Here is a 119,392-nt window from a genome sequence, read left to right as displayed (position 1 = left end):
TCACAATTGTTGTTTGAATCCATCAAGATCCCTTGACCATGATTCTTTTTTATGCACCTCACTATCCTCAAGGCTAATTGCAAATGGGATTCTTTAGGCTGTTGCATAAACTGACTCAAGTAATGCACAACAAAAGATATATCTGGTCTGGTATGTGTGAGGTAAATAAGTCTCCCAATGAGTCTTTGGTAAATACTCTTGTCAGCTAACAACTCATCAACTTTATTACTTTCTTTTGTACACATCTCATCATATTCTATCGTAGTAAGTTTTGTATTTTGCTCAAGGGAAGTCTTTGCTGGTTTCGATCCACTTACTCCTGTTTCCTCAATCAATTTAAGAGCATATTTGCGCTGATTAATTAAGATCCCCCTTTTGATCTCATAATCTCAAGACCTAAAAAATATTTCAACTCTCCAAGGTCTTTCATTCTAAACTTCTTGTTCAAAAGACTCTTTAATCCGTCAATCAAAACACGGTCATTTCCAGTAATCAGTAAGTCATCAATATAAATCAACAAGACTACAATCTTTTTTTATCTTTCTTCATTGTGAACAAAGAATAATCAAATTTGCTTTGTTCATAATCAAACACCTAAAAGAGCTTCAGTTAACTTTAAATTCCCTTGCCTAGATGCTTGTTTCAAATTTACAGTCTACAAGTAAAATAGAAAAATAATAAACTCTAACTTCTAACAAACACCCTTGATATATTAGTATTTCGCATGGCAAGTATATATATATATATATATATATATATTGCAAGTGATATAGTTTGTTTGTATCATTTATAGTGGAAATAAATAGTCTAAATGTGCAAGGGAAGTTTGGCGATTATTGATTGTCGACAGTTTTATATAGTAAAGTCACTCCTACCCTTTTAATTAGGAATTTACATCATTTAAATACCCTTAAATGTAAATTTTAATATATGAGGGACTTGCCTAATAAAGTACAGACAGCTATCGTGGCACAATTTAAAACTTTGTGAATTAACATTCAATTCGGTTGCTTTTGGTCCTTTAAGTTAACAAGTCAAATAGCCAATAAGTTACCAGTCTGTCCGATTGATAATAGTTTTCTGGGCATAAAAAATGAGGTGAAAGTCATCACAGTGATGCAGATGGGGCCACATCACTTTTTAATCATGATATTATCTTGAATTTTTCATTAAAATAATTGTTTATGTTAAGATTATTGATGATTATTTAACAATCGAAAATATAACAAGACGGGTGAATTGGTATTTTTAAAAATTTGGGTATGAAAGGAGTAAATATAAAAAAATTTACAAAATGATTTAGAGTGGTTCGACTTCTTCAATGAATTATACATCTACTATCTTAGCTCCACACTAAAGATTCTAATAAATTCACTAATTTGTTCTTTCTTTTCATGAGTTCGAGAGTAACCTTAAAAACTCTATCTTTTTAAAAATTAAGATAGAATCATTCCTTTTTATAAAGTACGAATGTGTAAATAAGAAAACTTCACAAAATAAGTGTTTGTAAGAATTAAGCCCACAATAAAAAAAAACCCTAAAGATTTGTAATTAAGCTCTGCAAATTTATATAAAACGCATACTCATATTAAAATGAAATTCAGATAATAAATTTTAATATATTATTAAAAATATATTTATGTTAAGGCTATGTGAAGAAATGAAATTTCAGTATTAAAATGTAAGGCTGTATTAGTTCAACCTACCTAGTTGAAGTAAAGACTCCGTAGGCATTTAAATATTCCAAGTCTAAAAGTTTAAATTTATAGGGTTAAAATCAATACAAATGTATGGCTTTTTATGATGGACAAGAAAGTCGGTTTGTGCTTCAATTAAAATTAATTGTTATTACATAAATCAACTTATTTCAGTAGTTAAAGTAATTATTGGTGTTTTTATAAATCACGAATTTGAACACCAACGATTGCATCGAACGTTCATTGTCAAATGGATGAGAGTATTTAAAACAGACACTACTTTATAATCACCTTAGCTTAATCAAAAAAATAATTGTTGTTCATACACTGTTGAAGAAAGAACATAGCTTGTCATAAACCACAAAAGAAAATCCGTTGTGGGGAGATATAATGTTAACGGATTTTGTAAGGAAGTAAAGGAGGATATGAGTTATATATTTTAATTTTATTATAGTTAGATGATAGAGATTGTAGACCGGAGTTGTTTATTTTTAAAAATTAAACTGATAGAGTAATAGGAGGCTATGAGATGAATATACCGATATCTTAAGTGGTCGAATTTTTTAAATGAAATATATGTACTAATGTGATATAAGGATAAAACTTTTAAAACTTTCATTTTACCGAAGGAAGAGAAAAAAAAGAAGGGAAAATGAGATTGATAATATGTGCCTGCCATATTAGGCAAAAAAAAAAAAAACAGTCCACATTAGCATAAAATCTACCATATTATCCTATTAATTATAATTTAATGTTTGGTAATAAAAAATAAAATAATTTAATAATTTAGTGATTAAATAAAAAAATAAAGTTTAATGATCAAAATAACACCCAAAAAAAATTGAGTGATGGATTTATATTTTACTCTTATTTTTTTAATAAAAATTTGAATATTAAACTATTATTTATTGTGAATTTAGAGTAAATGTAGATATTAATTTTTTTTATTTCTATTATAATTACATTTGATGTAACAAATTAACTCGATAAAAGTAGCGTAAACGTTATCAATTATGATTTTTCTTGGATCAACTTGGACCAACCTAGACCCCACAGCATTACCTTTATTTGAATATAACGATGACCGCAAAGTACAGAGCAACATCTATCGTGGGGTGTCGTAAATGTTGAGAATAGGGATGCCAACAGATTAGATTAGGGTTGAATGTTTGATTCATCTAATTCGATTTGAAAATATGTATTGATCACTTGAATTTGATTCGATTCAAAAATTATATATCATTCATCTGATTTAATTTGATTCGAAAAGTATATATTTTTTACCCGACTTTGATCAGACCCAAACCTAGTATAAAATAAAGAATTAATTAAAAATAATAATAAAATTTTCTATTGAAATTGCAAGCAATAGTATCTCGAGCCGGGTCAGAGTTTTCACTCTCCACTCGAATTCAATCTGAACCAAATCTAAATTTTTTAAAAAGAATCAGATCAGATCAAATTAAAATCCGTCGATTTCGAGTTAAATTATCATCTCCGGTCGAGAACGAGGGCTTTCTTAACCTCCAAAAAAGCATCGAAATGGGTGAAGGACTTAGTCAGCTACTCACTTTCCGGCAATGTTTTGCACGCCAAGACTCGACCAAAAACTTCTGGTCCCCTAACTTCTCCAACGACTTGGAGTTTCATATACAAGTAGAACAGTAATTTAACAATAATTATTATATCTATTGATAGTGAAATAACAATGTATCCCTTAAATTCAAATATGTTTCAATTTTCGATTTTTCTCTAATTTATGGAAATTGAATTTGAATATTTTTATTATCAGAATCTTCTCATTATAATAGATTTCTACAAAATATTCACAAAGTTAATCCCTTTTATTTTATGATTTAGATTTCATATAACATTTTAAATTGAATTATTTTTACTTGGATTCTGACATTAAAATCAGAGTTAATTGTATCACATATCTTCAAAGTATGACTCTAATTCTAAATTGGTCATTAAACTTTTAAAATATTCTAATTTTATTCCTAAATTACGACTATCATTTTAAATTAATCCTTAAACTTTTGAGCATTTCATTTTTCATCCCCAAACTATAACTATCATTCTAATTTAAAACGAGAGTCATAGTTTGAGGACATATGACACAATTAACTCTTAAAATTAGTCGACTATGGAAATATCTTTTTTTGTCATATTATATATATATATAATAAGTTATCCGCCCCTTGAATTGGGAAAGTTGGGGATAGGTTAGTTGGTCAGTTTTGGGAACTTGCATATACATACCCATTACCAGCTTAGCTAGTTTTGTAAATGAATAAATGCTGAATTTACACATCAATTTTGATGTAGAATATAATCTAATAGATAATTTTAATTTATTGTAATTGCGTGCTTAAAGTTTTAATCTTGATTCCAAAGTATACACGAAGTTTTAATTTTTAATTCCGTTAATATTTAAATAAATATGGAATAGGATTGAAACGGAATAATACATTTTATACCGTATGTATGTATATAGCACGTAATATAAACGAAAAGGACTTATCTTTTTTTTTTATCTTTTTATTAATTTTATAATATTTAAAAATAATTATATTCAAATATATTTACATTTTATTGTTCTAATAAAAAGAAGTTTCGAGTACCAACGTCTATATTATATATACGGGTTGTTGATTTTTTTTAATAATAGTATCTTATAATTAGAAATGGCAACGGGTCGGGTTGAATTGAGTTTTTTGTTAAGCCAATCTGACATAAAACTATATACCCTTCATCCGAAATCACCTCGACCCGTAAAATATATATTATCCTCTTGATTTGACTTGACCCGAATCAAAAAATATATATCATCCACCCGACTCCAATCCAACCCGAGTTTTTAAAATATAAATCCGATCCGGTATAAAATAAGAACTTAATTAAAAAAATAGATATAGAGGTTATTATAACAATTATCTATAAACTTATTCAAAGAAATTACACTATTAATTATCCCTGGGCTATACCAAGTAGTTTTTCACACTCCATCCAAACCCGACCAGACATCACTCCTTAAAAAATCTAACCAAACCCAACCCGATCCATTTTTTTTTATATAAAAATATAATCATATCAAATTGAATCGAGTCTGAATATGTCGTTTCGGCTTAAATTGACACCCATCAATCTAGACTTTAAAAAAATATTCTTCTAAATATTACAATATTTAAAAAATATATTGATTAGGTATCAATAACTATATATAATTATATATGTAAGAATAAATACAATAATAATGCAAACACAATATAATAAATAGCCAGTAATTTAAGAAAATATTCAAATACCCTTCTTTTAGAAATGACTATCCAGCTCAGTTGGTAGAGCACAAGGTTCTTAACTTTGAGGTTGTGGGATCGAGTCTCACGGAAGGCATTTCATAATTCGGAGGTCTCTTACGGAAGCTGCTCTCAACCTGATGTTGGGGTAGCCTACTATCTTACCTCCCCTTATCCCTGGAAAAAAAGGACAGCCAATTTTATTCAAATACCCTTCTTCTCCTCCCCTCTCCAACTTCCCACCAACGCCAAAGTGTATAAAAGGCACTTTATTTCCTTTCGACCGTATCTTTCCATTATTTCCTCTGTTTGAACAAAGTTCTTCAACAAAAAAAAAACCCTATCCTATCCTCTGTCTCTCAATCTCCTCCATGGTTTCCTCTTCTTCGACCCCTTCAAGAAAAATCATGAAGATCAAATCAACGGGGCAAGTGGATGCCGCCTCGTGGTACTGTTCCGTGGCTTTACTGGCCTTAATACTCATAGGGTCCATCAGGGCAAGTTCTATCTCCGATGAACCAGTGAGAGGCGCCCAGCTCCTGAACCGTCCCTGCGACGAAATCTACGTCGTGACCGAAGGGGAGACCCTTCACTCGATCAGCGACAAGTGCGGCGACCCGTTCATCGTCGAGCGCAACCCTCACATCCACGACCCCGATGATGTTTTCCCCGGCCTCGTCATCAAGATCATTCCTTCGGCTGGTACGAAGCTATAGAATTAGCTACACGCATACACACGAAAGAAAGCTTCTTCATATTAATCATAGAGGAGAACAGAAGAATATGTATTCTTCGGCATACTGGGTTTTAAGTCCTTTCTTATTTTTCTCTTGATCTTAGTTATGTCAAAGTAGATGAACAGTTGAAGCTTATATGTATATGGAGATTGGATTCTCCATGGAAGTTTCAGCTCTGTAATTTTTTTTTTCTAAAGACAATATTAAACGAATCTCTGGCAGTAATTGTCTGTTTAAAACGTCGAGAGCCATCATCTTTATGTCATCAGGAGAGTAAAGTCTTGGGCAAATTTGTCTGCAGGTGAATTAAAGCAGAGTTGGGCTGCTAATTCAAACGTCCATATTTTCATTTAAGTACACGTTTTTCATTCTTTTGTATATTTTTAAGTGATTTAAAAACCTTTATTTTATGAAAATATAGTGCACGTAATATACTTGTTTAATTTCTGGGTTACTTTTTTTAAAAAAAAATTGAAGATTGATTGATTAGACATATGCACGTACATGATCTTTCTCGAAGAAATGAGGAATTGGGGAATTAATTTGGAAAGTAAAGATGGATCGAACTTCCCAAAACAACCTCAAAATTTACATAGAAGACGAGTACAATAATAGGATATAAGAGAAGGCATTGAGATATATTCGAGCCAGTTTCAATTTTTTTATAAAAGATTAATTGAATTGTATTACGTGTTTTTCAAAAATAATAATTTTTTTTGATTCAATTCGATTTTATGATTTGTAATTGTTTATCATTATTTCTAAACAGGAGCGGACCCAGGACAAAAATTCAGGGGTTGCACAAAAAAAAATTTATAAATTTTTTTGGGGTTGCACAATATTAAAGGTGACACTTGTATTAATTAAAAAAAATTAGAAAAAATTAACACTAAGTAGACAATTTTGTTATATAAATTTTTTTTTCTATAAGAATTTTATCTGAAATATAGGGATTCTACCTAAAAATCACAAAATATATATATAAAAATACTAAAATAATATCATTTGATCAATGTTTCTCACAATTTGGGTCCGCCCCTGTTTCTAAATCCAACATTCAAAGAAAATAAACCTTAAGCTTAAGCTAAATGTAAACATACAAGTTCGTGTTTATAGAAAATAATACTATTAGTTTTATGATTTTATTTATTTGCGTTTATCTTATAATAAATTCAAAAAAATGTTTTAGATCATTATTTTCTTTTATGTTTTTTTTTGGGTGAAATAAAGGTAAAAACTATCGTAGTAAAGTAAAGTAATAACCTCCGACGGTGGACTGTAGAATATCGTATGAGGATCTCCTCTTCCGGCAGCAATCCTCGCCAACTTGTCGGCTACTTTATTCGTCTCCCGATTTATATGACTCAAAGTAACATTTTATTCCCGGTTTAATGATTCAAAAACTCGGTCTAAAAGAGATAAGAACAAACCTATCTTATTTTCCCCTGTATCATCCGAATAACCTCTCTTATTTTCTTTTATGTTAGTTCAAGTTACTTTGGAACAAACGATTCTATATGAAAAAAAATTAAAATTGAACGAAAATTTAAAGTTAAATATTTAAACTGAAAAGAGATAAAATTATAATTAAAAAAAGTGAACCAAATTGAGCAATATAATTCAATTTGGAACGTTTTTAAATTTTCTTTCTCTTCAATTTTGTAGCTCAACCCCATGGTTTTTAAAAGATCAAAAATAAGTTTAAAAGATTAAAAGTTTAGGTATTAAAACGGATCAAAAAATAAGAGTTTATGTACTAAACACGATAAGTTTTTAATGGTGGGGTACTAAAATGAAATGTATGATTTTGAAAATTTGAAAGTTTAAATACTAAAATAGATCAAAACTAATAGTTTAGATACTAAATTAGTAGTTTACCCAAAATGTTTCCTAACGTAATAACTCTCGAGTTGTTGAGTCGATGATTGGTTTGACAGAGTCAGCAATCCAAATACAATCAGACGGGTCAAACGTTTTCTTCCCCTCAGTAAATACGTGACGGATCGAGTGGGGTTGGTGGACTTCCCCCTCTATTATCCAAATTTAATAAACTTAATAGATAATTCCTAAGGACTTTGAATTCTTTTCATAATTAATTTTTAACAAATTTAAAGTTTAATTTAATTAAAAATGTGTTTGAGGAATAAGAATAAATTCAAGTTACGGAGACTTGTTTAGTAAATAAATTTAAATTTCTATTTTTATAATTTTTAATAGGCAAAAATGCATAAGAGATCCCTATACTTTTGAAACAAATTCAATATGAATCGTATTATTTTTTTCTTTCAATGCGGTACTCCAACTCGTAAAATAAACCCAATATGGCAGTTCACTGTTCTGATATGGCGGTCTAGGTGCTGACGTGGCTAGGGGTTATAGATGACAAACGGGTATAATTTTGTGGATTTCGCATCGTACCCGCACCAATTGGGGCGGGGATGGGTATAACTTTAGTGGGTAATGGGCAGATGTGGATTTAGAAAGTGGTACCCATCGCGGGTAGTGGGCGGATGATGGGTTTGAGACCTTACCCGCCCCACATCCGCCCTCCCACTAAATACCATTAAATTTTGGATCATTATGAATTTAGGTATACTTTTAGAGACTAATTTATAAATCTTAATATTGTATAAGATATAACTTATAATTTAACCAAATATTAGGGATAAGTTTATGAATCATTTTTTTTCTTTTATTATAGTGTTTTATGTACTTTAAGAACTATGTTAACATTTAACTCAAATAATCATTGGTTTATTTTATTATGCTTCTTAAATGGAGGTGTTTGTTTTATGTTTGTTGCTTATGTATAACATAAGGTTGCTGTCAATCGGGTCTAGCCGGATACGTTTCCAGTTGGGTAGTGGATGTGGGGATGGACTTGAGAATGTACCCGCGTGGGCGGGTGTGGATTTGAAAAATTTTACCCATCATGGGTGGTGGGCGGGTGGTGGATTTGAAAATATTAGGTGGGTATGGAGATGGGGGAAGTGGTATCCATACCCGACCCGCCCGTTTGCCATCCCTACTAGGGGTGAGCATTTGATCGAGTCGAGTCAAAAAATTTCGAGTTATTCGAGTTGACGAGTCGTATTTTACAACTGGAACTTAACTTGAAATTTTTTCGAGCCAAGTTGAGTTTAAGAAATTTGAGTTGAGTTATTCAAGTTTCTGTACTAATTTTATTATAATTATTTATAATATTATGACAATGATTTGTTCTAATTTTTTGACTTTATCTAACCATAATATATATATATATTCTTTCACATTATAATGTTATTTAATATATCAAAAACAATCTAAAATTATAATGTTATTTAATATATCGAATTTATAATTCGAGTTGACTTGAATAACTCGGCTCGAATAACTCAAAATTAAAAAAATATTCAATTTTTCGAGCCGAGTTTTTTCACCCCCTAGTCCACGATGGTTGATAACATGATAAATAACATGACAGATGGACTCTCATGTCATCATCATGAATTGTAACGCCAACATTGCAACGGTCAACAAAGAAAAGACGTTGGTCAAAGGGTCACATTGGGTTTATTTTTTGAGTTGGAGAGTCGCATTGAGAAAAATAATACGAGGGTAACATTGATTTTTCTCTCTCTGAGTATTAGGGATGAAATTTAGGAACAAATTTAAAATGAGGGTCATAATTTGAGGACTTAACTCCATTTGATATCAAGACTTTCCCTTCCCATCCTTGAGCTATTTAGATACATCTGTTATTTTGCAGCGCCAAATTACAGCTTTGTTCGAGAAGCGACCACAGCTCCTGGCTCTCGTACCATAACTACTTCGTGATTGCTGGAGGAACCGCCGGTTGTCCCTTAGCCGCAACCCTGTAGGAAAGCGCCAACGTTTTGGTTCTAGAAAGAGGAGGGCGATCCCTATCTCAAACCTGGAAGAACAGACAAAGTGAACTACTTGCTTGAACTCTATAATACCTCGTCCGATTCATAGGCTCAACAATTCAGGTCGGAGGATGGAGTGTGGTTCAGTCATCAATGCAGGATTTTACTCGCATGCCGATCCCGAGTTCATAAAGGAAGCTCGCTTGGACGAAGCCTTGGTGAAACAATCGTATCAGTGGGTTGAAAAGAAGGTGGCATTCGAGTCACCTGTGTTGTAATGGCAATCGGCAGTGAAGGATGGGTTGCTTGAAGTTGGGGTTAAACCATACAATAAGTTTACGTATGACCACATCAGAGGGACTAAGATTGGTGCCACCATTTTCGACAGAAACCATCGTAGACATACTGCTGCTGACTTGCTCGAGTATGCTAATCCAACGAATATTAAAGTTTACTTGCATGCCACGGTACACAAGATCATTACAACAGAAAATAAGCTCGGTCAATAGAAACAAATCATTAGTTTTTGTGTGAATTCTTATTTATTCTTATATGTGCATTTAGCCCCTGGATCACGACCGAAAGCAGCCGGAGTAATATACAAGGATGCAACGGGATTAAGGCACAAGGCATATTTGACAAAAGAACGGAACAGCGAAATAATCGTATCATCGGGTGCCATTGGCAGCCCACAGCTGTTGATGCTGAGTGGTATTGGACCTGCCAGTCAGCTTAAGGCAAATCAGCTTAAGGCAAAATCAGAATAGCCTGCGCCCATGCAATTATGTGACCGAAATCAATTCTCATAAAAGATGAAAGATTTCAGGGAAATGAACGTTTTCCCCAGTAAAATTTGCACTCCAACTGTTGACTGTTATCATCATCAGCACACACCTTCAAACATACAGCCAACAACATGATTGCATGAACCAGAACATTCAAAATTTTGAAACTTCAAAACAAATGCAATTGGAATCATCTAAATCCCATTTTCAGTGACGGTTTATATATAAAAGAAAAACACTGATAATTTTTATTGGTACATTCGAACTTGTACAACACTTTTTGAGTAACAAAACTGGCTGAAATCACAGCGAATTGTTTCATGAGAAGCAGCTCATGCTCGGAACTTCAGCACTGAAAATAAAAGAACTTCCCAAGAGTTTAATGGCTAGAACAAAGTATACCGATTAGTATCATCTCCTTTAGTTTCTATGATGCATGATGTTTGGTTAAGGCATCGCAAACTGCCTGTTTTGTGGGCAGCACCGGAATCGCACCTCGCTCTGTTACTGTCAGGGCTCCACAGGCATTTGCAAAAGCTAAGGCTTCTCTTAACCGCTTCTCGTCCTGTCAGAAAGATGCAGTTATTTATATGTTTCACATGAAACAATGGTGTTATAGCTTACAACGGTGAACCTCGAATCCACGCTTTGAAGATCATTTACTCTAATTTGTGTAAGAAATGTGGGTACCTGAAACAGATTTAAATCAGAAGCTAGGCTGCTCAGCAAGCCACCGACAAAAGCATCGCCAGCACCAGTAGTGTCAACAGGTTTAACTTTGATGCCAGGAACCCTCCCCTTGAAAGTCTGCGATGGATATAGGTCGATTGTTTATGCAAATCACACGTTAAGAATTATCGATGAAATTTTTAATAACCTTTGTTATCTTTTTTCTCAGACAAGATCAAGCTTACCTTGGTGTAATATCTACAACCTGCTGGCCCCTCGGTTACGATAAAAAGCTTAAGATTAGGATGAAAGAGGTTCTTCATCACCACATTATCATCATAAGGGTCACCACCTTCGGTTAAGAAGGTAATCTCATCCTCGCTTACCTGCATTGTCATACATTAGCCTGCAATTTAATGAAGTAACGAGATCCATTTACAAGCCTCGTAATCAAATTCGTACCTTAATAAGGTCTGCTTGATCCCATATGCTCATTATTCCTTTACGAGCAGCCTCTGCTGATGGCCACAGTGGCAATCTTAAATTTGGATCATAAGAGAGGATGCTGCCGGAACTCTTGGCGATTTTCATTGCTGCAAGTTGAGCCGACTTGCATGGTTCCTCGATCAAACTAATCGAGCCAAATGAAAGATCTTTGCCTGCAATCAAATATTGCTTGAATATCAGAAAATTCTAAATCCTGCCAAACCAACCAGTCTTTCACATCCACTAATTCAAACAAAAACGAGAAATGCAGAAAGGAAAAAAAGGAAGGTAAAAAAGAAACCTGCTTGATGAGGTTTATATCAAGTTCTGATTCATGAAGACGCATATCCGCACTTGGATGACGGAAAAACAAGAATTCGCGTTCGCCATCAGCTCTGAGCGTAACGAATGCCAATGCAGTTCTTGCATTATGGTCAAACCGAATGCCAGAATTGTCCACATTGTTTTCTTTTAAAATGTTAGCCAACATGTGGCCAAATTCATCATCCCCTACCTGGTATGGAATCACAAGGCGTCATGTGCATTTCTAATCTCATGATCCAAATAAATAATAATCCGATTTCACTACGAAGAAGTATAATTCGTTCCTACACATTTAGCCGATTTTGGACCATTGTTAAGGGTCCAAAAGTAAAAGGCGGTCCTTCTTATTTACAACAAATAGAATTATTCTAGGTGATAGGTACATAGTAAACATAGATGTTAGAGTTTACCTTGCCTATGAAAGCTGATTTTCCTCCTAATCTAGAAACGCAGACGGCCACATTAGCTGGAGCTCCACCAGGGGCCTTCTTGAAAGCAGGTGCTTCAGCCAGAGAAACCCTCCGACTGTCGGTACAAAGTCGATCAGAAATTCACCAAGGAAACAACTAGCGAATTGTTGTTTGCAGACTTCCCATTCGTTTCGCCGAGAAGATCTTCACCTCCACCTACAATCCGTAGTTGTTCAAGCCGAAAAAGAATCTAGACAACTATCTATATGCACTGCCAATATGCCACTTCTAGTCCTATCCTATGCTAATCTGTTCATTTTAAAACATTACCTGCCTACTCATTCCGAAGCACAAATCGAAAATTCAGTATCCACTACACAGATCCAATGTGTAAGTATCAAGAAACAGGATTTCATTGACCAAACCAGATTCAGAACACTTAGAAAGCAATCAAATACCACGGTGTCATTCATTTCTTCATAATTGAAAGAAGGACGGACCTCAAAGCAAGAACTCTAGCATTACTCGTGAAACACACTTTCTAGCAAATACCGTGTAGTAAAGATCAAATTTTTAATGCTTAGAAAGATCAAATTTTGAATGCTTTGTTCCAAACTACGAATTCGCATTTCTATTCCACAAACAAAATCTTCGTTTCGTCTACTCTAGAAGAAACCCGTTATCTCAGAAAGCAAGAAGCAAATCATGTTCAAAGATGAAGATTTAGAATCCAGAAAATCAAATATCAAAAGGACTAATAAAACAAAAGTAAAAGAATCAAGAACAATGAGACGAACCTGTAGTTAAATTCCCAGCCATTTTTGTTTTCGGAAAATAACGGAGCTTGAATTTGAAAGAGCAAAGATATGACCACTAAAGATGGTGCTGGTTGTGTTTTCCCTGTACTTGAAACAGGAAAGAGAAGGAAGAAAACATAAGCTTTTGTAGGAAGGTGACGGTCGCCAATCTTGATTTGGATTTGTCTTTGGAAAATAAAAATCAAGACTTTGACAAATTTATTAAGCTAACCATCACATGAATTACAATTAATTGCAATTCTTTGGTGAATTACTTATTAAAAAATTGATTTTTTTTAATATTGCTGCATTCGGACCACAGAAAGACATAAAGCCAACATTGTTGGGTTGCGGTGCGTCCCACGTGGCATGGCCAATAATATTCAAGTGTCTCCTTCTTCAAACTTTCTATCAACATTAATTTATTACGACAAGTAATTTTATGAAAATAACATATAATAATTAATTATTAAAATTATACATAAACATAATAATAATATATCAGTAATTCAGTATAATTTTAAAAAGTTGAGGGTTAATATATGGTCACTATAGAATCACTAATTTACCTTCATAGACCATATTTTGACCTAAGATTTGGAATGACAATTTAATTCAAATATGATGATTTTCGATTCTTAAATTAAGATCGGGTCGGATCGGATTTTTAAGAAGTGAGATGGAGTCAAATCGAGTTCGAGTGGAGAGTAAAAAACTCTTATCTGACCAGATCCAAAGATAATAAAGTAATTTCTTTAAAAAATTATAACTCTTTTTAATTCAATTCTTATTTTTTATCGGGTAGGGTTGAATCAGATTTATAATCTAAAAATTCGGATTAAATCAAAGTCGAGTGGAGGATATATATTTTTCGAGTAAAGTCGGGTGAATGATATAAATTTTTAGATCATATGTATACTTTATTCTTTTTGTAATTCCTTTCCAATTTCAAAATAAGGTCGGTTCAAATGATTTTTTATTTAAATATTAATATTTGTAAAGTTTGAAAAGTTGAAGCTTGACTTATAATATTAAAATTTTAAATTAATATTTTTGAAAATAAATTCTGTTGATCACATTTTATTATTATTTATAATTAATTTCTCTTAAAATTTCATCTCATTTTCTCTTAAAATCGGCTGATTTTGGGGGAAAAAGAAGCGAAAAGTTGAAGGAATATTAGAATTCATCAAAGAAACGTATTTCTGAAAAGATAATGATTGAGGAGAGGGCAAAGGAAGTTTAGGAGTTTGGCTGTAATTGGTTTCCTGGATCAATCTCTTTTCAGAAAATCAATTACATTATTTGGATGTTGTTGTTAAGAAACGTGTATAATAGAAAATATACACAATAAAGAAAATGCTTGCATTCATATCAGCTGGCATACTACATTTATAAGAGTGGTTTAGCTCACCATTAACCACCACTAATCATCTAACAAACTAACTGACTTAGCTAACAGACTAACCACCTCTACACGTATGTGCTGCATTGACAGCAGCCTAACATTCCTCCTGCTCTTCCTTTTCTCCTCTTTGACAATAATCTAACATTCTCTCTACTTTTCCTTTTTGATGAAAAGATGAACACTAGAACCGGAAGTGTCGATGCTTCCTCCCGTTCACTTGAATCGGAAGTGCCGATGCTTCCTTTCGTTCGATTTGAATCGGAAGTGCCGATGCTTCCCTCCGTTCGATTTGAATTGGAAGTGCCAATGCTTCCCTCCGTTCGACTTGAATCGGAAGAGCCGATGCTTCCCTCCGTTCGATTTGAATCGGAAGTGCCGATGCTTTCCTCCGTTCAACTTGAATCGGAAGTGCCGATGCTTACCTCCGTTCGACTTGAATCAATGCAAACTTTTGATGTGAATGAACATTCAACAAAAAAATTCTAAAAAAAAACTATTCTATAACAATAATGTTTCGCAGCTTAACTACCAACAATTCTTCTTCCTCCCTGCACGTAAACCTTCTGCTTCATATTGCTTGGAGCAAGGGCAGTGATCTCCTTGCTCATACGGTCTGCAATACCAGGGAACATAGTTGAACCACCATTAAGAACAATGTTACCATAGAGATCCTTCCTGATATCTACATCACACTTCATGATAGAGTTGTAGGTAGGTTCATGGATTCCAGCTGCTTCCATCCCTATGGAAGATGGTTGGAAGAGGACTTCAGGAAAACGGAATCTCTTAGCTCCGATAGTAATGACTTGTCCATCAGCTTTGAGGGTATACTCAAAAGCACTGTTCATTAGCCCACCTTTGCATCCAGAATCACATGAACCTTTCTCTTCTGGATCACACTCATGATCGCAGTCGATTAGCTTTTGTTCGCTGAGGCTCACAAGTTTTCCGGTTGCCAAAAAGTTAGCACCTTCCAAGGCTCCTGTTGTACTAAAAGACCAGCATGATCTGTATGAACCCTGGTTTTTTACGGATGAAACAGCTCCTTTTTCTCTCCTGTCGAAATCTTCAGGCAAATTATCAATAGGCAAAATCGGTGCCTCGGTCGCATCTTTAGGCAATCTCAATCTCCTTAATCCCAAATACGCCTTCCTGAACTCTCCTAGAGTCAAATCGGAGAACTGAGTCACCCCGTGAATCGCAGATGGGTCAAGCTTCTGATGACGCGCCGCTCGTCTCAGGTTATACTGGAAAACCTTGAACCTGTAACCGTGCTCCTCCTGAGACACGTACGATTTCTTGAACCGCTTCTTGAACAGAGAGAAGCGATGCTCCGCTGTCAGCAGCGGTGGCTCGGCTCCATCGTGACCATACGTTACTTGCTCGATCAAAGGATCAACTTGGAATCCCCCCGCTGTAGTACGACCACTGGCATACAAGGAAAGAATAGCCTGGATGGCAAAATACATGGAAGGTACATTGAAGATCTCAAACATAAACTGCTGCTCGAGATGGAAATGCAGTCACAATAGAGCCAACAGACTCCATGCAGCGGAAGAACAACAAGGTCAGGACCGTTTGGCGATTGATACCATGTTAAGAAACGTGTATAATAGAAAATATACACAATAAAGAAAATGCTTGCATTCATATCAACTGGCATACTACATTTATAAGAGTGGTTTAGCTCACCACTAACCACCACTAACCATCTAACAAACTAACTGACTTAGCTAACAGACTAACCACCTCTACACGCATGTGCTGCATTGACAGCAACCTAACATTCCTCCTGCTCTTCCTTTTCTCCTCTTTGACAATAATCTAATAGTTGCATTGTAAAATGTTTTACACTGTTTGGTTAGTTTTCCTGAAAACAATTTACGAAATCTATTTTTTTTAAATATATATATATTTTTATATTTTTCTTGTTTTTTATATTTTAATTTTTAAAGTTATTTTATAAAATTGTATTTTATAAAATTTTGAAATGAATTGTTTTATTTGTATAAGTACATGAAATTAAATTTGTATAAAATATGTAGGTTTAATAATATAATGTTGATAATGTATTAAAATATATTATCAAAGTATATAATTAAAATTACATCATTATTAAAACAACAATAATAATAATATTTTCAAAGTCTTGCCACTGAAGCAGTGGCTTGTTGGCAACATGCCATAACACTTAACAATACCATATGATATAAAAGAGGCAAGCGAACCTCCATACTCCTTTGTGGTTGTGCACGTTGCGCTTAAACCAGCAGGTCGATGGTTCTATTCTGGTTGGCAGCAATGGTGATGCGCTTCAAAAGGCAGTCAACCAAGGGAGAAGATGCACTTGGGAGAAGCTTTCAGCAATGAAAGCAAACTGTGGCATTGAGCTTGCCCTTAACGAGTGTGTTTCGATTCTTAATCACATGCGTAGGCTTAAACGGAGCGCTGATAGAGCTGCTGCAGCCTCTGCTTCTTCTTATACTTCATCCCATGGACCCACCAACACAGCTCGGTATCTGAATATGGTAACGATGATGCTAATGCACAGCTAGCATCCAATATCAAACAGCTGCTACTGAAGATCCCAGTAGTGTCTATGATGGTGATAATCAAGGTGGTGTTGTAGGTGGTTATCTTCAAGATCAAATCAGATATATGCCAAGTTGACGGCTATTTTTGGGTCACTTCCCTTGCATATTTAATGTCAAGCTGAAGTTTTTTCCCCTAATGTATGGGATATCCAACTAAAACAAAAGGTTCAAGGTAATTTATTACTTTTAATTAATCAAAAAAAAATATGAGGCAAGACCGGAACCCTCAACTAATACCGATTATTTTTCTTCCCTCATTATCTTACTCTTAGCAACATGAATGACATTCAATAACATGAACTGGGATCAAACATAAACCTCTTTTACTGTCTCATATGGTATAAATAATGCTTTAGCATATGAAAGAAGCTCAACTTGGGGTAAATACTTAGGTTGCGTAAAACATATCAGGGAAACTAACACTTCCACTTTCAATTCAAATGAAGCAAAACCCATTGTTTCTCATTATTGTATAAACAAAAATCTAACCACACCTACTTCAAATTCACATCACAAGCTATAGCACCCAGCAAATGAAAGGAAACCCCCAAGGAAGCCCTGACTAAGAAGCAAAATAGCACAGTGAAGAAACAACAAATCTCAAAATTTAAAGACCCATGTCCCCAAAAATAGCAGAAAAAATAATCTAAAGATGCAAATCATGTTGTGATTACAAACATTAAGATAACGATATTATCCAACCATAATAATACAAAGATATTGTCTAATTCATAATAAAACTAGTTATCGCTGCATCTAGATTTGGTTAGTCAGTTGGTGAGTTTTAATGCCAAATACAAGACAACACAAGATCTTATATTCCTTATTTCTTTTTTTTAACAGTTTCACATCTCCATTGTCTCATCCTAAATGTTCCAAATGATAGCTTTATTAGAATTTAGTTAACCTAAAGCTAAAGTTCATATTACGTTTTAGCTTTTACCTAAAGCTAAAGTTCATATTACATTTAAGCTTTTACCTAAGCTAAAGTGGATGTAATTTATGTCGATATACTATTAAGAATTTATGTCATATATCATATATTGAAAAACGTACCTCGTTTCCCTTTTGTTATCAATGATATGCCAGGTTCAAAGGTCGATCCTCGTATTGGAGAAAATTTTAATCAAATGTGCAGGTGGACTCCAGTAAGAAGAACCTGTCAGAAATATTACAACTAATAAGATTCAGACATCATATAACAGAAATATTAATCGATGAGAACAAATTGACAATACGAAATAGCCAGTGTTAGAGTCAACATAGAGCATAAGTACAAAAAAATCCAGTTTCTTTTGATTTATTTTTAATTATGGTATCTGTAGTGCCATATTTTGTCGTATATTCTCAAATTTGGTTATCATATGTTTTATTAGTGCCATTCGATCTTGTAGCTGGAGTGAATTGTTTATCATGCTAGTGAAATTCACAGAAAATGCTCAAAGAACTGGAGGTCGCACCATTCTCAAAATGGGAAAAAGAACTCCCAAAGATAGTTTTTGATCTACGTTTTAAGGTTTGTTGAGGTTAAAGATTGTCTATTATTTTTTCTTTGTGAATTTTTACTGATGATATAAGCTGATTATTTGAATGAAAGGCGCTAGCTTGTAGTAGTTTAATGAAAAGAAAAGAAGAAAAAATTATGTTTCATAAGCATAACAATGTTTTATTCTGTTTCTGTTTCCTATAAGATGAATACTATTTCTCCTTGAAGATGTGTTATATTTAGGCTTTGCTTTCTAAGAGAAGAATGGAAAAACCTTTTAGAGTCTGATGGGGAGAATCGTAAGTACCCTCTGATTGTTTACTTATTCTCTGCCCATTATCAGCCTGTTGCCATAAGTAACTAGCAAAGCGACTACGGTTCAACCTGCACATGAGTGCAGTGTGGGACTTGAACCTACTGCTTTTCCTTTTACTGCTGGATCAAGTTCTTATTTCGTATAGATAACAACATTAACATCAGATACTTATTTGGTTCATTTTTATGATGCTCATCTCTTTTTTCCCTTCTCCTATTTTGTTTTTCCATCATCCTAGAATGTATATCACTTTCAGTGTCATTTTTTGTTGCATATGTTGAAAATATTGCTTTGAAACTGCAAACTGTAGCTAGAAAAGCAGATAAAAATGGAATACTAGTAGCTCAAATCAACCTGTCAACAATCAAACATAGATCCACATAACTGAACGTACCCATAATAGAATAGAATTAACAGAAACACGGAACTTACAAGTTGGCGATAACACCGGACTCGCTTTGCGAGCGAGTAGAATCCGCGAATGGTAATCTGGAAATGATTTAGACTCAAAAAGCTGAGTTCCCCTAAAAGCTGAGTTCGACCTCTTAAATGGTAATCTGAAAAGCATATGAATACCAGTAACAACGAAAAAGACAGAAAATTCATAAGCAGGAAACTATAAATGGTAATAAGAACCAAAAAAATCCCAGATGAAATGTCGACCTCGATGGTTACCAAATCAATCACCACATACAGAGGGAAAATGGCAGTGCGATTGGTACCTTTTAAAGAGATTTACCCTTGGAAATCAAAGAGGAAAGCAAAAGGGGGGGAAGAGCATTAGGGATTCGAAATATTACCTTGGAATCATAGAGTTGCTCCTTGATTTTGCTGGAAAAATCTGCTGATTTTGTTGTTGGTGAAAAGACGACGGGTGATAGTTGATCGGAGAATGAAGGAGATCAAAGGCAAAGAAACATGGGATGCAGTTGGTTCGTAAAATGAATTCCCGATTTTTTCCATGATAAGTTGTTTTACGGGCCAAAGGAGTTTATTTTACGTTGACCGTAATTGGTTTTACATCGATCAAAGGCTTTTACAGAACCAAACACAGTAATTGAGAAAAAAATCAATTCCGTAATTAGTTTTTCTCAAAACAAACAGACCCTTAAACCAAGCTCCAAGGCCAGATCAAGGAATTCGACAATTTAGATAAACCATAGTCTAAAGGTTGGGAGTAGGAGGATTTATTTATTACTAATGAAACTAATTACATAATTAATTTTAAGCGATTATTCTTAATTTAGAAATATTTTTATTTTCCTTTAAGTTAAGATATTTTGACACAAATATATTGGACGGTCATAATATATGTAGAACTATCATTAACCATTGCATTAATCAATATAAGTGAATATCAATGTCGATGGCAATGGTGAAAGGAGACAGATTCATTCATAGGATGTGAAGATAAGCGTCTCCAACGTATACGTGGCACTGCCACTGGCTCCGGCAGTGGCACTTTGTGTTCTTTGATTAATTTATAGCCAAGGAAAGTAGGGGGAGCTGTTTACTATCTCACTCTCAGCTCTGCTCAGCTCAGATTTTGTCCCTATTCTCTCTCCCTTTGCTCCATTAGTCTCTAAAAGATCAAATCAAACAAGCTCTCATTTTCTCATTGATTCATTCATCTTTGAAGAAAAAGGGTAAAAGTTCAACAAATCAATGGCTTCTTGTTGCAATTCTTTGAGACTGGAAGGGCTGTTTCTTTCTGCTTTTAGATCATCAAAACGACCGTCAAATGCCATTTCAATCCCTTCTTCTTCTTTCTCTCGTCTCTCAACCCATGGCTTCCCTCTCAAAACATTTTTTTCAGTATCACACTCGCGTTCTTTTACCATCAGAGCTTCTTCTTCCTCCACCACCATTGCTGAGCCTGAAGGCATCAAGGTTGCATTTTTATCATTGATTTTCTTCCCTTTATTCATCCTTGTTATTTTTAAAAGAATTGTTGTTCAAATAGTGGTTTTTGGTTTTCTTCTACAGATAACTTCGGTCCCCACCAAACCGATTGAAGCGCAGAAGACAGGAACAAGTGACTTAGGAAAAAGGTAAAATTTCTAATGCTGTTGCAGAAATTTCCATTTTTGTTCGATAAAATATTGAAATTGGATTGGGAATCAATTGTTTAACAGAAAATTCCATTTGTTGCAGGTTAAAGTTTATATGCAAGAGAATTACCTGTCTAATTGGATCCAGGTTTGATCATATATATACGGCATTCATTTTGTTTGATTTAGTGTTTAAATGCATTGATGGGTTGATCTCGAATGTCTGCAGTCGTTGTTTAATTCATTACCGCCCGAGGATTACAAGAATGGAGTGTTGGTGTTAGGTGGCGATGGACGGTACTTTAATCGAGAGGCTTCGCAGGTCATTCACTAAGCTTATTCTCAATTAACAGTGCATTGTTCTGCTTGGATCTTGTTCACATAGTTAAGACAACATGGAACAGAGAAGACCATATATTATATATGCATTATGTATTTAAAAAAATAGTCTCTTTGACCGACATCTTGGGATGTTTGAATTCGAAATGCAGATCATTATTAAAATTGCAGCTGGAAATGGAGTTGGAAAAATCTTGGTTGGCAGGTGAGTGTTATTTCACTAGTGCCACCATCGTTCTGGGGAAGAGTGATAAAACTTGAAATATGTTTCAAGTTGTCTTCCCAGTTTTTGTTGTTTAGGCATTAATGAATTTTCTGGCAAAATGTTACTCTGGATGTTAAATTTTATTAAAGGACATATATCCAAATGAAGAGCGGATCATATGCCATTTACAATAACTTGCCACTCCTGCCAATATGATGTGTTATCTAATCTCGATAACTGTTACACTAGACTCACAGTTGACGGTGGTGCAAGAAGAGTTTTTATTATTTGGAACTTTATTTTTTATGCAATCTGCCTAGCTTTTATTATTTTACATTGCAGGGATGGTATCATGTCCACACCAGCTGTTTCTGCTGTCATTCGAAAGAGGAAGGCAAGCATGTCTATTTTCGTTTCAAATGCTATCAATGTTTGCACATCTATGTGTTTTTATCACTTAGTTAAACAAATTTCCCCCCTTTAGGCCAATGGTGGATTTATCATGAGTGCAAGCCATAACCCCGGAGGACCTGAATATGACTGGGGTATCAAGGTTTATTGATAATGCCCCTTTGACAACATATCTGGTTATATTATGATACTTATTTTCTGTTTCTGTTTCCAATTACAGTTTATAGCGCTCAGACTTTAACTTTGTTTGCGATCATCGACTTGTTTTCTAGTTTAACTACAACATTGGCAGCCTGCACCTGAATCCATCACCGACAAGATATATGGGAATACTCTTTCTGTAAGTATTGAATGTCATTGTCATGTGTTCTATACTTCTGTTTGAAGAGTAAATTCCTAGTTGGTTTGGGATGCTTGAGACGAACACCTACATAACAAGTGCATATAAAAGCTGGCTGGAATTTCACATAAATAACGTGTAAATCCACCATTATTCTTGGTTGCAGCTACCTTTTCCTGGATATGTTCTCTGGTTTGTATGTGTGTGCAAATCTTGATTACAAACTGTTTCCCGAGATTCAACCTTTTCCTGGATATGTTCTGTTTTTTTCCTCTCTTTTTTTTATGTCAGCGAATAGCAGCTTGATATCTGAAAATGGAAATACTATGCAGATTTCTGAGATTAAAATGGCTGAGATTCCCGACGTTGACCTTTCTCGCACTGGTGTTACAAAGTTTGGAAAGTTCACTGTTGAGGTTGTAGATCCAGTGTCTGACCATTTGGAATTAATGGAGGTGAGGAAAAAATATCATCCACCTCATCCTATAATTTTGGATGAAACTTCAAGTGTTTGTATCGTTGATGCTCTGGGATTATATGCAGAGTGTGTTTGATTTCCAGCTAATCAAAAGTCTTCTCACGAGATCAGACTTCAGGTATAACTTTTGCACTTGACTAAGCGGCAATGGCCCGATGGGTGTCTGTTGTATTAGGCTATTCCTAGCTTGTTTGGTATTTGTTTGATTCTGATGTTGCTTGCTATGAAGTAGAACATTCTAGAAATGACCTTTCAAAAATTCCAACATATGCCATAATATCTCTATGACAACAAATTTTATCTTAATCAAGTAATTTTTTTAGTGGATCTTCTCTCCGAATATGCTTTGAGAAACATTAGATCTTATAACTAATTCTTACTGTATTTTTGTGTTACATTTTAGGTTTGCATTTGATGCCATGCATGCTGTTACTGATGCTTATGCAAAACCCATATTTGTCGACAAGCTGGGGGCCAGCCTGGTATGTTATGCATGTGAAAATCTGAAAAATATTTTTTGACCTAATAAAGTTGCTAGCCATGTATAGGATTCTATATCGAATGGAGTGCCTCTTGAGGATTTTGGACACGGTCATCCAGATCCTAATCTTACGTAAGATAGTCACTAGTCAATATGTGCTAGAAACGTCGTTCCACTTGAACAATTAAATTATACCACTTACTAACCTGTATGGCTAAACAGGTACGCAAAGGATTTGGTCAATACCATGTATAGTGAGAATGGTCCTGATTTTGGAGCAGCAAGTGATGGTAAAGAAATCGTAGAATTTTATTGTTTGGAGTGTGGTTTGGCATTTCGAAGTACCTTAGCTTCTTTTGTTTGGTTCTGCTGTAGATGTGTATTGATCATATATTCTCGATTTCATGCCTATTCCGAGCTTGTAGAACCAAAGTTACTTGATTGTGTTTCATTAGAAAAGGTAGCGTTAATACTCTTATGATTTAATCACAATCAAGTTGTTTCCTCATTACTCAGGAGACGGCGACAGGAACATGATTCTAGGTAAAAAGTTTTTTGTTACCCCTTCAGATTCCGTTTCAATTATTTCTGCAAATGCACAAGAAGCGATTCCATACTTCCATGGTGGTCCTAAGGTTCAAAATTCTAGCAGCTTTTCTTTTCATGTTTTTTAATCCAAAGATTACTTTTTTATCAAAAAAAAAGAAAAAACAAAGATTACTTATGTCTCGTGTTATCAGGGTTTAGCTCGATCCATGCCAACCAGTGGTGCTCTTGATAGAGTTGCTGAAAATTGGGTCTTACCTTTTTCGAGGTAAGCACTATTCACAACTTATGTGTTCTAATAATCTAAGAAAACAGGGAGAGAGGAGGCAAGGGATTATATTCTTAGGGTACTTTCTTCGAACTACTCGGTATTTTTGTTTTAGGTTCCTACTTGCTGGAAATTTTTTGGAAATCTTATGGATGCTGGAAAGTTGTCAATTTGTGGGGAAGAAAGTTTTGGTACTGGTTCTGATCACATTCGTGAGAAGGATGGAATATGGTAATTGCTTTCTTTTTATAAGAAAACCGAGACATGTCTGGATTGTTGACTTAATAGTGTAATCAATTCCACATAAGCTTGACTGCATGAACAGATGCTCATTTATTGTACTTGTGAGTGTTTTTATTTGCTGTAAATTTATACGTGTGGTCAAAGTATAATGATCTCTATTTATGTCAATGGCAGGGCTGTTTTGGCATGGCTCTCAATCATCGCATATCGAAACAAAGATAAGAAACCAGGGGAGAAATTGGTGTCTGTCTCTGATGTCGTCAAACAACATTGGGCAACATACGGAAGAAATTTCTTCTCTAGATATGATTATGAAGTAAGCACGATAGCCTCTTTCGGAACATGATGTCATGATTTTATAGTTTCTAACTCTGGCTCAGCTAGGGAATTCTTCGCTTTTGGAGGTGTATTCTCTAATTCAGTCTCTGTGCAGGAATGTGCATCTGAATGTGCCAATAAAATGATTGAATACCTTAGAGATCAGGCCTTAAAAGTAAGGCCGGTGAATAGTACGGTATGTCTGCAATCAACCCCTTTACTCCCTGCACCAGCTACTTTCATCTCCATATTTTGCTTCTGTTTGACTGCTTAAATTTCCTCACTGTAGGAAATCATATCCTGTAAGTATTACAGTCTTTGCTTAAAATTCCTATGCTTGTGATTCTAATGTTTATTTGCGTCTGATTTTCAGGTGGATGGAGTGTGGCCTCAAAGCAAGGCGTTCGATTTGTTTTCACAGACGGTTCCAGGATTATATTCCGTTTATCGGTACGTACACTTTTTTTTTTTTCCGCTTGTTTAGATTTACAGGCTCATACCCCCTTACTCTTTCGATATATTATTCCATATACACAGGGAACAGGTTCAGCTGGTGCAACCGTTCGAGTCTATCAAACAGTATGAACCAGATGCTTCTCAACACGACGTGGATGCTCAAGTGGCATTGAAACCATTACTAGGTATGCTCACAATCATGTCGGCAATTTATTTGTTTCTGCAAAACATGAACGGATCATATGGTGTATTTCAGATTTGGCGTTGTCCGTATCGAAGCTGAGGGACTTCACCAGAAGGAGAAACCTACAGTCATCACATAAGCACCACTGATACCGAGCCTTGCCGATTAAGTGCCATCTCAATTGACTCGGGGATGGTTGAGTTTTCCTTCTTTTACTGGCTATTCAGTTTTATTTTATGTAAATTTATGTGAAATATCTGAAGAAATAAATAAAGCATGTAGCTTCTAGTGCTTTATTCTGGGAAAATGAAGAGATTTTATCTTACTTTGCTTATGTTCATCGATTCAAGTTACTATCAGGATATCGAAACCGGAATCGGAATATATCCGATAATACCATCTATGGAATAGCTTAGCTAGCTGATAAAATAAAATACTTTAAGAGCAGGAACAGTGCCTCGGCCTTAGCCGGCTGCATAACATCCCTCCGTGATAGTCGCCCACACGAAAATGGCTCACTACCTTGACACTCTCTTTCTTCCATCGACTTGACCAGCCCGACCTGACGATCAATTAAAGGATCCCCATCACAGCCGGTCACAATACCCTCCATCCTACGGAGGCCAGCTGCCAAAAGCTTTGGCCCCTTGCCCGCAGTTGGATTACAATACTCGTGATCACGGTCAGCCCCGATCGGCAACGCCAATTCCCACATCAGTCGCCCATGCCTGGTGGCAATGGGATCGTTGATCAACCTTAGCTCAGACTCACCTTCAAGGATCCACCTAAGAATGGTTGGTGTAATATCAGCCCTCGGATCTTCAAGGGCTCGAGCTCATCGACTTCTTCTGTTGCTCGTATTCCTGCATGGTACGCTATGTTACCCTCCCGAACTTGTACCCATAAGAAAACAATCGCTGAAATCCGCATGTTTTTCAACCATTCTTCTTGTGTGGTTTTGATCCAACGCAACGCTTCCATGGCATCCCGTAAGCCGCTGGAAGCCGTGCTCGGGAGCAAGACGATAGTCAACGGATAAAACAACGCTTGGAGCTGCAACGCCATGTTTGAGCAGAAAACATGGAAAATTGTTGACGATGCGCTACAGTTGATAAACCCACCCGAGTGGTAATAAACTATGACAGGCAACTTGTTTGTACCTAAAGAAGAATCGAGCACTTGCTGCCGAGGAATATGCGCACCCATATGTGTTTTGACTGATCGATAGTGATGTCTTTGGAGAGAACCGGGACAGGCTGGTCCGGATCGGGTGTGCCGACGTGTTGGGAAACCTGTTGGGGTTACGCGTGAGCGAGCCATCAGGTTAAGGGTGATTTCGAGTCGTTTGTAGGGATCATCGATGAAGATGGGATCGGAAGAAGGGCTGTTTTTGTGTTTGATCCGACATTGGCAGAGTACTCGGATGAGTGTCTTTTGTTCTGGTTTGCACCGTTCGGCCTTTTTTCTCACTTCTCTAGAGTGACCAAATTATGAAGATAATAAGAGATATTGCTCGGCTAAGCAATAAGCAATATGAAAGATATTGCTTGGTGACCAAGTAGTTATATTCATGATATCATGATGGCTATGCTTGTAAAACAAGTTTCCCATTTTATAATTAGAAATATTGGGTCAACTCATGGAAGTTAGAACGAGGCTTCTTTCATTGTTGTTTTTTTTTCCTTTCTAATAAAGTATATGTTGGAAAATAATTAAGGTGGGTGGGCACCTTTATGTGGTTTTAAATGTACCGAAAGTTGATTGTTGAAAATGATTTTTGGTTTAATTATATTTTAGCCACTACACACTTTAGGGTATTTATAAGATTAGTCCATAAGTTTTAACTATAAATACCCTAGCTCATTTAGCTTTAAAATCATCCCAAAATCTTCTAGTTCTCTCTCAAGAGTGTTTTGTAAACACCTGTAATTTTCTCTCTTAGTAAAAGATCTGCAGCAGTCCGGAGACGTAAGCACAATTGGCTGAACTCCGTTATCAATTTTCGGGTATTTCCGCTTTTATTTCGCATTCTCACTAATCTGGTTATAGGGAAATTACTCGTACTCGGTTTATTTCCTAACAATTGGTAATCAGAGCTTTTGGTTGTGAATTTTGTCAATTTTTTGTGAGGTTACTATTCATTACTATTTACGTGAATAGTAAATTTCGTGAATAGTGAAATTTTGTCGGCGATACGCATTTGTCAACGGAGGTGTTCTAATACAAGGTGGTTCGCAAGAATTGTCAGAAACGATCCAAACGAATCCATATTCGAGTGGGAGCGATGGCTGCAGACGAAGGGAAGGTGAAAATTGAAAAGTTTGATGGTGGACTTTGGATTTTGGAAGATGCAAATTGAAGATTTTCTGTACCAGAAAAATCTATATCAACCCTCTCAGGAAAACAACCAGAAGGCATGAAGAATGAAGACTGAGCTCTTCTCGATAGACAATCCCTCGGAGTTATCCGACTGACGTTATCCCGCAATGTTGCTTTCAACATAGCAAAGGAAAAGACCACGGCGGGTCTTATGGCGGCTCTCTCCAGTATGTATGAGAAGCCATCAGCCTCAAACAAAGTTCATTTGATGAGGCGATTGTTAAATTTGCGGATGGCGGAAGGGGCATCGGTGGCTCAACACCTAAATGAACTCAACACAATCACAACCCAGTTGAGTTCCGTGGAAATTGAGTTCGATGATGAAGTTCGAGCTTTAATTCTCTTATCATCTCTACCAGACAGTTGAAATGCTACTGTTACAGCAATTAGCAACTTGTCGGGAAATAGTAAATTGAAATTCGACGATGTTCGGGATCTGGTACTGAGCGAAGAAATTCGACGAAGAGAATCGGGTGAAGCATCAACCTCCTCAGCCTTGCACACGGAGTCCAGAGGGAGAACTTCAGAAAGATATTCAAATCGTGGCAGATTAAAATCCAGACGGGGAAAATCCAGAACGGGAAAGAAAGATTTTACCTGTTATAATTGTGGCAAGAAGGGTCACTTTAAAAGAGATTGTCGAGCACTGAAGAAAGATACCGGTGCACAGGAATCTGCTAACATGACAGATGAGACAGGTGATGCCATGATTCTAAGCGTCAACAGTCCAATTAAATCATGGATCTAGGATTCAGGGGAATCTTTTCACTCCACCCCATGCCAAGAAATCATGGAGAACTATGTCAGTGGTGATTTTGGGAAGGTTCATCTTGCTGATGATGAAACCTTGAAGATCGTCGGAAAAGGAGACATCCGACTAAAGCTGCCAAACCAGACCACCTGGAAGCTGACAGGAGTGAGACATATTCATGGCCTCAAAAGAAATCTGATTTCTGTTGGACAGCTTGATGGAGAAGGATATAGTACAACCTTTTCAGGCTGTGAATGGAAGATTACCAAAGGAGCACTCGTCATTGCTCGTGGTAAGAAGACTGGTACTCTTTATGTAACCTCGAATTTAGAGAATATCATTGCAGTAGCAGATGCTGATGGAAAATCAAACCTATGACACCAAAGGCTTGGCCATATGAGCGAGAAAGGAATGAAGATACTTATGTCAAAAGGGAAGCTGCCGGATCTAAAGAATGTAGATGTCGGACTATGCGAGGATTGCATCTTTGGCAAACAAAAGAAATTCAGCTTTACAAAGATTGGCAAGACTCCCAAGGCAGAAAGGTTAGAATTGGTTTATACTGATGTATGGGGATCATCCCCAGTTCCATCTCTTGCAGGCTCACTATATTATGTCACCTTCATCGATGATTCAACAAGGAAGGTATGGGTTTATTTTCTGAAGAAGAAATCAGAAGTCTTTGATACCTTCAGAAAATGGAAGGACATGGTGGAAAATGAGTTTGGTTTGAAAGTCAAACGATTGAGGTCTGATAATGGAGGAGAATACAGAGACAGTAGATTCAGAGATTTCTGCGTAAACAATGGGATCAAGATGGATACAACAGTTCCCATAACATCGTAGCAGAATGGCGTAGCAGAGCGCATGAACAAAACTCTGAATGAACGTGCCAGAAGCATGAGGATACATGCCAGATTGCCCAAATTGCTATGGGCTGAAGCTATCAACACTGTAGCTTACCTGATCAACCGTGGGCCCTCAGTTCCCTTGGATGGCGGAATACCAGAGGAAGCTTAGAGCAAGAAAGAAATAAACCTTTCACACTTAAGAGTGTTTGGTTGTATTTCTTATGTACACATAAACTCTGCTGAAAGAAGTAAACTTGACGTCAAGTCCAACAAATGCGTCTTTGTTAGTTACGGTGGTGATGAGTTCGGTTACCGGTTCTGGGACTACGAAAATCGAAAGATCATCAGAAGCAGAGACGTCATTTTCAATGAAAATGTGATGTACAAAGACAGGTCAACCGCAGAATCAAGTAATATCGAGGCTGAAACAAAGGAATTTGCTGAGTTCGAGGAGATTTCTGGAAATGATATTCAGATTAATCCTGAAGCAGTTCAAGAAGAACCACGTACACCAGAACTGAGACGCTCCTCCAGAATTCCTAAACCAACCCAACGCTATTCGCCTTCTTTGCACTACTTGTTACTGACTGACAATGGTGAACCAGAGTGCTATGATGAAGCAATGCAGGTGGAGGATTCAGTCAAGTGGGAGTCTTCCATGAAAGATGAGATGGACTCGCTTATGTCAAATCAGACGTGTGAATTAGCTGAATTACCACTAGGCAAGAAAGCGCTCCATAACAAGTGGATTTACAGGATCAAAGAAGAGCACGATGGGAGAAAACGCTACAAAGCAAGATTGGTTGTCAAAGGCTTTCAGCAAAAAGAAGGTATTGACTACAATGAAATTTTCTCTCCAGTCGTAAAACTGTCTACAATCAGACTAGTGTTGAAAATTGTAGCTACAGAGAATTTACATCTTGAGCAGTTAGATGTAAAGACAGCTTTCCTTCATGGTGATTTGGAGGAAGAAATCTATATGAGGCAGCCAGAAGGCTTCATAGAGGCAGACAAGAAAAACCTGGTATGCAGGTTGAAGAAGATCTTGTATGATTTAAAACAAGCTCCTAGACAGTGGTACAAGAAGTTTGATAGTTTCATGAGTAGAAGTGGTTTTACCAGATGCCAAGCAGATCATTGTTGCTACATCAAGAGGTTCGATAACAGCTTCATTATTTTATTATTGTATGTTGATGACATGCTCGTTGCAGGCTCAGATATGCAAGAGATTATAAACTTGAAGCAAAAATTATCGAAGCAGTTTGCTATGAAGGATCTGGGCGCTGCAAATCAGATTCTTGGGATGAGAATCAAAAGAGACACAAAGTCGGGGACTTTGATGTTATCACAGGCTGAGTACATCAACAAAGTACTCTCCAGGTTCAACATGCAAGATGCTAAACCAGTAAGTACACCTTTAGGTGTTCATTTCAGACTCTCCAAAGACCAATCACCAAAGACGGAGGAAGAACGTGCACACATGGTGAAGGTGACGTATGCCTCAGCAATTGGAAGTCTGATGTATGCCATGGTTTGTACCAGACCAGATATTGCTCATGCAGTGGGAGCTGTTAGCAGGTACATGAATAATCCGGGCAAGGTACACTGGGAAGCAGTCAAATGGATCCTCAGATATCTGCGGGGTACCACAAACAAAGCACTTTGTTTCAAAGGTGGAGATACTATATTGACAGGCTATGTAGATGCTAACTTAGCCGGAAATGTTGACATCAGAAGGAGCACTACAGGGTATGTCTATACTCTAGGAGGTACTACAGTAAGTTGGGTTTCTCAACTACAGAAGATAGTTGCTCTCTCCACAACTGAAACAGAATATGTCGTTGTTACGGAAGCCAGCAAGGAGATGGTTTGGCTCCAAAGTTTCTTGGAAGAGTTAGGCAAGAAATAAGAAAACAATGTCTTGTATTGTGATAGTCAAAGTGCTATCCATCTAGCGAAGAATCCGTCTTTTCATTCCAGAACGAAGCACATACAATTGAGATATCATTTTATCCGGTCTCTTCTGGAAGATGGGATTTTGAAACTTTAAAAGATTAGTGGAGCTCAAAATCCGGCAGACATGTTGACGAAGACGGTGACCACAGATAAACTGAAGTTGTGTTCAGCTTCAGTTGGCATCCTAGAGTAACAAGATCAGAAATGCTGCTGCAGTGATCGAGGTGTGAAGACAGATTAAAATCAGTTTTCAAGTGGGAGATTGTTGGAAAATAATTAAGGTGGGTGGGCAACTTTCGGTGGCTTTAAATGCACCGAAAGTTGGTTGTTGAAAATGATTTTTTGGCTTAATTACATTTTAGCTACTACATACTTTAAGGTATTTACAATATTAGTCCCTAAGTCTTAACTATAAATATCCTAGCTCATTTAGCTTCAAAATCATCCTAAAATCTTCTAGTTCTCTCTCAAGAATGTTTTGTAAACACCTGTAATTTTCTCTCTTAGTAAAAGAACTGCAGCAGTCCGGAGACGTAAGCACAATTGGCTGAACTCCGTTATCAATTTTCGGGTATTATTTTTCCGCTTTTATTTCGCATTCTCACTAATCTGGTTATAGAGAAATTACTCGTACTCGGTTTATTTCCTAACAGTATATAAGTAATGTTTTTTTGTATTAAATAAAATGTATTAAATAATGTTCAATCAATATGTTAAGCAAATCCTTGATTCATTGAACCCCAAAGAATTAATATTGAAATGTTCATATAATTAAACTTAATTAATGATAGTAATCCCTCGCCTTATTGGCCCAACCAAAGTAGTCGAACTGTACAAAACCATTATCTCAGTGGTTTAAAGAACAGTAGATCAAAAAATTTTAAGAATAAAAGTTTAATTTTCTTGTCTTAAAAATAATGAGTGTGCAAATTTTTTTTTCTTTTTTTTTCCCTTAACATATTAAATTAAATTTAATTATTTTCTCAAAATAATAGGGATGCACTTGGCCCCTACCGGTACTTAGTGCGTCCGCCCCTGGTTAATAGAATAATTGTTATTCCTATAGGTTCCAGTCTTCCAGATTCGAGCATTAAAGACTGCATGGTATTTGAGTATTCATTGTCAAATGATTGAGAGTCTTTATAACAAATACTATCACTTATAAGCATCTTATATTAATAAAAAAAGATGACAATTGAACTGGATGAAATGAAGGTTGAATGTTCTTTACGTATTAATTCACATTAAAAAAATTATCATTATTTTAATTGTGATCCGTTGTAAAGTATAAAATTTAAAATTATTATTATCACGTTATTTGTAAAATTAAAATCACTCTAAATTTATGACTTATATAAGTCTTAAGATTCATCTAATCCTCATTACATTAATTTCTCCATCCACTTCGTATAATATATTTATAAGTGTAAATTAAACAAATTTTAACTATTTTTTATGATAAGGCATGAAATATACATGTATTTTGAACTCCTACCACATACAGTAGAAACTCTTTAAATTAATACTCGGTAAATTAATAAATTCTCTAAAATAATAAATTTGTCTGGTCCCGACTTGGGCCAATGTAAAAAATTGAAAAACTTGATAAAATAATAAGATAATAATTTTTCGTGAGATCCCTTTATAATTTTCAGTCCCAAGAAAATCATAAATTAATAATTTCATAGAAACTGAAAAAAATATATTAGACTATATTGAAATATGATTCAATAGTTGTCTATTTTCCTTTAAAGTTCAAGTCTATTTGGAGCTCATTATTAATTTAACTCATCTCTTGCAACGTAATTCTAAGAGGCATATACTAATTTGTCTTTTTGTTTGGTATGTACAGTATAATTACTTAAAAACTCTTTAAATTAATAATTATTAATTTATCGATAAATTAATAACTCTCTAAATTAATAAATTTCTCTGGTCCTGACATTATTAATTTATAGAGTTTTAACTGTATATAACATTATTCCATTGTTATTTTTTTATAATAAAAAAACAACAAATCATCATAACTTTTTAATTAATAAATTAAAATATATAACTTCAATACGAGTTCAAAAATATTTAAAAATAAAATTTTTAAATAATATCTAAATTCAAACAACAATGTGAAATGAGTATAAGATTAAACTCACACTTATCCCATCATCTACTACGGGTCTAATTTTATTCACATTCCTACCTCACTCTCCATAAAACTTATACTCATCTTCATCTAATTAAGTAGGAGAAATCCATCCCAGTGACAGACCTAATGACTTCTTTATTCTCTTCAACAGATTAAACTAAGAACAACCTTTGTACAAACGGTTTACAAGTTGGAAATGGAACCCAAATGTTTGAATATATGAAACATCCTTTAGCTGACCATATAATAAAGCTGTATGCATTCTATATATATAACAAATACTTTGTATAAACTATTCTAGTTACAATTACTGTAAGTTTGATAAACAAACATAAACTAAACTGTTCATTCACAACCCTATACTGATTAGATTTGCAGCTCTAATATGTGAATGTATGGCATTAGAGTTGCAGAAAACATTAAAATGTATTGGCTTAACGATGGAATCAATCTGGTTCATTAACATGCAATGAACGCAAAAATCAAATGATGATATAACACCAACAACACCTCATTAAATCCTACTCTGATACATGTGATAAAAGCAAGTTCACAGCGAGTGAAAGAAAACTGAAATTTGCTCGAATAATGATCAAGATCATATGGATAAATAGCTAGGAAATTGGGGTCAAGGATGAAATTTCTTCACTCAGTTTCTGTTGCAAGCTAGGTATATCGACTAATGCCAGATCAGTGACCTATAACAACACAATGAAAGGTTGCACTCGGTGATTAGCAAGCTGGTAACGATAAGAAATAAACCCTAAACCTAGAAGGTGAACGTGTGATTATACCTCAGATTGGATAGTGTGAATAATCAGTCCTCCATCGATTCTAGTCGAAACGCAGCTCACAACATCAAGTCCTTTCTCGGCCAGTAGTTTTAGGACCTTCGATAGGGTCAAAGCTCGAGCTCCAACACAGGTGCTGATCACAACTTCAACACCATCCAAAGACTGGCGAACCACTGCACTGCTTGTGAGACCGTCGTTCGAGCTAATCCCTTGGTCGCAACCACTCGAATCGGACAGCTTCTTTAACTCGTCTCTCTTGGAACTCAGCTCACGGATCCTCTTCTGCAAGTCTTTTATGTAGATCACAGCCCCGTTCATATGATCTGAAACTGCACGCTTTCCCTAAAACCCCATGGAAGGAAAAAAGGGGTAACCCTATGGCCTAAACTCATAAATATTAAACCGAACAACAACAGAAGCAAACTCACCTTGATGTACTCGAGGGGAAGAAGGGTTCGGAGGGAAGCATAAAGGGTGGCCATTTCTTGCCTCCTTTGCCTCTCGACATCCCTATGCATCGACTTCTTCTTATCATCATCATCACTGCCGTCGACATTATCACCTGCCAATAATTTCGCTTGGCGGCCTCGACTACCCATAGTGCTGTACAGATGACTACCACCAATGCCGTCCTCGGGATCATATCCCGTAAAAGCTTATCTTGTGGGGTAAAAGGAAGAACAACACGTCATCCATGGCTTTGGTGTAAAAGGAACATGTTTTATGGGCCGGGTGAAGTGTTCATCCCTTTGTTTGGGATTTGAGGGTTTGGGGTTGGGGACAAGATTTTGTTGAGGCAAAAGCATGTGGATGCGTTTGTTAGAGTGAGAGATCTTCGACTGGGGCCTAAGATTTTCAATGATTCCTTACAACCAAGGGGATAAGATTGCTCATGAGACATGAGTCGTGGAACTGATATCTCTACTCTTATACATTAGGTTTAAATATACATTTCATACTTTAATTAAACATTTTCTTCCGATAAAATAATTAAATAAATTTTATTCACAAATTAGTACTTAGGTTTTAATTTCATTCATTGTTTTTGATATTTTTAATCTTTTTCAAATTTTATTTAAAGAAAAAACAGAAAAGACGACATCATAATTGACATATGGTATATAATTTTATGTTATCCTGCCATCAAAGATTAACATCGTGAATAAAGATATCAAAATAATAGATGAAATTAAAGTTTAGATATTAAAAGCCAACTTAAGGGGAAAATACTTTATTCAAATACCAAATGTATATTTTATATTATATAAAGTCACATTGTGGGCACTATGTGTATTTTATGTGTAAAGCTGGTCAGAAAGCCACCTACTCTTAATTTATGTGGATTTGCCTTGTATTATAAGCCTTCTATTTGAAGAAATTCAAAGAAAGAGAAATGTCAAGGGTCCCTAAATCTTGATCATGATTTTTCTCCAATTTTTTTAAGAATATATATAAATATATATATATATATGTATGTATGTATATATATGTCCAATGAAAAGGATACGAAAATGTATGGCTAATATTTTAATAATTCGATTGTTTTTTAATTAAGTTAATTAAGAGGGTTACTGATGATATCTTGGTTCAATGAAGATTGGGATCCTTAAAACTTTGAAGTCTCAGCTTTAGATATGTTGATTTTTATTATACATTTTATTATTTTTTTGTAAATCATAATTATTAGGGTTTGTACTTTTTTTTAGTCGCCGTTAATCTCTTTTCTTCTTTATCTTTGTAATCAACGATGATATTAATTTTGGTGTTGGTCGTCGATCGTCGATATTCATTGTTTTTTATTTTATTTATTATAGCGTATTTTTTCTTGTTTTTTATTTTTAATAATTATGCATTTATCACACGTCTTTTTCTACTTTTATGACACGCTTTTCGATCATTTGACCATTATTTTTGTTTATCTTTTTTTCAAGGTTGAAATTGGCATCATCACGATGCTAAATATGACACTTTATTTGTTATCATGTTGATTTTTTTTTCTTTGGACCCTTGAATCGGATTTGGATACGCGGTTTGTGTTCGTGGATAATATTTTCACATTGATTGATTCTAATTTGCAATTTTCATGTAGTCTTTCGATAGCTTCATCCCCTTTTGCAGCTCGCTTGTCGATGCAATCAGATATCTTCGTATCTATCTTTTGTTCGAGTTTAATTGGTTAGATTCTTTAACCTTCTTTGTATAGTCCTTGTGTGATCTTAAATGTCTAGTTTTCTTGTGTTTAAAAAAAATATTCTTATTATGTATTTAGTTTACGATTTTTAATCGTAAACTTTTATTATAATTTGAATATTATCTATTTTTAATAAAAATTAGTGACTTCTGTTAAAAAATTATATTTTGTAAATGAGTATTAAATTAAAGGGTAAATAATGCAAATGATCCCTAACTATAGGATATTACTTTATTAAGTCCCTCGACTATTAAAAGTTATAAAATGGTCCTTCGAATATGAAGTGTTGTTTTGTTGAGTCCTTCGACTATTAAAATGCTACAAAATGGTCAAACGACTATTCATTATGTTTCAAACTTGTCATTTTTCGTTAAAAATAGATGATATTCTGAATTGAGCGTTAACTTGTTGAATGTGATATGATAAAATTTGATCCCAAAATCTCAAATGACTACCATATCGTAGTGATCATGTTAACGTTTAACTTAAACAACTGTAAATTTTTTAATAGAAAATGACGAGTCTAGATCATAATGACCATTTTAGAGCAATTTGATTAGGAAATGTTGGTACAACACTCCGCCCAACCCTAAAACAAGATAAGAATCCGTAGAAAGTTTTAGTTTTTAGTTAACTTCATTAACTATCATCAACATCAAACTTTGCATTCTTAAAGTGTATGTTTTCAAATATAACATCGACATTTGTCATATATCCTTAAAGGCCCCATGGAGACACCTATTTACATTAGGTGATTCAAATGACCATGTCACGTAGTGAATTTTGGAAGCTGCAAGCAGCGATGAATCGAGGGGACGGGTGGCAGCAGATGTCATCTGAAAATTTAAAATTATCATATATTTTAAATTTTTTATGTCTTTTCTATTAGAAATATGTTCGCCTCTGAAATTTTGGTTTGTCCTTAAGTTTAAATTTACCTCTAACATAAAATCGTGTGTTTATTCATTCACGTTCGTATAAAAGGACCCAACGTTGCTAAGACCAGTTTTCTGCTAATAAAATAGCTTTATCATGTCTAGCTGGACTCCACTTTTTTCAAGAGTTGTATATGCAGAAATAATACTAATCAAGGAAGATGCTCTGCGACTGAGGCGGAGCTGTGGGGAGTTTTTGAGGGGCTGTTGCTGCCTTGGGACTTGGGTTTCAGATTGGTCGTGATGGAATCTGACAACAAGCAGGTGCTTCAGACTATTTCGGAACCGGGAGAGGGCGTCCGAGCTTCCTTGTATTATCGGATTGCAGCAATCCTCAAGAGAGATTGGAGAGTTCAATTGGTTCACGTCCCGAGGGAATGCAACAGAGTGGCCGACGGAATGGCTCGAATAGCTTGGAATCTTCCTTTGGGAATTCAATTTTATCACGATCCCCCTGCAGTGATTTCTCCGGCGTTCTCTGATGACTATCATCAAGAGTAGCCTGTTTGCTTGTACTGTTATCCACCTTATCATTCAAAAATAATAATAATATTAATACTAATCAAGGAAAAACACATGTTTTCACTTTGAATTAAAAATAAATAAAAAATATAATTATTTACGAGTTGAATGTTAAGAGGAAATATAAGTCACGTTAGATTAGATTTTTAATTCTCCCGATTTCATCCGAGTGTAATATATTTTCATTCATCTTTCAATTCGAATATTAGTATTCGAATCTCAATAATAGTTTCATTTAATGGATAATGTATTCTGTCTCAATTTTCTTTTGTCAAATGGTATTTCCTTTGATCCAGCAACACATGCATGCATGCATCTAGGTGTCTGTATGTATACATGGCTGAGAATTTCAAATGCTTCTAAGCATGTAATGTATATGTATATAATACAATGGAGCATGGACCTTAGGGTTGGGATTGCATGTAATTCATTAATTATTATGACAACGATGATAATGAATCTTGAAGCAGATTACTTATTTGATTTTATTCCCTATAAATCGAGCTGGCAGATCTTCCTGCAAAAAAGAATAACTAAAGGTGGAGATTATGGCCATGGGTGAGCTGGCCAAGAAAATTGGACAGATACTTTGAACTTCTTTTTACCTGAATATCAGATCATATATTATTGGCATCAAAACAACACAAGATCCTTATGCTTATATATATGTATCTATGTACGACAGACAATACACATTACCCCATTATGAAATATATATATATATATATGTATGTATGTATGTATGTATGTATGTATGTATGTATGTATGTAATAGAGATAAGTTCCATGTATCTAATATTCCTATCATTTGATGAGCAGATGACCAATTAGATAAACATGGAAGAGAGTCATACAATGCTGCAAAGAAGCTTGATTAGGAAAAGGAAAGCTGATCATGCTATGTTTAATTCATCAATAAAGGTTGAATACCGTAATAAAACACGTCGCATTTCCGATGAAAGAATTTAGATTTGAGTCTTAGAGAAAACATTATTAGAAAGATCAATCGTAATGTCTAAACATGCGTACCAAAATGAACACGAAAATACCAAAAAAATTATTCATAAAATTCAACTTTTGTAATAAGTGGATTATTACGAATAATAACAAGTAATGGACTGCCAATCAAAATGAAAAAGAAAACGAATAGACTAATTTTACGTGAAAACACCTCACCGAAAAAAATTACATTCAGATAAGAAGAAAATTCATTGGGATCGGCCTAAAGCCTCCACGATCACTGCGTATTTTCTTTTTATCTTCCGTTTTTAGTTCTTCACCAAACGATCATACCGTGAATTTTTTGAACTGGACCAAACATAATTCATGTCAAAATCTTTTTTCCAGATCAAAAGCACGAAAACAAGTTGGTTTCTTCAAATTAGAAGTCAGATGATGTCAATATATGCTAGTGGTGAAAGATCAACCAAACCCTATCAAACCTAAAATACAAAGCTAGTTTTGTTACTTCACCAGCTTTGGGTATAGTTTTTTTTTTTTTTTTTTGTAGCTTGGATATGTCGATGCTTGTTGGATCAGTGACCTGGCGAAGTGAAATCCAATCAAAGAGTAAATCAACTCGGCTTTTTGAAACAGAAACAAAACCCTAATTAAGTCCCAACATTATTAAGATTATAAGAATCCCACCTCGGTTTGGATGGTATGAAGCAAATATTCTTCTAATTTTGTGGAAACACAGCTGACAACAGGCAGTCCTTCATCGACAAGCACAGACAATACTCTTGACCGGGGCAAATCTTGGTCTCCAACACCACAACGAAACATAATCGCAATGCCGGTGACAATAAAAATTTTAAAAACTTCAGTAGAAAAATAAAAATTTATTCAAATATTAATGACCATTTGTGTAATTTACCCTTTTTAATTTTATGTATTTACTATGCCACATCAACAATCTGTTAAAAATCTAACGGCAGTCAACCCTTAGTGACTGCATCTTAATTAAATGAAAATGAAAGTGACAATATATTATGTTTTTTAAATCAGTGATAAAAAATAAACAAAACATAAACAAAAATGATAAATCATGTAGTTAACCCTTCTTAAATTAAGCCAACGTAAAAAGAAAAAATGACTAAAATTTTTATTGTATATAGATACGAAACATATACAAGAACAATAATAAGATTGGGTACATGAAGGCTTCAAGTTTAAAAAAAAATGAAGTGTCGTAATTTAAAATGAGAATGATAATTAAGGATGTATAATATAATTAACTCTAATAATAATAATCATTGAAGTGATAGTTCAATAAGCAATAAATTGTCGGAAAAAAGAAGTGAAATTGTAAGGGGAGTATAAGCGCTCAATGTTAAATAATTAAGAGTCTTTGAATATGTATTATCTTGTATTTGTCTCAGATAATAAAAAATTAATTTATATAATTTTATGACATTATTTTATTTATAGAATATAAGGAAGGTTATTTTATCTATATATTCACTAATGAACGATAATAAAAAGTGATCAAACATTGAGCTCAGTAAAACGGCCCAATTAGCCCATATAATTGAAAAAAGTTTGAAAAATTTATAATTAAATCTGAAAGAGAAAATAACCTCAGTGACCGAAAATGTCTTATAATATATTATTTTAACCAATTTTTTTGAATTTGCCAAAATGACCAACAAAATCGCAACGCGAACTCTAATTTCGCAAATCAGTATCCAAAATCGCAGTGTGAATAGTAAAAATCGCAGCGTAAATAGTAAAAACCGTAACGTGAATAGTAAAATCGCAACGTGAATAGTAAAATCGCAACGCGAATTTGAAAAATCGCAATGCGAATTTAGAAAATCGCAAAATCGCGTTGCGAATTTCAAATGGTAACTTTCTGCTTCTAGACTGGGATTTTAAGTGGAAAATAAAACTTATCTACATGTGTATAGGAATTAGTTTTTTCTTAATATAATTCAAAATTTAATTTTTTAAATGTATTTCATTAGTCTGAGTTAAGGATTCTTTCAAATTTCAAACTTTAATTAATTGAATTTAGAATAATTTGTAATGAAGATTGACAAATGAAATAGATTTATTGTTCATTTACATATAAATTTTTTCACGTTTACGAATATTTTTTATAAAAATTATTTATGTACTTTTCCAATAAATTATTATAGATGGATGATAAGAGATAATTTACATATAGATTCGTTGCGATTTTACTATTCACGTTGCGATTTTTACTATTCACGTTGCGAATTTGACTTTTGTGTTGCGAATTTGACTATCGCGTTGTGAATTTGACTTATGTGTTGCGATTTACAGATTCGAGTTGCGAAATTGGAAACTGGGTTACGAAATTGGAGTTCGCGTTGCAAATTTGTTGGACATTTTGGCAAATCCAAAAAAAATTGGTTAAAATCGTATATTATAAGGCATTTTCGGTCACTGAGGTTATTTTCTCAATCTGAAAACTTATTTAATCGCAATTTCTTTTAATAGAAAGTCGCTAGTTTTATTAAAAATAAAAAATATCTAAAATTACATTGAAAATTTACAAGCATAACCATAATCCTAAAATATAATTATGACATTTTTCTGTGACTATTGAGACAAAAATGAACCACCTAGATCACATAACGACCAAATAAGAAAAAGGTTAAAAAACTTTAAAAAACTCAAATAAAATAAAGATACGAATAAATCTGACTGCATCGGTAAACAAATCATAAATGGGGATGAAGCTACTAAAATATCACCGACAAATCGAAAATCGGAGTCAAGCAACGTGAGAAAACTATCCATGAACTCAAAACGTGTATCAAATCAATTTGAGGGTTCAAAGCCATCTTGATCAGTCGTGACGATGTCAAATCCAAACCTGAGAAAAAAAGATAAACAAAAACAACAACAAAAAACCGTAAGCTATCAAAAGGCAGAGAAAATATGCACAAGACAGAGATAAATGTGTCATAAAGGAAAATAATATGTCAGATAGACATAATTATTCTTATTAAAAAACTAAAAAAACAAAGAAAAAATATAGTCGACGAACGGTAACCAGCATAATTAAAAAATAAAAAATTGGATTAATTAATAAAATTGACACAAATTATAAAGAAAAAAAAAGAGGATGAGAAAGAAAGCTGCTAAGGGTTTAATCACAAATTTTTAAATAAGAGTTCAATGGAGAGTAAGAGATGATATCTTATTCAGGAACTCACTTTATTAATGTTTAATTCAACAAGAGTCAATTTGTTACTATCATCTTTCTCATACTCTCGTCTCCCAGTTACTATCATACTTCCTTGGCAACGGTGAGCCCCATCAATGGCGTCCTCTCTGCAAACCCAATGCCTTACATTCTCTTGCACCATTTCTCTTTCCCTTCATACATCTCTCGTTTTGTTAATGCCTTCGCCGCCTCTCATTCCATTACACGTCTTTCGTCGCTCTCCCATCCTTTGAATGCCTAGCTTGTTGAGTCCACAAACTTCCATACGTATTTAACTCTCTGCGAGAACCATACATGAAATCTCTACATTTGTTGCAGCTGCAATCCACGCTGTTCTTGCTCGGATCACCCTTTTCTATTCTAGGCTTCTTAGTATTTTGAAGAACTCAGTTCATTGGTCAGGCCCGTTGTGAGTCAGATGACTCAATCTAAATTGTGCACAAACATTGAAGGTTTCTCCAGGTGAGTGATGGGTGGTTTTCGAGTCTATTTATCCTTAAGTTGATGTTCATAGACTTGGCAAAATTGGGAATAAAAATCATGACCATGTGGACCAATCGAAAAAAGGAAGTCCATGATTTGGTTATTTTCAGCTGTGGCCGCCACAACCGTGATGCGAACCAGAGAAGGTGGCCCTTGGGAATGGTGAGACAGGGCCCGAAGAAGCATTGGCAATTGAACGCCATGAGATACACCGATGTCAAGAATATGAACAGTATGGGCCTTCAAATAATATTGCTTGCCTTTCAAATTAAAGTCATCGGTTTGGTTGGGTTGAAGAATAAGAAGAAAAAGGAGAGACGGTCAAAATGGTCTAGTGTGGTCAAATGAGATTTTAACGGTTCTCTCATGTGGCGGTCAACAATCTAGATAAACAGATAACAGACCAGCTGTGACTTTCGTTATGTATGTTAGTAGTTATTATAATCGAGTGATCAATTTCTAACAAACGATAACGTTAGCGTCTAATTTGTGAATATAAAGTTAAGTTCCTTTGTCTCTTTTCAAAAGCAATAATTGTTATTTGTTAGCCATGCTGTTTTCCATGTGGACGGAAAGTTGGAAATGGACTGACTGATTGCAATTTGAACTAATTTTAACATACTGATCAACCTAATGAACACCCTTCCTTCACCGTCGTCTAATTGAAGCTTACTTTTTTTGGTCAAATTACATCATTAATCCTCATATTAGCATAAATTATAAATTTCATTTATATGATGATAGAAAATTGTCTTTGCTGGCCCTTTTATTGCCTAACATAACTGAAAGTTAATGTCCGGGATTGCATTGATTGATAGCCTAAACTAACAGCCATGCTTTTAATGTCACATTTCGTCGATGGCGACAGGTTATATGAACAATACAGGAAAACAGCGGCATTTAATATGCAATTTGCAGCCTTTGGGTCAAACCAACAATCATGTTGGAACCATGAATGATCAAGCCTAGGGTTGATCCCCTTTATTTCTCTAACCAATTCTATTCGATGCAACTATTACAGCTCGAGTAAAATCCGATTCGATTTGATTCAAAATAGTTATTTTTACAAGGGGTTCTAGTTGAAAAAACAAAACCAGATACTAAAGGCATGTGAAAGGAGCTTGAAAACCATTGAATCTTTCAAATAATTTAGTGTTTTTTATTTACAATGATCATCCACAAAGATGAATGATATGAAACAGTGAACTAACAGCAGCAAGCTAATGTTAACTGATGGGAAAAAAAAACTCATCGGACCTTCTTACGAGACTTGAATGGATATCGAGATGGAGGAGAAGGGGAGAATTCTGTCGGTAGTTGAGGCGGCTCTGCCTCACCAGTGAGCATGCCGACAACCTCCTTCATTGAAGGTCGACGATGGGGTAATTTTTGCAAGCAAAGCAAAGCAACTGTGATACACAAAAGGGCTTGTTCCCTATTCAAGGACTGTATACTCTGGTCGACCAAATCGATGAGCTTTCCGGTTCGGGCAAGACGCCGAGCCCACGAAATCAGATTGGCTCGCTGAAACTCGGACATAGGTGACCCAGTTACCTGCAGGGGCCGCCTCCCTGCTATCAGAACTAACAGGACGACCCCGAAACTGTAGACATCACACTTCTCTGATACATCACCGCCGCCACCGTATTCGGGGGCAACGTAGCAAACGGTTCCTCTCATACTAGGAGTACTGCTAGCGCCGCCGCTCTTGGCAATCTCCCACTGAACGAATCATACCTGTTTTGTCGAGCTCGGCGTAGTTCGCCACTAAGCCCTTCCCATAACCAATCCACACTACCAACACTACCTTTACTCTTGTTTCTTTTACTCCCCTTCTTCCTCTCCGAATACAGTTCATCATCAACTGGCCACCAATTGTCCCCACCGCCACCATTACCTTCGCTATCATACGTCCCCTGCTGTCTCCTTTTCTTCTTCTTCTTCGCGAGCTCTTCACAATACTCCTCTTTCCACCACTCCCTCGCCGGCCTTCGCTTCTCCTTCTTCACGTTCTTTCCCTTGTCATCCTCCATTGACACCCACCATTCCAACCGTTTCCTACTCCCTTTCTTCTTCTTCTTCTCTGATTTTGCATTTGTTAAACTACTCGAAGACGACACAGAAGCGATCCAATCACTATTAGGTCTCTCCTTGATCTCAGTTCCAATCCATTGCATCACATAATCTTTCACTTTCCCACTCTCCACCGGAGCTGCCACATTATCTTGCTTCCGCCACCAATCGCTGCCAGAACCGCTCTTTTTCCCTTTCCCACCACTCTCCAAAACACTTAAATTCCCCTCCGAAACACTGCCTTTCTCCATCATTTCAGGAGACACCGCAAGCGGTTCCGGGGAAGCAGCAATATTAACAGCCTCCGCATTCAGTGGTGATTCCGTGACCGTAACTGAAACTGGCGATTGATCTACAGCCAAGCTGAACTCATCGATTCCAGTAGCTACACTCTCAGTTTCAGCTACAGATCCATAATCCTCAGCTATTTCCACTCTAATTTCCTCAGATTTCAACCTTGCTAATCCGAAATCTGCAATTTTGGCTGAGAAATTCTGATCCAACAAAACGTTACTAGGCTTAATATCTCCATGAATTATTGGAGGATCCAATCCATGGAGATAGTCGAGTCCCTTGGCGATATCGACAGCAATCGAAAACCTCTGTTTCCAGTTCATTAATTCCGGGCATTTCCGATGGAGCAACGCGTCTTGCAGATTACCGTTCGGCATGAGCTCATAAACCAGGAGCATACGGCGTCGTTTCCGGTCGTAAGAGAATCCATGAACCGAGACGACGAGGGAAGAGTCGAGCTTGGAAGCGAAAAAGAGCTCGTTTTGGAACTCCCGTTCGCCCTGGAGCGAGCCGGCGTCCATCACCTTGACAGCGACGGTCTGGTTGCCGTTGTTGTTGTCGTTTCCATCGTGGTGATTAGGGATGGTAGCGCTGTAGACGGAGCCAAATCCCCCTTGACCGAGGCGGCGAGATGCGGAGAACGAGGAAGTGGCGCTACGGAGGATGGAATACGAGTACTGATGAGGCGGCTTGGAGTCGGCGGGGTTAGTACGTTGGCGCCGGATTTTGCGGAGGCACAAAGATAGAACCAATAAGAGCGAAAAGGAAGCGGAGACAGCCGCGACATGCGGGAAGATGAGTCGTGTGGGTAAAGGACTCTCATGGTACATCAACGGAGGTTGCTGCGACGGAGACGGCAGCGGAGGGATCGATCCTCGCATTCTTAAACTACCCAAAACTCCCAGAAAGAAGACGAAATTACGAAGATATAATACGAAAAAAGTGGGGATCGAACATGAATTGGAATCTGGGTCGGTTTTTTATCTCAAGCTCTGCAGTTTTTTCTGTAAAAAGGAAGGAGCTTTGCGGGGGACGAAGTTGTTTTTTAACAATCAGTGTAATGATTTCAACTTGTTTTCAGTTCCTGCAATAAAAACGAAGAGACAAGGAGAAAAAAAAACCTGATGATTACAGCTCCAAAAGAAACATCAGCTCAGCAGCTATCCGCTCCTGTCTTTTGAGTTGTAAACTCTACTCTCTTAAATTTTCTTTTTCCTTTTTGCTTTCCTCCGTCTAGCACAAACTGTAATCTACATTGACCTCTCTTCGTAATTTAAGGAATACAGATATTTTTTAAATTATAAAAAATAAATATCCTTGAAACTTATCTTAATTTTTTTTTTGATTTTATATTTCATTTAAATATACAATTAGTTTCTACCATTATTTAATTTAAATTTATTTTTTTTCAAATATATAATAATATATCTTCACCTAATTATTTTATTAAAAATATATGTGATTAGAATAACATATAGTGACTTTTTTAGGATAGAATTGAAATGTTCATTGTCCACGAGCATGGAGGTCAATTTAGAATGAAGATCATATTTTAGGATGAAATAAAAATATTTAAAAATTTAGAGACTAATTTAAAATAAGAACAATAATATGAATATTAAACTAAAATGTTAAAATTTTTAAATATCATTTTAACATAAAAACCATAATTTAAAAATATATAATACACTTAACTCTAAATAAATCTTCGATTTTTACAATAACATTAAATTAATGGTTTGGTTTACTATTAATCTGGTCTAGATGCATTTATTTTTAAATAAAAGGAAAGCTTTATGAAACAATGTTTCTCCCTCCAAACTCATCCAAGCCAAGTCAAAACTATGAGCTTGCAAAGCTATAACTTTAAATCGGAATCCTTCCTGCTTTTTCTTTTCCTTTTAAATATTAATATTATGAATAAAATTAACTAAATAAGTGGGTTGCCTTTATAATAGATCTTTGTACTTATAAATATAAACTAATAGATTGGAAATTGTTAATTATAATGAAAAGAATAAAGTAAGGTGCGGTAAGTATACTTAATTTCTTGTTTGTTGTTTTCCCAACTTTCAAACGTTGAACATGAACCAGCTCATTTGGTTTGACATTTTGGTTTTCTATCTATATTTTGGACTTTTGAATTTGAAGGTTAAAAGATAATATTAATATTTTATTAGTAGAGTGCAAGGCTTTTAATCTTGTGGTTGTGGAATCGAGTCTCACGGTGGACAATTTATAATTCTGACTTCGTGGGATCGAGTCCCACAGAAGCTGCTCTTAACCCGTTAAGGGCAGCCTACTACCTTACCTCCCTTCATCTCATTATATATGAAAATAGGGTCAGTTGATTTTTATTAATATTTTATACATATAAAATAAAAAGAAATACCTAATACACTTGGTAATAAATAATACAGTACGTTGATGTTATTTTTGTTTATTTCGAGTCGAATATGGCTGCCTGCCTGCCTGCTTGCAGTTCAATATCTAAAATGATAAAAATTGACATATGCTATTGACTATATAAAATTTGTATGGATATAAACAAGAAGATAAATCAAGTACCAATGTATTTAAAACTACATTATTTTCCGACGTCAAACCATTGTCTTTATCTTCTTTGGGTTTTACTGCTTTAGTGGTGGGGAAGAGTTGGTCTGGTCCCCGCGGCTTACTTGTCTCTAGTGACGATGTAAAAATTAGTGTTACGGATACGAAATTAAGAATTTGTATTAAAAATTTAGAAGTAAGAAATTGTAAAACTCCAAGAGGTGTAAAATTATATAATTCGTATAAAATACAAAAGAAATGTCTAATCTATAAGAGAATTTAAAATTTCTAGGAGAAGAGACTAGGGCTGTAAACGAGCCAAGGTGAGCTCGACTCGAGAACTCTGAAATGAAACTCGACTCGAAAACTCGTGAGCCTAAAATTTTCAAGCTCGAATCAAACTCAAAATCATGAACTAAAACTCCTAAAACCTCGAAAAGAAACAAATTCTTAAACTTAACTCGATTAAAGCCTCAAACACAAATTCAAACTTGAACATTAAATACATGAAAACTTTATACTGTATTTTTTAAATGAACACACAAGTGTTAATATTATTAATATTTTATTTTTTAAAAATAAAATCTTAATATATTATATTTTTGAGTTGTTCACGAGCTTTTCGAGTCGAGTATCAAGTGTTGAAGTATGAAATGCATTGCTTAAAATGCATTACTTGTTAAGTTGTTACATTGCTTGTTGTGCATGAGTCTGTTAAGCTATTGTGCATGAGTGCGTGAGTTTGTTAGGCAACTGTTAAAAGTTTGTTAAGTGTTTGCTTATGTGGCGTTGCGTATCAAGTTGGCAAAGGATGCAGTTAGAGCTGTTAGTCAGCTTAGTATATAATCCTCACTTATTTTTCAACATTAGCAGTTTTATGATTTTCAATAAAAATGATTCTAAAGTTTTTCTTGCCTCTTTCCCTCTTCTGTTTAATTACATAATAGAGCTATAGCTCTATTTTAACATGGTATCAGTCGTTGTTTCTTGGAGGATTGCTCTTCGTTGTGTAATTCTCTTCTACTGGTTTGATCGAGTATTTTCAAATGTTGTATTTGCTCAGGCGTGTTGCTTCTGACTTGTGTTGGTTGTGGTGGTAGTTATGGCTGATCCTCAGGTAGTCTCTCCGGTGGATTCTCCTGCGAATTCCTCGGTTTTTCCTTCTACTCTTTCTTGTGTTCAACATATTCCTAAACATGATGTAGTCAAACTAGCTGAAAATACATATTTACTTTGGAAGCATCAGGTAGCTCTTATACTTGATGGTTATGGCTTAATGAAGTATATTTCTTCTGATAGTATTGTGCCGAGTGAATGGATTACAGATGGTTCTGGTCAAGTTGAGGAAAATCCAACATTTGTTGTGTATAGACAGCAATATAAGTTACTAGCCTCTTGGTTATTAACAACAATTAGTGTGGATGTTTTACCTCATCTCACAGGATTAATGTCTTCCCTCGCTATTTGAAATGCAATAGCACGATTGTTTGGTGCCAGTCCAGTGCTAAGATTTCTGCACTTCGACATAGTTTGCACTCTCAATGAAAAGTTGGATTATTTGTAAGTGAATATTTGACGAAGATAAAATCTATTTGTGATATGTTAAATGCGGCTGGATGTGTGGTTACTGAGCAGGAGCAGGTGAGTGTTGTGCTGGCTGGATTGTCTATGGAGTTTGAGTCGATTATTGCTATTGCATCGCGTGACACTTTGTCCTTAGATGCTCTCACTGAAATTCTTCTTGACTGTGAAGCTCGACATAAAATGTTTCTTAGTGATGGTCTTTCAGCTAATCTGGTGGTTCATGCGAGTGATAATCATGATGGTGATGTGCCAATTAAGGCTTCCACTGATGAAAGAATGACTGAGAAACAATCTTCTCAAGTACGAGGACAACAAGGAAATGGTTATTGTGGGAAAGGTCGAGGAAGATTTAATGGCTCAAATTGACCTCAGTGTCAGCTAAGTGGTAAGTTTGGACATACTGTTCAAAAATGTTATCATCGATTTGATAGAGATTTCACTGGTGTTACTAATGATGAGTCTCTGCATAACGATGTTTTGAAGAAATCTTCGAGTACTAGTGCTGATAATGTTTCTTCTCAGTCGTTCTCACCTCGAATGCAAGCTTACACACATTATATGGCACATCCTATCCAGCTGGTTTTATGTATCCATCCACTTTGTATCCTGGTGCTCCAGGAATGTTAGCACCGTTTCATCATGGCTTACCATATGCATCGTTTGCTTCTTTGCCTGTTGATATTCGTTTTAGCATAACTCCTCACAATATGTCATCAGCAGCATTTGTTTCTGTTGCATTACCTACTGCCTCTTCAAATGTATCAACCCAGTCAACTGCTACTAATGCACTTTGGTATCCAGATACTGGTGCTACAAACCATGTCTCGAATGATTTGTCAGTTTTTGACTCAGAAACTACCTATACAGGTAATAATACTCTTCTCATTGGTACTGGTAAGGGAGTTTCAATTGCTCATATTAGTCAAGGATGTTTGTAGTCCAGTTTTAAACCAATGATTTTGCAAAATATGCTTAATGTTCCAGCTATTAAGAAGAAGTTATTGTTTGTGTCTCAGTTTACACGTGATAATAATGTATTTTTTGAGTTTCATCCTTTCGAATGCTTTATGAAGGATGTGCATACTCAGGCCATTCTGTTATGAGGGAAGCTCGTGGATAAAGGGCTTATCAGTTGTTACCTAGTGTTGAGAAGGAATCTCGGTGTCTTGTCAATAATGTGTCCAGATCACAAGCTCTTTTGGATCTATGGCATAAATTTCTAGGCCATGCTTTCATTAAAACAATGAAGGCAGTTATGAAATTGTGTCATGTGTTTTCTGATGCTAGTAGTTTGTCACAAGTTTGTACTGCTTGTTTGCAAGGCAAAGCACATAAATTGTCGTTTTGTAATTCGATGATTGAATAGATAACTCCTTTTCAATTAATTGTCTCGTATGTATGGGGACCAGCTCCTTTCACCTCTTCTGATGGTTATGTTTATTATGTGTCATTCATTGATGTATGCAGTAGATATATTTGACTTTATTTGCTTAAGCGTAAGTCAAAAGTTGCACAGTGTTTCATTCATTTCTATAAAATGGTTGAAGTTCAGTTTGGCCATAAAATTAAAACTGTGCAAAGTGATGGTGGAGGTGAATATCAAGCTTTGTATGCATGGTTTCGTGATCATGGCATTCAACATCGACTTTCATGTCCGAGTACTTCAGAACAAAATGGAAAGGCTGAGAGGAAACATAGACATGTTGTTGAAATGGGATTAACCTTGTTGGCTCAAGCTCATCTACCTTTAAAATTTTGGAGTCATGCTTTTACTACAACTGTTCATCTAATAAATCGATTATCAACTGTTGTTTTAGATGGTAAATCTCCTTTTGAGAAATTTTATCAAGCGTTGTCTGACTATTCGGATATGAGGATTTTTTGTTGTGTTTGTTTTCCTTTTCTGACTGCCGGAGGTCTTCCATAGAAGCTGCTCTTAACCCGTTGGGGGCAGCCTACTACCTTACCTCCCCCCTCACCCCATTACATATGGGAATAGGATCATCTAATTTTTTATTAATATTTTATACATATAAAATAAAAAGAAATACCTAATACACTTGGTAATAAAATAATACAGTACGTTGATGTTATTTTTGTTTATTTCGAGTCGAATATGGCTGCCTGCCTGCCTGCTTGCAGTTCAATATCTAAAATGATAAAAATTGACATATGCTATTGACTATATAAAATTTGTATGGATATAAACAAGAAGATAAATCAAGTACCAATGTATTTAAAACTACATTATTTTCCGACGTCAAACCATTGTCTTTATCTTCTTTGGGTTTTACTGCTTTAGTGGTGGGGAAGAGTTGGTCTGGTCCCCGCGGCTTACTTGTCTCTAGTGACGATGTAAAAATTAGTGTTACGGATACGAAATTAAGAATTTGTATTAAAAATTTAGAAGTAAGAAATTGTAAAACTCCAAGAGGTGTAAAATTATATAATTCGTATAAAATACAAAAGAAATGTCTAATCTATAAGAGAATTTAAAATTTCTAGGAGAAGAGACTAGGGCTGTAAACGAGCCAAGGTGAGCTCGACTCGAGAACTCTGAAATGAAACTCGACTCGAAAACTCGTGAGCCTAAAATTTTCAAGCTCGAATCAAACTCAAAATCATGAACTAAAACTCCTAAAACCTCGAAAAGAAACAAATTCTTAAACTTAACTCGATTAAAGCCTCAAACACAAATTCAAACTTGAACATTAAATACATGAAAACTTTATACTGTATTTTTTAAATGAACACACAAGTGTTAATATTATTAATATTTTATTTTTTAAAAATAAAATCTTAATATATTATATTTTTGAGTTGTTCACGAGCTTTTCGAGTCGAGTATCAAGTGTTGAAGTATGAAATGCATTGCTTAAAATGCATTACTTGTTAAGTTGTTACATTGCTTGTTGTGCATGAGTCTGTTAAGCTATTGTGCATGAGTGCGTGAGTTTGTTAGGCAACTGTTAAAAGTTTGTTAAGTGTTTGCTTATGTGGCGTTGCGTATCAAGTTGGCAAAGGATGCAGTTAGAGCTGTTAGTCAGCTTAGTATAATCCTCACTTATTTTTCAACATTAGCAGTTTTATGATTTTCAATACAAAATGATTCTAAAGTTTTTCTTGCCTCTTTCCCTCTTCTGTTTAATTACATAATAGAGCTATAGCTCTATTTTAACATGGTATCAGTCGTTGTTTCTTGGAGGATTGCTCTTCGTTGTGTAATTCTCTTCTACTGGTTTGATCGAGTATTTTCAAATGTTGTATTTGCTCAGGCGTGTTGCTTCTGACTTGTGTTGGTTGTGGTGGTAGTTATGGCTGATCCTCAGGTAGTCTCTCCGGTGGATTCTCCTGCGAATTCCTCGGTTTTTCCTTCTACTCTTTCTTGTGTTCAACATATTCCTAAACATGATGTAGTCAAACTAGCTGAAAATACATATTTACTTTGGAAGCATCAGGTAGCTCTTATACTTGATGGTTATGGCTTAATGAAGTATATTTCTTCTGATAGTATTGTGCCGAGTGAATGGATTACAGATGGTTCTGGTCAAGTTGAGGAAAATCCAACATTTGTTGTGTATAGACAGCAATATAAGTTACTAGCCTCTTGGTTATTAACAACAATTAGTGTGGATGTTTTACCTCATCTCACAGGATTAATGTCTTCCCTCGCTATTTGAAATGCAATAGCACGATTGTTTGGTGCCAGGTCCAGTGCTAAGATTTCTGCACTTCGACATAGTTTGCACTCTCAATGAAAAGTTGGATTATTTGTAAGTGAATATTTGACGAAGATAAAATCTATTTGTGATATGTTAAATGCGGCTGGATGTGTGGTTACTGAGCAGGATCAGGTGAGTGTTGTGCTGGCTGGATTGTCTATGGAGTTTGAGTCGATTATTGCTATTGCATCGCGTGACACTTTGTCCTTAGATGCTCTCACTGAAATTCTTCTTGACTGTGAAGCTCGACATAAAATGTTTCTTAGTGATGGTCTTTCAGCTAATCTGGTGGTTCATGCGAGTGATAATCATGATGGTGATGTGCCAATTAAGGCTTCCACTGATGAAAGAATGACTGAGAAACAATCTTCTCAAGTACGAGGACAACAAGGAAATGGTTATTGTGGGAAAGGTCGAGGAAGATTTAATGGCTCAAATTGACCTCAGTGTCAGCTAAGTGGTAAGTTTGGACATACTGTTCAAAAATGTTATCATCGATTTGATAGAGATTTCACTGGTGTTACTAATGATGAGTCTCTGCATAACGATGTTTTGAAGAAATCTTCGAGTACTAGTGCTGATAATGTTTCTTCTCAGTCGTTCTCACCTCGAATGCAAGCTTACACATTATATGGCACATCCTATCCAGCTGGTTTTATGTATCCATCCACTTTGTATCCTGGTGCTCCAGGAATGTTAGCACCGTTTCATCATGGCTTACCATATGCATCGTTTGCTTCTTTGCCTGTTGATATTCGTTTTAGCATAACTCCTCACAATATGTCATCAGCAGCATTTGTTTCTGTTGCATTACCTACTGCCTCTTCAAATGTATCAACCCAGTCAACTGCTACTAATGCACTTTGGTATCCAGATACTGGTGCTACAAACCATGTCTCGAATGATTTGTCAGTTTTTGACTCAGAAACTACCTATACAGGTAATAATACTCTCTCATTGGTACTGGTAAGGGAGTTTCAATTGCTCATATTAGTCAAGGATGTTTGTAGTCCAGTTTTAAACCAATGATTTTGCAAAATATGCTTAATGTTCCAGCTATTAAGAAGAAGTTATTGTTTGTGTCTCAGTTTACACGTGATAATAATGTATTTTTTGAGTTTCATCCTTTCGAATGCTTTATGAAGGATGTGCATACTCAGGCCATTCTGTTATGAGGGAAGCTCGTGGATAAAGGGCTTATCAGTTGTTACCTAGTGTTGAGAAGGAATCTCGGTGTCTTGTCAATAATGTGTCCAGATCACAAGCTCTTTTGGATCTATGGCATAAATTTCTAGGCCATGCTTTCATTAAAACAATGAAGGCAGTTATGAAATTGTGTCATGTGTTTTCTGATGCTAGTAGTTTGTCACAAGTTTGTACTGCTTGTTTGCAAGGCAAAGCACATAAATTGTCGTTTTGTAATTCGATGATTGAATAGATAACTCCTTTTCAATTAATTGTCTCGTATGTATGGGGACCAGCTCCTTTCACCTCTTCTGATGGTTATGTTTATTATGTGTCATTCATTGATGTATGCAGTAGATATATTTGACTTTATTTGCTTAAGCGTAAGTCAAAAGTTGCACAGTGTTTCATTCATTTCTATAAAATGGTTGAAGTTCAGTTTGGCCATAAAATTAAAACTGTGCAAAGTGATGGTGGAGGTGAATATCAAGCTTTGTATGCATGGTTTCGTGATCATGGCATTCAACATCGACTTTCATGTCCGAGTACTTCAGAACAAAATGGAAAGGCTGAGAGGAAACATAGACATGTTGTTGAAATGGGATTAACCTTATTGGCTCAAGCTCATCTACCTTTAAAATTTTGGAGTCATGCTTTTACTACAACTGTTCATCTAATAAATCGATTATCAACTGTTGTTTTAGATGGTAAATCTCCTTTTGAGAAATTTTATCAAGCGTTGTCTGACTATTCGGATATGAGGATTTTTTGTTGTGTTTGTTTTCCTTTTCTGACTGCCGGAGGTCTTCCACAGAAGCTGCTCTTAACCCGTTGGGGGCAGCCTACTACCTTACCTCCCCCCTCACCCCATTACATATGGGAATAGGATCATCTAATTTTTTATTAATATTTTATACATATAAAATAAAAATAAAAACCTAATACACTTGGTAATAAAATAATACAGTACGTTGATGTTATTTTTGTTTATTTCGAGTCGAATATGGCTGCCTGCCTGCCTGCCTGCCTGCTTGCTTGCTTGCTTGCTTGCTTGCAGTCCAATAACTAAAAGGATAAAAATTGACATATGCTATTGACTATATAAAATTTGTATGGATATAAACACGAAGATAAATCAAGTACCAATGTATTTACAACTACATTATTTTCCGACGTCAAACCATTGTCTTTATCTTTTTTGGGTTTTACTGTTTTAGTGGTGGGAAAGAGTTGGTCTGGTCCCCGCGGCTTACTTGTCACGAGCGAAGGACACAAAAATTTGTGTTACGGATACGAAATTAAGTAATTGTATTAAAAATTTAGAGGTATGAAACTGTGAAATTCCAAAAGGTGTAAAATTATATAATTCATATAAAATACAAAAGAATTGTCTAAATTATAAGAGAATTTAAAATTTCTAGGAGAAACGACTAGGGCTATAAACGAGTCGATGAGAGCTCGACCCGACTTGAAAACTCGTGAGTTTAAAATTTTCAAGCTCGAATCGAACTCGAAATCATGAATTGAAGCTCGTAAAAGCTCGAAAAAAAATCTTAAACTTAACTCGATTAAAACTCAAACACAAACTCGAACTTGAACCTTAAATACATGAAAACCTTATACTATTTTTTTTAAATGAACAAACAAGTGTTAATATTATTAATAATTTATTTTTTTAAAAATTAAATCTTAATATATTTTATTTTTGAACTGCTCACTAGATTTTCGAATCGAATATCAAATAGTTCGTTTCGGCTAGTTAAGAACTCGAGTCGAGTATCTATCGATCTTTGATAGAGTCTATTTTGAATAAGTCACGATATGTCTCGTCTTATTTACAACTCTAAATGCAACAACATCCTTCAACACCCCTCCATAGATCCCAGCTTGTCTCGTTGGTTCCAATTATGTTCTAGGATTCTCACCCTTTTCTCTCTAAGTGGGATCCAACAGAATTCTCCCTTGATTTTTATGGCAATGCCCCTTGGCTAGGTCTTTTGCTGTACCCTTTTTTCTTTGAGGGAAGTTTCTACTGAGATTGAAAGGGAAAAAATATATTTAAAATTAAATAACTCGAACTTGAGTAATGTCATCTACAAGTTATATTTAAAATTAAATATTAGACGTATCATTAAAGCACACGAATTGGTGCAAACTTTGACTTGATTGTTTGTTATTAAACCAATAATTTGTTGACTATCTCGTGTAGTTTAGAAGTACTTATTTATCGTTTATGTTTTACACGAATAATTTAGTAAGATGCCACGTGTGGACTGCGGCATGAAGACATTGATTTCGTATACAAACATCGACAGAACACGATTTCTAGAAAATGAGGCGCGGACCACGAAAATTAATCGCCGAGATCCGACCCGATATACAAAATGGAAAACGACGGCGTTCCTGAACTACTAATTTCTTTAATTTGATTCTTAAAGTTTTTATTCATGCTAATCTTGAATTTAATCATTAAATTCAGATTCTGTAACATATTTTAGCTATTAATAAAATCTAAATTCTAAGATTAATATGAACATAAAAATAAGAATTAATGTATATATATATGTGTTTGGTACAGTTAAATAAATAAGAATGTGTTAAATTTTACCTTAAAATCGGGTTATATTTTAAGTACAGGGAAATATATTTAAACCCAAATAAGATTGGATGAGTATTATAGTAGGTCGACTTTAAGTAGAACAAAAACTCGACTCGACTTGACTAAACTCATAATCCAAAGTTGAAATACATTAATTAAATGGATATGCTAGGGAAAAAGAATCAAACAAACCACTGTTGATGATAACGTACCCTATGAATATGAATGCGGGAAGGAAACAAATAGAATCAAATATTTGGAGATGTTAAATTATTTAATTTTAAAAAAATATTTAATATTTGGGGAAAAAAATCTAATGATTCTTTCTCTTCTCTCTCTTCTCTCTTTTTTTTTTCTTTACGATTTGTAATAATTTTATTGATTAATCTAATTTTTTTCTTTAAATTTGTTTAACCAACGACAACACCAGTTTTGATGTCGGTTGCCGTCGATCCATTATCATTTTTCTTTGTTTTTTTTAATTTTTAATAAGAATAATTATGTCTTTGTGACATATTCTCTACCTTTATGACATTTTTATCTCTGCCTTTGTGATACGTTTATCTGTCTTTCGGTAGCTTACGATTTTTACCGTTGTTTTCGTTTATCTTTCTTCACAAGGTTGGATTTTAAAATTGTCATGACTAATCAAGTTGACGCTAATTTGTTATCATGTTGACATTCTCTGCTTTGGACTTTCGAATTAATTTGGATACATGTTTTGCGCTAATTCATAGATTTCTCACATCGCTCGACTCTTGTTTGTGATTAGTCGGTAATCTTTAAGTAGTTTCATTCCTTTTTGTGGTTCGTTTACAGATGTAGTAAGATTTGTTCCTATCTTTATTTTATTTGAGCATTAGTTAGGTTTTTTAACCTTTTCATTTTATGATCCTTGTGTGATATAAGTGTCTAATTTTTGTGTTAATGATTATATGAAAAATTCCTAATTATAATTTAGTACGTTTACAATTATGCTCGTACATCTTCAATGTAATTCTAGATATCTTTTATTTTAAATAAAACTAACCGATTTCTATAAAAAAAAATAATATTTTCAAGGTCATCAGACGGACCCCGCACCTTAATGAGAAGGAACCGTGGCCCAACTTGTTAATGAGAATAGCCATTTTTTCACATTTGGAAGGTATATTCCCCCACATGTACTTAAACAATAGGGGCTGCGATGTTTGAGCAAACCCTTTATGATCGTGTTTATAAGATAGATTCCACCACACCTTAAGTTAGGGTTCATATACTCATATGGCACTCCCACGATGACATTGCCAATTCCACCTAAAATCACCCCTAATTTCAAGGCCCTAACATAATCTTGGAGCCAAATTCAATATGCATGTGTGTTTTATCATCATGATTCATGCATGGGTCATTTACATGCAAGGTTCATATAAAACATTTGGGTTACCTCTACTTCCACTTCCGTTTGTTGTTCAGCTTCTCTTCAGATCAACAACTATGACACTGATGTTATCCGAACTGTTTCGTCCCAAAGCCAGCCGAGCAAGCAGCGTGGCGGCAAGCACGCTGCGAGACGGATATAACGGTTCAGCCCCTTCATCTTTCTGGGTCGGGTTCAACGCACCGTTGCTTCCTTCTTTAAGACATTCATGAGCTACTTCACAAGCCATGTCACTAGACAAGACATCCCACAAACCATCGCTTGCGAGAATTAAGCACTCGTCTTCGGGTTCTCTCTTTGTGAATGTTATCTCCGGTTTCGATGTCACAACCGGTTTCAAGTATTTGTCTCCTGCTCGGAATCACGGAGATTAAAAGCTTAAGCATTCATGGCATTACTATTTAAAACACGAGACATCGAATGAAACAATTTCGAATCAACTGCGACAGTCGCGAGCAATAGGAATCCTATAGATAAGGAGCATTTAGGAAGAACAAACAAATTAAAAGTCTCGGCCTAACAAAAGAGAAATCTTGGTGGTTCCATTATCATATGTCCCCCGAATTACTTGAACTTAACCAAGATATTACTACTCAATCCTAATTACTTCAAGTTGCTTCTGAATTTGGAATTAGTAGGACTACCTAGTAGGTAGGGTTATTCATAGACGGTTAGCCGTACCGTTTAACTTAAACGATCAGTTAACCGTTATAACGGTTATAAGATTTTTCTAACCGTAATCTAACCATTAAAAAACGATTAATTGTTGTTAACAGTTCGGTTATAGGTTAACCCCTATTACAATTATTTATCAATTTTTTTCATAATTCATACTACAAAAAAATATATAGCTTACCACATACTTACATCGATGTAAGTTAATAAAATAAAAAAGTATAACACTTAACGCATATTTATACCAGTATAATTATGTATATCTCCAAATATCTTAGTACCTAACAATAAACATATAATTATATTGGTGTAAATATGCTTCTATATATTTTAGAAAATAAAATATAAAAATGATGAAAATATATATATTAAATTATTTGTATACAAATTTTATTAAATAAATAAATATATATATATATATTATAGATAATAGAAAATTGTATTAAGTTATTTCTGTAAATATATAATAAATTTAAAATATAATTATCAAAATTTATAACTGTAACCTTAATCGTTAACAATCATTTTTAACTGTTCAGTTAACCATAACCGTTTAATATTAATTATTCAGCTAATTAACCTATTAAATATAACAATTATATCAATTAACGGCTACGGTTAACGATTCCGGGGCTTTTTGAACACCACTACTACTAGTATCTACAAGTAACAAATGTTTACTTCGGTTGATTTCGAGTTATTTAAGACAGAATACCTAGTATTTACAACTTACAAATGTGTGCGTATATTTTTCTTAAGATGTAATTATCCATCTTTCCTATTGCCCCTGGACATCGTAAGAATGCCACTTGGATGTAGTCTTTAGGCCTGTAAATTAACCAAACATTAAATGAATCATTCGTGATCATTCGATGAAAAGTTTATTTATGTTCGTCTATTTATTTAATAAACGAACATGAATAAAATTTTATATTCATTTATTTAAGTGAACAAACACAAATAAAAGGCGTCTTCGTTTATTTACGTTCGTGAACATTCGATAATATATTCGTTTATATACTCTAAATCCGTTTAAAATATAAAGATTTAATTAAGTTTTAAACTTAAACCCATTAATATTTTTAAACTTAATAAATTTTAAAACAAAAAAAATACTAAATCAATTAAATATATATATATATATCCTAAAATTATTTGGAAAAAAAAACTCTTCTCAAATATAAACATATTAATTTTATATTTGTTCAATTATGTTCGTTTATCATTTAAAAGAACGAATCTGAACGGATACGAACAAGTTAAATTTCTTAATGAACGAACACGAACAAAAAATTTCATTTGTTTGTTCGGTTAAAATTAAACGAACAAACATGAACATTCCGTCGATCTCAAGCCTAGAAGTGTTAGATCAATAAAACCTTACCTATTGCCCTGGACATGGCAAGAATGCCTTCAACTCGTGCTCCATTAACAAAGATAACCCGACCTCCAGCTTCTTCAATCCGTGCAAGTTCATCTGCTCTGTCCGGCTGAAAGCAAAACCAATATCCAACATACTATCAAATAGTAATATAGAAGATAATAGACCTCACAGAAAATGTCAATCGGCATTTCTCACAAAACGAACCTTATGATCGAAACTCAGAGGAACGGCCTTCCCGCCGCGACAGAGGACGGCGCGTGAGTCACCGCAATTGGCTACAACTATGTGCTCCGGCGTCAACAGGGCTGTCAAGGCGGTGGACCCACCGAGGGCCACCTCCATCGAGTGGCACCCACAACGGTGTCCCACGCTTCCACAACCGCACGTGCTCATTGCCACCACATCCATCCTCTCGAAGCTTCTTTTCATAGCGCTTCTCCAGCTCTCCTCTTGTGACCTGCTGTCTGTCCCACGTTCGCTCTCTCCGGTGCATTTCACGCGCATCAACTCTTCCTCTACGAACACGTGCATCTTTTCCCTGCACAGTGCTGACACCTGCAGAAGGAAAAGGCTATTTAGAAAAGCTATGACCAGAATTCAGATAGTGAAATTGACAAATTCACATGTGTTTCTGTTAACAAAAAGCATGAGCAATCGCCATTTTTTTAAATTCTTGAATATTTTCCCCACAAAATTCTTTGATTTCGAGAGAGAGAGAGAGAACTTTACATGAGAACCACCATGACCGTCGTAAACAGAGAAGAAATGAACCGGCCTCTTAAGATTTATATCAGGCCGGCAGAGTTCGGTCCGTACAGATATGGCATCCTCCATCTCACGTGACCTCCCGGAAATCGACACCGTTCCGTAAACCGGCCCGATACTAAAATTCGCCACCGTCTTCACCGCAGTCGATTCCTCCTCACCGGAAGAAGTATGCGTTCTGTTAATCACTACCTGATCGCCGGCGACCTCCAGCATGCGTATCCGCTTCCCCTCGCGTACGTAATCCGAACTCTCTCCAGAGCCCTCCGTTTGGCCCGGACTCCGCAACGGTCCAGCACCGGACGCTGAGATTGCCGCATGCCTCCTCAACTCGATCCTCTTCCTCCGCCGTTGCCGGCATTTCACCGGCGTATCATCGTCCTCTTCGCTCCACATTCTGCTACAAAACTCCGTCATTGAAAATCTCCCCCGACTAACATTTTTCAATAAATAAAAACTCAACAGATCATCTCAAAAAATAAAAATAAACAACAAAGCATCAAAATTCAAAAAGAGACTAGTTTTTTTTTTTTGCTCAAACTGGGGGAACGTGTAGCGTTTATGTTGTACTTCTCGTGTTTAAACTTGAAAGCCTTATACTGGGCAAAAGCTAGATTCAAGCGAAGCTGCTGCCCGGGATGCAACCCCTGACCAACAACCATTTGCTTCCATCGTGACACGTGTATAGCCTGTCGCTTTATCTTTTTGCCCGGTGAACGTCTCTTTTCATTGTTTCCTTGTCAAGTCAATTTCTTGTATCGCGATATATTAGGCGGGAAACGTTTTCAAAAGGATCTGGATGCTAGAAAATCCGACACGTGTAAAGGAGATACGATAAGTGGAGGGCCCGACCTCTTCAAAGCAAACCAAGTGGGGATATCAAAGACTGACACGTGTATATTTGTTGAGTTAAGGGGATGGCCCACATGGAAACGTTTTAACTGATAATAATAGAAAAATATAATTATATATGAGTTTCGCATTTAACTGATTTACATGTATTCTTACTCTGTAATATTAATTTATAAGGATTGTAAAGGAAAATTATGTTGTAAGACATATATTTAAATTATTTTCTTTATATTACATGCTTATTTTATTATGGGTGTTCATTCTTAAAATTTTTTTTATATCTATATCATAAAAAAATTCAATAATTAATATATATGTGTCATCCTTAAAAATATTTCTTAATCTACCATTATTTTTAAATAATATTCAATTAAAGAAGTATAATCTTCAACGAGTTCAATATGTACGATAAGATTTGTGTCGTCCGAGACTATGGTTCGCCATATATCTCTAGTTCCTTCTTTTTATTCTATTTTTCTTATCAAAAGAGTTGTTTCGTAAGATTTTCTAATTAAATCAAACAAAATTTAAAGTATAAAACTTAACGATTAATGAAATTTATTGACGGATCTTTATGGTTAAAAGGAATATTATTCTCTTTTAAAATTTTGAGTTCGTATAATTACGTTTATAAAATATATATATTATTAATGACTAAATAAAATTACTGTATTTAATCAATAATTATATAATGAAAAACACAAATGAAATTATATGATGAAAAAAGTAAAATTAAAAGGACACGATTTGATACGTTGAGGATAGTGTCATTGCGTGGTTCATGTTCTTGCGTTTGGTTTTAACGTCACAACAATCATAACTAAGTTGAACAAAACCTAGGCTGATTGGTCGAATCAATCCAGCTGGTTATACTGTCATGATTGCTCCAATAATTTTGTTTAGGTTGGTTTTTCAACTAAACCAACCAACAATCTATTAAATTGAAAAAAATAATATCAATATTTTTTTTGTTCAATGAAATATGCCATCAAAGTTAATTAAGTAGAGCTTAATTCACTCGAGATTTGTTAGACCTACCGCTGCATATTTTGGTAGTTGTGGGTTTCCTAATTGACAACGTGTGTCCTATGCTAATTGGCAGAAGGATCACAAGACAGAGTTTAATTTGTAAACGTTTTAGTTGATGAAACGGAAAAATGGTGATTTTGCAGCAAGGGGACTCTGATTGGATGGACGGTTATTTGTCGGCCTAAGCCTGAGAGGGGACAGGAGTTGAAAGATTTGAGGACCTGGAATAATGTTTTCTCATTAAGGATGTCTTGCAGGGGGAGGTGTCTGTCCGAATCGCGTGGATTCAGGCATATATTCTGCGAAGAATGGATTTTTTTTTTCATCTTCGATATCCCCATAATCATCTATGGAGGAGGTTGCTTTAGCTGAGGTGAGAGGGGAGTGTGATATGAAGCTTACGAAGAAGCTGAAGTGTCTAGGAAAGTTCAGCAAAACAGAAACTAGAGCACGGTATTGGACTTCAGCACTTGAACAAGCAACAATAGTTTGCTTTTTTAAACACCACAAGATGAGGCTTTGGCCTAAGTAAACAACATAGCCTGTTGTAGAGCGTCGGGTAACAGGGCAGCCAATCCAATCTGCATCAGAATAACCAAAAAATGTCAAAGAAGAATTTCGCGAGAGTTGTAAGCCATAATGATAGGTGCCCTTAACATATCGTAAAAATACGTTTCAAGGCACGGAAGTGATCAGTAGTAGGAGCATGCATATATTGACATATAGAGTTAACATTATAAGATAAATCAGGTCGGGTAAGAGTCAAATATTGCAAAGCTCCTGCAAGTGACTGAAACTGAGTGACATCAGAATGAGCAGTTCCAGATTCAATTAGATGAGATCCACAAAAAAAAAATTAGCTTGCGCTATATTTCATGTCAATCCAAATCCTTCACAAGCCATCTTTAAGAAACACAGTTGGGCTCCAAATTCTCAAAAAGGACCGATTGAAGAAACCGAATAAATTGAATATCAAAATTTATTTTTATATTTGGATTGTTAATAATGTAAAAATTATACCAAATAAAAACACATTCCATTGTCATTCTATGGAAGAAGATGGTGAATTACACGTGTATTGTTCAACTTCATGCGCACTACAATGCGACCCGTGATGCTGTCCCCAATTCACTCGAGAAACAACCAAAAGGAAATGCCTTCATTTCTTTCATCACTTTCCTCTCTCTGTCCAACAATCTCACCCTCATTTATCTTTTTATCACATCTAATTTAGTTAGCTAAAATATTTGATTTTTTTTTCACTCTCTCGATTTCAAGATTTTAATTACGATCGATTTACACATATAATTTTGATGAGTGAATCTTTAGAATATAAAACTTCCTCACCTCTCCATTATCAACATATAAAAGGACGGGCAATGATTGTTGGAAAGACAAAAAGAAGGGACAATAAGCTTTAATGGCTAAGTTGTGGTGTTCTTTGTGCATAATCACAGTACTTGAGCTCTCACATGTGGCCATTTCACGGCAAGAACATGTCGCAACGCCGCCGCTTCCGGTGCTACCACTTCCAACATTTTCCCAGCTCAAATGGCAGCAGAGAGAGCTCATCATGTTCCTTCACTTCGGTGTCAACACGTTCACGGACTCCGAATGGGGCACCGGCGAGGAAAGCCCCACGATTTTCAACCCTTCCGGTCTCGATACCAGCCAATGGGTCACCGTAGCCGCCGAGGCAGGGATTTCTCTAATGATCCTCACTGCCAAACACCATGACGGCTTCTGCTTGTGGCCTTCCAACTACACTGATCACTCGGTTATCTCGAGTCCCTGGGAAAATGGCCACGGTGACGTAGTGCACGAGTTCGTCAAGGCCGTCGAGGCTTCCGGTCTCGACGCCGGGCTGTACCTCTCACCGTGGGACCGTCACGATCGAAGATACGGTCATGATTTGGAGTACAACGAATACTACTTAGCTCAGCTACAAGAATTGCTCACCAAGTAAGATAAAAAAATAAAAAACCTTCTTTTCTTTAGCTTTATTGATCTTTCACGTAAATCTACGGCCTTGGATTCGGCAGATATGGGAGTGTTAACGAGATATGGTTCGATGGAGCTAAGGGTAAAAATGCAAAGAACATGTCTTATTACTTCACGGATTGGTTTGCAATGGCCAGAGAGTTGCAGAGTTCGATCAATATATTTTCGGATGCCGGTCCCGACGTCCGGTGGGTCGGGAACGAGCACGGATTCGCCGGAAACACGAGCTGGTCGACCATCAATAGTACCTTGTTGTCAATTGGAAATGCAAGCATTATTGAGTAAGCAACTTCTAAACTTCAAAAACTATTTCCTACTTCGGAACAGTAACTGTAAACTTGCAAGTAAGATAATAATACATTAATTAGCATGAATAACTACTCATTCAAGGAAAAGCCTTTTCCTTTTTCTCCATTGCTAGTAACCTTTTTAACCTTTTCTTGCTCAATTACTGGCCTAATTATGATTTTTATCTCTATAACTTACTAAAATTGAAAAAATTAGTCCTTTTAATTTATGGAGAGTGGACACTACATAGGAATGGGCATGGGTAAGTTAATTCTTTTTCCGTTTCGGTCCTGACCTGAAAATAAAAGTTTTTTTTTTATTGTTTTTGAGTTATCTCGATTTTTGGTGTTGTTTCATCTCCTTTAAATTTGTCTCGACGTAAAATTGATATAATCGACTAATCCGAATAAGATATTACAGAGACTAGAACGATCTTCCTAACTTAGTATTCATTAACATCAGTATTGGAACCCGAATCTTACTTAATGGATCTTGTTATATTTCAATTCTAACTCTCCACTACAAAAAATTGGTTAAAACCCACTTCAAATCTTAAAAAAATAAGGGTAAATTATGCTTTTAGTACCTAAACTATCAATTTTTGATATGTTTTAGTATATAAATTTTTTATTTTTTTCAAAATCATACATAAAGTTCAGTTTTTGTTTCATTTTAATACACCTGTTAAAAATTTAACTCTAATTTTTGGAAAAATTGGAAGTATAGGTACTAAAAAGGACCAAAACTGATAATCTAGGTACTGAACGTGTTATGTTTTTAACAGTGGGTATTGAAATGAAACAAAAACTAAACGTTAGGTATGATTTTGAAAAAATTAAAAGTTTAGATACTAAAAAAGATCAAAATTAATAAGTTAGATACTGAATTTGTAGTTTACCCAAAAATAATCCAATAAAATCAGGAAATGTATCGTTTCCCAATAATAAAATACCTACCTTGTTTGATTAGGAGGTGTATCATTTTCTAGCAATAAAGAAATCCATGCGAGAATTGTGGCCAAATTCCCAACTAAACAGCATCCTTACTTCAATAATGCAGCTATCTTAACACGGGCGACCCCAAAGGAACCAATTGGCTGCCCGCAGAGTGTGATGTATCAATCCGACAAGGTTGGTTTTGGCACAAATCGGAGTCACCAAAGAAACTAAGCCAGCTCCTAGAGATTTACTACAACTCGGTCGGTCGAAACTGCGTCATGTTACTCAATGTACCACCCAATACGACCGGTCTCATATCCGAATCCGACATTCACAGGTTGAAGCAATTCCGGACCGCGATCGACACTATATTCTCCATCAATTTGGCCGAGAACTGTCCCGTAAAAGCCAGCAGCCAAAGAGGGGGCAGAGGTGGAGGTTTTGGACCGGAGAATGTGTTGGACAGTGATCATATTTGGACATACTGGTCACCAAGTGAAGATAGTAATGGGAACCATTGGATTGAAATGAGGGTACCCAATGGAGGGACGGGATTCAATGTGGTGAGAATCCAAGAACCGATTGGATTGGGTCAAAGGATCGTGCGGCATGGGATTTACGTAGACGGCAAGGAACTTGTGGAAGGGACCACCGTTGGATACAAGAGGCTTCATAGGCTTGGAGAGGTGATTCACGGTGGTGATGTGAGGATCATAATAAAGGAATCAAAGGGATTGCCTTTGATATCTTCTGTCGGTTTGCATTTCGATCCGTATTGGAAACCGGGTCGCCAGCTTATTTTTTAGTAATAAATAATGAATCTGGTTGAAAACAAATCGACATTTGAAATATCGTTTGGCTTTGATATTGCACTGCTACCAAATACCAATATTGAATCAAATCAAATAATTATTAGTATTATTTTTATATATACAAGCCTAAACATCAAACTAATTTTTAAAAGTTATTATATATTGGTGTATAATTTTCTATTTTAAAAAATAATAGTGTATAATTTTGTTGTTTTACATAACTTAAATTAACAAGTATTTAAAAATAGAGTACATACAATACTAAACTACTTTAAAATTAATAACATAAATACACGAACTAAGTGATCTTCATGATAAATGATTTATAATTATTCCTTGAGGATCCAAGTTCGAGTGCCATAGAAGTAATGGTTATGAGTGTTCAATGCCTAAAAAAAAGTTGAAAGTTATCTTTAAATAAATATTGTCTTATATTTACCCCAACCTAATAAAAAAATTAAAACAAATATATATATATATATATATATATATATATTTCATTTTATTTAAATTTAAACTAAAAATATTTAAAAATAGAATTCATATGATATTAAACTACATTAAATAATATAATGGATATAGTTTTTTGTTAAATTATTTACATTTCAAATTAAATATTTTTTCTCTATTTAAATATTCAAAATTTTAATTTATTTAAATTTATCTAACTATGTTTCTCCCTGTTAAATGCAGTGATTGCAGGCAAAGAGTACATGCTTAGATGCAATTACATCTTCACCAACACAAAAGAAACACTGAATAATCATATAAATTGAAGGACAAAAGATAAAATAGAGATTGAGAGGCAAAATTCTGCCTACAAAACCAGCCATTTCCAATTTGATGCCCTCACCATTTCTTGCTATTATAGCGGCCTCGATCACCACCACCCGGAAATCTATCATTTCTTCTATCAGAAAATCCTCCTCGGACACCTCTGCCACCAGAGAACCTACCACCACCACCATTTCGATCACCAAAACCACCCCGTCCACCACCGAGTCTCCCTCTTGACTGATCTCTCTCTTGTAAACGTGGCAATTCTTTCTTCATCACCTCTAATGTAACATTCGCTGCATTTTCAGCACCTGAATCCAAAAGGCAATAAATAGAAGGTGTCGTGATCAACCAGCACCCTTTACGTAAGAGAAACATTTACACATTATATGGTGAAATGATGCTCCAATCAAAATAATGAGAATGTTAAGTGATGCACCACAATTCCCTCTTATGGGATAGTGCAGGATCAATTGGTCTTCCAAGATTTTTTGACTTGGTAAGTCGGTCCTTGCCATCGCAAGGTAAATTACGAAGAACATACCACGTCTTACATGATCTTCAGACCCTGCACTCTTCTCTGAGGTGCAATCGAGAGATCCCTCAACACTAATTTGTCTCAATACAATCATAAATCAAAGCAGGAAGTAGAGAAAAGTGAGGGAAAATACGAGCAAGAAATTTTTCCACATCTTCTTCTGCAACATCAAAGACTGCACCCGTTCCATCAGCAGTAAGGGTCAGACCCTGCACTGACTGAACCTTTTCCTCAGGCAAGAATCCTTTCAACACACCAAAAACATACCTGATACATGAAAAACGAATCAAACTAAGAGATTTCAACAACAAAAATAAAAGATTAATGGTGCAGTGCACATTAGGAATTTCCTCAATTCAACTATTAATTGTATCCAAGATACAAATAAACAAATAATTTCAACATGGTTAGAATGACATTATAGATTTAGATCATTTCATATAGTTAGGATAACACATTCAAATGGGAGAATTCTATCATCTAAGTAGTTACTATTTGATTCTCGTATGATATTGTAGTTACTACTTCATATTTATATAGTTAGGTTTTGCTAACCTTATTAATACCTGATATTTCAACCTTAGCCATGCAGCAGCCAGTGCACTTATTCCAGCCGGTATGAATTGAGCAAAATGAGTCGGTGCAGTGCAACCGATACTAATCAAAATTTTCACTGAAGCAGAATTGAGAGGTTGATGTTTCGGTTTACTATTGGAATGGTGTGCACTAACCGATATGACTGAAACCAATGCGGAGCTAACCTACTTTAATTTCAACTCTTATCCTATGTTTGGATTGCAGAAAGAAGAGAAATGAAAGGATAGTAAGAGAAAAGATCATTCCTTCCCTTAGTTAGATAGAGCCTTTTTTCAGAGCAATGAAAATAATAGAAATTGAGTATTACTTCCCTCTAAAAGACTCAATTTTATAACCCCAATTTTTTCATAAGTCTCTGTTTTCAACTGTTAATTCAAGCTATTAAACAAAAATGTTAGTGTTCATTGAGATCACTGAAACAAAGAAGTATCTTGAGATTTGAAATAAGAGAATAGAATTCCTTGTTTTTAAGAATTTTAAAGTCCTTAAGTTGCTAGAGATGTAATCGCTCTCTTTGCGTACATTATATCAATTACAAAGGTACACAAATGAAAAAGTTTCATAAACTTACGAAAGTGTGTAAATGGGTTTTCGAGCTTCAAGAAGTAATGTAACATAATTCTCCATAGATGTTAGAAGGGATCTACACTTTATTTCAGAATAACCCTGAAAAATCATGCAACAATTGGGTCTTTTCAACCGAAAATGGAAACCAGAGGTAAATCGTCATTTGAACAATCCAACAAACAGTAAATATGATTCATAATATGAAAGAGAATCAAAAGATCAAGCATGGATGAGGATGAAAACTCACTGCAGCCTTGGCTAGTGCTTTGGCAAGTAGATCTTCTGCTGATAGTCCAGACGTTGCCAATAGGTCCCGAGCAACAGACTTGAAGGCAGGGATTACACTGCAATCTAAAACAGGTTAAGATCGGAGTTGACAACTTACAAAGAAGAGATAAAATAACATCATTAGCAAGTGTACCTGTCAGAGACTTCTGTTATTAGTTTTGCCGCTTCTACACCAGCAGATTTAGCAACATCAACCGGCCGAGGAGCAGATACATGCTCAAATTTCACACCAGATTCTCTTTCTATTTTTGATATGCTTGACCTTTTAGGATCAAAAAGCATAACAGCAACTCCAGTATTGCCTGAAATTTAGTAACTTCTCAGTATCATCTCAATTTTTTCAGAAAAAAGAAGCTAACTTATGGTATATACCTGCTCTCCCTGTTCGTCCAGACCGATGAATATATGCTTCAACATCACGAGGAGGCTCACACTGTAATAGACTCAATACTATTAAACATTAAGGAATCACTAACATATCGCAAACTTTTGAAAAACTTGAGTATCCAAATATACCTGGATAATTAATTGAACATCATTGATATCTAACCCTCGTGCTGCAACATTTGTAGCCACTAATGTCATGAATTTGCCCGACCGGAACCCATTAAGGGTGACCTGCAAGCATTGTACCAAAAATGAGAAATTGTAAAACAACAGGATCCGTTTTGCTCGAGCAAAAGCATGAAAAATTATATACTCTAGATAAGGCTCTACCTCACGTTGGGCCTGCTGTATGTCCCCATGCAAAGCACGGGATCCAGGCAATAAACCGGAAAACTCAGAAGCAGAATCTTTTGTCTCAGTGAATATAATTGTACGTCCACCGCTGAATTATATCCGCATGAGAAATGAAGAAAACAACTAAGCCAAATCATCAAATGTAATCCAAATTATCGCCCTAAATTATTTGAAAACCATAAACCAACCTGCTATAACAACGGATAATATCTGGGATCAGCTGTGACCTTGCTGACTTAGAACAGGGTAAGACAATATGCCTTACACTTGTACTAGCTTTCATCTTCTCATTACCAACAAGATCAACAGTTTTCTTACTTGTTTTAAGAAATCTTGTTGCAATCTGGTAATGAAAAGGAATAAAGTTCATGACTAGAAGTGTAAATGAAGAGGAAGAAATCCAAGTTGCATTTTTAATTCATTTTCTAATATGCATGAAAACAGTTGAGAAACATACACCCTTCACCCAGTCCGGCAAGGTGGCACTAAAAAGAAGTGTCTGAACTTTACTTGCATCCTCTACCTTGCCTGGAAAATTAACTACTTACCATAAGAAAATCAGATAGTAGAGTGATGCACGCAGGTATAAATGGTGTCAATAATTGGAATAAAGGTACAACTATGTCGGTGCATAACCTTCTAATAAGTTCTACATCTCTAATACGGAAGTAGAGAAAATTATATCACCTAAGGGGGAAAAGTAAAACAGCAGTCATAAAAATGAATACCTAATATAAGCTCAACATCATCAACAAATCCCATTCTCAACATTTCATCCGCTTCATCAAGAACTCGAAACTTCAATGAACCTAGGTTAATATTCCCCCTCTCAATGTGATCCTGCAACATTTGTACTAGCACATTTATCATCATCAAATGGTAAAAGTATTTAAATACAATAGATTTTGAGTTTAATGACATCTCTAAAACTAACAAAATCTCTTCAATAAATATCGACAACAGGTTACCTTTATGCGGCCAGGTGTCCCAACAACTATATCAACTCCTCTCTTCAGTTTCATCTCTTGGGTGTGGTAGGGGGCTCCTCCATATAAGCAGCCTGATGTCAACCCCGAAACCTCGCCATAAACTTCAAAGTCCTCAAAAACCTAGAAACAAACGGGTTAGTTAGGATAAACTTCACAACCAAAAAGGCACTATCAAAGAATCTGATGTCCAGAGAATTAGATTTGTGGTGCTGTACCTGTTTAGCCAATTCCCTAGTTGGTAAAAGTACCAGAACACTTGGTGCCCTGCCATATCCAGTCTTCCTTGATGCTTTTGCAGGTCCATTGGTTAAAGACTCCAATATAGGCAACACAAAGGCCAGTGTCTTACCCTGCACGATAGCCAACGACGTTAATAATGAGCTACTTAAGATGATAACTTCTAGAAAGAGTCTCACAAGCACAACAATGGTTTGAACAAATTTCGACCAAGCCAACACAGCTTTCAGCCATGATGCATCAATCACAGTTAAACTTCTAAACAAGGAAAACAGAGAAAACGATTAAAACCATGCACTTCACATGTATTCTTTTGTAACAAAAAGGTTCCTTCATAAATCATATCAATCCAATTCCAGAGATTATGTAGTAGGTAGTTAATTCTACAGAAACAGATTCATCACATGGAAACCTTGCGTTTACAAAAAAAAAAAAGGAAATCATCGTTCTTATCAAAAGATAAATACGTATACAACGGTAAAAATAGATCAGAAATTAGCAGTCAAAAATTAAGTGCAAACATTTATCAATAAAACGAATATCACACCTGACCAGTACGAGCGCGGCCAACCAAATCAGTTCCATTAAGAATAACATTGAAAGTCATGGCCTGAATAGGAAACAACGACTCGATCCCCTTCGACTCGAGTTTCTTTCTAACCGCTTCCGAGACCCGAAATCTCGAAATCGCATTCGGATCCTCAGTTTCACCTTCATCTTCTTCTTCTTCTTCATCGTCATCCTCCTCCTCTTCCTCCACCTTGGCTTTGTTTTTCTTCTTCTTTTTCTCCTTCAATTTCAGTTTCACCTTCACCTTCACATCTACCGGCTTAAAGACCTCCAAGTTCGTCTCGCTATCCTCTTCCAAGTGGAGCTCCGCCGCCTTTCGCTTCTTCTTACTATCCTTCACCTCCAAACCATTTTCCTCTTCCTTGATCTTAGGTTCCTTCAGTTTCTTCGCTTTTTTCTCGATTTCTGGATTTTTTAGAGCGATTTTTTTCTTTTCTTTCTTGTGTTTTAGATCACATAAAGCTAGAGAAGGCATGTTTTTTGTTACGAACTAAAAATTCAAAAGCTTTGAATAATCATGATAATAATTAAATCAAAGAGTCTTTCAGATCTGTGAAGAAAACAAAAAGTGCGAGAATGTCTCAGCGAGTGAGTTTGTTTCTCTCGGTGCAAATGTATGTGGCAGTTAAACGCGGGAGAGAAAGAGGAAGAACAAAATAAAATAATAATAATAATAATAATATTGGGTAAAATACACTATCCATATCTCAACTATGTGAACTTATGAAAAGGTCACTACATTTAAAAAATTACAAACAAATAATTCAATTAATTAATTGACTTGTTTTTAGTTTTTTAAAATCAAATAATTTCTTTATACTCTTATTATTAATTGAATAATTTTTATGTGTATTTTACTCAATAATACTTTATACTTTTTTATATTTTTTCGAGATGGATTCAATTTGAATCATTGATTTTTACAGATATTCATCGTTAAACTCAGACTATTTAGATTGGACACAAGATTATTATCTTCTTTCCAAAAGATATATATGATATGATATGCATTTCATTATATTAAAGTCTAAGACCTTCACTTTCTTTTTTGATGTGAGATTAACGTCCTCATATCTCTAAAAACGTGATATTCTCGTCACTAGTAATTATCACAAAATCATTCATTTCAAACTTTCAATAAACTGCATCAATGATCACCAAAATGAAACTTACATTTTAGTCCTTCTATGTTTTATTTTATGAAAACATATATCATCCCATATATTATATTTTAAATAAATGTATCCCTGTATAGCAACTTGAGAATATATTTTACCAATAAAAAGAATTTTAAAATTAGACTAGTGTTAAAATTAATTATTTAATTAAATATAAATTATAAAATTATTATCAAAAAAGATTTATGACTTAAAATTGAAAAAAAATCGTATTTAACCCGAACATTATAGCTGCAACATTCAAAATATGCATGCAAAATATATACCACACACAGACGGAATTACATAGGGGAGGAGAGGGGCCATGGCCATCCCAAAAGTTTTTGGTTAAATTGCTTCTTAGGTACTCGGCCCCTCCCGATGTTCCATCCCTGGTCACAATTCTGGCTTTCAGAGCCAAGGAACAGCTATAACTGATATGCATACGAAGAGAACAGTCTAGAATTCTTAACAGGAATGAATTACAGTGCAAGTAGCTAACATATTCGAGAAAAAAACAACGTTAACACCGGCGTACGCTACGCAGTTCATATCACATTCCACAAACTTTCCCGGCATTAACGGGACTTTGGCAAGCCCATGGTTACACAAGTGCAAAGAAAACAAACGATAGAATCACGAGTAAGTGCGACATCTGGCCAATCCGTCGAGGTGAAGAGGACGCACTGTTGCAATAATTAAATCCGTACCAAATGTCACCTGGAATGAAGATGTTGTAATAAAAAGTAACAGCCTTCGAGTTGTAACCATAAATCTTCACCGTGTCCGGCTTCCAACCGTCTGGTCCGGTTCTATAGAGATAGACATAGCAGATCTGATATGCACACGGTCCTTTAATCTCAAATGTATCCGAAGAACATCGTTCAAACGCCATAGACGACGGATCATCCAACCTCGGAGCATATATCTGATTATCAAAGAAGCAATCAATATCATTTTTCTACGTATCAGTTTCATCTGTCAAGAACACATCTGCTAAAATGGTTTTACACACTTGTTTTTAAGATTACCGGATAAACCTCCATGATTTCAAGGTGTAAAAACGAACTGGAATTTCATCAAACACATACTGCTCTAAAAAGAACACTATATTCCGTACACAAATTTCCCCCTTCTTTCTCCATTGAAATTTGCAAATTTTGACCGAAAACAAGCTATCATCGTAAACCGACAGCAAGTTCGTCAGGGAAAACAGCGTAAATTTCACAGAAACAAAGCCGTCTTAATTCACATAAACGCAAAAACCAGTAGCTAGTAAATTAAGCAATAGGTTATTTGGATAGATGCGACCGTGATATTGAAAAATCAAATTGGGGGAAAGTGGAAAAGAATCGAACCTGATTACCATAGGCATCACCAAAAGCGATACTGATTTGATCTCGAGTGTAAGCGGTTGATGAACAGCTCGTTGTAAAAACCACCGAGTATGAACAGCTCCCCAAATTCTATCATCGTTTTTTTTCCAATAAGAAATTGGGGTGAAATCATTTGATTTATAAGAACAAATTAAACACATGAATACGAGAATTTCATTGACAATGGGTTTGTTGGTAAAGTGAAGGTACCTGTATATAGCTGACATTGAAGGACTCTGAAGCTTGAGGCTTCTCTCTGATCCATTTGGCTTCACAAAGGATGGATATGAAACCAAAGTACAGGAAAACAATGGCTGCTTTACTCATTTTCATTGAAGGAAATACACTCTTTTTCTGCTCAAGAGGATGGAAGGTCGATAAGAATGGGCGAAAATTAAAAGCAAATTAAAAACCCTGCACATTTACGAAGGTGAAACCAAGGAAAGGTAATATTATCTTTTAGCGTAAACCACATATTTGGTCACCAAAGTCCACTAATGTGTCTTTGTTTTGATTAAACTATTTTTTTTTATATTTAGTCATTATCGTTGGGTGTTCTGTGTTCATTCTACTTTAATTAATCATTAAGTTTTTAGTAAAATGGACAATATAATATTATATAAATAATAATTTTATTTCTTAAAATTTATATAATATGACAATCTATTCTTAATTTTACCTTTTATGAATTTTGTACACAAATGAGGTTGACCGTTTGTGGTGCCGCCTGTTTTAAGCTACATGCGGTTCCGAGGAAGTTGTATGATTAAGTGTACAAAGAGACTACGTTTGTTGACGTGGACAGCTAGTTTCACCGGTTTAATTTATAGAATTAGATTAAAGAGGAATTGAATTATATCTTGTTTAAATTATATTTAAATTAAAAAAAACCTTAAAATATTGTTACATGAAAAAATATTAAGATAAATTACGTATTTAGTATCTAAATTATCAGATTTAATTTGTTTTAATACTTAAACTTTTAATTTTTAAAATCATATATAAGATTTAGTTTTTATTTCATTTTAATACTTTGTCTTTAAAACTTTAACGCATTTAGTACATAAATTATTAGGATTAGTCTGTTTTAGTACCTAAACTTTTAAATTTTTTTAAAAAAACTTAACTTCAAATTTTGAACGAAATACTAAAATGAAACAAAAACTAAAGTTTTTAACGGCGAGAATACTAAAATAAAACAAAAACTAAAATTTAAGCATATTTGTAATAAAATTAAAAATTTAAATACTAAAATAGATCAAAACTGATAATTTAATTACTTTTGTAATCGTTTGTATGTTATAATAAGAATACCAATCAAACTAAACTTTGATCCGTACATAAATATAGAACTTTAGGCAGGGCATACATAGCAAACTTTCAATTCTAGTCCGGGTCCATTCACGTTCCAGTAAAGTAGAGGGACCAAGTCCAAAATTTGACCAATTCATAACATATCGTAGAACCTAACAACAAAAAGACATAGCCCATTTTATTACACGAAAACCAACAGGCCCAAAAGTTTTCTTACAATATTCTTAACCACCGACTCCCATTGGGCTTTAAAGCCTTTTGAAATTTACCAGAGCTAAGCGAAGTAACAGAGACGAGCCAAGCTAATGCAATCCAGCCAATGCAAGGTCTCGGCATTGGGGTCACTTTCAATGACAACATCGGAAACCGTGACCTGCAAATCTCCCCTGTAGCTGCCGACGTTGCCGCGCACTCTGGCCACTTCCCCTATCTGGAGATCGTCGGCAAAGCGCTTTGCTAAATCGGCAATAACCCGAAGCGTTCCCGGTTGGCGGTCAAAGAAGAAATGGGAACTGAGGTGGTTGAGCCAGAGTATGCAGGTGATGGTTTCGGTGGCATCGTCGAGCGTGAATCGGAGGAATTTGTTGGGTTTGCAGTCCCGGGAAGTGACTACACCGAGTACTTCGACGCGTGAGATTGGTTTGCCGTTGAGTTTGAAAACGGATGAGCAGCCGGGGGAGGGAGTTATTGACCGGAGGCTGAAACCTAGTAGCCTTACATGGACGTTTAACATCGACGGCGGCTGTTGTGCCATCGATGGCTGGACAATATGAGAAGAAGACCGGTTTCTCTGTCTAGTCCAACCTAAGCCTTTGCCCATGAACCAGAAAGGCCTACTTTATATTTTTTGCTAGACTAATATGTGGTCTAATTTTTCCGTAGTCCCTGTAAAGTTTACAAATCTACATTTTAATCTCTGAATTTATTTTCTTTACTCTTTTTGTTTAATGTTTGAAGTCCAATCGAGTTTGATATTGTAATTTAAGTTCAAATCCAATATATCAATTTTACTAATAATACCATGATTTTAATATTAGATATCAATTTTGATCTCAAATAACTTCCTTTTCATTTCTATTAAAAAATAAAAAATATTAAGTTTATTATTATAAAATACATTACATTTTTCACTGAGAGAATATAAATTTGAATACTAAAAGGAAATTCTTAGATTCAAATCAACAACCAACCTAAAATAAAAAAATTATATGAGTTAGTATTTTTTATTAATTTGAAAGGAAAATTCAACAGTGTTAGACAAGTAGCAACGAGCACCACTAACGACAAGCACCATTAATTTAATTTATAAAAATTTAAATTTAAATGACTCAACGTATGATTATAAATTAGTTAAAAATTTAAAGATAAATTATTTAAAACAAAGGGTAAACTATATCAGTGACCACCTAACTATGCCCCTTTTCATTTTGACCAATATTTTTGAAATTTTGTCAATCAGGTCACTCAATTTTTTAAATACATTCAATTGAGCCACTTTTCGTTAATATTTAACGGATAATATGATGTGGCATTAAAATGTTTGGCATAGTTACACATTTGGTCACTATTACTTATATATTATATCAATTTGGTCCTAATTTTAATAAATCAAAATAAACTTAACCCTCAAATCTTTAATTTTAAAAGATAGCCCAAGGAAATTCTGATTTTCATTTTGATTGATTATTCTGTAGGTTGTGACCTATATAACGGGAAGTGGTTCTTCGATCCACAGGGACCATCGTAAACCAACAACTCTTGCCCTGTCATAACACAGATGCAGAATTGCCAAAGGTAATGGGAGGCCGGACAAGGAATATGAGAATTGGCTTTGGAAACCCTCTAAATGTGACCTCCCCAGATTCGATGCCAGGAAGTTTCTAGAGTTGATGAAAGGAAAAACACTTGCTTTCATCGGTGATTCCGTTGCCCGAAATCAGATGGAATCAATGGTGTGTCTTCTCTGGCAGGCAAGCATCTACATTCTTAAAATCCCAGTTATTTCTCAAGACAAAAGTTGTCCCACTTTAAAATCTGTTATTGCTGAAACTTTTCACCGTAATTTTTCTAACCAAGGGTATTGTATTGATTCTGTTAACCCTTTTTTTCAGAGCCTGGAGTTTGTAGCTCTTGTGGTTTTGAATATTATTACCATCAGCAAGTATTTTAGTAATTTTAACTCTGTACCTTAAAGTGTGTGAAACTAGGTTTTATTTGTGTTCATCTTTATTTCTATTTTTTTGAATGGTTTCTCATGAAAAACATTATGCTATAATTTTAGGTTGAAGTTCCGAAAAACCGAGGGATCCGAAGAATGCAACGATGGTATTTCAGGTCGACATCTGTAATGATTGTCCGGATATGGTCCTCTTGGCTTGTCCAAGAGACTACTGAAAAAAACGACTTTGCTCCAGAGGATGTTACAAAGCTTCATCTTGATGCTCGTGATAATAAATTCATGGAATTCATCCCAAATATTGATGTAGTTGTCGTTTCTTCTGGCCATTGGTTTGCCAAACAATCTGTCTATGTCTTGAACAATGAGATTGTGGGAGGACAATTATGGTGGCCAGATCAATCGCGTCCTATGAAGGTCAACAATGTCGAAGCATTTGGAATATCTGTTGAGACGGTTCTATCTGCAATTCTTACACAACCTAATTACACCGGCCTTACTATCGTGCGTACCTTTTCTCCGGATCATTACGAGGGCGAGGCTTGGAATACAGGCGGATCGTGTACCGGAACAGAAAACCCCCTTGCACCTGGTGAACTGGTGGAGAATGGTTTTACAAATATAATGCACGAAAAACAGGTTTGGGGTTTCAAACGTGCCGTTAAGAAGGCGACAAACAAGTCCAAGTTGAGGTTCATGGACGTTACCCGAATCTTCGGGTACCGTCACGATGGGCATCCTGGCCTGTATAGGAGCCCGGATCCGAATAAGATGAATAAACGGGGTCCGGACGGAAGGCCTCTCCCTCAAGATTGCTTGCACTGGTGCATGCCGGGTCCTGTTGATACCTGGAACGAACTCGTGCTTGAAATTATAAGAAGAGAATTCGAGGGCGATCGGAACTCGTCGTAGCAAATTGGTATGTGTTTGAATCCGGAAAGTCCCGTATGATTGTGCTTCCGTAACACAAAACTGTAACGTATTCAGTTCAGTGAAATGTATGAGAAAAGTTAAAGGACAGCTAGTCCTTTTGTTTATACCCTTGCATGTATGTATTCCTGTTGCCCTTAGAGAAGAGAATTTGGGATAACAGACTGTAATATTGACATCTATTTTCCTGAGAAAAATTTCACTCTTTTCGGTTTCCTTAATCCTTTTAAGTCCTTGTACTTTTTAAAATTTCACTATTAGTCTAATACCATACATAAATTATCAGTTTAGTTTTTATTATCTAAGTTAATTATATTTAATCTCAAATAATATTATCTTTATTATTTAAACATAGATTTTCACTTTAAGAAGAATACAATGAAATTCATAATATTCTACGGTGTAGAAAGATTTTTTTTATTAAACTAAATTACTGAATTAATAAATAAAAGATAGTGAAAATGGTAATCATTTTAAATTTGCATATTTCATAATATTATTTTAACTAAATTGTTAAATAATGGTTTTAAATCGATGCAAAAAAAAAAATTACCTTTATTAAATTTCCAAAACGGACGTAAAGCATTTTCTTAACCAATTTGAATTTTTTAATTAAAATAACACTAATTATTAATTAGTTCACAATATTAAATTATTTCTGCAAAACCCTAAATTATTGTTCGCTAAACAAATTCTTACCTCATGCCAAAAAGTTTGCATTTTTATTCTCTGTAATTATTGATGTTTTTTTGTTGATTTTTTTTAGCATTTTCAAGCTTGTTTCTTCTCATAAATGTTGAAGATTTAAGCCTAAACATTGTGATTGTAGGAGAAAGTAAGCTCAATTTCCGCTCATAAATCTGGCATTCTTTTGATCTTTGAGTTTCTAATCTAAGTTCTTATCTTCTTCTGCTTATTATTTTTAACAGTTGTTTTTCTATTTTATGTTTCTTGCTCTGTAATTGAGCTCAAGTTCTGTTTTCTCTTTTTGATGTTTCCCCCCTTGAAAATTAGCTTTATTCAACCTTCTGACCACTCAAATTTGAAAAATAACTTCAATCTTCAATTGCAGGTTGCAGGGGCTTTAGGGATTTAGCAAGTTGGGTTTTACTGTTCTCTCTCTCTCTCTCTCTATCTCTTTCCGACTGTAACATTTATGGGCGACAAAGAGGGACCTATGCCTGGAGTCACTGTGGAAAGAGATGAAGGTCCCGGGGCGTACAACGTGGCACCCCTAAGGGAAAACACAGTCCCTTCTGTGGGGCCAACGGTAGCACCTCCTCCGGCGTCGGAGATGAAGAAAAAAAGGGGCAGACCAAGAAAGTACGCAGCCGATGGGTCTTTGGCGGTCACGTTGTCTCCGATGCCGATATCGTCTTCGGTTCCCCTGGCGGGGGAGTTTCCACCGTGGAAACAGGGGAGAGGACGACCGGTTGAGTCAGTCAAAAAGTCACATAAGTTTGAGCTTGAAAGCAACGCAGGTACCGTGAGTTTTGATTGCAATGAATTGAATGGAAAAATTTATGAGCTTTGAACTTAGTAGCGAGAAAAGCTAGAAGGTAGAATTCATTGATTTAGGTTTAAGAAGAGTTGAAATAGGAGTGGGACCGATTTAACTGATTCTAGTCCATAAATGGAATCAATGGTGGTTATTGAGTCAGACGAGTTGATTTCGCAATACTAGGAGTATCTGTCTCCTGTCCGGACTACTATATATATACTCTGCCTTTTCCACAGGCAGCAAAATATCAGAATGATGCTCAAGGTGCCGGTCTCACCTTCATGTACAATATTTTAGATTTAAGTCTAACACACTCTATAGGAAAGATATTTGTACTTTCAGTGTGTTTAGTGTCGTTTTTTATTTTGAGATTTTGTCTCTTGACCCTTAAGAAGGTCTCGGGAATGCCTCGATTTAAGGAGAACATGGTTTATAGGTCGTGTAGAACATGTTGAACCTTTGTTCGAGTGTTGAGCCAATTCGTGTGAATTTTGGTTGATTTGAATGGAGAGTGGGGATCGAGACTTAACTTGGATGTCAAGACTCTGGTAAAAGAGTTGCTGATTCATTTTTGTTCCACTGAGTTGAAGTATTTATACAGGTGACAAAATCGCCTATTTCGCCGGGGCGAATTTCACACCTCACATAATCACCGTCAATGCTGGCGAGGTATGCCTAGTAACATATCGAGTTTTTCATTTATATATTTGATTTCGAAATTTTGAACAGAATAAACTTCAATATGTGTAATATATATTCTCTTTGTTGATGGTATTACTTCTGTTATTACTGTTATAGGATGTTACGAAGAAGGTGATGTCTTTTTCTTAGCAAAGAGATCATGCTATATGCATCATTTATGCAAACGAAACTATTTCGACCGTTACCCTTTGTCAAACTACTTCATCCGGTGGTACGCTGACATACGAGGTGTGTCCATTCTCCTCTAGCTTTTTTGTTTTCACCTTTTTCTGGCCGAGTAATGATCTAGCTGCCTTGTGTTGTTGTCCAGGGACATTTTGAGATCCTTTCCTTGTCCGGTTCATTTATGCCTACTAGCAACGGTGTAACGAAGAGTAGATCTGGTGGGATGAGTATTTCTTTGGCAGGTCCGGATGGTCGTGTTCTAGGTGGGGGACTTGCTGGTCTTTTAGTGGCTGCAGGTCCAGTGCAGGTGATTAAATAGTTAAAAACTTCTTAGGTTTCTGGTTGACAAGTTGGACAATACTAGCATATGTTCAACGATTACTGTCACTGTCTAATATCTTCCTTATCGCTTGGATTTTGAGTGAACAGGTCGTTGTCGGCAGCTTCATACCAGGTCACCAGCAGGAACAGAACCACAAGAAACATATAATCGTACATGCAGTGCCAATTGTGATCCCTACCACTTTGCCAACATCATCTGCAGATATTAAGGTGTCCTACGGTGGAGTCAAGCCAATTCTCACCTCCCCATTCAATGGAGGCAATTTAGATACTTTGAACCCTATCCAGGGTAATACAAGTTCGGCCATTGGCAGTAAGTCATCTTCAACCGGAGATGAATCAGGAGACCATAGTCTATCACAGTAAGGTTTCCAGTTGATGGGATGTGTATGCTCGAAGACGATTAATCATCATTGTTTCATTTTATTCGGACACAAATCGTTTATGCTGTCCAAAACCAATATAACATATCTGTCTTCTTACCGATGGGAAAACGGAAAGTATGTTTAGATCATGAAGGTTTCAACTCCAAGTTGTACTGTCTTGTAAGGTTTATGTAGGATTTTTAATCATTACGACCCGGAGTCGGGTCGTAACCGGCTTTCTTTGCAGTGTATGGTGTATTCTAAGCATGCTTTATGAATCAACTAAAATTTCAAAATCATTGTATGACCCGTGTTACTGAAGTAGTTGATCTCAGATCTTAGTTACTATCATATCAAATCCCAGTATCAAGATAACAAATTAAAGCATCGAAAAAAACAGCTTAAAGATATATCCAAAACATAATTAAAGATGACTTCAAAATTTACGCAAAAGCTTAACAAAATTGCCCTGAAGTGAGAATAAGTCCTAGCTAAAATCACCTTTTCCTTTTCTTGTTTCCTGCAGAAACACCACCATCGTTGAAGGCTCGAAGATCGTTCGTTGTTTCTGAAGTGTTTTATTTATTCAAGCCTTTCCTTCCTCTGAACCCGAACTTAAAACCTGGAACTCCCTGTTTTTCTTGTTCTTATTATTAAACTTGCCACCACCTTGTCTTGCCTTCCCTCCCGAACGATTTCCTCGAGACACCCCGGGCCGATTCTTGCTCGACCTCTCCAAGGCTTTACCTTCTCCGAAACTGAAATCCGGCATACTATAGTTTCCTTCTTTGAAGCCACTCTACTGCCTTTGTTTCCTCCACCTCTTAACTTCCTCAATCTCTTGTTTCTTCTGCTTAGCTCTTTCTTTCATCTTCTCAGCTTGAACCTCTTTTGCGATCCTCTTGGCCTCTCTCGCTTTCCTCCTCTCTTCAGCCTCTTCAATCTGCTTCTTCTGCGCCAAGAGCTTGCCCTTCACCTTCTGCATATGAGCATTTGTCTTCACCATCTCCACATAATAGTCCGGCGGCCTAAGGAACGGCAGCCCCATCGACTGGAACTTCTCGAATGCCAGCCCCGTCCCTTCCAATGCATGCATGTAGAAAGCAACTCTCTCGCTAAGTCGTCATTCACATCCACCTCTGTCTCTTGATCGATATTGAGTGTAGACATTAATTTTTTCATAATAATAAATTATTAATATAATATATTATTATTATTATTTATTATTAAATATATATATATATATTACAAATTACATTAGAGGCCCAATCCAGTACAGGCCCGATCAACTGACCCAGTAAAACCCAAACCCTTTAGGGTTTGTAACATTTAAGCTAGGGTTTCTAAACCCTAGCTCCCAGCCGCCGTTTCCAGAAGCCCGGCGCGGCGCCGCCTCATGTTTCCAGAAGAGCCCAGCTGCCACCTCCAGGTGTTCCACCCCGCTGTAGCCACGACATCACCGCCTCTTCGAAAACTCCAGAAAAATCACACCGGCCGTCCACGTCTCAGCTATGGGGTGAGTCACCACATAGTTTGGTGACTCACCGAAGTTTCCACTCTTTAACCAGTCCAAGAGGAGCGCCGTGGTGGCTATAAAAGCCACCGTTACCTGCAAAATAAAGAACACACACAGCCACGGAGAACAAGAAAAAACCAGAGAGGAAGAACCGGAGATAACCAAAAAAAAAAGAGGAGACAGAGACCAACGAACAGCAACCAAGAGCCACAAACAACCAAAAACCAACAAATATTAAACCGAAAGAGAAAGAACTTACCAAAGAGGACTCCACGGTCACCGGAGAAACAACAAACATCCACGCGTGACAAAAAGATTCGAAATACTCTTAAGGTATTTTTGTAGATCTACGTAAATAGGACGTGTTTTATATAAGAAAAGGGTTGGATTCGGTTTTAGATCGTTTCGATCTATCTTTTGAGAGGGTTCTATATTTTTCGACCACCGGTGACGGTGGTCGGCGACAGCAATCGACGCCTAAGCACGGTTGCCAGCCGGAAATCGGCCTTCCTCCGGTTGGAGGAATCTAGAGAGAGGCGAGAGAGTTTTTCTTCTCTCTCAGCTAGAGAGAGAAGAGGGAAGATGAAAATGAGAAGCTGGCCCTTAAGGGCTGGCCTTTTGGGGATTTTAAACCCCTCCCCAAACGATGCCGTTTTGAGGGAGGGGTATATCTGTAATTCCTCGCGTGGGTAAACTATATCCGTTGTCACCACAGTTTTGTAACTCTTCATTTTGGTCACTGAAATCAAATCTTGAACCTTTTAATTCGGTCTTTCGATTTTATTTAGTTTATAATTTAGTCATAGCCTGTATACTTATATATATTTAGGGTAAATACCGTATGTAGTCCTTATAACTTTAATAACTTTTATTTTGACCTCTAATTAATTAATTAAGGATTAATTACATTAGTAACACCTAGTTTTCATAATATTTCAAACTAGAGCTTTTAATCTTGATATGTCATAATTTAGTCACCAATTTTAATTATAAGTTTTATTACTTTTTATATTTAATTTTAATTTTATTTATTTTACTCATTGTTTATTTATATTTTAATTTTATATGTTTAAATTATTATTTTCATAATTATGTTATTATTATTATCTTATTCATATAAATATATACCTATATTCTTTTAAATAATAATGTTTATTTATTTTCAATATCAAAGAAAATGGTAGTCTTAAAACAACTGGATGTCCTATTCTGGTATTTTAAATAATTAAACATTATAAAAATTATAATTTAGTTTTATTTAAATTATTTAAATTTTAATATTTATTTTTTAATATCGAAGAAAAGAGCTGTCTTAAGGCACCTAGAAGTCATTTTCTGATATTTCTAAATAAATAAATATTTTATTTATATTTTAATAGATTTTCTTAAAAATTATAGTAATGAATTTGAAATTACAGAATTATAAATTAAATATATTTGAATTCTTAAATTCTATTATTAGAGACAATTTATAATTAAAAAGTACCAATTTTGGGCGTTATAGGGGTGCTAATCATTCCCTAAACGTAACCGATCACGAATCCCTTTTTATTATTAAAAAGAACGAATTTTTGGTTAAAACGCAGACCAGTTTATCTTTTAATCGATGTTTTGTTAAAAACTCTTTTAAATGATGATTTTTAGGTATTCGACCTACCTGATCAAAAAGGCCAATGGCGACTCCCAAATTATTTTAAAAAAAACCATTTATTCACATCACTTTTCCCGCCAAGTAAAAAATTCGTGCCCGGACGAAAACCGGTTACGACAGCTTGGCGACTCCGCTGGGGACCCTTTCAAGCTTTTAAATCAATTATAAATTGTCTCTATTAATTATAAATTAAAAATTCATATATTTAATTTATAATTCTTTCTTTTCAAATTTTTTTATATATACTTATTATTTTCATAGTATTTATATATATTATTTCATTTTATTTGCAAGCATTTTATTTCATTATTTATTTATCTGTTAGAGGTTTGAACATTTCTCCTCACACACAACACTTGCATTACATAAAGCTCTATAATTGAGTTTGTCCCTTTTAAGTGGGAGTGAAAGCGACGTCTTCGTGAGAATTTATTCTCCGTGTCAGACCTAGCAAATAACTTTCGGGGTTCATATGCTCTATGTCTTCGTGAGAATTTATTCTCTGTGTCAGGCATAGAGAAGTGTATCCCCTCGAATTGAACTCGATCCATTTTAGTATGTGATGGACTAGGATTGAGGGTTTGGCAGCCCAAGGGGGCATCAACAAGGACAGTTCGAGTACATTTACCCTTAGGACCAAAACCCTTCATATAATGAACCCTAGAAATTCTCCTGATCTAAGACAGTACTGAACCTCTGCCTGTAAGTGTACACAAAGGAGAAATAAGCTCTAGCTTTTAATTTATTTCCTTTTCTTTTTCCTGAATAAATGCATGCGAACTAGAAATCATGTGGTTAGGTTAAATTTTCCAAATAAAGCATGGAACTAGAAAGCATGAAGTTAAGATTTATACCTTGATAGATAGATTTTTTTCCATTAGTTGGTACTAACTATTATATTGTTTCTTATTTTTTCATGCATGTTACATTGCTCTAATCTGTTCACATTGATTTCTTTTGTTTGCATTGCATGATCATGGCATAATCAAAAGGTGTTTACTGGAAAGATTGTTCATCATATTGGAAAGAAATCGTAAATGGACAAAAAGTTTTATGATCAAACAAAATATGATGCGGCCAAGAAAAGGAATCCTGAGGGAACTCCAAGGATAGATGAGAGCTATGCACCTAGAGATCGTATGCCCATTGTAGAGCAAAAGGAGATACGAGAAATAAGAGAGCAGATGTCCAAGATGATGGATAGAATATCTGTTTTGGCCAAAAGAGAAGAGATTCCTGCACAGAAAGAGAGAGAGCTCAATGAACTGCAATGTCATATACACAAGGGACTTCGGATCTTAACCAACTTGAGAAATTACAGACAGTCATCATTCGTATTCACAAGTCATCTGGAGATACCAAAGAAATGATGACAACTGTAAAAGCTCCCAGAGAAGAGAAGAAATCATGTAACTTGAAATCATCGAAGTTTAGTCTGCTCCCGGCATCTAAAACTCAGGTTCAATCCAAGACAAAAGGCGGTTCTCATGTTGATGCTATACCTATATCATATAAAGAGTTGTATAAAAAGTTACTTGAAGCACGAGAAGTGGCTCCATATTATATAAAACCGTTCCAACCTCCATATCCGAATTGGTATAACATCAACGTTTATTGTAAATATCATGCTGGAGCTCAAGGACATACTATTGAGAATTATATTGCCTTCAAACGTCGAGTCCAAAGTCTTTGGGATCATGGAACCTTACAATTTATGGTAAATTAACGACCTAGTTTGGTAACCGAAGGTCCTGCTAGATTAATACCAAAAGTCTTCAAAGGTAAGAGTATCAGTAGGGGCGTCCAGAGAGAAGAAGATTTGCTGATGTTTGAGGCTCAAATACGTCATTTGAAGATTGAAAACGATAAATTGAGCACCAAAATGAAAACCATACATGAAGATTTCCAGAAGGTCAGTCAAGCCTTTCAAAATGCTGGCATAGGAAACACCCCAGAAGAGTAGATAACAGGGATCACCAAATTGAAAAAGAATTGCAACATAAATGAAGGACGAGTCAAGAAGTTTTCTCATGGTTTACGATTTGCAGAAGAAAGACTCAATACAACTGTCATGAAATCGAGAAAATATCAAGTCTACAATCAAAGGTTAAATAGTGCTATGACCAACATGGAAGCATCATATCAGATTCATCAGCTTGAGATCGATACTGAATTAAAAGCCACTATGGCCAAGAACAAAACATTGAAGAAATGTGTAGATGATTATGAAGATCTTGTTCAAGAACTTCTTGGACAGAAAGGTTCTTTTACAAAGGAAAATGAGCAACTCCGAGAAGTGACACAGAAGATGAAGGAGAATGTCATGGAAGAAGTTACAGTCCAAACAAGCAATATGTCCCTTAAGCTGATAGACTAATTTGGCTTTGGAGAAGTTAGGAATGAAATATATCCCTATATGTAAAGTTTTGTTTGATGTACCGAAACTTTTGCGTTCAATGAAATCTGTTCTAAAATGATCACTCTTGAGTAACACCTTTTCATGCATGTATTTACATTTTGTATCTGTGCATTTTCATTTTGTATTCTTACTTTTTATATCTTTGAATTGCATATTTTGCATTTTTATTTTTGGCATTTATGCATTTTCGCATTTACATTATTTAAAGTACTGTTATATACATTAAATATAAAAACATGTAAGTAATTAATGAAAGGTTTTGTAACAGTAAAACCAAGGTCATTCATTCATTCATTTTACTTTACCATCATCATGAAAATAATGGAGCAATCTTATGAGGGACTACAAGATCAGTGGCCAGAACAATTGACAGGGTTACCTCAGGATATAAGGAAAGAAACATCAGATTCAGTACCAGATGGATCAAATCAAATTATTCAGTGTATGGCATCTGATAAAGAAGAGATAATTGATAAAGAGTTACCATGCTATCAGATTGAAGAGTCGAGAAAGATAACATACTATGGGGAATCCCAATTGAACCCAAAGAATAGCTTTGTTCATTATTCACAATATGAGGAAAGATTCGAGATGATGGATGAAGCAATCAGAAATACGAAATGTGTTGATACTTCCCACAAAGAACTAGAAGCAAGAGAACTCAGCTTGGTTCCAGATTTGACCATCCCCCATGAATTCAAAATGCCTAATTTTGAGAAATATGACGGCACCAATTGTCCTCTAATCCACCTGAGAATGTTTTGCAGAAAAATGGAAGGATATTTAAGTTCTGATGATTTGTTAATTCACTCTTTCCATGATAGCCTCGTTGGCCCAGTAGTAGTATGGTACAATCAGTTGACCCAAGAACAAATCAAGAGATGGGTTGATCTAGCTGATGCATTTTTAGGACAATATCGGTATGTTAAAGGCTTAGCTCCAACACGTATGGATCTTCGAAGAGTAAAAAAGAAAACCAATGAAAGATTTCAAGAATATGCCTTAAAATGGAGATGAGTGGCATCACAAGTTCAACATCCCATATTAGAAGAAGAAATATCACGTATGTTTCGTGATTCCCTTCCAGCTCCTTTCTTCGAGTTAATGCAGGCAAATCCGACAAAGGAATTCAAGAATCTTGTGACGAGTGGAGATTTAATTGAGAATGTAATCAGTGAAGAAAATTCAAAAGTCACATCCAAGAACCCGACGGATCAAAAAGCGAAAGCAGATGATGTAAATGAGTGTCGTATCCAGAGTCCTCGCAATTGCAAAAGAAAAAGAGCAAGTAATTGTTCGGATCGACCAAAGAAAGTCATGCGATCAAGAAAAACTTTAGAAGTGTTCCAAACTTCCATTTCAGACTTGTATCCTCATTTGGTTAAAGGTCAATACATCACACCAAGACCAACTAAAGTGACATCAAACCCTTCTGCTCATAGCTATGATCAAAATAGTGTTTGTAATTTCCACTTGGGGGTAAAGGGGCATTCTACAGGCAATTGTAGGCCACTGTTAAAAGAAATTGAGATGGTTGTTGACAAAGGGGTTTTGACACAAGAAATGATCAAGAAATGGGGGGGGCAAATGAATAAAAGAACCCTGATTCTATTACATACCCAACATTATAGGAATAATGTGTGTTGCTTTTATGGTTATGAGCAAGGAATCAAGTTTTAATCTTGAAATTCTTGAGTATCAGGTAGATTAAGTATTCTTTTAATTTTTCAAGAGTTATAGATCTTTGGCAAGTGATAAAATTATACATTCCATCCAATGCCAATTACTTGATCCTTGCTAAAACCAAATTTTGACCATACATTTATCTGAGACTCTGAAGAAACATCTCTACCTGTTTTTGAGACACCAACTCTAGATGTTTACCTTCTCGGATAGAGTTGGTTGGTTTATGATATTATCCCTTCCACCATATATATGACCTCAAAAGTCACACATTTATCCTTCCAAATATAAAACCATACAAACCAAAAAAAAACACCCTCAAAAAAACCAAACTTTCAATTATCAGTGAATCTTCCTATAAGAAGAGATGAGATGAGGCATCATGGACCAACTTATCGAAGATGATTTCAAGTGATTGGGACATACTCAAAGAAGAGGTGATTGATTGAAATAAATATATCATGCATTAATTACATTATTTTCATGTAAATAAAGTTAATCTTAAATATTCACCCCTGTGGATACCTCTTTTTACAAAGGTTTCTGTGTATGAGATGATGAACTGCATTGTTTCATTTATCCTTTAATATATATATATATATATATATCCTTTATTGTCCCCATTTGAGCCTGAATAATTTTTCTTCTAATTCAACCCTAACCAAAGATTACCCTCTACATTGGGGGCAAGGAAAAGGATATTGGCTGACAAGAATAAAGATTGTCAATACAGTTTTATTACGAAGACAAGTTTCCATGAAGTCAAGAAAGTTTTGAACTACAAGGTATGTCAAATACAGAGTGCTTGAAGATCAATCCAATCAAGAATAATGGAAAATCTCCAAAATGCAAAAGGAAAATGAGGTGCTCAAAGCAATTGAAGTATTATACTCATCTAGCAAAGAAAGGAAAAAAGAAAAAAAGGAAAGAAATAAAAATTAAAAAAAAATTGAATCAAGATGGGTGACTTATTGAGCCTCAAGTTACAAGATTGATCAAGTACGAACAAGAAGAGCAAGAAATACTGGAGATATGAGAAAATGGAAATGAATCCAAAATTTGGCAGTTTAGAGGGATCCACATGCTGGAAAAATCCCCAACAAAGCAGATCCAAGTTAAGCAAGGCAAGGTGAAGGCATCATAATAAATTGATCTTTGGTTTGATTACCCTTAAACACTTATTTGGGCCTTTTTATCCCTTTCTTTCGTAACCATAAGCCATGTCCTACGTTACGTACCTGAAAAGTCCATTCTAATCTTACATGGATTTCTAAGTGAAAGAGAATATCTTCATATTTCATTCCGCCTTTCAAGATTGATTTTTATTTGTAAAAATTGGTTTTTAAAATCTTTAATGCATGATATAAAAAATGATAAAATGGGGGTTCAAGATGTAAATTTTTAAATAACATCTTGAAACTAAAGGAGGATTCATGTTGAAAACCTGAAAAGGCGGCTCGAATATTGAATGGTGCAACAACTACATAAGAGACGATCTTAAGCTCTTAATGAAGCACCACACATCCCAAAGATGTTCCTGAGAGTCAGACACAAGAAGTATCTCTATGATATGAGCATAACAACGAGAAATATCTCTACAAGATGAGCATAACAATCATTTCTTCAAGTTAACCCAAAGAGATATATATGATGGACTAACCTGAGAGACCTACTTTACCAAAATCAACCTACACCTCAAATCAATCAATAATTTTGACACTTGCCATAGAACTATGATTTTTGAATGATTTAAAAGTGTAGTTGATTTATTTGATATTCATTAAATTCATTGTTTATGATTTGATTATATTGTGAACCTGGAAGGGGTAATACTTTACAAAATTCTTTCATTCTTCAATAAAGAAAGGAGAAAAAAACATTTTCAAATAGGACAGTCTCAAATAAGGAATGTTCTTGAAGCAATTGAAGCAATTCTACCTCTGCTGTAGAAAAAGAATGAACGAGGCCAGAATAATGAAGCACTTCATATTTTTTAAGGCAAGTGGTCCAAGAAGCCAGAAAGTCTAGAGAATTGAACTTGTGACACTCTCCTATGACATTATTAGCAGCTCATCAAGAAAGATTATCGTTTATCTCATGCTGAGGGAGATAAGCATCACCAGACAGATTATTTTCCCCAACCATCAATTCATGTTCTCTAGAAGATTACATCATAGAACCATGAACAAGTCACTACCTGCACTCTGGTTATACCGTGCTGGCTCAAGTCTTGATACATCATTGTTACTTCTTTCATGCCGATCATTTTCTTTGTCAAGATGATATCCATTATGCCCTTCAGAAGATTGCTGAATTTAAGATTGAGAACTTATGGCATAGAATAAGACATTGGAACAGATTCTACACTTGTATGCTGTATAGGATTCCAAAAGTTGAGATAACCAGTTTTACCACCAACTAAACCTTTCCATGGTTAGGGAAGAGTGGGATATGGCAGTGTGTATTTTGAAGCAGCAGTAGAGATAGTCACTGTAGCAGTCATTGCAAGAAAATGCACCAACAAAAATCTTTTATTTCATCCTGATGATATTTATTTCTTCTAGTAAGGTTGTTACGCTGGATGTCACCGACAACAAGGTCGAATCCGCCAAATCTACTCATCAATTGCTCCAACCAATCATCATTTAGCTCTTGCACATTTGTTTTCAAAGGTATACCAAGACAGTAGAAGGCAACCTCTGCATCACTGATTCCAGAGAAAAGAGACATGACATTGATACCACCGGGGAACATGTCTCTAGCAGATCCTCCTCCTCGTGTATGGTTTTTAGGGAAACCTAGAAGCATTTCCACCTCATCAAGTTCAAATGGAGCAACTTTATTCCTTCCAACCCATACTAGATTCCATTTTTGGCATTCATCAAGAATATACTTATGGACACTCAAAGATGGCTCATCATCACAAGCTTCAAGAGCCTTACAGATCCTTTCTGTCAATTTGGCACTTCCTGTACATGTTGGTAAACAGTTCAACTTTCTTCTTGGATCCCAGGAAGGCCATCATTTCTTTGTCAATGGAAAAATATCATGTATAGTGCGTGGAGAAAACAAAATAAGAGGAAATCTGTTCTCAATTGGCAGATTATGAATATAGCCCATTTCCAGTGTAGCAGCATGAAAATGCTTCGAATCTACAAATTCTGGCTCTACATCGAATAAGTACTGTGATATTCCAGTCCAAACATTAACTGGAGCAAGTGCCACATTTGCTCATAGTAGAAATAAGGAGACCCAATAGCATCTTCTGGAAGTATTCTTTGAGTTATCTGATCTGATTTGGTATGAACCCCAAAACCAATCATTAGATTTAAAAGATGAATTTGCTCATAGTAGAAATAAGGAGACCCAATAGCATCTTCTGGAAGTATTCTTTGAGTTATCTGATCTGGTTCGGTAGGAACCCCAAAACCAATCATTGGATTTGAAAGATGAACTGCATAATCGTCTTCATTAATAAGCTTCTTTTCAAGCTTCATATGCTTCTTTCTTTTCCAAAAATCATATCCCAAGTTTCGCCTTTGCTTGTTATTAGGGTCATTGCATAATTGCTTCATATCTTCTACCAGAAGAAGTGCGTCAGCAGCCATTTGAGCAGCACATATAAAATATGTCAACTTTGCAATTGATAAATCCGGACCACATCTCTCCATGGCTATTGAAGCCTCAACCTCTGAATATCCTGTTTTTGTCAAGTATAACAGTTTATTCTCCTCATCAGAATCAGAATTCAGGATTTCCTCGGTATTAGAAAGAACTATCAATATCTGTGAAATCATCCTGAAAGATCGCTTCATAATCAGATGAGTTGTTATCAGAATCAACATGTTGCATGGGTGTGGATTTTTCAAGAGCCTGTACCACTGTATATGTAGTCTTGCCAGTACATCAGATTACTGTTTGCATAAATTGGTTTCTCTCCTATGGAAAAGTATATTTCAGAGATGGCCTTCACTGAAAGATGATAAGCCATTGTGTCAGCCTGGAACGGATAACCAATTTATTTTTACTGCTCTGTCTGACTAAATCCCTCCAGATACATAAAATGGTCACCTCATTCAAAATAAACATATCTCAGATGTTTCTGTCATAATGATTGAGTAATTCTTAAGTTTGTGACAACATGAAGAGATTTCCTCCAGTTACTTGACAATACTACTGTTTAGTGATACCAGAATGAGAGAATTCAAGATAAACAAATTTGGGGCACGAATAAAGCTACAAGTACCCATAACAGTGCATTGTCAAAATTGGACTCATAAGGATCATGATATTCCAGTCAAGCATACATTGAGAGTGAATCAGAAGCATAATATTAAGGCATCTCAAAAGCCCAATTCAGATAGATCTAGAGGGCATCTTAAGGGCCCATTTTCAACCAGAAATAGAATATTGGGGAATTTTGAAGGCTCACAACAATATAAATATTTTGGCATTTTTGGAGGCTCATCTCAACAATAAATAATGTGAACACACTTTTAATATTTGTATCAGCAAATGTTTGGGCATTTTGAAGGCTCAGATCAGCAAGAAGAAAATGATAGGGCAAGCTGAAAGCCCATTTCAATCAGAATTAGTATTGTTGATGCATTTTTAAATATTTGTATTAGCAAATGCTGGGGCATGCTGAAGGCCCATATCATCCTGTGTTAAAGATCATTAATTTGAGAAAATATTTCCAATGAGACAGAAAGATATGAAGAATGAAAATGATAAAACAGTGACAGTCAAGCTGACTATATTGCTTCGTTCATCAGGCAGTTGCATTAGGGTCCTGTTGTTGAACAAATATCTACTCAGCAAGTATGGTTTCAAATACCCAATCTTCTTAAACCATGTGTCACATGACAGTGTGTTTTTTGATAAACTACATCATGGTTGCATGAATAAAGATGGTCCCCAGGTAGACTACTCGATCCAGGGTTCAGTTCCTCAAGATTTCAGCTTTGAATTTTGTATTATATGTATCGGTGATGATTGAAATATTTCTTTGGGATTCCTGGCAGTTAGTTACAACCATACTGTTGGGATTACGAAGCTGTTTTTCACAATAGTTTTCGCTTAATCGATGACATTGGAAAGGGAGACTCGACTCACTTACATTACTGTTATTCCCGCTATTACTGGGGTTATCATTACCAGCCAGGCTGAACTGAATTTTTATCTATTTTGGGTTTTATCATGTGTATTTCATCCCCAGCAGCAAGAATTTCAAGGATATCTTTCTGTACATGGATCCTATAGCTAAAGTGTTTCTACTCTCTACAATGGTCATTACAGAATAAAACGTGATCAGTATTACACTTGCCCTTGCCCGAGATGATATCAAGATCAATTAGTGTCTCCTATTCAATTCGACACCAGCACATTTTGTGAATTTGACCAACTTTTTTTGGTCATACCAGTATTTCACTTGTATTCCCATTGAGTTTTGTTCTCAAGTGGTTTTGTGACATCATACAAAAACTTTGAACACCATGCAAAAAGCTTTATTGACCAGCAATTCGAGCAGAAGCCTCAGGAGATGAAGAATGTGTTGTCAAATGTTTTATGAACCAGCGATTATGGTGTTGAACCAATGTTGTTATCATATGGTTTTCCTTTATTGATACAAGATGAAGATTTTTTTCCACAGAAGGAGAACTGAAATTTTAAACAAGAAATTAGTGGTACCAACTAAGGTTGAACTACAAGTTGTTATTAAGCATCTCGACATGATATGGTCCAAGTTGCCTTATTCGAGATCTGATTTAAATGTGGGGACATGAAAGGAATTGAGATAAATTCTCCTTATGATGTGTTTCAAGAGTCAAATCAGAACAGACTCTACTCCCCTAATTAATCCCTGTTGAGTCAGGCATATCTACATCTACATTCTTCAAAAATGATAGATTCTCTTTTCAAAGATGAAAGATTCTCTTTTTAAAGATGATAGATTCTCTTTTCAAAGATGAAAGCTTTATGGGATTTCTACACAAGTCCAGACAAAGAAAGCCGGTGTTACCGAAGACAAAATGGGACATCAAGGTCATAGCTCTGACTACGGCAAGAGTTCCACAAATGAAACATTAGATTTAAAAGATGAATTTGCTCATAGTAGAAATAAGGAGACCCAATAGCATCTTCTGGAAGTGTTCTTTGAGTTATCTGATCTGGTTCGGTAGGAACCCCAAAACCAATCATTGGATTTGAAAGATGAACTGCATAATCGTCTTCATTAATAAGCTTCTTTTCAAGCTTCATATGCTTCTTTCTTTTCCAAAAATCATATCCCAAGTTTCGCCTTTGCTTGTTATTAGGGTCATTGCATAATTGCTTCATATCTTCTACCAGAAGAAGTGCGTCAGCAGCCATTTGAGCAGCACATATAAAATATGTCAACTTTGCAATTGATAAATCCGGACCACATCTCTCCATGGCTATTGAAGCCTCAACCTCTGAATATCCTGTTTTTGTCAAGTATAACAATTTATTCTCCTCATCAGAATCAGAATTCAGGATTTCCTCGGTATTAGAAAGAACTATCAATATCTGTGAAATCATCCTGAAAGATCGCTTCATAATCAGATGAGTTGTTATCAGAATCAACATGTTGCATGGGTGTGGATTTTTCAAGAGCCTGTACCACTGTATATGTAGTCTTGCCAGTACATCAGATTACTGTTTGCATAAATTGGTTTATCTCCTACGGAAAAGTATATTTCAGAGATGGCCTTCACTGAAAGATGATAAGCCACTGTGTCAGCCTGGAACGGATTACCAAGTTATTTTTACTGCTCTGTCTGACTAAATCCCTCCAGATACATAAAATGGTCACCTCATTCAAAATAAACAGATCTCAGATGTTTCTGTCATAATGATTGAGTACTTCTTAAGTTTGTGACAACATGAAGAGATTTCCTCCAGTTACTTGATAATACTACTGTTTAGTGACACCAGAATGAGAGAATTCAAGATAAACAAATTTGGGGCACGAATAAAGCTACAAGTACCCATAACAGTGCATTGTCAAAATTGGACTCATAAGGATCATGATATTCCAGTCAAGCATACATTGAGAGTGAATCAGAAGCATAATATTAAGGCATCTCAAAAGCCCAATTCAGACAGATCTAGAGGGCATCTTAAGGGCCCATTTTCAACCATAAATAGAATATTGGGTAATTTTGAAGGCTCACAACAATATGAATATTTTGGCATTTTTGGAGGCTCATCTCAACAAGAAATAATGTGAACACACTTTTAACATTTGTATCAGCAAATGTTGGGGCATTTTGAAGGCTCAGATCAGCAAGAAGCAAATGATAGGGCAAGCTGAAAGCCCATTTCAATTAGAATTAGTATTGTTGATGTATTTTTAAATATTTGTATTAGCAAATGCTGGGGCATGCTGAAGGCCCATATCATCCTGTGTTAAAGATCATTAATTTGAGAAAATATTTCCAATGAGACAGAAAGATATGAAGAATGAAAATGATAAAACAGTGACAGTCGAGCTGACTATATTGCTTCGTTCATCAGGCAGTTGCATTAGGGTCCTGTTGTTGAACAAATATCTACTCAGCAAGTATGGTTTCAAATACCCAATCTTCTTAAACCATGTGTCACATGACAGTGTGTTTTTTGATAAACTACATCATGGTTGCATGATTAAGATGGTCCCCAGGTAGACTACTCGATCCAGGGTTCAGTTCCTCAAGATTTCAGCTTTGAATTTTGTATTATATGTATCGGTGATGATTGGAAATATTTCTTTGAGATTCCTGACAGTTAGTTACAACCATACTGTTGGGATTACGAAGCTGTTTTTCACAATAGTTTTCGCTTAATCGGTGACTTTGGAAAGGGAGACTCGACTCACTTACATTACTGTTATTCCCGCTATTACTGGGGTTATCATTACCAGCCAGGCTGAACTGAATTTTTATCTATTTTGGGTTTTATCATGTGTATTTCATCCCCAGCAGCAAGAATTTCAAGGATATCTTTCTGTACATGGATCCTATAGCTAAAGTGTTTCTACTCTCTACAATGGTCATTACAAAATAAAACGTGATCAGTATTACACTTGCCCTTGCCCGAGATGATATCAAGATCAATTAGTGTCTCCTATTCAATTCGACACCAGCACATTTTGTGAATTTGACCAACTTTTTTTGGTCATACCAGTATTTCACTTGTATTCCCATTGAGTTTTGTTCTCAAGTGGTTTTGTGACATCATACAAAAACTTTGAACACCATGCAAAGAGCTTTATTGACCAGCAATTCGAGCAGTTGCTACACTGATATCCAGAGGTAACCCTGGCAATAAATGATGAAGTGAAGGAATACCAAGTTCACCACTTTGAAGACAAATGAAGATTGCATCAACATTCATGCATTCATAAGAATATCTTTTACACAATAGACAGTGCATTACATTGATACATCTGAGTGCATTCAAACATGAAGTTTTACAGATCTTCGGAAGAACAAGAACATTCATGGTAAAAAAATACCTTACAAGAAGAAGGTATTCAAAACCGCAAATATAGGAATCATGCAAACATCTGAAGAAGAGATGGAAGCAATCCATAAAAATTAGCATTATCTTGAGATTGGGGCATGTTACCCAATCAACATGTTATTTCAAAAAAAAAATAGAATGAGAAAACGATTTTCATAGTTTCTCATTTTATCTTTTCTAAAATGAAATTGTTGAAAAGTAAGAAAACGATTTTCTTAGTTTTTTTTACTTAGTAAACTATTTCCAACAGCCTTATCTTGAGATTGGGGCATGTTACCCAATCAACATGTTATTTTGAAAAATAATGAGAAAATGATTTCCATAGTTTCTCATTTTATCTTTTCTAAAATGAAATTGTTGAAAAGTAAGAAAACGATTTCCTTAGTTTTTTTTTACTTATTAAACTATTTCCTACATCTGTAAGTCCTACAGTGCATGATGTTTCCAAAAAGCCTTCGGGAGCTTTTTGATGTTTTCAAACCTTCGGGTCATCTGTAAGTCCTACAGTGCATGATGTTTCCAAAAAGCCTTCGGGAGCTTTTTGATGTTTTCAAAGCCTTAGGGTCACCTGTAAGTCCTACAGTGCATGATGTTTCCAAAAAGCCTTCGGGAGCTTTTTGATGTTTTCAAAGCCTTAGGGTCATCTGTAAGTCCTACAGTGCATGATGTTTCCAAAAAGCCTTCGGGAGTTTTTTGATGTTTTCAAAGCCTTAGGGTCATCTGTAAGTCCTACAGTGCATGATGTTTCCAAAAAGCCTTCGGGAGCTTTTTGATGTTTTCAAAGCCTTAGGGTCATTTATAAGTCCTATAGTGCATGATGTTTCCAAAAAGCCTTCGGGAGCTTTTTGATGTTTTCAAAGCCTTAGGGTCATCTGTAAGTCCTACAGTGCATGATGTTTCCAAAAAGCCTTCGGGAGCTTTTTGATGTTTTCAAACCTTCGGGTCATCTGTAAGTCCTACAGTGCATGATGTTTCCAAAAAGCCTTCGGGAGCTTTTTGATGTTTTCAAAGCCTTAGGGTCATCTGTAAGTCCTACAGTGCATGATGTTTCCAAAAAGCCTTCGGGAGCTTTTTGATGTTTTCAAACCTTTGGGTCATCTGTAAGTCCTACAGTGCATGATATTTCCAAAAAGCCTTCGGGAGCTTTTTGATGTTTTCAAAAACCTTCGGGTCATCTGTAAGCCCTTCAGTGCATGATGTTTTCAAACATTTTCATCCTACTCAATAGAGGCCAAATGAAAAAATTATTGTCTTTTTCGTCTTTACTCTATTCTAGTTAACACAAGAATGAGCAAAGAGGGGCAGCTGTAGACATTAATTTTTTCATAATAATAAATTATTAATATATTATTATTATTATTATTTATTAAATATATATATATATATATATATTACAAATTACATCAGAGGCCCAATCCAGTACAGGCCCGATCAACTGGCCCAGTAAAACCTAAACCCTTTAGGGTTTGTAATATTTCAACTAGGGTTTCTAAACCCTAGCTCCCAGCCGCCGTTTCCAGAAGCCCCGCGCGGCGCCGCCTCATGTTTCCAGAAGAGCCCAGCTGCCACCTTCAGGTGTTCCACCCCGCTGTAGCCACGACATCACCGCCTCTTCGAAAACTCCAGAAACATCACACCGGCCGTCCACGTCTCAGCTATGGGGTGAGTCACCACATAGTTTGGTGACTCACCAAAGTTTCCACTCTTTAACCAGTCCGAGAGGAGCGCCGTGGTGGCTATAAAAGCCACCGTTACCTGTAAAATAAAGAACACACACAGCCACTGTAACATCCCAAAATACGGGTTAGTGACCAAAATTGTAAAATTTCAGAATATGGTGATTAAAGTGTAATAGTTTAATAGTTTAATGATTTGTTCAGAGATATTTCCTAAAAGTTTCTAGTAATTATCTAAAGAGTTAAAGGGCAAATTGGTCATTAGACTTGAAATTATAATTAAATGATATATATATGGATAAGGATGGAGACTTTTCCAGAAAAATCTATTCTCTCTTTTCCTTCTTCATTTTCTCTTCACGTGTGAAGCCAAGAAAAAGGTAAGTTGTCTCTTGAGTTGTTTATGTGCTAAAATTTAAGTTTAGTTTTGATTATTAGATGCTAAGTAAGATTAAGGAAGGATTAATTTGCTTTAAAACAACAAAATGAAGAGTTTATGAGGATTTAAAGATTAGGAGTTTTTGAATGAAATATTGAAATAAAGTGTATATTGAGAATTGAAAGTTGAATTTGACTTGTCATCAAGTTAATTAAGGGATAGGAAGTGTTAGAATAGGAATTTGAACATGTTGCAAAACTAGTAGAATTTTTGTAATTACATAGGAATGACTAGATTTGAAGTTAAAGGAGTGATTATGGGATAGAAATAAGTTTAAGTATGTGTATTAAAGTTAGGAGTATTAAAGGAAGTAAAATAGGAAGGTTTGAGTTGAAAATTGATGATTTTCGAGCTTAGAATACAATTTCTGGGCAGAGGGAACCGATACCCTATGAATGGGAATCGATTCCCCTTCATGAACGAAAAATTTCCAGAATGTTAAGGGGGTACCGATTCCCCTGGGGGGGGTATCGATTCCCCCCTAAATGAAAATTCAGAATTTGATTTATTAAACCGGTTTAAGTTATTAACATCAAGTTTAAAGTTTAGGCTTCTGATAGTTGTTTTGAAATGATATATTTATGTAGATATTGAGCCTAAACAAGATCCGGAATAATCAAAGGATTATAATCGAGTCAAAGCAAGGCTAAGGTGAGTGCAATTTAAATTGTACTTATGTGATTGATCAAGCATTGGCTTGCGATGAGTCAATGATAAAGTTACTATGGTAAGAAGTAACTTATATAATGTTATGTGATTACTCTGTATGCATTAGTACATAGAAATGGATGTATGTTTATATGTTACATGATTTACATGCTTACATGAAAATGCAACATATGATATTGGATATGTGTTTACACATACATTTGGTATGTGATAGAAGAGAAGGAACATGTGATTATGAGATCAAGGGATTACACGTATATGTGATACGTGACTGAAAAGAAACGATATGTGTTTATAAGAGTAAGAATATGAATAAGTAATGTGAACGGTCATAAATGATAATGCCCATGTTATGTGAGCTGAGAGCTAGGGGTATAGTTGGCATGCCAAGAGTCGAGGGTTACCTATGTTCTTCGGAACATATGGACTGTTTACCTATGTTCTTCGGAACATATGGACTGTTTACCTATGTTCTTCGGGACATATGGACTGTTTACCTATGTTCTTCGGAACATATGGACTGATTACCTAGGTTCTTCGGAATCTATGGACTGGTCCTTCGGGACATTGATCGAGCTGTTGTGACAGCATAGTGGTGCACAACCTCAATGTACTCACATACCTTGAGTTCTCGAAAGTATACATGGGCTAATACATGGTCTTTACAGAGAGTAAATAAATAAATTGATTTGCTGCTATGTATGATTTGTTGTGAAGTAGTATATGTATTTATACGATAAAAAGGTACTAAAAGTATTTATATTATCTCAGGTTATCATGTATACTGAATTATATGCGACTCGATTGAATTCATAGATTGAATGTTTATATTTATGAGAAATGCATTACTGTTATTATGTTTTGCTTCACTAAGTCTATGACTTAGCGTGTAAGTGATTTACACGTAGGTACTGAGAAGCAGAAGGATCAAAGCTAAGTTCAAGGTAACAACATATCTCTGCACAAAGACCAGATCAGAAGTAAATTACACAGTATGTATTATTATGATAAATAGGTTGGCATGTAAATAAAGTAAGTAAATTAGGTATTATGCTCTGATCGAGTTTTGTAATCTTTTACTTATATATAGATAAGTACAAATGCAAAGAAATGAACTGTTAAAGTTTTACGAGTGTTACGTACAATTTACGAAAAATCACTGTAACAGGTTACTGTATTACTGTTCATATCGTATTTCACCGTTCATAAAGACGTTTTTATCTCAAATTTTGATACCACACACAATTGAATAATATTTGACTGTATTTTCTTAATATAAATTCAAAGGTTCAGTACTTTCACAAGAGTAAAGGTTTTGAAAATGTCAATGTGACATCTCGGACCCGTATTCAAGTCGGGTACGGGTTGGGGTGTTACATTTAATGGTATCAGAGCTACGGTTTAGCCGATTCTCGGCATAAACAGGAGTCTAGGGTGTCTTATAATTTATACATGCCAACAAAATAGTGAAAACTTCTGATCTGGTATAGTAATGAGTATGTTGTTTTGCTAATAGAACGATATGTTTATTCTTAATAGATGTCCGGACATGATAGTTATAGAAGTCAAGCGGGAGATGATCGGCCCGCTGAGAGCAGTAATTCACCTGCCCTGGCCAGGCAAGGTGAAGAACAGACACCTTCTGGAGTGCCTGTAACTGATCAAGATGTGTTCTTTAGAACATTAGATGCGGTATTGACGCGTTATCAACCTCCTGTTACTTCAACTCCAAGAATGAATGTTGCAAAGGAGTTGAAGGGTTTAGGAGCTACAGAGTTTAAAGGTGAAGCCGAAGAAGGTCCTGTTGCTGCGGACCTTTGGCTTAATGATGTAAAAATTATGTTAGATGGACTCCGCTGTTCTAATGTAGAGAAGTTAGATGGAGTGGTCTCTTTGCTTCGTGGGCAAGCGAGAATTTGGTGGACAAATGTCACTTTGAGAATGACCCATGATCAAGTGACATGGTCTTTGTTCTTAGAAGAGTTTAAGCATAAGTATATAGGAGACCAATTTATCCGTCAAATGAAGCAAGAATTTTTGAATCTGAAACAGATGAATCGCACAGTGTATGAGTACGAGTGCGAGTTTAATAAGTTAAGTCGTTTTGCGGCTGAGTTGATTCCAACAGAGAAGGATGTGTGTGAGTGGTTTGTAGAGGGCTTGCACCCAAGGTTGAAAGAAATGTTAATAGTATTGAACTTGTCCTCATTTCAAGAGATAGTAAATCGTGCTAAAGCTCTAGAGAGAGCTCAGAATGAAAGGTTTGGGGATCAAAGAACCCAATCATCTAAAAGAACTGGGGCTTTATCGAGTTCTGCACCACCCAAGAGGGGTAGAGATTCTGGTACTCAGTCTCAGACAAGGTCTGGAGGGGAAGAATCCTCCGTTAGAGAATCAAATCAGAGGAAAGTTAGACAGACCCAATCAGTAGGGTTTGGTGAGGACAGAACCCAACAGAGACATTGTCAGACTTGTGGAAAATATCATGGTGGAATATGTAGGGTAGAATCCGGAGCTTGTTTCCGATGTGGTGAAATGGGACATTTTGTGAGAGATTGCCTATTGGGGAAAGGAGAACCAGTGCAGTCTGAACGATCTGTTATGATACCTGGGAGAGGGAGAAGGAGAGGAAGAGGTAGGAACCAATCTGAATCTTCTACTCAACAAGAAATACGCTCCACTGCTCGAATGTATAATATTAATACCAATGAAGATTTTGATGATCCGGAGATAATAGCAGGTATCTTTCTAGTGTGAAATAAATACATTATGATAATGATTGATTTAGACTTGCATGTTTATATATTAGTAGTAAATGGGTGAAAGAATTGAGAATTCGGTTAGAAATTATTCATAGTAATATGACAGTGATATATATATATTAGGGTACAGTGTGTGGATAAGTAAGATTGGAATTAAACCAGTAGTATAATGTTAGAGGATTTATATCGTTCTGAAATAGAATAGTTTCTTTGCTGCATTGATGAAATAAGTCATAGAGGATGATTCTTATAAGGAGATTATTAAAAGATCGAATGATGCAGAATATTGTTATAGGAAAGTTTAAGAGTATGTACATCAGTGATTTACATTATAGATGGATTATTGGTATGGAGTGATGAAACTAGAGGTTACTGTCTATATAATGAGTTACATTATATGGATTTTAAGAAAGGTGAAATTAAATTGCCTTAGAGATGTGTAGACAATATCTTATCTCCTGGTGCAATGAAAATTCGAGGACGAATTTTCTTAAGGGGGGGAGATTTGTAACATCCCAAAATACGGGTTAGTGACCAAAATTGTAAAATTTCAGAATATGGTGATTAAAGTGTAATAGTTTAATAGTTTAATGATTTGTTCAGAGATATTTCCTAAAAGTTTCTAGTAATTATCTAAAGAGTTAAAGGGCAAATTGGTCATTAGACTTGAAATTATAATTAAATGATATATATATGGATAAGGATGGAGACTTTTCCAGAAAAATCTATTCTCTCTTTTCCTTCTTCATTTTCTCTTCACGTGTGAAGCCAAGAAAAAGGTAAGTTGTCTCTTGAGTTGTTTATGTGCTAAAATTTAAGTTTAGTTTTGATTATTAGATGCTAAGTAAGATTAAGGAAGGATTAATTTGCTTTAAAACAACAAAATGAAGAGTTTATGAGGATTTAAAGATTAGGAGTTTTTGAATGAAATATTGAAATAAAGTGTATATTGAGAATTGAAAGTTGAATTTGACTTGTCATCAAGTTAATTAAGGGATAGGAAGTGTTAGAATAGGAATTTGAACATGTTGCAAAACTAGTAGAATTTTTGTAATTACATAGGAATGACTAGATTTGAAGTTAAAGGAGTGATTATGGGATAGAAATAAGTTTAAGTATGTGTATTAAAGTTAGGAGTATTAAAGGAAGTAAAATAGGAAGGTTTGAGTTGAAAATTGATGATTTTCGAGCTTAGAATACAATTTCTGGGCAGAGGGAACCGATACCCTATGAATGGGAATCGATTCCCCTTCATGAACGAAAAATTTCCAGAATGTTAAGGGGGTACCGATTCCCCTGGGGGGGGGGTATCGATTCCCCCTAAATGAAAATTCAGAATTTGATTTATTAAACCGGTTTAAGTTATTAACATCAAGTTTAAAGTTTAGGCTTCTGATAGTTGTTTTGAAATGATATATTTATGTAGATATTGAGCCTAAACAAGATCCGGAATAATCAAAGGATTATAATCGAGTCAAAGCAAGGCTAAGGTGAGTGCAATTTAAATTGTACTTATGTGATTGATCAAGCATTGGCTTGCGATGAGTCAATGATAAAGTTACTATGGTAAGAAGTAACTTATATAATGTTATGTGATTACTCTGTATGCATTAGTACATAGAAATGGATGTATGTTTATATGTTACATGATTTACATGCTTACATGAAAATGCAACATATGATATTGGATATGTGTTTACACATACATTTGGTATGTGATAGAAGAGAAGGAACATGTGATTATGAGATCAAGGGATTACACGTATATGTGATACGTGACTGAAAAGAAACGATATGTGTTTATAAGAGTAAGAATATGAATAAGTAATGTGAACGGTCATAAATGATAATGCCCATGTTATGTGATATGAGAGCTAGGGGTATAGTTGGCATGCCAAGAGTCGAGGGTTACCTATGTTCTTCGGAACATATGGACTGTTTACCTATGTTCTTCGGAACATATGGACTGTTTACCTATGTTCTTCGGGACATATGGACTGTTTACCTATGTTCTTCGGAACATATGGACTGATTACCTAGGTTCTTCGGAATCTATGGACTGGTCCTTCGGGACATTGATCGAGCTGTTGTGACAGCATAGTGGTGCACAACCTCAATGTACTCACATACCTTGAGTTCTCGAAAGTATACATGGGCTAATACATGGTCTTTACAGAGAGTAAATAAATAAATTGATTTGCTGCTATGTATGATTTGTTGTGAAGTAGTATATGTATTTATACGATAAAAAGGTACTAAAAGTATTTATATTATCTCAGGTTATCATGTATACTGAATTATATGCGACTCGATTGAATTCATAGATTGAATGTTTATATTTATGAGAAATGCATTACTGTTATTATGTTTTGCTTCACTAAGTCTATGACTTAGCGTGTAAGTGATTTACACGTAGGTACTGAGAAGCAGAAGGATCAAAGCTAAGTTCAAGGTAACAACATATCTCTGCACAAAGACCAGATCAGAAGTAAATTACACAGTATGTATTATTATGATAAATAGGTTGGCATGTAAATAAAGTAAGTAAATTAGGTATTATGCTCTGATCGAGTTTTGTAATCTTTTACTTATATATAGATAAGTACAAATGCAAAGAAATGAACTGTTAAAGTTTTACGAGTGTTACGTACAATTTACGAAAAATCACTGTAACAGGTTACTGTATTACTGTTCATATCGTATTTCACCGTTCATAAAGACGTTTTTATCTCAAATTTTGATACCACACACAATTGAATAATATTTGACTGTATTTTCTTAATATAAATTCAAAGGTTCAGTACTTTCACAAGAGTAAAGGTTTTGAAAATGTCAATGTGACATCTCGGACCAGTATTCAAGTCGGGTACGGGTTGGGGTGTTACAGCCACGGAGAACAAGAAAAAACCAGAGAGAAAGAACCGAAGATAACCACAAAAAAAAGAGGAGACGGAGACCAACTAACAGCAACCAAGAGCCACAAACAACCAAAAACCAACAAATATTAAACCGAAAGAGAAAGAACTTACCAAAGAGGACTCCACGGTCACCGGAGAAACAACAAACATCCACGAGTGACAAAAAGATTCGAAATACTCTTAAGGTATTTTTGTAGATCTACATATGTTTTATATAAGAAGAGGGTTGGATTCGGTTTTAGATCGTTTCGATCTATCTTTTGAGAGGGTTTTATATTTTCCGACCATCGGTGACGGTGGCCGGCGACAGCAATCGGCGCCTGAGCATGGTTGCCGGCCGGAAATCGGCCTTCCTCCGGTTGGAGGAATCTAGAGAGAGGCGAGAGAGTTTTTCTTCTCTCTCAGCTAGAGAGAGAAGAGGGAAGATGAAAATGAGAAGCTGGCCCTTAAGGGCCAGCCTTTTGGGGATTTTAAACCCCTCCCCAAACGACGCCGTTTTGAGGGAGGGGTATATCTGTAATTCCTCGCGTGGGTAAACTATACCCGCTGTCACCACAGTTTTGTAACTCTTCATTTTGGTCACTGCAATCAAATCTTGAACCTTTTAATTCGGTCTTTCAATTTTATTTAGTTTATAATTTAGTCCTAGCCTGTATACTTATATATATTTAGGGTAAATACCGTATGTAGTCCTTATAACTTTAATAATTTTTATTTTGACCTCTAATTAATTAATTAATTAAGGATTAATTACATTAGTAACACCTAGTTTTCATAATATTTCAAACTAGAGCTTTTAATCTTGATATGTCATAATTTAGTCACCAATTTTAATTATAAGTTTTATTACTTTTTATATTTAATTTTAATTTTATTTATTTTACTCATTGTTTATTTATATTTTAATTTTATATGTTTAAATTATTATTTTCATAATTATTTTATTATTATTATCTTATTCATATAAATATATACCTATATTCTTTTAAATAATAATGTTTATTTATTTTCAATATCAAAGAAAAGGACAGTCTTAAAACAGCTGGATGTCTTATTCTGGTATTTTAAATAATTAAACATTATAAAAATTATAATTTAGTTTTATTTAAATTATTAAAATTTTAATATTTATTTTTTAATATCGAAGAAAAGAGCTGTCTTAAGGCACCTAGAAGTCCTTTTCTGATATTTCTAAATAAATAAATATATTATTTATATTTTAATAGATTTTCTTAAAAATTATAATAATGAATTTGAAATAACAGAATTATAAATTAAATATATTTGAATTCTTAAATTCTATTATTAGAGACAATTTATAATTAAAAAGTACCAATTTTGGGCGTTATAAAGGTGCTAATCATTCCCTAAACGTAATCGATCACGAATCTCTTTTTATTATTAAAAAGAACGAATTTTTGGTTAAAACGCAGATCAGTTTATCTTTTAATCGATGTTTTGTTAAAAACTCTTTTAAAGGATGATTTTTAGGTATTCGACCTACCTGATCCAAAAGGCCGATGGCGACTCCCAAATTATTTTTAAAAAACCATTTATTCACATCACTTTTCCTGCCAAATAAAAAATTCGTTCCTAGACGAAAACCGGTTACGACAATGAGGGAAAGGTAGTGCATCCATTCGACATCCTCCGGCCAGCCGATGTCTTCGAGTTTCTCGACGAGGCCTCCTCGATTGTATATAGCTGTCTTCGACGGCTCTGCCAACTTCACATCTTCTTGCTCCAATTCGGACTCGGATTCAGACTCTTCTCCATCGCTTTGATCATCCTCAACATTATCTTCCACATTATTCTCAGCTTGTAAGAGGCTTAAATCTTTGCCTCGCAGCCCGATAGCGTAAAAATCTGCCACAAAAAGGAGGGAAAATCATATGAACGACGAAGGCAAAGAAAATACTCGGAATTTAGAGCCAAAAATCAACATGAATTTAGCAGAAAACAAAGAACAAAACCAAGCTAATCCGAGAAGAAAATACATGTTGTATGTTCTCAAAACCTGGGCAAAACCCTAGCAACTTTGGATTTTTAAATCGTTTCCTTTAACTTTTCGGCTGGATTTTGATCTTTCAGCTGAGTGGGTTTCGATCTAATGGACTGTTGGTTGGATCCAACGACAAAAATGGCCTAATAGATTAGGTTGATGAGTTTATCCAAATAATATATTTTTATTTAAATTCATCGCGTCGAGGTGATGAGTGTCAATAAAATATATTGTTTATTAAATTTTGTCTGGTTGGAGTGACAAATTCCAAAAAAAAAAAATTTATTATAATTCATCATCTCGACACGACTAATTTTGTGTCACTCTAGCAAATGTCGTAATTCCTAAAATAAAAAATCTTATGTCGTATTGAGCTAAATAACTAACCCGTATATGGTATTGGGCCAAAAATACCGTGATCCAACTCTAAATGATTTATTGCCCAATTAAATTTTAAAAGCCCAGCACAAATGGTTGGTCCTTTCGCAAGTCTAATCGTCAATTCGAGCTTAAATGCAAGTTTTATATTATATTTACATGAAAGTTCTTTAAAAATTACGAAAATAGAAAAAATGATTTAACTATAACCTATGATAAATTATAAGAGAATTACACTAGGTGTATACATAGTTGTCTGATTATAACAATCATAGTTGAATAAAACTATATCATATCGAAAGTCTCCATATTTATTAATATCCTTATTTTTCTTTTAATTTATTTTTTTACCGAATAGATCGTACGATAAACTTTTCAGACCAAACCAAATATAGGTTGAATCACAAACTCGAACAAAATTCTAAAAAATCATTATTGTAGATTTAGAAGCCAAAGCCCAGCAGTTTTGGTCACCTTTTCCTTTTATTGTGGACATGTTGCACTTTTATTATCGTTTTTCAAACTTAAATAACGTGAAGATTAAGCCAGTCCGAAGGTACTATATTTAATATTATATTAGTACAATAAATAATTAGATTCAGTGGTTGGATTTTCACCCTACAAAAACAAATTGTATAAGATTGAAAACATGTGCACATATATACACCTAAAATTCAATGATTCTCCCACCCTTGATAGTGGAAAATAATGGTGGAAAAAGTACTTTTAGTTCACCTCCCTCACTTTACGCAACACAATCCACAAATGACATAAAATATGTTTCTATTGATTATTTAATGTTATGTCGTAAACCTTTTTAATCTTAACATAAAATTGTACGTTCGTCTCTATTCGTACGGAATTCACTGAAAATATAAAGAGTAAACATAAAATTGTACGTTCGTCTCTATTCGTACGAAATTCACTGAAAATATAAAGAGTAAAATTTTGCAGATTTTAGGGGGTGAAACTTCTACCTTACAAATTAGGAATATTAATTACTATCATGGGAAGGCAAAGGATCCAATTAGTTCTAATGGGTCCTTTTGTCCACACAATGTATTAAAATTTTGGATAAGTTATGCATTTAGTTTATAAATTATTAGTTTTTGACCTTTTTAGTATCTAAATTTTTATTTCTTTTAAATCATACTTTAGATATAATTTTAAAAAAATTAAAAGTTTAAGTATCAAAATTGATAGTTTAGATACTATACCCATAATTTACCCTGAAATTTTACTTAACAAATTATTATAACATCGTGAGGTTTAAATTTTGTTAAATTCTTTTAATACATTCTAGAAAAATATTAAATGTGTTAGAACCTTCGATAATTAATATTTTTTAAAGTTTTTATTTCCCCTAAGGTGGTGTTTGGTTCAAGGAATGTGGGATTCCCACATTCCCATGTTTGGTTGGCCGGGAATCTCATTCCCGGTAATGTTTTATTATCAATAGTAGATTTTTTGGGGTATATTATTGGGAATGTCATTACCTCCCTTTCCTTAGGTATTGTAACATTACCGGCGTTTTGGACTAAAATGCCCTTAAATTTTTATTTTTTTTCAAAAATATCATTCTTCTGTCATTGAATAATAAAAATTCTACGAAGGTTAAATTACAAATTTATCCTTAAATTATTTTAGATTTACAAAAAAAATCTATAATTAAAATTTTATATGAAGTTCAGGGGTTAAAAAATTTTTACCCTTTCATTAAACATTTTTTATAATTTTAATTTTGTAAAACAAATTATATAAATATTACGAATTTAATTTTTTAAAGAAAAATATATAAATATTTTACAATTTGTAATATTATACAAATATATAATAAGGACAATTTGGTCAAATATACATTCCAATAATCTTTTATTCCTTTAACCGAACACGGTAATCTTACATTCCTGCTAAACCAACCAAACACAAAATACAATATTCCCAGTAATCCTATTCCCTGATAATCTTTTATTCCCACTGGTAATCTTACATTCCGTGAACCAAACGCACCCTAATTGTTTTATATGTCTTATGACATGATTTGAACCTCTCTAAATTTTATGATCTTAATTTTAGAAGAGGGTGTGGGCTAGTAGAGCACAATACTTGCATCTGTAAGGTAAAATTGAGCTATCATCCTGTCAAATATACTGCTTTTTGTTGACCTTTTCTTCCCATTCACATATGCTAAGGAAAGTTATTAAGGAAACTACAACTAGAAAAGTTATTTCATCCTTAATCTCCCTTTTTTAAAACAATTAATTAATTTGATAATTTTTTAATTTAATATCACATGGAAACAACTATTTCCCTTTTTTTATTTTTTATAATTTGTGTCAATTTTATTGATCAATAGAATTTTTTTTTCTTTAATTTTATTTAACCAATATTATTGCCGCCTGTCGATTATTTTTTTTAGTTTTTTAATAAGAATAATTATGTCTTTGTGACATGTTTTTTGTTTTTATGACACGTTTATCTCTGTTTTTGTGACATGTTTTTTCTCTACATTTTAGTAGCTTACGGTTTTTTATCGTTGTTTTTGTTTATCTTTTTTCTCAGGGTTGGATTTGGCATTGTCACGACTAATAAAGATGACACTTATTTGTTATCATGATGATCTTTCCTTCTTTGGACCCTTTGATTGATTTAGATACGCCTTTTACGTTCGTGGATAGTTTTCTCACTTCGCTTGACTCTGATTTGCGATTTATCGATGGTCTTTTAGTAGCTTCATCCCTTTTATGGTTCGTTTACCGATGCAGTCAGATTTGTACTTATCTTTATTTTATTCAAGTTTTTTTGTTAGATTTTTTAACATTTTTCTTATTTGGTCCTTGATTTAGGTGGCTAGTTTTTGTCTCAACAGTAATAGGAAAATGTCATAATTATATTTTAAGTTTACAGTTATGCTTGTAAATCTTCGTTGTAATTTTGGATATTTTTTATTTTTAATAAAATTTAAGAATTTCTATAAAAAAATATCACATGGAAAACATATTACATTTTCAATATATCAACACTTGTTTACATACCTTAAGAAATTAGCTGACTATATTCTCATATGTAATGGGATGAGGGGAGGTAAGGATTCTTAAACACTTAATAAATCTAAATGCAAAACTATTTTATAATCTAACTCTAAACTTTGTTGTTTTTACTTACAATAATATTACAATTACAAGCCAACTATACGTGCATTTAAAATTTTAGATCAAAGTATACATATTTTAAACGTGTAATAATTAAAATTTCATTTTTAACGGCGAGGGATCAAAATGAATTTTTATGTACAGTAAAAAATTAAAATGTTTCATTTTATTACGGAGAGACTAAAATAAATTTTTAAGTATAATATAAAGACTTTAATCGAAATAATGTTTATTTATTTAAAAACTTGAAACATGTATTGATATCTCATCTTAATCATAAATCTAAAAATAACACGTGTTTAAACTTGTTTGAATCCATGTCTTCTCAAGATTGTAAGAGAAATCATACTAATCAAATTAAGACTAAATCGGTATTTATATATAATAAAAATCATAAACCGCTAATTAGGGAAATATTAATTAATGTTAACCTAACCTAATTACTGAACAAGTAAGTCAATTATTATTATTATTATTGTGAGGCGTTTTCATCAAGCATTTTTTAATATGAAATCATTGATTCACGAGACACCAATAACATAACCAGTGCATTTTACTGTTAAAAGTAGAGGTTTCACTTCCGATTATTATTATTATTATTATTATTATTATTAGAATTAATTGTATCATATGTTTTTAAATTAATGTGATATAAATTAAGATTTGATGATATTATTGAATATTTTGATTAATGAATATTTTAAGGAAGAAAATAAAATAATATTTTAGTATATAAGATTTGAAAATGACATAACAGTGAGTGACATGTTTAAATTCTATTTTTTGAAGTAATAAATGAGTGAATAGTTTGACATCACAACTATAATCATAATCATACGCATAGACAGACCCCCTCTCTTTGTTCTTCATTTCTGCATTTATAGGCCCTTTGTTTCTTTCGTTCTTCTTCCATCTCTTTCAAAGCCATGTCCTTGAGCTTCCATCACCACCAACCTTAAGTGAAAGTGAGACACCAAATAGCAAGTTTCCCGATAACCCCATCGGTTCACCACCTTGTTTATTATTACATAAACTCTCTAATGGCTTCCACTGTGTCCCTGCCGCCAACTGATCCTTCTTCGTCTTCCTCGGAAGACCCGGCTGCCAAAGCCCTCAACAAGCGTTACCAGGGGCTCGTCACGGTTCGAACCAAGGCCACCAAGGGCAAGGGCGCCTGGTACTGGGCCCACCTCGAACCCATCCTCGTTCGGAACCCGGAGAGCAGCCTCCCCGAAGCCGTTAAACTCAAGTGTTCCCTCTGCGACGCCGTCTTCTCCGCCTCGAACCCGTCGCGGACGGCTTCCGAGCACTTGAAACGCGGCACGTGCCCCAATTTCAGCTACGGTTTGAGGCGCGGTTCCTCGCTATCTCCTTTGCCTATATCCTCCTTGCCTTCGCCTTCTACTGTTTCGTATCATCATAATCATCGAAAGCGAAGCCCGCCGGCGGCAGCTATATCTGCTTTACACAACCAAGTAAGTAATAACGGTAACGATGATAATAATAATAATAACAACAACAACAACTCGTTGGCTATAGTTGAGTCCACTCGTTTTCCGGGTTACTCGAGCCATAGTAATAACAACAACAATGCTGGGTTGACTCAGCATCATTTGGTTTTATCTGGTGGGAAAGAAGATTTGGGTGCCTTAGCAATGTTGGAAGACAGTGTTAAGAAGCTTAAGAGTCCTAAAATTTCCCCAGGTCCAGCTTTAAGCAAGGGCCAGATGGATTCCGCACTCGATTTATTAGCCGAGTGGTTCTACGAGTCTTGTGGGTCGGTTTCCTTTTCTAGCCTTGAGCACCCAAAGTTTCGGGCTTTCCTTAATCAGGTTGGGGTGCCGGCTATATCGAGAAGGGACCTCTCGGGTGATCGGCTGGATAATAAGTTCCATGAGGCCAAAACTGATTCTGAAGCTAGAATTAGGGATGCATTGTTCTTTCAAGTTGCTTCTGATGGGTGGAAGAGTAAAAGTTGTTGTTGCAGCAGCTATAGTTGTGTGGAAGACAATTTTGTTAAATTTGGTGTTAATCTTCCTAATAGCAGCAGCTTGTACCAGAAGGCGGTCTTTACCAGTGGACCGGTGACTTCCAAGCACGCCGAGGAGGTGTTGTGGGAGACAGTAATGGGGATATCCGGAAGTGGTGTTCAGAAATGCGTAGGGATCGTTTCGGATCATAAGGCAAAGGCATTGAGGAATTTGGAGATTCAGAATCATTGGATGGTTAATCTATCTTGTCAGCTTCAAGGTTTTGTTAGTTTGGTAAAGGATTTTAGCAAAGAGCTTCCCCTTTTCAGGACTGTCACCGAGAATTCCTTAAAGATAGCGAGTTTTGTAAATAATAACTTGCTAGTTAGACACACGTTTCAGAAGTATAAGATGCAGGAGCTTGAGTGTGCTGGGTTGATACGGGTTCCTTTCAATAAATGCCATTGCAGCAGCAATATCTCACAAGCTTTTGTGATGTTGGAGGACATATTGAGCTGTTCACAAGTTCTTCAGATGGTCGTACTGGACGATTCTTACAAGGGGATCTGTACTGAGGATCCGGTCGCAAGGGAAGTTGCCATGATTGTCCAAAATGAAGGGTTTTGGAATGATTTAGGGGCGGTTTATGCACTGGTCAAGTTGATCAAAGGTATGGCTCAGGAGATTGAGATGGAGAGGCCATTGATTGGGCAATGCCTCCCTCTCTGGGAGGAGTTGAGGGTCAAAGTGAAGGAATGGTGTACCAAGTTCAACGTTGCAGAAGCTCCCGTTTATAAAATTGTTGAAAAGAGATTTAGAAAGAACTACCACCCTGCATGGTCAGCTGCATTTATACTTGATCCGCTTTACTTGATACGTGATACCAGTGGAAAATACCTTCCACCTTTCAAGTTTTTGACTCATGAGCAGGAGAAGGATGTCGATGAGATCATCACTCGTTTGCTTACCAAGGAAGAAGCTCATGTTGCACTGATGGAGCTCATGAAATGGAGATCAGAAGGGTTAGAGCCACTCTATGCCCAAGCTGTTCAGGTTAAACAGCGAGACTCTGTGACTGGAAAGATGAAAATTGCTAACCCCCAGAGCAGGAGGCTGGTGTGGGAAACTTGTCTTAGTGAATACAAATCAGTAGGAAAGGTTGCAGTTAGGCTTATCTTCCTACATGCAACAGCATGCGGGTTTAAACATAACTGGTCTTTGATGAAGTGGATTTGTGTCCATAAACACTCAAGGGTAGGCCTTGAAAGGGCTCAGAAGATGATATTCGTTGCAGCTCATTCAAAGCTTGGCAGGAGGGATTTCTCCAATGAGGAAGAAAAGGATGCAGATCTGTTCATGACTGGCCGTGAGGATGACATCCTCAATGAAGTTTTCGCAGATGCGACATAAGTGTGATGCTTCTCCTTTTAACTCTTGTAGAATTGTAAACTTTAGGGATTTGATTGAATTCTTTCTTCATCGTCTTTTATTTATTTTTGTTCATCTTTTCTTATGTTCTAATTATAAATCAGGAAACACATAGATAGTGATGTAGTAGCCAGAGAATGTTTGTTAGAATTTCATAATTGCATGATTGGAATGAAAAAAACACTTTATTGCCCAACCATCATTTCATTTTCTTTTGTCCACAGTGAAGGCATAATAAGTTCATCCATACTTTTTCTAATAGCCATTTTGATTCGCATACTGAACTTTTTACCGAATGAGTTTATCGGAGGCCTAGGTTTCACGTATGAAGCATACAGTCTCTTTCTGCGGAATAAACTGCTGTAAGTCATCTGACTTATGTTGTCTGAATGTTCGACCAAGTGAAGTCAACAACCATTTTCACATTGCTTGGAGAATCAGTTTCTGATATCACTGATAATATATTGACTGTTTGTTGATGGGAAGAAGTGACAACAATGAGTTTGGACTATGCTTACTGCAAAAAGTGGCCTTGATTCAATATGCAGATATGCCTTCACTCGGATCAGTTGAGCTCGCGGTGAATCAGATTTCAGTTTTCACCCAAAAGGGTCAACCTAGGATGAACTGGAGGGCACTTCTTGCCGATATGACTCAACCGCATAGCAAGGGTTGACTGGTTTTGCCAATGTGTGAACCCCACAATAAAGAGTGGATGCCTCTCGCCATAGCCGTGGAAAAGTAAGAAGTAATAGCCTTTTTCCTCCTCTCTCTTCACATGTCTATCAATTTGTATATTGAATTCTGGCTAGCTTAATCCCATCATTATCGGTAGCTTGTCGTTCAAACGTTCCAATTATGGTGACATTCTTACTTTCTGGCCGGGCCCCTCCCCATTTTTTTTTCAAACTTTTAATGTCAAGATTGAATATTGAAGTTTTTGCAGGGTTATCGGTTGGAATAGCTGCTACAAAGTTTTGAGCAAACAAGAAGCAAAGAGGCCTGTCGGCTTTATGAGGCACATGATGACTGATTGGGATATCGCAACAAACTTAACCTGATTCTGTAGGCTCTATGTTCCTGTGAGCTTTGTTGACTAACTCGGCAGGTTTGTGGTATTATTGGTATTCATGTAGTTTCATATATCATCCAATAGTTCTGGCAGGTTACCATTCCAATGGACTGTAAATCCTCGAATAGGTTGATGTTATCGTCCAATAGTTCGTATGGGAAAAACCATGGAAATCGAACTGCACACACGTTCTCACTCACTCTTCGGGTATGGACTTAGACTCGTCTACCTACCGACCTTCATACGTAGTCAAGTGAGTCCTTTGGTGCATCTCAGAGTATAAATGTAGGTTTCTCAACCCAAATTGTTTGCCTTTACTATTCGAATTTCGGGGCGGGACAACGGAGCTGTCGGCAAGGCGAAGTAATGGTGTTGACTGCTCACCAGCTAATCTTGTTTGATAAAAGGGAAAGAAAAGCACAGTCATTTAGCACAGGGCAGACAGGGGGAGGACCCTCCTCCTTTCTTCTATGCAAGAATCTTGAGACTTTCCATGTTGCACCATGATTAAACATTCTCATACCACTTGTATGGTTGTTGATTGTTTTTTGAAGTTGAAGCAGAATCAGATCCATCTAAGATTGTAATGTGGGGTTGATGTTGATTTGTATTATTCATTGTTAATTGCTTTGTGGACCCCTTTCCCCTTTAATCTTCTCTCTATCCTCTCGTTTTCAATTGCTGCTAAATATTATGCAAAGTGTAGCAGGGCAATCCGCTATTCCGGTTGAACGTTTTTAAAAGGGTAAATTACACCCGAGGTCCCTAAACTACACTCAAACAATACTTTTAACCATCGAACTTTAGAACATTATGTTCTTAAAAATTATAATAAATTGTTTTATTTTTTTAGTAAGTTAAGGTGACCTCTTAACCATTTGATAATGAACACTCAATAATTCTGCTACAGTCTCTGGTGTTCGAACTCGTGACTTCTAGAAACAACAATGATTCTTTTACTCATTGAAGTAAGTTAGTTCGTATAAAACTAATAAAATTTTAATTTTCAAACAATATACAAATTTTTGACATATTTAAACTATAAAGTATATATGTTTTGACAAATCTAAAATTTGAATATTATCATGATTAAAAATGTTTTCATCAATTACAAATTTTAAATATCTCTAAATTAGAAGCAATTAATATTAGGGGTGTTCATTCGGTTAATCCGGTGGCTGAACCGACCGAACTACCATTTTCGAATTAACTGAACTTTTTTTTTCTTTAACCGTTAATCGAACCGAACTTTTTTTCGAAAATATTAATCGAACCGAATAAATTTCGGTTAATTCGATTAATTTTCGAATTAACCAAATTTTTTTAGAATTTTAGAATTTAATATTTTTTTAATTAAAAAAATAATTTACAATTAATTTAAATAATATCTAATTATAAATAATATCTAATTAATTTGATTCAAACATTTTGCATTTAGTTTTGATATTATTTTAATTAATTAATATTGATTTGGGTTTTAAATGGATTTTAAATGGATTGGGCATCTTAATATAATTATATTTAAAGGTTAATTCGGTTAATTCGGTTAATTAACCGATTTCGAATCGAATTAACCGTTAACCGAATTCTAAAAAAATCCTTAACCGTTTTCCGACCGAATTAATCGAACTAATTCAATTCGATCGATTAATTCGGTTAAAACCGAATTTTGAACACCCCTAATTAATATTAGTCCAAAGCCCCACCAATCTCCCAACTACATTTACCTACTAATAATGACGAGTCACATACTCATTACACAAAATAATTTATATTCTCCTAATTTCATGATTACACTTTCTTGTACCGTCTAAACCTCATTTATACTTTTACTTTTAAAATTTCAAAAGGAGACCGTTCTTTCTCGCTGGTCCACGTTTCATGGGCCGAAGCTCTTTCACTTCAACTTTGTGTGGTTCAATTTTTTATTAATTATTTGCATTGAATTTGTTAAGTAATAAATTAAAGATTCAATATTAAAATATATATTATTAGAGACGATTTTATTAATTTTATTAATTTTATTTATAAGGTTAAGATTAAAATTTGTAACGTTATTCGAGTGTAAATGAACTGAACGTTCAGTGAACCGTTTATGAACAGTGCGATGGGAAGTTCGTTTAAGTTTATTTTATTAAATGAACGAACATGAACAAGATTTTGCGTTCGTTTAATTAAATGAACGAATACGAACAAAGGGCTCGTTCGTTCATTTACATTCGTGAACGTTCGATTATATGTTCGTTTATGTCTGTTCATTTATGTTCGAACAGAGTGTAAGTTGAATATGTTACGAAGATTATTGAAGTTGTTTGGATTTCAAGAAGATTGTTTTATGATTTATGTATGTTTTTGTCATATTCGAACAAATTAACTCTAAAGTTACAGGTTATATTAATGAATTTTAAGTTGTTATTCTTGTTGTTTACTTTTTTTTTTAAATTCATTTGTTATGTTCGAATAAGTTTGGTTTTTGTGTTGTTCGCTTATGTTCGTTTATGTTCGTTCGTTTATCATTTAAATGAACAAACATGAACAAGCTATATTCTTTAATGAACGAACATGAACAAAATGGTTTTTGTGTTTGTGTTGTTCGTTTATGTTCGTTCGTTTATCATTTAAATGAACAAACATGAACAAGTTATATTCATTAATGAACGAACATGAACAAAAAAAATTTTATTTGTTTCGTTTATGTTTGTTTATTTATTAGATAAACGAACATAAACATACATCCATTCGTTGTGTTCGATTCTTTTACATGCCTAATATAACACCTTATCTTATCAAATCACTATGGTTGAAATCTTTAAAAAGCTTAGATTGGACTTCCATATCTTGCTTTTGCCGACTTTTTACTGTATCTATTTTGTAATTTTAACTTGGCAGTTAAAAGTAAAATGTATTTCACCCACACTTTTTTACGCATAAAGAAAAGAAGGGCCTTTGCGGTCCATTTTCCTTTGCTGCAATAGAACTCCATAGACATGGTGTTCATTAATCAGTTTTAACCGATTAAACCGATCGAGCCAAAAATATTTTAAATAATCAATTGATTAATTTTATGTTTTTCGATTTATGGTTAATAGGTTTTTCAAATTTTAATTATGGGTTAATTCAGTTCAAAATCAGTTAATTAATCGAATTAACAAAAAAAATTAAATATTTAATATATTATTTATATATTACTTAGACTTAGAAGTGTTTAAGTTTCGATTTTAACCAAAT

The 119,392-nt window shown here is 35.1% G+C and overlaps 8 protein-coding genes, 1 long non-coding RNA gene and 7 pseudogenes across 10 annotated transcripts; 5 read left to right on the top strand and 11 right to left on the bottom strand.

Moving 5' to 3' along the window:
- Positions 1 to 10,566: 10,566 nt before the first annotated feature.
- LOC120184121 lies at positions 10,567 to 13,197 on the bottom strand (annotated as a pseudogene).
- A 1,802-nt stretch (positions 13,198 to 14,999) lies between these two features.
- LOC120184169 (cysteine protease RD19A-like) lies at positions 15,000 to 15,947 on the bottom strand. The gene has a single exon (XM_039188701.1). It carries the CDS (start codon positions 15,945 to 15,947, stop codon positions 15,000 to 15,002), a length of 948 nt encoding a protein of 315 aa, XP_039044632.1.
- Positions 15,948 to 16,674: 727 nt separating this feature from the next.
- Positions 16,675 to 19,970, bottom strand: LOC120184122. Its single transcript, XR_005521986.1, has 3 exons — positions 19,597 to 19,970; positions 19,307 to 19,431; positions 16,675 to 18,231 (listed from the first exon to the last, which is right to left on the bottom strand). It is a non-coding gene; the product is annotated as an uncharacterized LOC120184122 (long non-coding RNA).
- Positions 19,971 to 20,493: 523 nt separating this feature from the next.
- Positions 20,494 to 25,343, top strand: LOC120184167 (annotated as a pseudogene).
- Positions 25,344 to 25,490: 147 nt separating this feature from the next.
- Positions 25,491 to 26,682, bottom strand: LOC120184166 (annotated as a pseudogene).
- Positions 26,683 to 33,888: 7,206 nt separating this feature from the next.
- On the bottom strand, positions 33,889 to 34,767 carry LOC120184165 (transcription factor bHLH126-like). The gene is made up of 3 exons (XM_039188700.1): positions 34,497 to 34,767; positions 34,069 to 34,410; positions 33,889 to 33,972 (listed from the first exon to the last, which is right to left on the bottom strand). Exons 1-3 carry the CDS (start codon positions 34,665 to 34,667, stop codon positions 33,889 to 33,891), a joined length of 597 nt encoding a protein of 198 aa, XP_039044631.1. The 5' UTR covers positions 34,668 to 34,767.
- Positions 34,768 to 43,630: 8,863 nt separating this feature from the next.
- LOC120184130 lies at positions 43,631 to 46,012 on the bottom strand (annotated as a pseudogene).
- An 11,761-nt stretch (positions 46,013 to 57,773) lies between these two features.
- On the bottom strand, positions 57,774 to 74,759 carry LOC120184108 (probable protein phosphatase 2C 75). The gene is made up of 5 exons (XM_039188665.1): positions 74,619 to 74,759; positions 60,616 to 61,051; positions 60,091 to 60,441; positions 59,887 to 59,992; positions 57,774 to 58,178 (listed from the first exon to the last, which is right to left on the bottom strand). The coding sequence occupies exons 1-5, from the start codon at positions 74,633 to 74,635 to the stop codon at positions 57,859 to 57,861; spliced, it is 1,230 nt and encodes a 409-aa protein (XP_039044596.1). The 5' UTR covers positions 74,636 to 74,759; the 3' UTR covers positions 57,774 to 57,858.
- LOC120184107 (alpha-L-fucosidase 1-like) lies at positions 63,922 to 66,588 on the top strand. The gene is made up of 3 exons (XM_039188664.1): positions 63,922 to 64,494; positions 64,575 to 64,814; positions 65,881 to 66,588. Exons 1-3 carry the CDS (start codon positions 63,953 to 63,955, stop codon positions 66,563 to 66,565), a joined length of 1,467 nt encoding a protein of 488 aa, XP_039044595.1. The 5' UTR covers positions 63,922 to 63,952; the 3' UTR covers positions 66,566 to 66,588.
- LOC120184106 (DEAD-box ATP-dependent RNA helicase 7-like) lies at positions 67,406 to 72,365 on the bottom strand. 2 transcript variants are annotated; one of them, XM_039188663.1, is made up of 14 exons: positions 71,853 to 72,365; positions 71,284 to 71,418; positions 71,048 to 71,188; positions 70,808 to 70,919; positions 70,537 to 70,607; positions 70,268 to 70,422; positions 70,056 to 70,167; positions 69,855 to 69,956; positions 69,711 to 69,771; positions 69,472 to 69,640; positions 69,298 to 69,394; positions 69,055 to 69,149; positions 68,023 to 68,153; positions 67,406 to 67,662 (listed from the first exon to the last, which is right to left on the bottom strand). In XM_039188663.1, the coding sequence occupies exons 1-14, from the start codon at positions 72,348 to 72,350 to the stop codon at positions 67,421 to 67,423; spliced, it is 2,121 nt and encodes a 706-aa protein (XP_039044594.1). In that variant the 5' UTR covers positions 72,351 to 72,365; the 3' UTR covers positions 67,406 to 67,420. The 2 variants fall into 2 exon arrangements, with proteins under 2 accessions (XP_039044594.1, XP_039044593.1); XM_039188662.1 differs by having other exon boundaries at positions 67,406 to 67,659; positions 68,020 to 68,153; positions 71,853 to 72,350.
- On the bottom strand, positions 73,614 to 90,179 carry LOC120184111 (embryo-specific protein ATS3B-like). The gene is made up of 5 exons (XM_039188667.1): positions 90,176 to 90,179; positions 79,940 to 79,947; positions 74,619 to 74,762; positions 74,391 to 74,498; positions 73,614 to 73,960 (listed from the first exon to the last, which is right to left on the bottom strand). The coding sequence occupies exons 3-5, from the start codon at positions 74,739 to 74,741 to the stop codon at positions 73,637 to 73,639; spliced, it is 555 nt and encodes a 184-aa protein (XP_039044598.1). The 5' UTR covers positions 74,742 to 74,762; positions 79,940 to 79,947; positions 90,176 to 90,179; the 3' UTR covers positions 73,614 to 73,636.
- Positions 75,842 to 76,519, bottom strand: LOC120184112 (CST complex subunit STN1-like). Its single transcript, XM_039188668.1, has one exon. The coding sequence runs from the start codon at positions 76,474 to 76,476 to the stop codon at positions 75,997 to 75,999; it is 480 nt and encodes a 159-aa protein (XP_039044599.1). The 5' UTR covers positions 76,477 to 76,519; the 3' UTR covers positions 75,842 to 75,996.
- On the top strand, positions 76,479 to 78,938 carry LOC120184164 (annotated as a pseudogene).
- On the top strand, positions 79,496 to 82,111 carry LOC120184109 (annotated as a pseudogene).
- On the bottom strand, positions 82,281 to 109,763 carry LOC120184163 (annotated as a pseudogene).
- A 2,827-nt stretch (positions 109,764 to 112,590) lies between these two features.
- LOC120184105 lies at positions 112,591 to 115,338 on the top strand. The gene has a single exon (XM_039188661.1). The coding sequence runs from the start codon at positions 112,735 to 112,737 to the stop codon at positions 115,072 to 115,074; it is 2,340 nt and encodes a 779-aa protein (XP_039044592.1). The 5' UTR covers positions 112,591 to 112,734; the 3' UTR covers positions 115,075 to 115,338.
- Positions 115,339 to 119,392: the final 4,054 nt, after the last annotated feature.

This window comes from Hibiscus syriacus, unplaced genomic scaffold (genome assembly GCF_006381635.1).
Source record: "Hibiscus syriacus cultivar Baekdansim isolate YM2019G1 unplaced genomic scaffold, ASM638163v2 tig00112857_pilon, whole genome shotgun sequence".
Lineage (NCBI taxonomy): Eukaryota > Viridiplantae > Streptophyta > Magnoliopsida > Malvales > Malvaceae > Hibiscus > Hibiscus syriacus.
This window is presented reverse-complemented; position numbering and strand designations above follow the sequence as displayed.

Coding starts and splice junctions, on each gene's coding strand:
- LOC120184169 (XM_039188701.1), bottom strand. CDS start 15,947: ATGTATTTTGCCATCCAGGCTATTCTTTCCTTGTATGCCAGTGGTCGT.
- LOC120184165 (XM_039188700.1), bottom strand. CDS start 34,667: ATGGGTAGTCGAGGCCGCCAAGCGAAATTATTGGCAGGTGATAATGTC. Junction 34,411..34,496: donor TTCCCCTCGAGTACATCAAG/GTGAGTTTGCTT, acceptor ATGGGGTTTTAG/GGAAAGCGTGCAGTTTCAGA. Junction 33,973..34,068: donor TTCACACTATCCAATCTGAG/GTATAATCACAC, acceptor GTGTTGTTATAG/GTCACTGATCTGGCATTAGT.
- LOC120184107 (XM_039188664.1), top strand. CDS start 63,953: ATGGCTAAGTTGTGGTGTTCTTTGTGCATAATCACAGTACTTGAGCTC. Junction 64,495..64,574: donor CTACAAGAATTGCTCACCAA/GTAAGATAAAAA, acceptor TGGATTCGGCAG/ATATGGGAGTGTTAACGAGA. Junction 64,815..65,880: donor GGAAATGCAAGCATTATTGA/GTAAGCAACTTC, acceptor TCAATAATGCAG/CTATCTTAACACGGGCGACC.
- LOC120184106 (XM_039188663.1), bottom strand. CDS start 72,350: ATGCCTTCTCTAGCTTTATGTGATCTAAAACACAAGAAAGAAAAGAAA. Junction 71,189..71,283: donor CTAGGGAATTGGCTAAACAG/GTACAGCACCAC, acceptor GTTTGTTTCTAG/GTTTTTGAGGACTTTGAAGT. Junction 69,395..69,471: donor ATAACAGAAGTCTCTGACAG/GTACACTTGCTA, acceptor TTTAGATTGCAG/TGTAATCCCTGCCTTCAAGT.
- LOC120184108 (XM_039188665.1), bottom strand. Junction 59,993..60,090: donor CTCTGAGTTTCGATCATAAG/GTTCGTTTTGTG, acceptor TTTTGCTTTCAG/CCGGACAGAGCAGATGAACT. Junction 58,179..59,886: donor TGCCATGTCCAGGGCAATAG/GTAAGGTTTTAT, acceptor GATTCCGAGCAG/GAGACAAATACTTGAAACCG.
- LOC120184111 (XM_039188667.1), bottom strand. CDS start 74,741: ATGAAAATGAGTAAAGCAGCCATTGTTTTCCTGTACTTTGGTTTCATA. Junction 74,499..74,618: donor TCAATGTCAGCTATATACAG/GTACCTTCACTT, acceptor AAACGATGATAG/AATTTGGGGAGCTGTTCATA. Junction 73,961..74,390: donor GTGATGCCTATGGTAATCAG/GTTCGATTCTTT, acceptor TTTGATAATCAG/ATATATGCTCCGAGGTTGGA.
- LOC120184112 (XM_039188668.1), bottom strand. CDS start 76,476: ATGGCACAACAGCCGCCGTCGATGTTAAACGTCCATGTAAGGCTACTA.
- LOC120184105 (XM_039188661.1), top strand. CDS start 112,735: ATGGCTTCCACTGTGTCCCTGCCGCCAACTGATCCTTCTTCGTCTTCC.